General features: G+C 37.7%; 6 protein-coding genes, 1 long non-coding RNA gene and 4 pseudogenes across 13 annotated transcripts in view; 6 read left to right on the top strand and 5 right to left on the bottom strand.

The window, feature by feature from the left end:
* Nucleotides 1–16,280, bottom strand: part of LOC149047522 (uncharacterized) — a 20,887-nt gene extending 4,607 nt beyond the window's left edge. The window contains exons 1-17 of the mRNA XM_089204276.1: nt 16,276–16,280; nt 13,938–14,009; nt 13,536–13,607; nt 12,666–12,740; nt 11,806–11,877; nt 10,979–11,053; nt 8,590–8,661; nt 7,734–7,799; nt 6,898–6,969; nt 6,616–6,687; nt 6,109–6,180; nt 5,274–5,345; nt 3,680–3,751; nt 3,349–3,417; nt 1,898–1,969; nt 1,455–1,511; nt 734–945 (exon numbers count right to left, since the gene is read on the bottom strand). Of these exons, the coding sequence (XP_089060402.1) occupies nt 734–945; nt 1,455–1,511; nt 1,898–1,969; nt 3,349–3,417; nt 3,680–3,751; nt 5,274–5,345; nt 6,109–6,180; nt 6,616–6,687; nt 6,898–6,969; nt 7,734–7,799; nt 8,590–8,661; nt 10,979–11,053; nt 11,806–11,877; nt 12,666–12,740; nt 13,536–13,607; nt 13,938–14,009; nt 16,276–16,280 (1,279 nt within the window). The remainder of the gene's footprint in view (nt 1–733; nt 946–1,454; nt 1,512–1,897; nt 1,970–3,348; nt 3,418–3,679; nt 3,752–5,273; nt 5,346–6,108; nt 6,181–6,615; nt 6,688–6,897; nt 6,970–7,733; nt 7,800–8,589; nt 8,662–10,978; nt 11,054–11,805; nt 11,878–12,665; nt 12,741–13,535; nt 13,608–13,937; nt 14,010–16,275) is intronic.
* A 131-nt stretch (nt 16,281–16,411) lies between these two features.
* LOC149047521 (uncharacterized) lies at nt 16,412–23,741 on the top strand. The gene is made up of 6 exons (XM_089204622.1): nt 16,412–16,937; nt 18,689–18,836; nt 19,450–19,542; nt 22,599–22,727; nt 22,828–22,883; nt 23,257–23,741. The coding sequence occupies exons 2-6, from the start codon at nt 18,722–18,724 to the stop codon at nt 23,341–23,343; spliced, it is 480 nt and encodes a 159-aa protein (XP_089060748.1). The 5' UTR covers nt 16,412–16,937; nt 18,689–18,721; the 3' UTR covers nt 23,344–23,741.
* Nucleotides 23,742–24,866: 1,125 nt separating this feature from the next.
* LOC149047520 (uncharacterized) lies at nt 24,867–34,419 on the bottom strand. 3 transcript variants are annotated; one of them, XM_089202671.1, is made up of 7 exons: nt 34,296–34,419; nt 32,461–32,592; nt 28,530–28,682; nt 27,665–27,757; nt 26,697–26,828; nt 25,544–25,599; nt 24,867–25,256 (listed from the first exon to the last, which is right to left on the bottom strand). In XM_089202671.1, exons 1-7 carry the CDS (start codon nt 34,411–34,413, stop codon nt 25,170–25,172), a joined length of 771 nt encoding a protein of 256 aa, XP_089058797.1. In that variant the 5' UTR covers nt 34,414–34,419; the 3' UTR covers nt 24,867–25,169. The 3 variants fall into 3 exon arrangements, with proteins under 3 accessions (XP_089058797.1, XP_089058798.1, XP_089058799.1); XM_089202672.1 differs by lacking the exon at nt 28,530–28,682; XM_089202673.1 differs by lacking the exons at nt 32,461–32,592; nt 34,296–34,419 and adding an exon at nt 29,774–29,847.
* Nucleotides 34,420–37,325: 2,906 nt separating this feature from the next.
* On the top strand, nt 37,326–53,547 carry LOC113683027 (uncharacterized). The gene is made up of 22 exons (XM_089204625.1): nt 37,326–37,517; nt 37,790–37,861; nt 38,592–38,663; nt 38,922–38,981; nt 39,402–39,476; nt 40,137–40,211; nt 40,947–41,018; nt 41,276–41,350; nt 41,641–41,712; nt 42,321–42,386; nt 43,313–43,384; nt 45,258–45,329; nt 46,125–46,196; nt 46,553–46,624; nt 46,802–46,870; nt 47,224–47,292; nt 47,742–47,813; nt 48,372–48,428; nt 48,635–48,831; nt 49,427–49,546; nt 49,868–51,382; nt 52,221–53,547. The coding sequence occupies exons 1-22, from the start codon at nt 37,327–37,329 to the stop codon at nt 52,361–52,363; spliced, it is 3,360 nt and encodes a 1,119-aa protein (XP_089060751.1). The 5' UTR covers nt 37,326; the 3' UTR covers nt 52,364–53,547.
* A 3,999-nt stretch (nt 53,548–57,546) lies between these two features.
* Nucleotides 57,547–60,607, top strand: LOC149047519 (uncharacterized; annotated as a pseudogene).
* A 1,109-nt stretch (nt 60,608–61,716) lies between these two features.
* LOC113683026 (uncharacterized) lies at nt 61,717–62,533 on the top strand (annotated as a pseudogene).
* Nucleotides 62,534–66,320: 3,787 nt separating this feature from the next.
* On the bottom strand, nt 66,321–105,537 carry LOC113683025 (uncharacterized; annotated as a pseudogene). The gene is made up of 21 exons (XR_016186060.1): nt 105,401–105,537; nt 102,317–102,513; nt 101,704–101,775; nt 101,085–101,156; nt 100,736–100,795; nt 100,388–100,462; nt 100,078–100,152; nt 99,145–99,216; nt 98,774–98,848; nt 97,004–97,069; nt 90,261–90,332; nt 89,997–90,068; nt 89,523–89,594; nt 88,307–88,378; nt 75,862–75,933; nt 71,375–71,443; nt 71,090–71,161; nt 70,380–70,436; nt 69,498–69,706; nt 68,544–68,663; nt 66,321–68,140 (listed from the first exon to the last, which is right to left on the bottom strand). The product of XR_016186060.1 is annotated as an uncharacterized LOC113683025 (transcript).
* Nucleotides 71,648–72,560, top strand: LOC149047518 (uncharacterized; annotated as a pseudogene). Its single transcript, XR_016186061.1, has 2 exons — nt 71,648–71,939; nt 72,048–72,560. The product of XR_016186061.1 is annotated as an uncharacterized LOC149047518 (transcript).
* On the bottom strand, nt 79,044–81,996 carry LOC149047517 (uncharacterized). The gene is made up of 4 exons (XR_016186062.1): nt 81,855–81,996; nt 81,389–81,514; nt 79,906–80,048; nt 79,044–79,183 (listed from the first exon to the last, which is right to left on the bottom strand). It is a non-coding gene; the product is annotated as an uncharacterized LOC149047517 (long non-coding RNA).
* Nucleotides 81,680–87,005, top strand: LOC113683031 (uncharacterized). 3 transcript variants are annotated; one of them, XM_089204610.1, is made up of 13 exons: nt 81,680–82,191; nt 82,928–83,022; nt 83,209–83,289; nt 83,496–83,573; nt 83,874–83,966; nt 84,326–84,416; nt 84,832–84,913; nt 85,363–85,485; nt 85,702–85,842; nt 85,931–85,972; nt 86,085–86,222; nt 86,544–86,603; nt 86,769–87,005. In XM_089204610.1, the coding sequence occupies exons 5-12, from the start codon at nt 83,915–83,917 to the stop codon at nt 86,595–86,597; spliced, it is 723 nt and encodes a 240-aa protein (XP_089060736.1). In that variant the 5' UTR covers nt 81,680–82,191; nt 82,928–83,022; nt 83,209–83,289; nt 83,496–83,573; nt 83,874–83,914; the 3' UTR covers nt 86,598–86,603; nt 86,769–87,005. The 3 variants fall into 3 exon arrangements, with proteins under 3 accessions (XP_089060736.1, XP_089060738.1, XP_089060737.1); XM_089204611.1 differs by lacking the exon at nt 81,680–82,191 and adding an exon at nt 82,233–82,490; XM_089204612.1 differs by lacking the exon at nt 85,363–85,485.
* Nucleotides 104,757–121,905, bottom strand: LOC113665552 (uncharacterized). The gene is made up of 19 exons (XM_089204609.1): nt 121,811–121,905; nt 121,297–121,496; nt 120,904–120,975; nt 120,405–120,479; nt 119,492–119,563; nt 118,860–118,931; nt 118,544–118,615; nt 118,155–118,220; nt 111,624–111,695; nt 111,410–111,481; nt 110,556–110,627; nt 109,834–109,905; nt 109,359–109,430; nt 109,058–109,126; nt 108,761–108,832; nt 108,066–108,122; nt 107,523–107,728; nt 106,887–107,006; nt 104,757–106,498 (listed from the first exon to the last, which is right to left on the bottom strand). Exons 2-19 carry the CDS (start codon nt 121,470–121,472, stop codon nt 105,420–105,422), a joined length of 2,568 nt encoding a protein of 855 aa, XP_089060735.1. The 5' UTR covers nt 121,473–121,496; nt 121,811–121,905; the 3' UTR covers nt 104,757–105,419.
* Nucleotides 121,906–144,179: the final 22,274 nt, after the last annotated feature.

Raw genomic sequence — 144,179 nt, 5'->3', positions numbered from 1 at the left:
AGAACGATGCAAGAAAGAGGTGACAGTTTATCTCATTCAGTGAATATTTACTATCGTGTAGCACGAAAATGTCGTGGGAGTTTTATTTTGCAGAATGACCATTTTTTTTAATTGGAATTTCAAGGAGGATCCAGTTTGTGAAGTTCTTAGTTAACAAAGGTAACATCAATAAAGAAAGGAAAGTGATACCGGTATTTGAAATTTCTAGTTTGTTAAGTTGTGGAAAGTGGAGCTATACAAGATATGATTTATAGATGGATATTTTGGGTGTGATATCCCACCCCCCCTCCCTCTAACAAAAATCATCCGAACTTCCCCCTCCCCTCCCACACGAAGGCGATAAATAGTGATTTGCCCCTGAATTCAATCGAGCCAGTCTATTCCTAGGGCCAAAGCGAGTAAGGTTTACAAATGATTTTGATTAAATTTCACCGCTTGTTTCCTTTAACCGCATTTGTTAGTTTTGTGACACTGACAACGTCAATAATAGTTCCATCTTAGTTCGGCCAATTATGGTCACCTCCATTTTGTAGGCACAGACTGGCTCACTAAGAGGCCAACTGATGTAATAACCGGGTCTCACCCCACTGAAGAACCTTTTTCTTTCTCTGTTGGCCGTAATTTACAATGCTTAGAGCTTACCCTTAGATATGGATGCTTGTTTCTAAAACATTATCCTTAAAGTCTCTCCATAAACGAAACTTAACCATAGAATAATAGTACTCATTAATACCTGCAGGACACTCGACACAGCCTGTTTCACTGGTATAGTTACCAACGGAACAGAGACTGCAATCAGCGCAACTGGAGCTTCTGTACGGAAAAGTAGGTACATGATGTGAGTCACAGTCACGGCATTCAAAGCCTGAGCGTTTCCAGCCAGCTCGGAAGGTGCTTTGTTCTCCAGATAAAGTAACATGCAGCGAAGTCGAAGGAGCACATTCTCTGAAGGTTAGAAAATTACAACATATCAAAGGCTCGGTGATACAAAATAGTATGGCTTGCCTATTTTGTACCAAGGGGGAAACTGAGGCAAAAATTAATTAAGGAAACAGGGAAAAACGACAATATTGGGAGATGAACGAGCTCGAAAAATATGATAGATAACCAACTCAGAGTATTTTCGAACTGGTTCCAAATATCTTACATCCCAGGAGCGCGAGTAACCCCCAAATATAACTCTGCGGACTATTGCAAATGATGGAGGGAAAAAACGCATACCAACCATCTTCTGGTCCACGGTCAACTGCTATAGCTTTTTTATTGAGCCAATCGAAATTGAAGAATTGAAATATGCTTTGGTTGGGCCAGGCAGAGGTTTATACCAAAGCTAGCTGTGAATAACCTTTTTTTTTCGAAAAATACCTGCACGAAGTTGGATATTTATTAGTTTAGATGTCCATTATTGAAAGGCTTATAGCGTGTAGAGTAAATTGAATTTAAGGCCTACTTACATTGTCGCCATATATCTTCCTCGAGGCAGTTGAAGAAGGTTTTTACACGTCAATGATCTGTCAATTATTAGATTAAGAATAAAATAAATCTAAGTTGTAAAGATTGAAAAAATAACGCAATCATTATGGAAATTGGTATAAGATCAATTAGCCAAGCGGCTTACGTGGCTGAATCTTACATGGGTTTTAAAAACACAAAACAACAACAACAACAACAACAACAAAATACATAAAAAAAAAACACCAAACACTCTGGGCTTGCAGCCAAACTGGAAAACAAATGGTCAATGGTACAGTCGATAAGGGTAACAGTGATGAAGTCAACGGCAAGGATAATAATGACAATAAAGTAATGGCGATACATGAAAGTAACAAGGAGGACTGGCAATACTGTTGTGATTATCTAAGCTATTTGATGTGTATAACTTCTCGTCTTTACTTACACCTTAGTATTGTTTGTCATTTTGTCGAAAATTCCATCTGGCAACAGTCGTAAAGGATTGTCAAAAATGGTTCTGAAAGTGAAATACTAATTCATTATACAGTTGATGCATTTGTGGGGTCCCAGACAATGTTATGTGTGCCGTTTGTTTCTTTTTCTTATGAGTGTTTTGGACTTTTTGAGTATCATATCAACGAAAAAAGAAATAAGACACCTTTAAGAGGAAAGCAAAGGGTTTGTAAGTTATGTGCGATTAATAAAGGCCAAAATTAACGCGATGCGTAAATTTTTACAGAGGCAAGCGTAATTCGTGAACTAATGTCAACGTGGGATATGATTTGCCTCCTGAAATATATGGGACCCGTGAATTTATTTAGTCCTTGCCCGAAGCCTTGAAGACAAGAAGAGAGATTGCAAGTTTTCTCATTCAAATACGTGACGTATGAATTTTTGCGTGAAACGGGATCAGGAACTCCCCATCCCCCTCCCTAACTCTTTGCTAACCTCCTTCGAGTAAACTTAAGGTGACTATCTTTACATAAGGGAACGGTAAAAGGGAGAACGGTAAAAGGGAGAACGGTAAAAGGGAGAACGGTAAAAGGGGGAACGGTAAAAGGGAGAACGGTAAAAGGGAGAACGGTAAAAGGGCGAACGGTAAAAGGAAGAACGGTAGGAGGGAGAACGGTAAGAGGGGGAACGGTAAAAGGGAGAACGATAAAAGGGAGAACGGTAAAAGGGAGAACGGTAAAAGGGAGAACGGTAAGAGGGAGAACGGTAAAAGGGAGAACGGTAAAAGGAAGAACGGTAAAAGGAAGAACGGTAAAAGGAAGAACGGTAAAAGGGAGAACGGTAAAAAAAAAAGGAACGGATTTTACGAAAAGATTCTCCGTTTTAATTAAAGATTCCTCCTTTTAAAGGTTCCTGCTTTTAAAGATTCCCGCTTTTAAAGATTCCTTTACTTTAAAGATTCCCGCTTTTAAAGATTCCAGCTTTTAAAGGTTTCCCCCTTTTAAAGATTCCCCATTCCCCATTCCCCGTTCCCTCCATTTCCCGTTCCTTATTTTAAAGATAGCCATTTCAAAAAAGATGTTTAGCTTGAATCATGCGAGTAAATTATTTAATTAGGAAGATTTAGCACCGCTTTTACGTGAAGCGGCAAACTTCAGCTTGTCCTTTCACGTTCCACATGAACCTTACTACTTTAGCTTCGTGTAAGCTCGCCTCACTTCGGTTGTGAAATGATTTTAACCGTGGAATTTTAATCTACCTTCACCCTAGTTTTGACCAACTTTTTTCCAGGAATTAACCTCTTCTCGGCGAAAGAAAAAGGGAAGAAAATCTTATGTACAAGGCAAACGGCGAAAGTGGACACTCGCCGTGGCCACTCTTGCCGTGCGGTGATAAATCTCTCCTGTGTATTGCATCTCAACTTTTAAGCTGCAGTTTGCTTACAGCTGCCTCAGAACAAGTCTGTCGAAGCTTTTGCTTTCAATGGTTTTAATTGCATTGCTGTGAAGAAATCTGAAGAAGAAGAAAAAACCATTTCTTTGAAGCAAAATCTCCAATCCGGAACAATCATGAAAATATCGTATTAATGAATGATGTAATTTGCAAGCAAATAAAAATGATAAAACTTGCATGAGTTATTAGCATCAAGTAAAAGCAATTTTCAAAGCCATTTCCACCATAAAAACATTAGCTTAGTTACCAAACTCTCCTAGTTATGCTCTTGATACTTAGAAATTTGCAACATTCCGTAACATGGAGTGAAACTTATACTTACAGTGACTTGAGAAGGGGAGTCCCATCAAAAACGTCTTTGGCAATAAATGCCAGATTATTTTTGATAAGCATTCTGAAAATTATAATTCAAAGGAAACATGAAACCCATAAGAAAATAATGTCGCACGTAAAGTGTCATTCACAACAAATATAGAAATACGCGTAGTTGAATAATAGAATGAGACTGGTCAATTCGTGTATTTGAAATTATTCATAGTCTCCGGACATGGTTACGATAAAATAACTCTATGAAATTAACATTTAATACATTAAAATATGGGTCGCGTCTTCTACCTTTAATTTGTAAACAAGGAAAAGCGACGTGATATTTCGCCTAAATGTATTTGTTTTTCGTGTTTGCGTAGCTTCTTCTGTTTAATGAATTCCCCAAGTGTTCAGAGGAGAATATCCACACGTGTTTTGACTTCTATACTGTTTATAGAGGTTGTTATCTAAACTTCGAGTGAATATAGAACGTCATACCGTGTTATTATATTCTCATCAACACGGCAGTCAAACTTCTGTGCATCTGCGAACGTTTTCAAGGCTAGATGGCGTGCTTTTAGGCTTTCAACACAAGTTGTTTAAAGAACAACCACACAAGCGAGTAAGTCGCCGTGTTGGACACCGTACAACTTTTGTGGTAAAGCTCAACATAAAATGGCACTTCAGCAGCAAACCCGTAATCAAATAAGCTTTGAGTGCGAAAAGTTTTTAGTGTTCTCTTTCCCCAGTTTACTTTCTTTTACAGATTAACAAGGTGTTTCAAAAGTTCGTTCCGGTTTGTTTTCTTCTAACGTTTCATCATTTATTTAAATTAATACTAGAGAATATCAAAAATTTTGGGAAAGGAACAACATACACAAATGGCGCGAAAAATGATGGGAAAACGCACGCATGCAGATTTTGCGCAAAACAAAGGCAACTAGCAGACAATTAAAATTGCTATTGGTAACAATTGTAACAAATTTTCTGCTTCAATTTATTGATAAAATTCTAACAATCAATTGATTTGTTGAGAAAATTAACAAGTTCAAAAATCAGAACGAACTTTCGAAACACCTTATACATGAATGTATCACTGTTTCGTTGCGATTTTTTTTTCGCGTAATTGGCGTTACAGAGGTTGTTTCCAAAGTTTTCCTTTGAGCTTTTGAGTGGGAGCTTGCGCGCGGCTGACCAAAATTTACCCCTTGCGCATGCCCTATGTTTTACAGCTACATAGTTCTAATCTAGACAAATCTATGTTTGTCATTTTTCGAAACGCCTAATAAACTATTAATATATAATGTTAAACTTATTGGGCCGGTTATTTGAACAAAGTTTAGCCGTTGTTTAACAAAACTTCGTCATAAAATATCCTGAATTAAGCTGAATCTTTCATCTAAACATTCACTCTGTGAACAGTGTCACGAGGGCCGAAAGCTGCCAGTTGAAAGACATTCATGGAATTAAAACAATCCAATCATAGAGGAAACGTAAGCCCCTCTCCTTGCATGTAAGAAAGGGGTTTGGGTTAGACCCGGTGTAAATCAGCTAAGTAACTCCTTCGTTCGCTACATTACTGTGAACTAAAACCTCTGTAGCAAACTTACAGTGTGGTCAAATTTGAAAGTCCACTAAAGGTGCGTTTATTAATGGAAGTGATGTTGTTGAAGCTAAGCATCCTTAAAGAAAAAGTAAAAGAAAATTTTAAGAAGTGAAGTACACAAAGAGAGAAAACGTACATACATCGGAATAGGTCCTATTCGATAAATTACATAAAGATATAAGCCCATAACGCACGCCTCATGATATTAAGGACCGCTCAAAAATTAAACGCACGCAACACTTCAATGCAACATCTTGCATCATTATTGGATCGTGTTGTGAGATATTGTAAAAGAGCTTTCCAAACGCGCAAAAAAATCTTGCAACACCCAAAAATGTTGCAACAAGAATTTTTAAATTTTCAAACTTGATCTAACATCATCCAACGTCTTGCAACACGTTGTTACAAGTTGGCCAAACGCGTGCCACAATGTTGTGCGCCACAATGTTGCAAGATGTTCAGCTGAAATGTTGCGGACGTTAGCCAGGCCTTTATACGCTATATTTATCATTTGAAGAACTGTTTTTTTATTCCCTGTGGGACATGCATAACTTGTTTCATTACACTAGTATGGCTTATTAACTTCATGCAGTTTGTAGGCAACAAAACTGAGAAAAAGGAATTGATAGTATATGAATCCTTTATGGGGCAAATGACCAGGTACACGGAAAAAATGCAGAGAATTATTAATTTGGTTTATATTGGGTGGCTAACATTCCCATCACTCTTTTTAAGGGATATGGAAATTTTGAATCGATAGATTACTGAATGTATGCGTCGATTGGGAGAAGTAAATTGAATGTTTTTTCAAAATTGCCATACTTTTCCCTTTTACTTACAGAATATCTAATTTGTCGAGCTTATCAAATACGTTATCTGGTAATGACTGCAGATTGTTGAACGACAAATCACTATAAAAAGATAAGATGAATAAAGTTATTAACAAGAAAATAAAAACCCAGTTGCTCTTTCTAAAAAAAAGTTTAGAAATGATCATATGCAACCAACATGTCTACAATTTGTAAGTGGACTCCGATTTCAGTATTCCATATATCGTATTACCAGTGGCGGATTTAGGGGAGGGGCCAGGGAGCTCGCCCCTTTTATTTTAAGTAAAAAAGCAAGAATCGTAGAAGGAAGAAAAGCCAGCGGGGCAAGTGACAAAAACCAGGCCCCCCCTTACCTCACCATAAACCCAGTGAAAATAATAGACCCCGATCGCGAGTAAAAATAGAAAGTTGTATCGCGTCCGTTTTCACTTAGTATTACGTCATTTCACGGGCAAAAATATCAAAAGACAGTCGCAAGATAACAACTCCTTTTTGGTTTTGTTTTTAGTTACTTACAGGTTTGCTACTACAATAGTATTCTGAAAGATGTTTGGTGGTAGGTACTCGATCTTATTGTTACGTAGATATCTACGAGAAAAAAGAAACATTCACAAAATTTCATTCCTTGCGCAAAATCTTAAAATACTTCCAGTTAGTACCTGTCATACTAGTTCTAGGGCTAAAGCGCTCTTCACCTTAGCCAAACCTTTGCCTGATGCATGTAAACATAGTAAAAAATGCTGTGTCCCTCAGATTTCCAAATGGAATCATTTGATGCTAAGAGAATCAAATACTCACAGTTCAAAAAATATTTGAATTCCTGATGTTACGATTTTCGTTACATCTGTGATCTGGTTATTTTCTAAGTTTCTGAAAAAAGAAAGGTCATAATGCAGAAAAATCCAAGTTGTGAGCGCTGATTTAAAATTCACTTTGATATTTTGACGATAGATAGACTCTTGTTTAGTGATGATATTTTCCTAACATTTATGATGACAGTAAATTTTCCAATTTTTACCGTATTAGTCCAAGAGGCATTTAGCCTTTCGAATTTGTACTAATCTAACTAGTAACGAGGTGTTGCAGATGAGTATAATTATGACAGCAACCCAAATCCTTTGGCTGACGAACTCAGTCTATTTCGGGTCCAAATCCAGTACAGGCCTTAAATTTTTCAGGCCTTATTTTCACGACTATTTAAGTAGTGTTCATAACTGCGAGAATCGCTTCCATATTCGTTTCTTCAACCGCCTTTCACATATGTTATTTTCATATATTTACCGTCATTTATTCACTACTTCACGGGTTTATTTGGAACCAACATATTTATTTATTTTGAACCAACATAATCACCAGTTCAACAATTTCGTCGCCCATTGTCGGTGGTAATTTCGAGACACGATGATGAAGGGACCAAGACAAGAAACTGATTGCATGACTTTGTTGGCAATGGCACAAATTATTTCTCGGCAACTTTTGCTTGCAAGTAAAGTTGGGAACAAACCAAACTCTTCGATAAACTAAGTGCTTTCCTTCAAATGCACTAACTATTTTGTCCAGTCGGATCTTGGTAAATTCCAGATCCCATGTCCTACCACCTAGATACACAATGATAACAAATCATAGCAACTTACACTTTTTTGGAATATGCAAGACGCTTCAAATCTGGAACAGATGTCAGGTTGTTATAGCTCAACGAACTAAAAGATTCAGAAAATTGGGATAAAAAGACACAAACAGTTGTAATGATTTGATTATTAAGCTCAGGTTCTCTTTCAAAGCAAATATATTTGGTTTTGATTTCTCCAGCGGAAGAAATCCACTCAGTTGGCTAGTCTCCAAGGAAGCAATTGTTTGGTCACGTCACGAAACTCACAAATGGTGTTGTGTGACGAGAACAAACACTGAACCCTCTGATTGGCTAATTAAAAGAATTAACAGAAAACAAAAGGGACAGGAGCGAACACTACCAAATAATACACCCCTTCCCTTTCCTAACCCTGAAGTGTTGACTTCGTGGTAATGCAATGAATTAGCGTATTTCGCGACTAAAGATTGGGCCAATTACGAAATGTGACCAATCACAGTCCACGCTCATTGATCCGTGACCAAAGCAAACCTGAGCGCTATAGCACTGGACGAGGGTGGGATGTTTTCCCCCTGTTCTATATTGACTTTCAATTTTAAAACGTTCAAAACGTGTCTTTTACAGACCAATCGGTAAATAACTCATGTGACTTACATCAGATAGATAAAACAAAAGAAAGATAAACTTGGAACCCTAGAGGTAGAGAGGCCCAAGAAAATGGCCGTCAAGAGTTTGGAAATGGCTCTTAAATGGAGCAGTCGGTTCGATGTAATTTTGCTATTCGGAGCTCTCTGTTGAGCAAATAACAGCATAAGATTATAACTCTTCTCAAATGAGCTTTTTTTTCCACAGATCATGCTTGAATAGCGATACTCCCTTTTTCCGTTCTGTGAGTTACTTACCATCTTTCGAGAGAGATAAATTGCTTGAAAGTTCCATCACCTATCGTCTTCAGTCTGTTATGATCAAGGACCCTATAACCGATTAGGAAAATATTTACAAGTTATTTACCCCAATGAGCCAAGCTATATATGCTTGAACGCGAGCAAAAGAAACTGTGGCTGGAATATGAAATCGAAGCTTTCAGAGAAACTTCCCTGTAACCCTGGAACGTGACAAACATACCATAACAGAAAACGAAATCCTTGAATATAATGTTACTACTGTTTTAGTGTTATTCGAAAAAGTTTGCAATCCTCCCTAGACTACTCTTGACCTTAGAAACACAACCTTTCAAAACGATCGAGAGTCAATAAAAGATACAAAATTGCTCCACGCCCGAAGTTCGACCATGTTTTCGAACAGAAACAATAAATTTCTTGGCTCTCCACGATGAAGGATGAGGACTCTTATGCCTTTCACCTCAAACTTGTTCTCAGGTTTGAAGCATATGAATACAATTAGCTTGAAAGGTCTCGTCTTGAAGTGCTATTTCAAATTTCAGAGGAAGGAAATGGAATTTTTCCACAGCAAATGGGTGCCGCCAGGCATATCAAACTTATTTCCCATAAGCGTGAACATTTGCTCTAATTGGCGTCCAGGCTGGCGCGAACAACGCTTTCCCTACGGCGCTTGCGCATCAGAGTATCAATCGCATTGGCGACAATTTACATTTGTAAATGTTACGAGTGTCGATGTAGAGCAGGGTTGTTCCTAGAAAAAACTCAGGATCGTCGGTAACAACAACAAGCTGTTTTAGTTGACTTCTTGTTTTTATAGCACTAAGCTTCTTCGCAAATCTCTCTCTCTGTTCGATGGAACTGTCGCTCTTATATACATAAAGTATAAGGATCTAGAAACTTCTCTAAAGAAATAAATTTAGTAGATTAACAGGGTTTCTAAATTTGAATAATTACGTAAGAAATAGCACGTTCCAGAATGTTCTTTTTACCAGAAGGTCACGTCTAGATGACTTCGGGTTCTAGAATGTTCTATTAGAATGTTCTGGGACTTTACTTAGACAATTTTTCGTAACAGTAAACATGGCGGCTGCAAGGGAAAGGAGAGTCCCAAAACGATACCCCGATGAGGTCTTGTCAACTAGGCTTTTATTCAAGAAGAAGACAAGAACAAAAACCAACGACCGTAAACTTTCATCCTGTCGTTGTGACAGTCGTAGACAAAGTCGCAAAGCGAGTCAAATTCACCACGTTGGAATCTTTGGGATCTTTTTCAGTTTGTGATACTTGCAGCTTCTCTCTGTGTCGTTGAGCCCTTCCTCAAGTTTCTGTCGCTTGATAGTTTCGTTCTGTAAAGATTCTTCTAGCGCTCGTTTTCAATAAAGTAATTATCTAGCTTGTGATAAAATAACTTGACAGAATGATTATTTTAAGTATGGTCGCGCCATTTGTCAGTGAGCTTCGACATCAAAACCTCCACTTTTCCTCTTGCTCGCTTTGGCTTTGCACACATGGTCCCAATCTTTTTCCTGAAGACATTTGTTATTCGATTGTTGACGACGATGCCTCTAACGCCCGTTTGTCACATGGTCTTCTCCACAACTACAGCGCAGGTAGATTCGCCACTTCCCTCTCCATTCCCTTTGGCAATTGTGTAGAGAAGATAGCTGAAAAATTGTTAAACACGACTGGTATCAGACATATTCGAGACTTACCAGCAAAAAATGCCGTATCTCCGGGAACAAAAGGAAAAAAAATCAAATAGCTTCATTTATTTATGAGACTACTTACTTTTTCATACTGCATGTAAACGTGGGTAACGAATGGCCGGAAAATCATCCTGTTTTTGGACCCTCTAATCTTTCTCCCACGGCTTTTACGGATCCGTAGAAGACCAGAAGTAAAACCAGTGAGAGTGCTCCTACTTGAGCGGCCATTTGACCCATCTAAATCGGTTGCAAACTAGACGAACTATATACTAAAATAAAGAAAATTTCTCGCTCCATTCGAATGTGGCGGTACAATTGAGATTTGAACATGCTCGAGAGAGCTAGGACCCATTCTTACGGGCTAACCCTGATACGACACTCTGAACGTCTTCGTAAATTGCCTTATCGGAATATTAAAAATTGAAATTTGACTCCTTAAATCTTGAAGCTTTGGTATTTCAAAATAAGTTATAAATTTTTTTTGTTGTTAAAATTAATCACTATCAAAACGTCTCTTAGTAATTGAGCCAAAGGTTCCAGATTTTGTGTGTTCTAGAGACACAAAGTGGTGGGGGCGGAGTCGCCCAGATTTGATGTAGGCTTTTGTTAATAGTGAGTTTGATATAATTTCCATAATTTCACATTTTTTTCAAAGACTGATGGTCATTAGTTACCATACTTACAAACTAGCAAGGTTATCCGTAAGTCCTTCCAATGTACCCTTGTCTATATGCGTCAGCTTATTATAAGACAGTGTACTGAAAACCGAAAAGTTAACAATGATATCATTGTCATTGTCATTGTCATGTCATCGATGTCATGTCGCATAATAAACTGAACAAAGTATTACAGGGTAATTTAGTACTATCAACTAAGTTGATAACGTAAATTGGCCATCGTTAAGGATTTAAAAACTGACGTTTCGAGCGTTAGCCCTTCGTCAGCGAAGTAGTACCAGATTACCCTGTTATACTCTCCCACCGAAGCAGCACCACAATTACTTTAGAAACTTACATAGTCCCTTTAAACAAGATATTAGCAACGTAAAATTACGTGCTGTTAGTTTTCTGCAGTGAACTTGATTTCTACTCGTCAAGGATGTGATAAGTGATGTGTGCCCGATTTAGAACTCAGTACCAGTGATTTTAACTACTAGTAAGGAGATGTGTCTGCATTTTAATGAAATAAATTTATTATATTCGCAATTAAAAGTGTACTTGTCAATTCGAAAGTGAACTCCGCCACTTGAATCTTTCCTTCCCACTCCTCCCCCTTCCTAGTCTCCCTTCCCCCATAAACTTGACGCTTGACGATCAGTGAGAATACTTGACCCAGAGGAAATACAACGCGGTAGCTGTTTGTAAACCGCGCCATATGTAGTTTTGCGTGCGTGGACAGGTTAAATAATTGTCTTGGAAATGGTGGCGCCCACATTAGCTCTTGTAGCATATTTGAAGAAAATTTGTTTACCTTTTTCGAATATGAAAACATAACGTCAAATACTACTTACAGGTCTTGTAATTGCTGCATCGACCGAAAAGTTCCATTTTGTATATTCTCCAAGTCGCAATTTTCCATGGAACTACATACAAAATTTATTGAAAAAAAAAATCAACACAAAGCAGGTTGGTGCTGTAGAAAAAATTGAGCAAGACTGAGATCCACGTTATTGAAAGTTTCTTGATTTAAGAAACTGCCTTCGGGAGAATTGTTATTTTTTTTATTAGTCAATGAATGTCTTTTTGAAATGCAGGTGTCTTAATTAAGGACACTGTTGGACATTTTCTGTGAAAAGATATGAAAGAATATCTTTCATTAGCCAAGTGGAGAAGAATTATCTTCTATTTCAAAACGTGCTTCTTCTGAACAAGGACCTCATCTAACTCTATCTTTTGACGAAACCTTCAAGCAAGTCAACTCAGCGATGGTCATGACCAATAATTTGCAATTCCATGCATAGAGCAATTTTCAATTGAGTGTTAAAATTGAATCCAAAATATTGTTTTGGTTTTGCAAAGTCAGTCTTTGACTGATCTACAAAGCTCGCATCATCCTTTTAACCAATCAGATGCAAACGAAAACCTATCGTGACTTGGTCGCCCGCGTTTCCCGAATTTGAGTTTTCACTTTGAGTGCTCATTGGTTGTTGGTGATGTAAACCTTTGTTATGATTGGCAGTTGTGGTTACTTTGGTTTTCGTTTTTCTACAGTCAATTAAAAACTGCTCTGCTACAGAGAAAAGCAACGAGAGCTCGCTCGCTCGCACGCAGTCCAAGCGTCGCAACCAACTTCGGGAATAACTATATCATGAGACAAACATTAATACTTTGTTCTATGGTGGTGATTTGTATGTTGAGCTACTTAACTTACAGATATTTCATATCGTTAAAAACAGCAAAGATATCTGCTGGCAGAGATGGTCCAAGTGGATTTGAATTAAGGTACCTGTAAAAGTGAACCGTTTGCAATCAGTAAAAACTCTCTTCTACATTCAGGTAGGTCGACATGATATGAAAACAGATGGCAAATATTCGTGCTTAATAAAATGTGATGAGTGATATAACAAGATACAAAAGCAATAATTGGCAGAATAATGATAACGCAAGAGATCGAGGATAAGGTTTATTCTCTCTTGTTATGGCATTATTTCTAGGATAACTATATCTTAATTACATTTTTTTTAAAGTTTTTTTTTTCCGGATGAAAAATTACACTTACAGTTTCCGAAGCCGTGTTAGTCCTTTGAGAATGACCCTTACATCCGCAATTGATATTAGGTTGTGTTCGAGTTTACTAGGCAAATAAAATAATTAAAATCAATTAGCTTTTTGATAAATTTAACGGCGTTATGATGACTCACGCAGCCTCATTCCATTTGCGTCACTGTGTCTCATCCATGAACAAATAACATCCCTTTTTTTTTTTTTAATGAGAATGAGCTAACGAGAAACATCAAAATAAACAAGACAAAATAAAACATAGTATGACTTTTTTAAGATGGCATGCATAGGTAAATCTGAACTCTACGATGAACTTTCATCTACTTTAATTACTCACAGTATAGAAAGGCTTGGAGGAAGGTAAAAATTCCCTGAAATTGAATTCATTTCCAGATTTCTGGAAAGAAAATGTCAGCGAATGTTAGGAAATGAAGACTAGGTAATTAATTACCTTAATACATTTTTTTCGACTATACGATGCAAATTTACTGTTGAATGCAACTATTAGAAATTCCCTTACACAATATCCAGCTTCTTCATATTCTTGAAAGTGTTTCGTGGAATGTGCCGCAATGAGTTATTTGGCAAGGTTCTAAGAAAAAAGAGCACACAAAAAAGCTAGTCATGATCAGGTGCAAAAGTTGAAGTAAGCCAAATGTTCCCCGCTAATTTACTGCGCTTTCCTTAATTTAAAAATCGTTTGGAGAAGAACATTTTCCAAGTGCAAATCCCTCATTTTGATTCGCTAAAGTTGTAGGCATATATCAGTTAAAATTATTGAGTTGCTAACCAATGGTCTTTTTTGCGTTTACAGTTGACTGGGGAAATGTTTTGTCATCTGGGGAAGTTCCTTTTCTAACTGTTTCAACAATCCTGCCTATTTTTCTTGATACTTTACAGTTTTATCTCAATTACTACTTACAATTCCTTCAAAACAGTCAAGTTCCTAAAAGTGTCTTCTAAAATTGTGTTCAGGGAACAACTCGAAAGATCTCTAAGGAATAAATTGAACATGGTTAAAAAAATGAAAATGATTAAAATGCAATTTGCAGAGTCGACGTAAAAGATATATGTTACCTTATGAGGGGAGTGTTATTGAGAGGTCTTGAATCGATGCCACATAAGAAAAAATAACGCAAAAGATCTCAGGAAGGTGTGAAATTTCAAAAGGAGGCAATAGCATGCAATTTACGCAAAGAAAGATAATTTGTAGAGGAAACAGGATCGTGAATGTCTTAACTCTAAGTGTAAGAGTTCGTATCGAAACTATGGTGGTGTAATTTCCCCCAAACGAGAGATGAGTGAGATGTGTAATTTTGTGAAAGAGAAATGTGCCTTATAGAAAAATGGGTTCGTACAAAAAAAAATTATCGTTATAGGTTATCAAGAATTGGGGTGAAATTGAATTAACGAGCTGTTAAGTACATAGAGAGAATATTCATGAAAGCTAACAAAAAATCACAAGTTCAATTGACGCAAATTTCTTAATCGAAGCTGGGGGTGCGATTGTATTAACGTGGCGAATACTAATTAACAAATAGAGAAGCCTTGACTGTGCTCTGTTCTGTTATAAAGCACGCAGGAAGCGGCTAGAGCACGAAAGAAGTGTAGAGGTCGAATTTAACACTTTTGCCTTAAGTTTTTAAGTCTCTTATACAGAATCTTGAAGTGAAATTTGCAGTGAAATTCAGCTGAATTATGGCTCATAAAAACACGCGAGGTTTTTCACATGACAAGGTAGAAAACAAACTGTTCAAGGCGAGCGTTTTTGAATGAACGACAAACGAATTCACCGGGACATGAAGATCGCTCGGGATGACAGCGCCGCAAAACTCAGCTGCAGTGACTGATGTGACTTTCCACTCAATGCATCGGAAAGGATATCAGAGCAAGCTCTTATTTTTTCACTCGAAGGGCGGCCGACGTAGTTTCTGAGGCTTGCTTTACCTTGATGACCGGAGATCGCCATGATGATTGAGCCGCGATAGACTTCAGCATAATCATATTCGCTCAGACACCGTCATGATTAGTATGAATTTTAACAGTTATGCCAGATTGGTTATATTTTTCATCATTTCTGTTTTGCTCTGTTTTGTTTTGAAAACTGAACCTTATATACTGTACGAGTGTTAGCTGTGTTTGATTTTTATTACCGTACGTAAGCTTGCGATCTAACTGAGCGTGAAAATCTTTAAAACTCGGAATGTCTATTTTATTTTTCCTTTGAGGATTTTCGTATCTGCTCACGTTTTAATAACGTAAATCACGGTGCCTGGTATGTTTACAAACATTTGTTTGGTTCTTCTGCTGCTACTTGCCGGCTCGCTTGTTCCGAAATTTCACTTTCCATTATCGGAAAAAAGCTAAAAAGAAGTCCCGGAAAAGGTCGAACATAGTACAATTTGGCAGATGGCGTGACAGCTTTAGCTCAGCTCTATGCTCTATACTCTCATAGAGCACGCTCTTTCAGCCAATGACAGTGCGCGTTATATCCGAACTTTATTATAAAATGAAATGTGCTTTCGTGTGAATCGAGACGACTGGTTATATATTGTGATGAGTGTGGTTTTTCCTATGATAAATTTGTGTATGCGTTTTTTTTTTTTTTTGTGTGTGTGTGTGTGTGATAGGTAACATACCAAAAGAGACGATGACACGTCTAGAAAGAACAAGGACGATTAACGTTTTTACATCACTTACAGTGTCAATGTATTGTTTGGGATTTTGGCCGGAATGGGTCCATGAAAATGACATTTTACTCTCACCAGGGCGTGGGTCCTACCAAATTTAGGGCATTTACAGATTTCAGTCAGGCTGCAAATGTCACTCTCACATGGTGTTACAAACCAAAAGACCAAGATGACTTGTATCAGGCCAATAAACATCATTACAGAGTCCAAACTAGGTTTCTGGGAACAAAAGTTACAACATCTTCATTTCTAGATTAAGAACTAAAAGCAAATTCATTTCCGTTAATTGTCCTTTTAAAGCAGCAGAGCTTTGTCTACCAGGCAGATCTCTCGCGAAAGTTTATCGGCATTCGTGCGCATTACTGACATTTTTCAATGCTTCAAGTTGGGAAATAAAAGGGTAGCAGTCCACTGATGTTTCTCTTTCAGTAAGATGAACGGTCATAAAAATTGCTAAATTAGGTTCCTCATTAGATGGACAATAAAGAGACAGATACGCTATTGTAAAGGCTCTCTATCGGGAATGTTACCTGTGTCTTTCCAACAGTCATGAGACGGCCAGTAACTTACCTCATATGAGAGTTTAAGGTTCTTTGTAAAACGCATTGAAATACCCACAATCAGGCCGCTAAATATCTTTAATTGCAACTTTATAAGAAATGGGAAGTTGTAAAACTAGCTTGCGTTTTAAATAAACCATCTTCCGTTTAAAAGGTCGAAAGCAGATTCAAGGGCAATGTCCGTGCGTTTTTGAATAAATTATTTATATATAGCATAGTTTCGAACCATTCCTGTTTGTTTTTGATAAGAAATATCTGATTGATTTTAGAGATAATATTGGCTGATGTATTATGGACGGTTCACGGTGAATTTTCGGCCCTATGGTTGAAGTATAATAAACCCAGAGAGAAAGTGATTCATACATATTAGAGACGACTAGGATTTTCACATATCATGTTTACAAAACTGATTTGTTGACGTTAACTTCCTGTTCATGCCAAAGCCAGTAGTCTTTGCTTTACCATCCGGTTTTGTTTTCTTCGCAATGATACCTTTTGGTTTCGAGCCGTTTTCAAATGATAATTGAGGAAACACATCTTGATTCATGGTTCGAATCTTGAAGCCAAGCAAAAAAACGGAAGCGATCTCTTCGGCAAAAAAATTGAAATTCTCAAGCGTAGGTAAAACATCCAGAGGAGATTGCACACAGCATCGAAGGTTAATCTCTCCTGGTAAGTAATCTCTTACTGGTGCAGTAAGACATTGGAGTAGTATTCATGTTCATAAAATTTTGGTGACAATCCTCGTTCTTATCTTAGTGTTGCTAAGTATCCAGTTCAAGCATGGAGATTTCGTGTTCCAACATTAGCAATGGGAAAAAGTTGGAAATGTTTAAATTTAAAAAGGGTTCCAAATCCTTCTCGAAACTTCCGTTGAAATTAAACCTAACAAAATGTTGAGTCACGCAAAAAACGTATTACAATGCCTGAATAAGCATCCTTCAATCGCTGACCTAAAAAAAGGGCATCCTCAAACTTAAACAATTGCACACTGTCGTTGTTCCTACAGTAGGATTTGCCTCAGCTTTCACACTAGCTGTTAAGTAGACTTGAGTCTTCTGCTGTGAGTATTTTACTTCTTTGCGATAATTTTACGGTGTCGGCCTTCTATGTTTTTGAAGGGTCGTTATTAAGTGTGTTCATCAGATGCTACAGTTGTATCCGATTGCTTTCCGTCTTCAACGTCTTCGGCAAAGAACTGTTGGCCTACCGGTATAAATGATTGAATTTTCCTCTTTCAAGTCCATAGTGAAGCTCAGTCTTGTCCTAGAACCTTCTGGAAACTTAAGTGTGTTCGAATATGCGAAGAAAACAGACGTCTACTGCTAGCTTACGGAATATGTTAACGAGAACAGTTTAGCCATGGGAAATTGAGGAAAATTGATACGAAAACAGACCACAAGAAGCGCCAAGCAGATAATAATGAATTTATCAGGTTTCAAATGGTAATTTGCATGAATACCGGTGGCGAGTTTCCTGAACTTCTAAAGGTTAGCCGCAGCTAATTCCGTCCTCAAAGAGCAAAGAACGGGCATATTTCCGGGCCAAATGGAGGCTATTTCGTTTATCATCCTTCAAATGTTTTTTGCAAATTAGTTGAAAAAAATGTTTATCGGTACAGCTAACCATTCACTGCGTGGGTTTTTAACTTTTCAGTGCTGGTACAATTTTATAAACAACCAAGCATGTCCCCTCTTTCTTAACAACCACAGAACGCTCTCTCACCTTCAATCAATTATACTGAACGAAGACTTATCGTCATAAATGTAGAGCTTGAAATTGGGGAATTCTACTTAAGGTATATCGTCGATTATGATCCATAGAATATTTTTACTCGCTCGTGACTGGTCTAAACACATCACTTTAACAAATATTTTCCCTCTTAAAACTGGGGTATATCTGAGGATATCACCCACGTGATACCACCCGATTTTCAAACCTTACATCCACTATGATAAGTCTTCGTTTAAAACTCAATTTAAGATGAGAGAGAGTTCTATGGTTGTTACGGAAGAAGGGAAATATTTTTATTCATAAAGTCATACCAGAGAACACTCGAGAGAAGACATCCCACGCTTAGAACATTAAGCTGTTCGTAAATATTTTTTCACGTGTTTCGCAAAATATTTTAAGGATAAGAAACACAATAGCCTCTGTTTTGCGCGAAGATACTCATATAATTGTTCTTGGGTATTATCTGTTCCTCGAAGCTCATTTCTTTTCTTGCTATCAGTTTATTTCGTTCCCTGCAGTCCTTTCGTTCCTCAGTTATAAACAGCAAATCTGAAACAGAAAAATTAAAAAAAAATTAATATTTTTTCAATTTCCCATTTCATTTTCCCATTCTTCCTTCCCATTCCCCTTTCTCGCTTGTAGTAACATCACTGCGAAAATGTGATCGACATCAATAAATTCCTTTTCAGTATTTTGCTGCCCAGCTGTCACTTTAGAAGACAATGAAGTGTTCAACCAATCAACTGCGAATCATCGCCTTGAATCTGTTGCTTTTCGTCTTCACTAAGACTGTGGCATATCCCTCGGGGTTAGAATTTATAAATGTGACTTTCTGTGGTGAGTTTCTCTTTGGCTTGTGACAAATATACATCTTCAAACGCTAAAAAACCGTAGTAGGTTTAATGCTTGTCTTTTTTGATTGTGCAGTTCGATATACCTGGTGAGAGAAGTCCTTACTCTGGGATTGTTGTCGCAAGTAGCGATTAACGTTTCGATACTCTTAGCGGAAGTCATTATTTATTGACGGGGTTCGACTCAGATGAAGACTTGAACAACAGCTTAAAAGAGTTAAACGAAGCTGACATATTAAAACACAAATCAGTCTCCCAAAACACAATCAATTTCGCAAAAATGTTATAAATAATCACAAATTTTATCATGTTGGTTTTAATAAATCAAAATGAGCAAATGAAGTTGTGGACTAACTTCACAGACAATCAAATCAGATCAGATATTTTTTAAACCCTATTTCCCTTGGGTGGGCGCCTCGCATGGGTCCTACTGCCCCGTTTGCGCCCTCCCCTTTGGATTTTTATTCTTTGAAGTTATTCGACTGATTCCTCCATATCCTTTGACTACTGTTTCTGAATTTATTGACAAATGAAAATTTAAGCATAAAATAACACAATAGATTGCGTTCAAACCAGTTTACTTCTTGTATTTTTTACAGGCAACTACGATAAGACAGCGAAAATCAAAATTTCTCCATGGCCTTTCATCTCTACTGGAGCTATCTTTAATTTAACAGTAACATTCACACCCGGTAAGTTGATGTCAGTGGAATATGAATATGTTCTATCGAATAATTTCGTTCGTGCTGTTGTTGTATTTCGAAACATGCCACACGGTTCAACGTTATCCGTTTATTCAGTAAATACTTATCCTAGATATTCCCTTATATCACAAAAACAACTCTGCATCTGCGAAACAGGATTGGAAGAGAACTAGGCGACCCGTTCCGAGAACGTGACGCAAGAAGGAATGCAAAGGACGGATTACAAATCATTCTAAGCAGCATGATATGTCGCGCAGTCTGCAGCCCCTCCCTGGCCCTGCATCTAAGCAATTCGGAAAGTTGCAAAACATTGCCAAAAAAATTTATCGAATGTATCTATTGACACTTTTAGCCTCCTCGGTATAAACGCTTTGCATTCAATTTTTAAAGAGATAATAAACTGCTGGCTGAGTTTATACTTCCTTGCGTTGCTCAATTTTTCCGTGGGATGCCTATGCGGTTACCCGGCCTTTCTTTTTCATCGTTGACGTAAATCGACAAATTCTTGAAACACTTGGAATGTTTGACATTTTCCGTATCTCTCAGCAATGAACGAGTTACCAGTAATCGGTTCCTTGTCTTAGCGCAACGTTGTTTCGACGTAATAATACACGGTTTGATGAAAGTACATCGCTTTTTCGCCGCCATTTTATTACAAATGGATTTATGTAATGTTGATGCAAGGGAAGTGTACGTTTTTGTGTGATTAACCATGAAACATCTAATAAAATCTACCGATTATCCGCTCATCTTATCTATTATCTAGTCTTGATCACGTTTATATGGTAGATAGGATGACCCATCTAGGCGGGTTGCCCGGTCTACTGATACTGGGTAGGCTAACCCTGTCAGCCGGGGTGACAGTTTGCAATGTAAACATGTCATGGTGAGATAACCCACCTGGCCGGGATCGCGTTCATGTAACAAAAATGAGAAAAACAATACCGAAACAGACGGTGGCCCACAGAGGACATGCAATTTTTCTTTCGTTTTTTTGTTATCGGGCGGTAAATCTCATGCATCGCACGATAAAATCAAAATATCGCGCGATAAATGGGAAATTATCGTGCAATAAATGGAAATTATCCCACGAGAAATGATAAATTATCGCGCGAGAAATGGGAAAATTGTTAGGTCGCACGTGATCGGCTGTCACGCACGTTGTTTCTTGATGTTTCAGGGGACGAGACGGCAGGTCCTCTATGGACCACTGTAGAAATGGTCCGTGTGTCATTCGTTCATTCAATTTTCGTTTAAAATCAAAAATTGAAAATTGATGTCAATTTTTGATTTTCGTTATTTTTTATCATAAAAATACAATAGTGCCAAATTGAAAATTTTTGACTTTTTTCCCTTTTAATAAAATATTGAAACATAACTTATATTTTTACTTTAATCTTGTCAACAATAAAGAGAAAAATGAAACTGAGCGGCAATTTTGCTTTTCCGACAATGTTGCAGTCTGTGGCATGGCTTAGTCTTTTTGTTTTCGGAAGTCTAAAAAATTGAAAATTGAAAATTGCAATCAATTTAAAATTTTTGTTTTTCAGCCAAAACATTTAGAATCGTTGACAGAACTGCCCAAGAGGGAGGGGGAGGGGACCATGCGCACGGTAATTTTTGCCTCCAGCGCCCTCCCCACGGCCAGGTCCGCTTCCTTGCTTAAGGGGTTTGGGAAGGAAGTGAGAGTTTACCTGTCTCCGCGGTCTTTCACGACGTTTTGGAGCGTTTTCCTCAGTTCTATCCATTACAGCGAGCAGCCAGACTTTGGACGTTAGCTAAGAAGTTAAAAATATCTTAGACTTCGTATTGGAGCATACTGGAGCGGGTGATGTAGCCATATCGACTTTTCAGACGCCATACTGTAAAACATGGTTGGAATGAAGGTGAGGGAGAGGAAGGGGGTAACCCTCAGTATTCTATCAAAAGGAAAAAAAAGTCAAAATTTTTGATTTGGCACTTTTGTATGTTTCTATGATAAAAAAATAACGAAAATCAAAATTTGACATCAATTTTAAATAAAAAATTGAATGGACGAATGACACGCGGACCAGAAATACGGGTATGTTCAAAATTTTCACATTTCTTAGCCGTCCCATGCAGAGCTAAAACGTTAAAACACTGTTTTTTACGCCCTCTTAGCAATGAAACTTCACAGCGATTTAATCACGTTTTTACTCTAAACTCAACATTACGTTCACATATTACGCCGAAGCGAAGACATTGTAGCGTCAGAAACGGTTAACGCATCGAGCTATTGGCGAAAATCTTAAAGGACGGTAAAATACTGACGTTTTTCGGCAACGTTTCACCACACATCGCCGTTAAACTTGTTAATTACAAATACGATAACAACCTCGAGAAACTTCACCCCGGCATCCCGGGGTTGTAAGATTGTATGTAAACGCGGGCTTTTTATCGACCTCGGCTAGGCGGATAACCTCACCCACCTGGGGTCCCCCACATCCGTGTAAACAGGCCCTAACTTTAAATCTCTAAGAAATACCTCAGTACAATCTTATTAGTTGTAGGTTTTTGATGAGTAAATTACGGCGGCTGAAATATACTTCCTCAAAGAAGAGAGGTCGTTGTCAGCGGAAATGGAAATTATTTTTACCGAGCTGCTTCTCTTTAGGAATGAAACAAGCGATAAGAAACACGAGGAAATCAACAGGTTGAGGTCCAGTTCGTTTCGGAAAGATCCAAAGGATTTTGAGATACCGCTTCTCACTATTTTTAACTGCAAACACCGTCGCGGTTTATTCAACACTAAAATTTTCTTCATCGATGTCTTTGGCTAATTTAAGTGACAATCTTCGTATTTTATTTTAACTGCACTATTCCTTCCAATGAACCGCTCAGTAGCCGACGCATTCCATGGAATAGCCTTCAGGCATATTGTTCTGTAAATAAAACACACTACCAACAATTCCTCTATTTATTTACTATTACGAAGGGCTAATGCTCGAAACATCAGCTTTACAAACTCTCCCCACTTGAGGGCATACTGCGCCATGTTTCTTACTGGTGTTTGTTTCCGACAGCTGTAGATGTCCTTGATGTCACTATTGAATACGAGTATGGGTTAGAATCGGAAAGCAAGGCGGTTATTAGAGGCATGAATGACCATTTATGCGAAAGCATTCCAGACTTCTGCAACTTTCCTGCCGGTGGTAAGGTGTTTTGAAGCGAAAAAAATAATACAAAATGAAACTTTATGCGGATAGACCATCGGCTGTTATTTATTTACTAGCATGTCTATTTTTTTCTCAGAAACTCAAGTGAAGACTATTTCTACAAAATTAGCAGAAATTCCACCAGTTTTGAAGGTAATCAATTAATAAATGGGTGCTCAACCAGCCATGTGTTTACAGTGCTTGAGATTGTTATAAGGTGGCTCTGCTGCGCTGTTCCTATGTTTTTTTGTTTGTTTGTTTGTTTGTCTCTTTGTTTGAATTTTTTTCTATCTTTATCTCTATTCAGCTTACTATTTCACCAAATAGGTGAGCTTTGATACCCAACAACCATTGGTCCCGTATCCATATTTACAGCGATTTTCTGCAAATGATGGTGATAATGATGATGATTTTCATCAATGCTCATGTCATAGTGGTCGTTGCTTCTACAGAGAAGCAAGACAGAGCAATCTATGCGTTTACGTTAAATAAATTCTACTTCTGTTTTCATTCCTTAAACCATTAGATGCTGACCGTTAAAGCAAGAAATCAATTTTTCAATGAAGAGTATATCATGTTTCTCTGTGTTGATGCGGTGTTCAAAGTGTACTAAAAGGCAAGAATGAGTAGCTGACTCTCGAAGAAGAGGACAAATTAAAGAAATAGATTAGACAGTAGGATGGAAACGTTTTGGTGTTAAAACTGCGAAATGTCTCTGACACCAACGACCTTATAACATTCAATAAAAGAATTGTCAACGATAAACCTACCTAGGGGAGTGTAAACTGGTAATCAGCTATACCCCACCCTTAAACAACGAGTGCGAATAGATAAGACGGGGTAATATATGACTTCAGAATAGAATCGAACTGACGACCTGTTTACAAAGTGAGTCACTTAGATATTTAGTAATCAAAAAGAGTCATTTTGAAACAAACAATACTGTAAGACAAGGTCTCAGAGTCAAAACCTAATAAACAATACTAATAAATTGAATACTTATCAGGTAAATTAGTGATCGATGTTTTACATCTACTACGTCAGCTTGTGTAAACCTCCAAGTTAGTACAAAAGGGAGATAGACAGCTCATACGAAAGAAAAGAGAGGGGATGGGTGGATGGGTTAGTTTATTAATAACTGTTCAATGTCCAAAGTCATTGATGACCAAGAGAAAGTAAATGTTCAAACTACTTTCACGCAACAGTTGCAAACCCAGTTATCCCTGATTAGGTTGAAACGCCCCAAAGAATTAATCATTTGAAAGTAACCTGAGCAATGTTCACTGGTTTTATTTTTCGTTGACCACGTGAACTGAAAAACATGACATCCATGGCATAGACGAACGACAATAAAGGTCGACATGGTCAAAGAAGATCCCTCACTTTCCCATTAAGGCTTCAGTGGACCTTGTAGAAAATTGGGAAAAATCTTTTAATTCATGCGAGGCAAGAGATTATAAACTTTCAGTCAAGGCTAACACAAATCAATATTTTTCACAAACGGCTGAAAGTAGGCTGTGAGAGATTCCCAGGGGTTGGTAAGAAAAGGGATACTGGGGACAAAGTTGGTTTGAGTCCGCTGTGACCACGAAATGAACCAGCCTTGAATCTAAAACAAGAATCAAAAACGGGTTGCAATCGGGAGAGAGGAACAGTTCGCACGAATGAAAGGAAAAAAAAAAGCAAAGTCGTCTACCATTTGAATTAGAGAGATATTCCAAGGGTGCAAAAGAAGCGGATTAAGCTTTTGGACTCTTAATAGGCACATTACACTCGGTGCTTCCTTCAAAGTCCGAGAGATCAAGCAAGCCCATATGGTTAGACTTGAGACGCTCTCAGCATAACTCCTTGATTGGCGACCACTGGGCAATATAATGCTCTATGATGAAATAAGACCACAGTAAGGGACAAAAAGGTTACAACCATGAGCTGCCACCTTTTTTCAACTTTAACAAAATGCACTTATTGCATTTCACCTCCTTCCCCCAAAAGAGGGCTGTGCCTCTAATCGCTTATACTTATCTTGTGCGTACACAAGATCAGATAGCGAAAGGGGGAAAGGGAGAGGGGGGAGGGGGTGGGGGCTGCTTATAGAAATGTATGAGAAGACAGATGCCGTAAGAGTAAAAGGTGGATTTTTTTTCATTGTGGTAGTTTGAATTAAGTATCTATACAACTTCAATCAGCGGCCTATCGTATATCATATACCAGACCTACACTCGTTATCCTATGTTCTACTTAAATATGTCCCTGCCGTTCTCCTCGAGCGATTGAGAAGCTAAATGATTAACTAATTTCGTTTTTTATCATATTTATGATGAAATTATTTTTATGAGAGATGTAAGGATAGCTTCTGCAAGAAAATACTTTTTCGCCTCCACTTTGCTCTCGCGTTTCTCCTCATCTTTCACTTGGTCGTTATCCCTTGTTCGACTCAGTCTAGTGTCCCTTAGCCACGGCATCAAGACAAAGAAACATAATATCATCCTGGTTAAAAAGTTGCAGTCTTCCTTGAACGGTCAGCATCTGGTAATTCAAGAGAAAAAAGAAAGGAGTTTGCCTTTCAATCGGGCGCATGTATTTATTTAACCTGTTTCTCGTTTCTTAACACTACGACTTCGCAAATCAACCAGAACTTAATCTTATGCTCGTTAGTACCAAGAAAAAGTCAATAATAATTGAATGGCCAGAAAACAAGTACTGTGATAAAAACAGAAAAAATAAATGTGAATAGACGCTAAGGATTATAATTAGGGCAAAGAGCGAGGAATTCAAGGAGGCTTGAAACTCGCTCATGTCACTAAATCGATCACCTTGAAAAATGATGGAATTGCTCCCAATTTATCTGAGTAAGTGAACACGTGAGTTTCTAGAAGAAAGAAACAAGAAGATCAGGAAAGTGTACAGAAAACAGGAGGAAATAATAGTTATTAGCATCAGCAATAAAGTAGCATCAACAACAATAGCAACAAAGCGTCGAAATAAATCATCAGCTCAAAATTAATGCTTTTTTCTTCGAGTACAACTGACATTTTAAGTCGTGACTTTTCTCAGAGAACGTTTATTTACACAGAAGATCTCAAAAAACAATTTTTGATGCAAACAAGAATACTTTGAATTTTTTTCAGATGTTCCTTTGGAGATAAACTGTAAGTGGTTTGACTGATAAGAAAAAAATCCTGGCGTTTTAAGATACAATATAACGATTTGGCTTGGATATATATCTAAATGTTCAAATTTCACGATTCGTGAGGAACAGTGCCTGTCACAGCAGCAAGCCACCATCAGGAAACAGCGATGGCCTAAAATTCTTCAAGGTGTTGGTAGATCTAAAGGGAAAGCCTTTATTTTAGTGCTAGAGTCCTAATTTGAATGGAGGAAAGGGAAAAACCTTGTGTATTCAAGTATTTCCCAAAAAGGGAGTGTTTATGAAAAAAATCTAACTTCGAAAATCATCCATCAATCTTTAAATGGCCTGAAATCAACCTTTCACCGTTGATAGTTAAAATATCCCCCTCCAATTGAGATCCTCTCCGTTCTTTTGGCAGGACAAGAGATTGAGTGCAGAGCTGCATATCGACTACAGGAAGCCATTACGCATGTCCACGCTAAAACGACTGGCGCGTTTGAACTGACTGTGTCCAAGAGCTTCTACTGTCATCAGCGTTCTTGTAATTGGGCGTTTTTAGTTTGCATGATTTGTCAAAACGTTTCAAAGAGTATGCGTTTTTAAAAGAAAACGATAGGATGGGATATCAGATTTGGCAAATTAAAAGATCAGAGCATAAACTGTTGAAGTTTCAGTATTCTGTTCCTGTATAAGAAGATTCTAGACTCGTATAGAACAGAAGGTCGACGCATAGACAGATCAGTCAAACTTACTTGATCTGCCACTGCATTAAGAGCTTTATCAATTCTGAACCGAGCATTACATTTTCATTCTGATCATTCATATACCCTACTTACCGTCTGCAGGTAAGCTGCATAATTCTTGAAAATCTGCGTTTTTGCAAAAATTTTCCCTCCCCTTGAGGATAACCTTTCCGTCCAATTCTGACTTTAGTATGTATTTCGAGTACGCGTCAAGGACATCAACCGCTGAAGAAGAAAAGGATTAGCCATTGATAAGGTATAGTCGAAGCTTGCGTAACCAGGAGTTGAAAGGGGAGCAACTTTTATGCTAAAATTGTACCATTGCGATTATTGTGCCCCATTTTCTGAAAAAAGTCTGGAATAATTTGAATTTGAATGGAAAATTCTTATTTAGACTTTCTACCGTTAGGTCCCAGTTTTAACGGTGTATCGACACTTTTTCCCGTCGTTATGTATATGAATTCCCTTTCCTTTAGCTCAGCTTTCTTTCTTTTTTCCCCCCTTTCTTACGCAGCATTGTGCCAATTAATTTTTTTCATTTGCACTCTAAAGAAACCCTTAGAGCCTCACTAAAAAATACAATTTGAAATACTATGTAATATTTAACTGAGAGCGAGTGTCGGACGGGAAATATTCGGCTCGAGGTCATGACTTACGGACTGACCACTGAGGATCGAAAATTCAAAAATATATTTTCAACCAAAATAGGACGTGATAGACGAGCGCGCGCGGGACAACCACAAAAAAATTTCCTTTATTCTTTTGAATCAGAACAAGACACTCGTAATTCATGCAAAAACGCGACTTTTGAAACTCTTTTAAAGCTTTGCAGCTGAATTCGCGAACAGTAAACGACATTGCCATAAATCTTGAGAGTACATTCACTACTTTAAAAATTTAAATTCTAGGAATTCGCCCTGTGTGGCGCCATTTGATAAGGAGGAAAGATGTTTCATTTTCTATGGGTTTACAGGTAAATATACAATAGATTTCTCACCAATCAGAGCACGCGTTATGTCGAAATCATGTTATAATTCTCTTTAGTTCTGTAATCAACTTACCGGGGGTTACTGTTACACTTATCGTGGCGAGAGTTCCAGTCGCTATAAAAGGCCATGGAGATATTTTGATTTTTGCTGTATGGTCATGAAAGCCTGTCGAAAAATGGAAACTTTCACCGAAAGTGTCATTATTGTGTTCCACACCATCTTAGAAAGGCTGGTAAACTCGTCAGAAAATCATGATCATAAAAACTTTCTAGACTCATTTAAATATAATGACCAGGCGACTGTCTTTGCTGAAGAACCAAAAATAATTTTCCCTCATTAAAGCTTTGAATAAACGCATGCATTTGACTCTATCTTTAACATCTTAGATGACTGACGGAAAAATGATTAAGCACAACAAAAACTCAGGAAAAAAGAGACAAGCAAAAGCTCTCCTTCCCCATTTTGTAACAGTTTTGCTCGTCTGATTGTTGAAGTTTACTAATGGACTGCTTCGGGGTGGAGAGATTTATTTATTGTGTCACAATGAGATCTGCCTTATCTCCCTCTAAAGCTCTGTAGTTTTGTAATGATCCTCTCACATTGGCCGTCAATAATCTCTAGCCCCCCCCCCCCATTTATTCCCTTTCAGCGACGACTGATTCCCCCCCACATTAAGTGTTAAATAACAACTGGTCGCCCTTGCTGCAAGCTAGGACTTCGGTCTGTATTTGCTATATATTTGGATTATCTATTTATCGTTTTCAAGCGCATGTCGCCGTAAGACTTTTTGAAGCCACTCCATACTTTGATGCTTTATTGCACTTAGTCGACTCCGAATGTGTATCGCCGACTACCCTTTCCTATCCTGTTTTAATAACAGGAAAATGTTCAGAGTTCACTGAAACAGTTTCAATAAAAATGAAATGAAACAACTAACCATCACAGATCGACGCATTTTTAAATTCTATTCCCGAGGGATATCCTGCTCCTCCACTTGTAACGAAAAGGAACAAGTTTAAGGAGATAGTTCGCCACAGCTGATTGGCTGAAATCATCATTTTCTTCGTATCCAACAAGTGGATAGCAATATCTGTAGAGAACAGTTAATTTTAATGTACAACGCAACAAATCTTTCTGATGAAAATAAAAAACCTACACCTATTATTCCTAGCAATCTTGTAAATTAAGAAGCATGTAAAACATGTACGTTAGTAAAAGCTGAGTAACTTTTCGGAGTGTTTTGCGTATTTGTAGAAAGACAAGTTAATTTTTATTAAAGTTAATGCTTCGATACTATTGAGATAAAATCGATGGATCGAAAGTTGTCCATAAGGGACTTACAGAAAATTGTAATGTGATAAAAACAAACATCATCTTGATATAAATGTCTACAACCCTCTTCATCAAGTTGGTTTATCTATAAATTCAGAAATTGTGCTCTATCTTTGCAGTGAACCGTTTCTTAAATAAAGGGGTAAGTTTCTAAAGAAACTGTGGTGCTGCGTTGGTGGAAGAGTATAGCAGGTAATTTAATGTTAACAACTGAGTTGAAAACGTAAATTAGCCACCGTTAAGGGCGAAAAAGGTGACGTTTCGAGTGTTAGCCCTTCGTCAGAGCGAAATAAACGAAAATTGAAACTCCTTTCATAGAAATGGAGACGAAAGTCATCAATCCTCGATGCAGGAAATGAATGATCACTTTGGTAAAGCTTTTGACAAAATATGTCCAAGTCAACCGATGGAATTAATAAAATCACCAGAAAATTGCCTATGCATATCTAGCAGCGATTGTGCGAGATACATTTATCTTTTTGTTTATAAAATGACGAATCATATTTCTTTTCGAGAAGGAACATAAGAAAGAAATGTATTAATGTATTGTGAGTCGCAAGTCGTGATACTCTATATTAGACTTAAAGGCTCAAAATTCAGTCTATTCCGTTTTCTTTTGTGATATTTTCAATTTTAATTTTCCCTGAATCATTCATATCTCGACCTTAAATAAAAAAATGACGAACTCATACAGGTTTACGGACTTTTAATTACTTTGACTCTCTAGACACGGGCCTCCTTTAAGTTTATTTCCCGCGCCCGCCTCTACGTACTATGAAGAACTCTCAAATTCCTCGTGCATCGACGCTTTCCTCAGTTGAAATTCAGTTGAATTGAAAGGTCACTTACCTTGTTATTCAGGTGTTGTTCAACGAGCTTTTATCGTTCTCTTGTCGTAATCAAGATTTGTGGCATTAAACTACAATTTAACAATAGTTCCAAACCTACCATTATTTTTCAATCATTATGTAAAAAATCTAACCGGAAGCGAAAGTAAGAAAGATTAGCTCATGAACCAAACAGGAAGCGACCTCTTCAAATAACTGTTCGCTCAGCAGTTTATAGGGAACAATGCTAATTGGGCTTTAAAAGAAAAAGGCGCTCTTCCTTATTCGTAAAAATGTTTGTGAAAAAGTTTTTCTTTAGTTTTGTTTATTTCATACGGCCAAGGGTACGTACGGGATGTGTTATTATGGAATATATAAGCGGTGCATAGAAAATTTAATGCAAAAAGTGTTTGAAATTATGCTTGAAAATCATCTTGATCCAAAGTAGTACAAACGAAAGTAAGAAAGCTTAGCTCATGAACCAAACAGGACGCAACCTCTTCAAATAACTGTTCGTTCAGCACTTTATTGGGAACAATGCTAATTGGGCGTTAAAAGAAAACGACGCTCTTCCCTAATGCAAAAAGTGTTTGAAATCATGTTTGCAAATCATCTCGATCCAAAGCAGTACAACCACACTCGATGTAATTTACCGCTTGGTAAATGATTTACATGCAAATGAGATTCGGGTCGAACACGAAACAGAGTTACATAATTTAACTGCGTTCATTGTCACCTATTTATTCATTCTCGCTTGACCACTTGAGTTTCTTTGTCTCGCAAACTAGAAGATCGCGTGCAAGATCAAGAATCCTGAGTGTCGAAACAACCTTTCTGTTCCGCTTTGCGTGCTTCTATGTCAACATTTGTCATTGTGTCAGGGAACATGAGAAAGCGTACTTAAAATCATTGCGATTTCTTTAATTTACGAAAATTCAAGACACTGACGTCGACACTTCGGGGCGATATATGAACTAGCAATGGTGTTTCATCAGATTTGAATATATCTGATATAAATGTATCGTCTTCACATATCTATGTTTTGTTCAGGTCTGATTTTATATCAATTAGAAATACTCCCTCGCAGGCAAGTCAGAAATTCATCCGACTATTCTTTAATATTCAATATCTTTATGGTGCATTAGTGCGAAAAAAGTATGCTTATCTTTACTTTCGGTCCTTTCTCTAAAGGAAAATACGTCACAATTTTGAACTGCAGGGCGGTTCTAAATTTAAACCTTCCCATAAACTTGATGAAGCTCAAAAAACTAAGCCGACCTGATTCAATCCAGAGTTAGACATCGAGTTGATAACAACGCGGCACTATTCAAAGAAGTCAGTTGTTGACTTATTTACCCGTGAAGAACGTTTAGGTGAGTCTTTTGATGCATAACATGTTTATTTATGTACACCCTTTTATATTATAAGAACAATTAACTTTTAGCTGAGGCTGAATGTTCTTTTTTCTTTTGTGACTTGAGCCTGAACGGTGCGTGGTACAGAAAATCAATAATTCAGTCTTGACGACTGAAGTTCAATTTGTCTTTCTTGAAAGTGACCCACAGAGCACACTTTCGAAAAAGAAAACTGTATCGAAAAGCACAGGTTTCTTTCTTGAAGCATTGAAGATCATCCAAATTGAAAACATACTGACCGGTAAACACTCTATGTGATCTTTCTCGTAAGCTTTGTTACTTTTTTTAAATCCGAAACGGTGTTTGAATCATTAAAGTAGTTATTTAAAAATCAAGTTATTTTTGATCCCAGCAGATTACTATGGACTCAGTAATGATGTTTATGTTTATGTCCTCTGTTTGCACACATCTCCGTTCTTTTGCCCAGACAAGAGATTGAGTGAACAGCTGCATATCGACCACAGGAAGCCATTATGCATATCCACGCTGAAACGACTGGCGATTTTGAATTGACCGTGTCCAACAGCTTCTACTGTCATCGGCGTTCTTGTAATTGGGCGTTTTGGTTGGCATGATTTGTCAAAAGGTTTCAAATAGTATGCGTTTTCAAATGCAAACGAGTGGATGGGAGGTCAGATTTGGCAAATTCAAAGATCAGAGCATAAACTGTTGAAGTTTTAGTATTCTGTTCTTGTATTAGAGATTCTAGACTCGAATAGAACAGAAGGTCAACGCATAGACAGATCAGTCAAACTTAGGCCCATTTATATGGTTTCGGGTACCCGAGATGACCCTCCCCCCGAGACAACTTTACGGAGCGTCTATATAAAATTTAACATCTGCTGACCCTCGTTCGGCCAGGTTACATATTTGACAAAATGCCGCATGACAGGAGAAAAATGGCTGTAAACATCCTGGTCATGGCGTGTGCACGCATTTTCTGTTCAAGTTGCTCGTCTCGTATCGGCGAGATAATGTATTTACATGAGGAAAAGTTGTCTCGCCTGCCAGGGTTACCCTCCCTGCCGAGGTGAGATAATTCACCCCCCCCCCCCCCTCTAAGTTGTCTCGCCTGCCCGAGACGAGTTCATAACTTCATGTAAACGGTCGGCTGAATGTTTTAAAGAAATAAGTGAAAAGTTAGCTCGCCCAGGTTAACTCGGAGGGGAGGGTTTTCTCGGATACCCGAGATCATTTAAATGGGGCCTTGCTTGATAGCCATTGCATTGACAGTTTTATCAATTTTGAAGCTGGGATTACTTTTTCATTCTGATCATTCATATACCCTACTTACTGTCTGCGGGTAAGCGGCATAATTCTTGAAAATCTTCATTTTTACAAAGATCATCCCTCCCTTCATCGATAACTTTGCTGCCTGATTCTGACTTTAGTATGTATTTCGAGTTCGCATCGAGGACATCAACCGCTGAAGGAAACAAAAGCATTAGCCATTGATAAGGTATTGTCGATGCTTACGTGGCGAGGAGTTGAAGGGGAAGCAGCTTTTATGCTAAAACTGCACCATGGAGATCATTATGCCTTTTTTCTGAAGCAAGTCTGAGTAAATCTGAATTCGAATGGCAAATTCTTCTTTAGACTTTTTACCGTTAGGTCCCAGTTTTACAGGTGCATCGACACTTTTTCCCGTCACTATGTATATAAACTCCCATTCCTTTAGCTTATCCCTTTCTTTCTAACGTAAACCCTTTCTTTTTTACGTAGCATTGAGCCATTTTTTTTCTATTCGCACTCCTGAGAAACCCTTAGAGCCCCAATGAATAATACAATTTAAAATACTATGTACTAATTATTTAGCTGAGGATCGAAAATTTCGAGAATTTCTTTTCAACTAAAATAGGACGCGATAGACGAGCGCGCGCGGGACAGCCACAAAAAGATTTACAATAAAAAAATTATTCTTTATTCTTTCGAATCAGAATAAGACACTCTCAATTAATCGGAAAACGCGATTTTTGAAACCCTTTTTGAAACTTTTGCAGCTGAAATCGCGGACAGCAAACGACAGAGTACTTGAGAGTCCATTCACTTTGCAAGTGTCTTTTTTTTATTTAAATATCTTATTTTCATTTAATACCTAAATAAAACTCCAGTTAGTTTGTCGCTACAATTTCCTTGAAGTAACATGATAACTTTTCATTCTCGGCGGGCAGTTTAGGGAATTCTAGTCAAGAATTATTGAAGTTCTGCGTTTTAAATGAAAGGTTTTTATCATGCTTGAAAAATGAAATATTTGTCGTTGTTTTTGACGTTCAAATCGTATTCTTGGCTTCCTCCAAACTAAAGGCCCTCAAAAATTAAATTTAACATATATAAAAGGCCATGGAGATATTTTGATTTTTGCTGTATGGTCATGAAAGCCTGTCGAAAAATCGAAAATTTCAGTGAAAGTTTCATCACTGTGTTCCACACCATCTTAAAATAGCTAGTAAACTTGTCAAAATATCCTGATTTTAAACAGTTTCTAGACTCATCAAAATATAATGAGAGGATGACAACTTAATGACTAAGCGATTGTCTTTGCTGAAGAACCAAAAATGATTTTCCCACACTGAATGTTTGAATAAAGCATGCATTTGACTCTATCTTTAATATCTTAGATGACTGACGGATAAATGATGCAACACAACAAAAACGTAGGAAAGGACAGACGAGCAATAGCTCCCCTTCCCCTCTTTGCAACGGTATTGCTCGTTTGATTGTTGAAGTTTACCAATGGACTGCTGCGGGGTGGAAAGATTTATTTATTGCGTCACAGTGAAAATCTGCCTAATCTCCCTTTAAAGCTCTGTAGTGTTGTAATGATCCTCTATCACTGGCCGTCAATAATCTCTAACCCCTCCCCCCCCCTCCCTTAATTCCCTTTCAGTGAGGATGTGCAAGCTTGGACTTCGGTCTGTATTTGTCATATATCTGGTTTATCTATTCATCGTTTTCATGCGCATGTCACCGTAACACTTTTTGAAGCCACTCCAGACTTTGATGCCTTATTGCACTTCATTGACTACTAATGCATGCCGTCGACCGCTCTTTCCTATACTGTTTTAATAACAGAAAAATGTTCAGAGTTCACTGAAACGGTTTTAATAAAAATGAAATGAAACAACTAACCATCACAAATCGATGCATTTTTAAATTCTATTCCCGAGGGATATCCTGCTCCTTCAGCGATAACAAAAAGGAACAAGTTAAAGGAGATAGTTCGCCACTGCTGATTGGCTGAAATCATTATTTTCTTCGTATCCAACATGTGGATAGCAATATCTGTAGAGAACAGTTAATTTTAATGTACGACGCAACAGATCTTTCTGACGAAAATGAAAAACTTACTCATTATTCCTAGCAGTCATGTAAATCAAGAAGCATGTAAAACAAGTACGTTGGTCAAAGCTGAGTAAACTTTCCACGTGTTATGCGTATTTTTTGTAAGACAAGTAAATTTTAATTAAAGTTATTGCTTCGTTACTACTGAGATAAAATGGATGGATCAACAGTATTCCATATGGGACATTAAATGTGTTGTAATGTGATAAAAAAAAATCCTCTTGATATAAACATCTACAATCCCCTTCATCAAGAAGGTTATCTACTGAAGACAAAAAATCATTAATTAGAAACTGTGCTCTATCTTTGCAATGAACCGTTTCCTGAATAAATGAAAATTGAAGTATACTAATTTCTCTCAAAGAAATGGAGACGAAAGTTATCAATCCTCGTGGAGGGAAATGAATCATCACTTTGGTAAAAATATTGACAAAATATGTTAAAGTCATAACCGATGGAATTGATTAAATCACCTGAAATTGACTATGCATATCTGGCCTTGAATGTTTATCTACTGCGCCAACCTCTACTTACTATGAAGAACTCTCAGATTCCTCGTGCATCGACGCCTTCTTCAGTTGAAACTCAGTTGAATTGACAGATCACTTACCTTGCTATTCAGTTGTTGTTCAACGAGCCTTTATCGATCTCTAGTTAATCAAGACTTGTGACATTAAATACGATTTAACAATAGTTCCAACCTACCATTATTTTTTAATCATCACGTAAAAAATATAACCGGAAGCGAAAGTAAGAAAGATTAGCTCATGAACCAAACAGGAAGCAACCTCTTCAAATAACTGTTCGTTCAGCACTTTATTGGGAACAATGCTAATTGGGTGTTAAAGGAAAAAGACGCTATTTTCTTTCGTTTTGTTTATTTCATACGGCCAAGGATACGCACGGGACGTATTATCACGAAATATATAAGCGGCGCATAGAAAATTCAACGCAAAAAGTGTTTGAAATCATGCTTGAAAACCATCCTGTTCCAAAGCAGTACAACCACACTTGATGTAATTTTCCGCTTTGTAAACGATTTACATGCAAGGAAATGATTTAATTCGATTGGGGCCGAACATGAAACAGTGTCACTTAACTGCGTTTATTGTCATCTATTTATTCTTTCTCGCTTGACAACTTTAATTTCTCTGGATGTTTCAAACAGGGTTTGCTCTCGAACTAGAAGATCGCGTGCAAGATATCAACATGAACAATCCTGAGTGTCGAAACAACCTTTCTGTTTCGTTCTGCGTGCGTCTATGTCAACATTTGTCATTGTGTCACAGAACATGACAAAGCGTACTTAAAATCATTGTGGCTTCTTTAATTTACGAAAATTCAAAACACTGACGTCGACACTTCGGGACGATACTTGAACCAGCAATGGTGTTTAAACAGATATGAATATATCTGATATGAATGTATTGTCTTCACATAGCTATGTTTTGTTCAGGTCTTATTTTATATCAGTTGGAAATACTCCCTCGCAGGTAAGTCACAAATTCATTAGACCCTCCTTCAATATTCAATATCTTTATGGTGCATTAGTGCGAAAAAAGTATTCTAATCTTTACTTTCGATCCTTTCTTTAGAGGAAAATACGTCACAATTTTGAACTGCAAGGCGGTTCTAAATTTAAAACTTCCCATTAACTTGATGAAGCTCAATAAACTCAGCCGACTTGATTCAATTCAGCGTTAGACATCGAGTTGATAACAACGTTTCGCTATTCAAAGAAGTCCGTTGTTGACTCATTTACCCGTGAAGAACATTCAGGTGAGTCTCTTGATGCATAACATGTTTATTTATGCACACTCTTTTTTATTATAAGAAATATTAACTTTTGGCTGAGGCTGAATGTTCTTTATTTTTTGTGACTCGAGCCTGAACGGTACGTGGTACAGAATGTCATTAACTCAATTTCGACGTGACTAGGAAACCTACAAAATGAATTGCTCTTCAGTGTATCATGCGATAAGAAAACCGCAATATTAGTTTGAGAACAAAATCCCTAAAAATTGTTGGACCAAAGTTCAAACAAAGGAAAAAAAAAGAAGAAAAATAAAGATGTTCTTAGCTGACTTTCAGGCTAGGCATGTTCTTACATGTTGAATATATGTTAATATCAGCCTAAGATTTTTTTATAAAAAAATTTTCTTACAAGAAAAGAGTGTAAAGTAAGCGCTTACTTCTTTTCCTACATTTGGGTTTTTAAACTCAGCGAATAATACGGCTCAAAGGCTGTCTGAGATACAAGGACTAAAGCCAAGTTGTTGCTCACGTATCACGATACTTTTTCTTCAACTGAAATTATCGCTGTTATTGTGCACAATCTAGCAGTAAAGTTCGATTTGTCTTTCTTGAAAGTGACCTACAGAGCACACTTTCGAACTGTAATGATTCAATTTACTTATCTTTAGTTGTTTCTGTTACCTACAAGACATAGGCAACCTAAGAATGTGTGCATACATCTGAACTTGAGGCTGGTTCAATGGACTTTTAAATAAGTGGAGAGGCTCTTTTTCTCATGCGGATGGAGAAGCATGGTTATGAATTGGCAGAGCGATCTGTTCAAGACAACTCTTTTTACAGTGACCCAAATTTAAAAATAGATCATTACAGAAAGCTGTATCGAAAAGCACAGGTTTCTTTCTAGAAGCATTGAAGATCATCAAAATGTAAAACATACTGACCGGTAAACACTCTTTGTGACCTTTCTAGTAAGCTCTGTTACTTTCCTTAAATCCGCGAAGGTGTTTGAATCATTAGTGTAGTTATTTAAAAATCAAATTGTTTTTGATCCCAGCAGATTACTATGGATTCAGTAATGATGTTTATTGGCCTGATACAAGTTATATTGGTGTTGTGGATTGTAACACATTGCGAGAGTGATGTTTGCAGCCAAAAAATCTGTCAATGTACCAATTTCGGTAGGACCCGCATGGTAGTTAAATGCCAAGTTCATGGATACATTCCGACAGGAATCCCAAGCAATACAATTGAACTGTAAGTGATTAAAAAAACTAAACCTTTCTTCAGAAAAGGAACTGAGTCATGGTTTGAGCTAGGTTTGCTATTTGAAAGCAATGTTTGGTTTATCTGTTGAATTAAAAAAAAAAAAAAAACACACACATTTAAAAATTTACCAGGCAATAACACCCATCCGTAACCTTTGTTTAGTTTTCTGAAATATGTTTTTCTTACCTTTTTAGCGTAGCTTCATGCTTTTAAAATGATACAAGTGTTGCAACTAATTTTATTTTCAATTTCTTCATTAGGAAACTTTCGAGTTGTTCCTTAAAGTCGATTTCAGAGGACTCCTTCAGGAACCTGACTGTTTTAAAAATACTGTAAGTAAATAATTTTAAAATATGGGATAGATTCAGCTTAAAATTAATAGGCTGGTATATTTATTGTTATTGTTATCATAATTATCACTATCATCGTTGCTATTATTATTTTAAGCTTTTGTGAAATTTAATAACCATTAGATATGTATTGAAGGGAAAAACAAAATAGTGTAAGCTTCGCTGTTAGTATTACAGATCCTTGCGCGATGATATATTTGCAATAACGTTTACAATATGTATGCCTACCTGTAATAGAAATTTGATGACAAGCTTGCCTTAAAAGATCTTAAAACCCGAATAAATCTTCTAGCGCAAACAAACAGTCATTTGACTACTGGGGCGCTGCTTGGAATTTCAAAAACAATGAAAATTTGTCACAACACTTAGTCTGAAGTCACACATGAGAATTCTAAAAGCAGAGTTGCGAAGTTGACCAGACATTAAGCATTCAGATACCTACCACAAAACAAAAGAAAATAGTAATTTTTTTTATGGAGAGACTTTCAGAGTTTTAGCACTAGGAGATTTTACTGATTATCTGTAAGCTTCTTGAAAAAAAACAAAAACAAAACAAAACAAAACTATATTAACCAATCTGAATGAAGAATTTTTTATTATTTACTTTCGTGTACAAATGTGCAAATGGAGTGCAGTAAAAGGAAGCAAATTTTGCATGTATTTTAATTCGGCAAGCTTTGATTATTAATAGTGGTAAACTTTTTCATTCTAGTGACTTGTCGAATAACTTATTTCGACGCATTCCCCACAACACTTTCAGGAATATGGATAAGCTGGAAATAGTGTAAGAATGCGTTAATTTATAATGAATGAGTAGGTTCATATGTTTGTCCGGTTAAAAGCATTTTTGTCCGCAAATTTTCATAAAATCTTGTCAGCTCCTGTGTTTTCACCAATCCCAATCCCTTTAATTTATATTTGCGAATCTATTTACTGCTTCAAAATCTTAAGCTTAAAGTAACTAAATATATAAATTTTAGATTGACGATGTGATATGCAATTTCTGAGCTTCATATTTTTGGAACTTACAATTGTTCCCTAGAAATCTTGCCGACAACCTAATTTCAGGGAGTTTCTTCCTTCCGGAAAGTGTATCTCAACTGTAAGTTTTGTTAACGATATATTTTTGAAAAGATAGAAAAAACGTATTAAAACTCGCAACTGATTTTTATCATTACATTAAATTGTACCTTTTTCGTCAGATCGCCACTTTTTTTCTTTACATCGCAAGCAAACACAGAAGACCTTCGATAAATGTAATGCAAACAAATATGAATTTCCTCTTTCTCTCTAAAAAAAAATACCGTCAGGTCTACACTTTAAGCTGTTAGTTAATGTGAAGCAATCAAAATAAAAGTGAACTTGTCATCTTTTTGTCCTTTGCAAAGTATTTATCCAGTATATGGAGAGAAAGTTTACGGTGTTTGCTGGCTTATGTCTCTTACCTAACGGACGTTTTTCAAAATGTTTTAAAACTTAGTAAATTCATTAAAAGTCAATGTTAAATATTTTACTTACATAGCGTTATCACACACAACTTTCTGTCAAGTACTGACGCAAAAGTCATTCTCAAAGGATTAAAACGGCTTCGAAAACTGTAAGTATGACCTTTTATCCTGTTCCACATGCTTAGAGAATCAATAATATATGTCGCGCAAGTAAAAGGAAAAAAAAAGACAACTATGAAAGATATAGGGAAGTTATGGAAGTATGGACCTATAAGCCTAGTCCACGACCCAGTTCTCGTTAACTCATTGCCAGCGAATCGGAGGGGGGTATCCGAAAGTATTGGTTTAAATACTTAATGAAAAATTCATTTTTTCCCTATAGTTACACGCTCGTGATGAAAATAATAACTGCTTTCTCTGTTTCTAAGTTTAAGCTCAAAACTTACCATGTTTTTCCATAACTATCGCAATTTCCTAACTATCCATATATTTTTTTTAATTATATATATCATCGATCGCAGTTACTCGTCTTGAATTGAAGAAATGTAAAATGGTTTCTATGTTTACATAGCCTGATGCAAACACGCGGGAGGTTGGGAGAACAAGAGATAAGCGTAGGAAACCACGACGCGAATAACTAATGAAAGATGAACGAAAACCGTGTTTACATACGCTCATGTAAAATGGTTTTATGGCCAATCAGAGTACGCGTACTATTTGAATTATTTTATAAACTTATTTCCTGTCTATACACCAAACGGTCAAACGTTATCTAACAAGGATATCCTGCTCATTGTGCACTTTTACAGGAATATTGATTCAAATCCACTTGGACCTACTTTGCCATCCAACTTCTTCGCTGGCTGTAATAAGATGGAGCTTCTGTAAGTTAGTAGCTCTAGAAAATTCTCGAATGATTTCGAAACTTGTAACAAAAACGCCGTGTGCGAACGTGATCAGTCACGTGCATGCTTGACTACTCTCTCACTATTCCTTTTAGATAACGTCCCTTGTTTTACATAGTTTAAACGTTTTTGCTCAACTTTTAGCTTCCGAATGTTGCTTATTTAGCCAACTGATTTGTGCTCCTTTGGGTCGATTCGGCTTTTTCTTTTTCGACAAAGTGGCCATACCGATAACTGCCCCTGAAACTTAACTTTTCACCGGAACATGTTCCGCACGAGTTGCAGTCAATTTAATAAAGCTGGATCAACATAGAAAGTTGCGTTATTTTCTCGCGGGTTCAATTTTACAAAGAATGAAAACAACAAACTTTAGATGAAATACATGCTTTTCACCTCTTTAGAGGTTGGCTGCCATCCTGTACACAAAATTGTTTTAAACTACCCCTTCAATAAATTCTAAAAACTCGATCCAGCTCTTTCAATAAAAATCTTGACTCCTGAGATATGACTTAGGAATGTTATTGGTACTTTGGCTGAAAAAACAAAAAAACAAAAGAACAAAAAAACAAAACGGCATTGAAAGTGACAGAGAATTCATTAGTGATAGACTTGTCTCATAAATCCGCTGTCAGAACTTTCCATACTTACATTGTTTGGCAGTTTCCCCTACTCTTTCCTTCACTTCAAACTATTTCTCGCCTTTTTTTCCCACAGTTCCATGAGTGGGTGCCACCTTGAAGATATCGAAAATGGAACATTTAAAGCCATGAAAAATCTTACAGAACTGTGAGTAAATTTTTTCTTAGATATTATTATTGATTTTTCAGATGTCCGAGCGATCGATTATGCGCGATATGTATCGTGAGAAAAGCGGTCTTAAAGTTATATGTACATAATTAACTAGATCAAGAAATTGTGTGTTATTTTCTGTTATGCAAACACTTCTCTTGACGTTTGACTTAGGCAGTCTTAGCAGGTTTATTTTGCCGAAACTTTTCTAATCCCGACCAGCCACAAGTCATTATACATTTGTCCGTTTTTAGTGATCTGTCCTTCAATAAGCTGAATCATATACACAAAGGTACAGTAGAAGGACTTACGGATCAGCTCACAAATCTGTAAGTAAATCGTCGTTAAGGAACACCGTTCTTTACATAATAATAATAATAATAATAATAATAATAAGTTACTTAAAAGAACTTTTCAAGAGACCTCGATCATTTCTATGGACAGTGGTCTAAACCACGGAGAGCACTTATGGTACTCGCCTTATTTATTTCACATTTGAATAGATAGGCTGATTGACTTTCATAGCAGAGGCAATACGACCCTTCTTCCCCCCTTCCCCCTCGCCTCCACACAAAAAAAGGAGGAAAAGAATGATTTTGACTCTTCTAACAACTGATAGGTTCCTTCACGGAAACGAATTAGAGACCATAGGTGATGGAACGTTTAAACAGTTTAAAGTTCTCAATAGATGGTAAGTGAGACTCCAAGTGCAAGATAAGCAGATACTTTAAACCTGAAATACTTAATATATTAATATCAATAGGATAAGAACAATTTTTTTTTACGGCCATGTGGCCCTAAAGGCATCTCACCCGAAGTCATGTTGCCCTAAATCTTGAGTCATGTCACCCAGTTTTTTTTCAATCACAAGTAAAAACATCAACATGACATATATTGCTTTGTTCGACGCTTGATCAGGAGTAGCGCTAAATAGTCGAAAATTCACAATCAAACGCAGAATATTAAATAATGTATGACAGGAAAAAGAGGAAGAAAAAAAAGATACTGAAGAAATGACACATTTTTCTGATTCGACATGACAGCTTGAAGTGGATTAAGTTTCAACGTATTGTGGTAAAGATGTCATGAAACATCCGGAATTCTGCTATTTTAAAAGTTATCTTTGAGTTTGCACTGAAAACGTTATGCCATGTTTTAGATACTATATCCTGTAGCTCCTTGTTTTTTGACCATATATGATCGAGGCCCTGAGAAGGACATTGCTTATTGCTAAGAGAAACACGATAGCGTACTGTTCATTTGCTTTTTTTTCTGTTGTTGTTTGTACGACTTCTACAACATTCTTCGAGAGAACAAACTAACATCTGTACCAGATTTGAAAGGTCCTAAGGTTATTGTACTTCTGTAAGTATGGTGCGCCGATCAATTCTTAGCTTGAAATCCCCCCCCCCCCCTTCCTTCCCTCATGGCCATCCACGGTCATTTGACCGTTGCCAGTGCCCAATGGGGTTGGGAAACCTTGCCTTGCTGGGGTGGGCAATTTGAACTGGAAGTGTTGAGTCTTTCGTGTGGAATACAAGTGTTCAATCTTTAAAATATGGAGGTGCACGTTTCGGGCAAATAGTTCACTTTTGCGAGCGAATTGCTCAGAAGAAAAGATGTACGAAGTGTAGGCTTTAAAGATTGGTCAATATGTAGAAAGTCTTGGTTGCTGTGCAAAAAAAATAAAAAAAAAAAAAAATAAGTGGGCATTTGAACATAACTTTTGCTCCGGGAGCGGGAATTTGAACGAACTAATCTTCAAAAGTTCAAAACCCGGGGGTGCCTGGGGAGGATGTTGAAGCTTCGATTTATTGACGCATAACCTTTTAATACGTACTATTCTTAAATTGCAATAACTGTTATGGTTTGATAAGATAAAAAATGATTACACAGCCTCCAGAGATTACAAACTGGTCTATAATCTCTGAACACCCTTTAACGACAACTGGTAAAGATGGTTATTGTAACATTTCCTTCTATTGCAAACAAAAAACTACTCCGCGTTTTTAGTTTGTACATTTTCGTGACTTTAATCATCCTTGCATGATCAAATTCCTTTTATTTGGAGACAGCAAGTCTTCTCAAAAGCTTATCACAGGGTGCCACAAATTGAGACTAGGTTCAGTTCAAGGTGAGCGTCGATTCAGAAGATCTTCAACAGTACACAAATATGACGTGTTCAAATGATTCTAATTGAAAGACTTCGCTCAAGTATCAAAGGTAGTACAAGGAAGAAAATTCAAATAAGTTTTCACAATTTTTTAAAGTTTTTGTTGTGCTTTTTGCAGGCAATTAAATAAGAATCGGATCAAAGATATATCAAGAATTGCAACATCTGGAATTAAACACCTCTTTGAGCTGTAAGTATACAAGTGACTTTCTGTGAGTAGACGTTTCCAATTTGTTTCATGCAGTAAATTCTTGTGATCAGATTCATTGGTGCGAGCGTGATCCATATTCCCAGTCCGTACCGATGCCATGCCTGTTTGCATTACAGCGTGGTAGATCGAATTTCCACTTACAGAAAATTCAAACGAGCGCCATGAATATCTTACAAAACAAATTGGTTCAAACGTCAGCTACGACATAAAGCATGCGCAAAGATTTGTCAGCAACCAAGAACCTACAGTTGACACCGACCTTTTTCTCGTGCATTCAATATTCCCTGCGTGCTTCATTTCATATCATTATGAATGCACGCTGGTACAAGAAACAATATCTATAGCAATAAGGTTTATCTTTCCTCAAATTTAGGTGCAATAATTATATTCTTTCTTACGTTTTAGAACATCATTTTGGACTTTTGACATCGAGTAGTTTTCGGAGATAAAGTTAGCGATGATTCGTCGAAAGCAATTACGTTAATAAAAAGTAAAAGATGCAAAATTCAGGTTTTCAAAAGATCAAGAGCGCAATTTGGAGTAGATGAGTGGGCAGTTTTCAGGCTTTATTCCTAATAATATACATGAAGAAATTACTTAGTTCTGATTGGTTGAGATAAATGCAGTTTTCAGGTATTTCAGTGCAGAAGAGGGTTAATTCAGTGCAGAGAAGTATAACAAACCAGACATTCTGATTGGTCAGTAAACAAAGAAACTCATAGCAGCCAATCAAGTGCGAGCCTTGGATTTCGCAACATTTGGATACGCTGAAAATTTGCGAGCAAAACAATGGTCGGCAGGTTTTCTTTCGCCACCGCAACAACAATACAGTAGCTGAGAAACAGCTCTAACAACGAAAACATTGTAAAAAGCAATGCTCTTTGGTTGTAGGTTTGGAAAAAGTGGTGTTCGGAGAAGGAAATTGAAAGTTACGAGCCGACCCAGCTTTAACACTAAACTCGAGCGATTCTACGCCAAAACTAAACACAAACATGGTTAAACCTCGCAAACGACATTTCATCGAAAGTGATTCGGACATACTGAACAATTCCTTGAACTATTTAGCCGGACATTGAACTTTTTTGCACCTTAAAGATGTGAAAACATCATGGTGTATTATTCTTTTTATTGTACGCGGTTGTTAGGACCGAACGCACAAAGTCACTTGCATGGTTTGAGTAAATTATTTTTGCACTTGAAGTGTGCACTTTGCTTCTGCATGATTATGATAAGCTATCTTGTATTTTTTCATGTAAATTATTAATACGTAATCAAATGATTTTTCTTGTGCAATGTTGAATATATAAGTACCTGTTAATTTTTTCAAAGACCACAAATTGCATTCGCCCTACGGGCTGGTGCAATTTTGTTAGTCTTTGAAAAAATTTTACAGGTGCTTATTTATTTTAAATTGCACTCGAAATCATGTGATTATCTATACGAATTGCACGTGAATGATTCTTTATTACCTATAACATAATAATTACGCAAAAGCAAACAGCTTATCACGTGCAAAACTGATTCACTCATAATTTGCAAATGCTCTTGTGTTTCAGTCAAAAGAGCTATGTTCAGTAAAAAAAAAACGATATTCTATTATGCTTCTTTATGGTCATTAATTTTGATATCAGAAGCCCAGATAAACATTCTCTTGGCTCTTTTCGAAGTATCAATTTCATACTCTGTATTTCTTTTCTTATGCATTCTTTTATCAAAACAAAAGCATTTCACAAGTCAATCAGTTTGAGGTATTTTTTTCTTATTCCTATTGCGTAAAGCCTAACGTTCCTCAATATTATGCCTATCGAATAAACTTTTAAGTTTAAAAACAAACAACACTTTTATCTTGTAGGTTGTTGTCTAGCAATGAAATCGATTATCTTCCACCAAACATATTTCAAAATATTTCCATAGTGGGATCAATGTAAGTAAGATTTAATGTAACAGCAGGCAAGGAAAGTCAAATCGCGACATCTTTACCACAAATAAATCCATGAAGCTCCTATAGTTTTTGTCGGGGTTTACCCTCTAAATGATGTTTAACCAGTTACGATAGACTTTCCTGGGTTTTTCTTTACTTTGAACGGGTTCATCTGTTCATGGATTTTTATACTGGTCATGTAACGCTTTTGAGTGGTATACCATAGAATATCCCACGAGTTTTTGTATATTCTCGGTATATGCATACCCCTCTGATCTCCGTCGACCTTTCGAATCTCTCGATAATTAAGTGATAATGGCATAGTGGTCATCCAATTAGGCTGGGGGAATTTCCGCCAGACCTCTTTCCTTTAAAAATGAGGTAGTTCTTGATTTAAGTCGACAAACTTGCTTCCATCCGAACTCGTTTTCTTCACTGCTCTTAAGTTTCTTCGCCTTTCAACGAAAACATCAACTTCTTGATCAGTCAACTATATCTTTTTGGTTAAATATTTATTTTTACTGAGTTTTCGACCTTATGAATTAACGTCCTGGGAATATTTGGCTCTGACACGGCTCAAACAACACCTAAAATAAACTGGAAACGCCGCCACCGCTCGCTGAATTTCGGCAGAATAAGATCGGAAAAGGCGGCTGCAATACTGTCGAATATACAACTGATTTCTTTTATTCTGGTTGGTTGTATTTTTAATAGCATGGTACCAATAGCTATAGAAGTAAATGCCGTAGATGCGTCTGTTTCTTATCCCTAATCTTATTCATGTTATCTTCCTTATAGTGACTTGTCATTCAACAAATTGCGGTCCATACCAGATGGCTTATTCAATAAGCTTGGAACATTACAAATTCTGTGAGTAAATATTCAGCGCACTTTTCCCAAATTTATGATAAATTGAATCATGTTGTTAGCAGCAATATCCTATTGGAGAAAAAACATTGCTATTTGCCCTCCTCCCTTAAAACCAGCCACAGAAAAACGCTGCAAGTCTTTTTAAATTAACGCTGACTGATTCTACTTTTTACATAACTGTCATTTGCTTTCTGGGAGGTTGTTTAATATAAAACTTCGATCCGATGCCGCAAGCCAAATTGTGACTTATCAAAAAGTGATATTCTTATTGATATTGCTACTATTATCATCATAACCATTATTATTGTTGTTCAAACGGTATAATTGTTCACAATGCTCTTTTTTTCTAAATCAAGGATGATTAGCTTCAACAACATCTCCAACATCAACAATCGCACCTTTGAAGGACTTTCAAGCTTGAAGACGCTGTAAGCTCCCTTTTGGTTTTTCATGTCTGTAATCCCACCTGACCAAAAAACACACTCATTAATCAATAAATCGCATCTTGGTTTTTATTTATGTATTTATTTCGTTATTCAATCATATTACGTCTACAATCCTTTCTTAAATAGCTTTTGTGTTTAATACTCTTTTTCAATTTACAGCATGCTGATAAAAAACAAACTGACATTTATTTCCAACGGTGTTTTTGATGAAACTGCTTTGCAATTAGTGTAAGTACATGTATGTTTTATAATGTTAACGTATATCCTGGAATATAATAAGCTAACAGAATATAATATTCAAGGAAACCAGTGAAGTAAAATAGAGGCTTCATTGTGATACACACGGGGCATGATACATGGATGACGACGCCTATATGTCAACATGGTTTGAACCACGTAGTCTCTGGGTTGAATTAGTAGAAACTGAGAAAAATTCAACCATCCAATAAACATGAATGTTTCAATGCGTAACATAGATTGCAAGCGCTGAGTCCTGTTGTGTTAACAATATGAGAAATTTGACTTGTTTGGGTTTGTTTTGTTTTGTTTAGTTTTTTGTTATCATTTCTTCCTTTATATAGTTTTCTTCACAGTAATGCCATCAAAACGATTGGAAGTGAATCCTTTAGCAGACTTAACCTGAAACAACTGTGAGTAAATTGAAAAATAAAGTGAAGTTTGAAACGCTACAGTGAAATGTATTAATCAAGCTTACCACTTTGGCTTCAAGAGGATCATTGATCTGTTTCTACGGAGATGTTACCATTTGAGACTTTCTTAATCCTTTACACCCTGAGAGTGAATATTCTCCATACTGATTTGTATACGTTTTGTAAGGTGCTGGTAAGGAGAATTGTTTAACAATTAAGAGATTTTTCAGTTGGCGATCACCTCCATTCTTCTCCCGACCTAAGTGTTTAATTCAGGGATGATATTGTTAGGAGAAATTGGATGCTAGTCACTCTAAGGGGTCAAAGGGTAAATTTTGCACAAAAAACGGTAACCACATCAACCATATGATAAGAAAAAAAAAACCATGTCTCTATAATTATGTGTAAGCTTGAATTAATCATTAACTTTATTATTGACATTTTTTCAGTACTATCTTTGATAATCCTCTACACTCGTTACCAGATGGAATGTTCGACAAAATGGACACTGAAACCAAAGTGTAAGTGAATCCAAAGCACTCATTTGAATATTTTAAAGGTGACTATCGCTTTTCGAAAGGCCACATCTTGATTTAACGAAGATCGTCAAGGCTGAAGGAGAGATTAATAAGCTTTTAAATCTATGCTGACCTCAATGTTGTTTCTCCATCTGTTAATTTTCGCATAAGGATATGCGATTGCTTACTGGTTAACGCACCGGACTCAAAATTGAATAGACTGGGTTCGAAACAAGCTAAGCGAGTTCATTATATGGTGTTCTCGAGCGGGAGATTCTACTCCATAAGTCTCCTTACACCTATAAGAATAAATTTACATTTAAAAATTGGGCAAATGGGCTTAAGGTCCTGGAGAAACTATGGTGCTGCGTGGGTGAGGGTAGGCGGGAGGGAGGCGGGGGGGAGACGGGGGGGAGAAGGGGTAAGCATTTGCCCATCGGCAGATGGAAAGCTCGTCCCTTTACAGTACAAAAACCGCGATAAACGACCGCCGTTGGTGGGGACCACAGATCTAAAGAGTATCGCTCCTGCAATTAAAATTATCATCAAAATAATCTACAGATCATTGACATGTAAAAACCTTCTTCAGCTGCCGAAAGGACAGTATCAGTCAGTAATGTGAGTAAACCTAATGTTGACGTTTTAAGATGACTTATTTCATATATCATATCTTGGCATCTGTACTATTAGATTCATTGTTTCCAGACGATACGCGCTTAAGTCAGGAGCCCATAATGGCTCCTGCTAAAGTCTACTGAATTGAGTATTTGTTATAATTAAAATTTCAATTGCTTTCAATATTTTGCTATTTTCTTAAACTTAAGTGACTGTGCCCCCTCCACTACATTCAATATACTTTTGACCGGAGAACAATCTAGCTACAGTGGTGGCCTGGAAAGTTCAGGCTTTGAGTGCCATTCCTGTGGGCCTCATCCCAGTGGCTCCAGATGTCGTAACTGCTCTCTTTGTCAAGTTGGTTATTTCATGCACGCCAAACAGATGTGTGTCAAGTGTCCTGCAGGTGACAAAAGAAATTTAAAATGCTTCATGTCATAGTTAATTAATTTTGGAACAACAATAACATTACTAGAGAAAATTCTAGCCGTTGTTAGTTACGTTCTTTTAATAGAAGAGGTCTCAAGCTCGGTCACTCCGAGTGCTAGTATCCTAACTTAAATTTTCCCTCTATCCCATTGTCGTTTCCTTTGCTCTCGTTTTTAAAGTTTTCATCACTGCCTCCTTTTTTTCATTAGTTGGTTCTGCGTATAAAGTGAGCTGGTGCCTGTAGGGCCACTGCCAATAAGGCCAGTTTTCACTCATAATCAGTTTTATGTCGTTGCATCCTTATTTCTTACATAATATCTGGTGGCTACCGTTTCATTTCCGTCGTGGTTTCATTTCCTGTTTTACTAACGTTGCGTGTCACGTGACAATTTCACGTGCGTTGACATTTTGGAGAGAGTTTTACCTTCGTGTAGCTGTTTTGGTTCGCAAAACAGTTCTTTAACGTGATTGTGATTGTGATCGTGATTGTGATTGTGATCGTGATTGTGTTATTGTACGTTATCTTGTGACGCTACATAGGCATTAAAGGCGAGAGCTACATCTCTTCACAGGTGGTTTTTATCAGGATGAATTGGGACAAGTTGATTGCAAAAGATGCAGCATTGGTACATTTGTGTCTGAAACGCGACATCCTGGGACAAGTCCTACGGACTGTGTGGCATGTCCATACGGTAACTGATGTTTTGTCTCTGAGACACTCTTAAAATTTTTCACCATGAAAACTTCTCCCTGCATGACATTCCATGTGTGGTTCATTGCGTTGCAGAGAAAAGAAATACTTTTCTTCTTAATCCAAAACGGAAACGGCCGGCAAATTAATTTCTCGCCAGTCTGAGTACCGCTGGACGCCATTTTGCGTCCGGAATTAGAACCTATCCTTGAAGCTAATTCCTAACTAACTGTAAGCGGTTTGATGGGTTGAATTTATTTTTAAGATTGGTTTTGCGCCTTTGTACCAAATAATGTGTATACACTATTTATATAAATTGCAGGTACCCTCTCCAACGAGACTGCGGAATATCGAGCATGCAGATGCCTTCAAAACTTTTATCGGTTGGATCGTTTTGGTCCGTGCTCAGCATGTCCACCACACGGTTTTGTTTGTGAGAAAGATACAGCAGTACTTGCTCCTAACTTCTTCTGGAAATGGTCAAATCAGTTTGAAAAAGAATTCTTTAAAGGTTTTGTTAATAACATCCGCTCTTCTAAACAAGACTACGACAAGTTATATTCTAAGTTTAATACTTTACTTCCAAACCCACTCAAATGTCCTTATGCCAGGTCTTGCGAGGGTGGAATCGACTCTAAATGCCACCATGGATATAAAGGAGTTCTGTGTGCAACCTGCTCTAACGGCTTTTATTTCCGATTTCACGCTTGCTTGAAATGTCCTCGGTTAACTGTAACAGTTACTTCGTCCATCTTGGTAATTTCTCTTTTTGTTGCTGTGTTTCTAATGGTTCTTTGGGGTGACTCCAAACGTGCAGAGAATAACCGGACGGTTGCAGATGTCGTCATGTCGTGCTTTAAGATTGTGATTGGTTTTTACCAAGTCATTGCTGGAATTTTCTCGGCATTAGCGAAAGTCCAGTGGCCAGTCATTTTGTTCTCAACGGAGAAGGTTCTAAAAGTGTTTGAAGGGAACATCTTGCAGTTTGCGCCACTAAGCTGCATTCATTCTTCCCTGCGTCTCGATGAGCTCGGAAAGTTCACAGTGATTTTTGCTTTAAATGTCCTACTTGTCGGCTTGATTTGCCTTTATCTTTTCGTTAAAAGAAACTACATTATAAACAAAACCGACCGTACCGAAAGCCAAAAAATGAGGGAAATTAAGAGTTTGAAGAAATCTTGCTATCGGAACATTTTCCTATTGTTGTTAACGACCTACCCCACGACGAGCAAGTCGATTATTCAGATTCTACCTCTTCCCGGTGCCTGCGTAGAAACATGTTTCTCAAACGAAAAGCTCGACTGTATCTTCCTGCTGAGAGCTGACTACTCAATCAAGTGTTTCACTCCTCGCCACAGCTTGTATTGGCTCATGGCCTCTCTTCTGGCATTATATCCCGTAGGATTTCCACTTTTGGCTTTGTTTCTCACTTACAAATATCGTGAGTCCCATGAAAACGAAGCAGTCTCTTTCGGGCTCAGAGTGTTCTTTGAAAACTACAAGAAGAAATTTTGGTTTTGGGAGGTCACAGAGATGTACCGCAAACTGATATTGATCTCATTGATTTTCCTATTTGGATCTAAAAGCCTTACTCAAATCGGTCTCACAGTTCTGACAGCCAGCGTCTTTGGAGTGCTCTACACCGTATTCCGACCAATCAAGGACAAGTTTGAAGACCGCTTACAAACATTTGTTCTTTGGATAATTTTCTTTGATGTTTGCCTAGGCGCTGTTTACACAAACTGGGACGAGAGTCAGGGAGAGGACAAGAACGACTCCATCTTCGTAAATTTCTTGTTTGTGGTCCTTAACGCTTCTGTATTGTTATTTGCCATTGGTAAGTCATAGTGCTGCTCTTTACGTTTTATCAATTAATTTAACTTCACATTCACAAATATCAAAAGTGCAAATAGCAATTACCGGGAAGTTTTAAGGAAGTGGGATGTCTAAATGTCGTTTCTGTGCAATTTAGTATCATATGTTGTGTATATTTAGGCATTTCCACTTTGCTTTTTCATATTGCTTCATATTTTATCATTCCCGTTTTTAGTTATGTTATCACTTAGAACTAAGTGTTTTTGTATTCTTAGAGCAATTACTTCGGAGAAAATCTTGCATGTTATGGTATAAAAGCAATGAATGCAACATAGCAGGCACTCTTCGGTAGAAAGCTTTCCAGTTATCGTTTGTCATACAAGCTAATTGGATTAGTAAATAATATTGGTTGCTCAGATCACTAAGTTGTCCCTCAGTCATTCAAGCAGTCGGCACGAAAACTGTCCATATATATCTTGCTTGAGAGTCATGCCTTATCAAGTGCTAAGAAAACGCCTCAGTGAATCTAATAAGCTTCTATTTCATACATACTGAGATTAATACTGTGAATTACTATTGTTCGTGTCTCTGATTGGACGAAAGATGTATTTTCACAATCGTTCGCTTCCCATCTTTGAAATGGATCGGTCATTAAGAAAAAATGACGAGAATGCACTCCCTCCCGTAGCCTGAGACAAGTCAAGAAGAATTGTTATTCAAAAAAAAAGTCAGAAAGCGCGTTATTGGGAAATTTTAGTTAACCTTAAGAGGTTTCTCGTTAACACTGTACATAGAAAAAAACAAATGTTACTGAATAATTGATTATTATGCTATTCTGTTCTTATCTTTAACTGCGTCAGGAAAGGGAATATCACATGTGAAGTTAATCCGCAAGTACTTTTCCTTCTGCCCGATGAGATGTTTCAATTTCCTTCGCCAAGGACTGGCGCTTCTTAAGAATAAAGCGGTCACCACAACACCTGAAGAATCATTCTTGATCTAGGATGGCACCTAAGAGCCTCGCCGATACATTTTATCTATACCGTTGTAACATATCTCGAAAAAAAAAAAACGACAACAATAACAATAAGAACAACACCAACAACAGGAACATAGTTGAGTTGGTTTACCTTGGACGGCTTGATTACTTCTTTCGCGTTATCGTTCATGATCAAGCTTTAACACCCCACTCCTCGGCAACTCAACGGCTTTTGACGGTCGTCCGTGCCCTAAGGGTGCGCAATTTGAACCTTGCCTAGCTGGATGGGAAATTTGAAACGGAAGTGTTTAGTCTTTCCATCGAAATACAAGCGTTATATCTTTAAATATGGAGGTGCTTAAATCTAAAGAATTAACTTTCGCCAGCGAAACCGGCTAAGAAGGAGAGGTGTGCAATCTTAAGGTATTAAAGCTTAGTCAATGTGAAGAAAGTCAGATCACGGTCGCCGATCTTGCATTTTACCCAAAAAATTGACTATTAAGTCCAGCACTTGGTCAGGGCATTTGAACACGATTCAGCCTGGCCCCGCATACGGGAAATTGAACAAATCAGCCTTTAAAAGTTCAAATGGCTGGAGTTTGGGGGTTGGCCAATGTACGGCTAACAGTTAATATCTCTTCATTGCGGTCACCAGAATTTTTTTTCACCGTTTTCTTTTTTTAAGGGCTAACGGTTAAAATTTGTCATTATTTTTGCTTAATGGCAGGCTATTCTTTTGGCCTTTTTACTGCTATCGGTAAACCTCATTGCGAGCCTTTTGAAGTTTGTTATCACAGAAATTGTTTCCTGTAATTTACTATTTTATGAAAATAATATTTTCAATTTAAGTATTAACATTAACTATGTTATTGATATTGGTGTTTGCATTATCATCGTCATTTACTGACAAGAATGAGCGCACTAGTTCGTGTCTAAATATTTTTCGTGTCTTAAATATTTTTCTTCGGTAGGTAAACTTGTCTTTTTTCTTCTTAATAATAATGTATCGCGAGTTAAAATTAGCTTAACGGCGGTTTAACCATTTCATAAAAAAATGGTGTATTTTACAACAGGGCAGACAATAAAATAATGTGAAAATAACGTGGAAATAATCATAAACCTATTGTAAGTGTGTAAAAGGACGAGAAATGGAATTATGCCATAGTTCTTGTACTGTTGTTCAGTAAAGTTTACACATATAGAGTCTATATACGCTTTATACTTCATAATTTTCATACTTCATACTTTCATCTCTATACCAATTGATAATCAAAGTGCTCTGGGAGCAAACTCGTGAATTGACAGATGACTTACATGATTTTTGGATTATATTTAATGTTATCTGGTTTAGGGAATTTTGTGGTTGATTGTCATATTTAGAGTACGAGCAGTAGTTCAGTGGTCGCTAATGTAGCAAAGAAACATAGTAACGTTGGGATGAGAAGGCATTACAACTGAAATGATCATGCTATCACATTTGACAAGGGTGGATGATGTCATGTGTTTTAAACAAAATCATTTTTAATTCTCGTTCAAAAGAAAAGGTAGGAAGTAAATGTGGGTGGAAAGTGAAATTTGCTGTCTATCATTGAAAATTGTGTAAAATCAGGGCAATACTGTCTAAATGAAAACATTAATGTTACTTTCTTTATCAAATAAGACAAACGGGAACGACTTTTGAGTGATATAACTAAGCCCAGACTACCACCGTAATTTTGGATTTCCGCCTGGGTAGATTTTTGGTCACGTGCTAGGCAACGTATGATCAAGAACTAGATAGAATTTCATTTTAGGCCTATTTGTCAATTTTGTGGTGTATAACTTTCGCATTTTAGTACGTAATATTTATTTCGAATCTCCAAATTGCCTTGAAACTTTAAGAAAATTGTTCTTTAAAAATTCACTGAAAATTGGTAGCCAAAATTATTTGTTTAGATGTTATTTGATTTTCGTGTTAACCTGTAATTTCGTCAGTCGCCGGCACCTTTTGTTGCTTCACACAGGGAAAGCACATGATACGAAATGTAATGCTCGATTTTGTCCCCAAGCCATAACTGAAAAAAGCTTTTGAACACCTGTAAACTCCGAGCCCTTTGGAGTAAGTGATATTTTTTAATGAATCTTCGGATTCTTTTCAAGTTCAAGGATTGTAAATTACAATTTTATGAAAAACGAAGGTTGATCTCTTATTTCAGTGTGAATCCTTGCACGCCTGCCAGTCTCTGGCGCCGCTTATTAAAACTAAAACGAAAACGAGATTAAATAGATACATTAGGAAGACTTATCTGTCGTGTTCTGTAGGTTACGAAGAACGAACCATGAAAGACTCTTACTTCAAAACAAACGATGCCAGTATATTTGCCAGGCTACACTCTGACCCATTTACGCCGAAGATCTTCGGTGTGGATCTTTGCCTATTTCCTTATAATCCTTAAAATATCTTGGCGTACATTTAGCAAACCTTCGCCGTGACCTTTGAGTGGAATGCACCTTGCTGTATTCGGCGGGCCGGGTGGTTCACTTACGCCAACAGAATATATTATGAATACAAAACTGTCGAACGTCGATACATCCAAGAAGAACCAAGAATAAAAGCTATAGCCAAAGAAAAAAGCCATTTCTCAAGGAAGTCGACTCACTTCCAGTTCAAACACGACTTCGCCACGACTTCGGCACTCGCACGATGTACACTAATTTGAGCCCGCGATAGTCCGCTCTTTGATTTTTTTTCCCCACTGGTCTGCGGCTCAACAAAGAAAAAAAGTTGACAGGAAACGACCAAGCACTTTTTTCCCCCACACACCTTCTATACTCATAAATGCTACGCATTCACTCGTAAAAATTATCGCAGAGTAAAGAAATTCGCTACAGCAAATATGGCCAAAATGGTAATGGTTTGTCGTGTTGTTTGTCTATGAAGTTTGCATACAAAACCATTCCAGCCTTAAAAGGTTAATTTATCTGTGTCCTTATCAATTTTAACCATATGGAATGTTTTAGACTGAGAAACATATCTATTAATATTCGGGCTGTTGAAACACAGATAATGGATTGTCCTATATGATATGATTCAATCGGACAGAAGACATCATTCCGTTATAGAGTGCCCCGGGGATTGTACCCATTTCAACTTGTGATAATCTAAAGAAGACACACACCGGTGGTCCGATTTTAGACACTAGTGTCCTACTTTAGACACAAGCTACTAATTTTGAACATTAATGTCCAGTATTAGACTTTAGGTGACCAATTTTGTACACCACTGTTCGATTCTGGACAACAGTGTCTGATTTTAGCACAAGATTCTTATTTTAGACATTAGCATTCGATTTTGGAAATTGATAATGGTAATGACACTGAAAGGAGTCCAATTTGGTATGTAATAATACGAGTGATTAAGCAAATCGAACGACCGCGAAGCGGGAGTCTGATTTGTTAATTACGACTCACTAGTTGCAAAAGTACCTTTCTGCTTTCCTCCTTTCAATTTCCTGCAAGAGCAGGGCAAGTATATAGCGATAAAAGGCACGTCATTGATTTTGGGAGGGAGGGGCTGGAATCAAAAGGGGAGGGGGAGTACAACAATATGCCTAATGTTCATAGAAATAAGTACCTTAATGTCACATTCCGTTGTCGCTTATCAGGGTTTCATCTCATTGTCTATCACTTATATTAATTGGCTAGGGTTAGGAATTTAGGTTACAATTTTATAAATCATTATCTTTGAAGTTGGGGGAAGGGAAGCATTTGTGAGCGACAGCACCAGATGTGCAAAGTCAGGAATACTAAATTGAGCAAATTACGGCATCAGATGTGAATAATGAAGAATGGTCAAATTAGTTCTCTTTTTCAAATTATTGTTTGTAGTCTCTTTTATGATAAAAGACTATCATTAGTCTCTTATGCATCTGTTTCGAATAAGGTTGTCAGGAAAAAGCGTAAAAGTGCACGCAGTAAACCCGAAAGGTAATGAGAGTAGTTTTTAAGAACCTCCTTTGACCTGAGGATTTCAAGAAAATCTAGCTGAGAAAATGTCACTTTAAGGACGAGGCATAGCGAGTTAATTTATTTATGCACTTTTGTTTTGTTTTGTTTTGTTTTTTTCCGGTAACCTTTCTCGAAACTGCTGTATACCAGCGGATAAGCCTCCTTGGCTTCGCTTTGGAGTCAGAAATTGGAGTGAAACATATTTTCGAGGTTAGAAAGGCTAGTATACGTAAATATATGAAGATAACAGTAAGGCTCGCCGTAAAGAGAGAGATGTAGGCCGTCTAGTAAAAGAGTGTATCACGTTAATATTCTTATATTGATACACTCTCTGCGCATGTTTAAGTTCTAGTCGCTTACACAGACACAGCGGAAAAGAGAGCGCATGCTTTAAACGCGTGCGAAAATTTACGCGCGAAAAGGAACGGGAATGACAATATTTCCATAGTAACACTATAGCGGCGGTATGGCGGCATTTTTAAAATTCATATTGTTTGTTTTTATTTCGCGGGAATAAGCCCTACCCTGGACAGATAAGGTTCCCACTTTCGAGAAAGTTTCTTTCGAACCTGCTCTGCAACATATCTTTTCCAACAAAAAAATTATTTAGAGCACAGGTGTGAATTTTAGTATCGAAGTGGAACAGTCGTAACATGGCAATGAACTTCGTAGCCCGTGTTATTGTTATAGCACTTGTTTTTATCGCCTCCTCAGTATGGTAAACCGCCCAGCGAAAAGGTTTGTTCTTTGAGAGAAAAAGCACGCCATAAATCTTCTTTTAGAGGAAGCATAATTGCATTTAACACTGAAATAACACAAGTGGCGGAGGTGGAACCAGGAAATGTTGTGTGAATATATTAATGGCCATGTCATTATCAGCAATTCGAAACAGGAGCAACATCTGAACGTGCCTAATACCTTCGCATTCTTCCACTCTGAGTAATAAACCTATTCCCACGAGACTGTACAAACTATTTGACAAGGGTGGAGAAAGTGAGGCTTCTTTTATAACCAGGGACGCTCTGGTGCACAAGTTGTTGGAGAAATGCCGACAAAACATTTGCCTCGAGGACCACTTTACTTCAGATAGTTATATTCAAAGGCTTTCATTTCCTGCTGGATATTCTGGGTTTACATACTTCACTCATTTACATAAAGCAAATGATCATCTTGTTTCCATGAAAAGATCAATAACTTAAACAAAAAACCATTCATGCAAAATGGAGATGGAGTACCATGCCAAATTCAGTGGGAGTGCCAAGCAGATTCGACAAATGGTCAATGGGATTAACAAGTTATAACGGTTAAATTTATGATGCAAAACATACTGCTCTACCCCAATTCAATAGCTTAACAAAGTGAGACAGGAAATTGTTGAACAAGCTGGTACATCCAATTTCTCAACATTAATCACCAGGCACAAGTAAGTACCTTATTTATGCCTTAACATAATCTAAGAAAGGTAACCAATCCACCATGTTGCTAATAATCAGATGCATTGATTTTACCTGCAGGGTTAAACATCTCCACGACGACATCAATCAGGTAATAATATAAAACTGATAAAGGTTCTGCATTGTGCTCATATTTTACAAGTAAACGCATGTTAATTGTTGAATATGTTTCTATATAACTCACCGAGTGGTCAAATACATTATTATTGCATTTTCTGTGTAATCTTGCAGAGTTGATTGAAAAATTTCAGTCAGCCTTGTACAGGCACTATGTGAGTGGGGTTCTATCTCTATACAGATCAGATGATATGCAGGCACTTTGTGAGACTCATGCACCACATCTCTTTTACATCCTCATCAGTACAATAGTGAGTGCAGATAGACATCCCACCAGCGAGAGGCATTCACATTTACAGCAGCAGAGAATAGTTGTACTACTTCACATGTTGCCTTACTTTAGGTATTTACTTCAAATTACAATGTACCTGCCTAAAGTTTTGCCATAAGGAGAATAAAAACTATTATATTTTATATAATTTGCAAATTTCCATGGCAGCTTTATTCTAGCCAGGACTAGAACCCGGGTCGTCGGACTCAGAGCCCAGTACATGTTAAAATTAGTACCTTGTAAAGTCATACGGTCGTATAGAGCATGATACAAGTAGCAACATTGCAAACAGCCACAATAGTCATGAACAGCCCGAGAGCCAGCTAGCAATACATGCCTCTAGGTATTCAGACTTTCACAAGTGCCATGATGGGGGAAATATGATAACTAGAAATCTGGAACAGCTTATTATACTACAACCAAGTGTTCCACATAGGACACCTTAAGAAAGAACAAGGACAGAGCACAGAAAGGCCTGCTTCACACCAAACCACTTTTCAGTTGTGGGTAACCTTGCCACCAAAGATCTCAAGGTTCTCACCTTACCTGCCTTTACCTTTTACAATCACGTGATCAATCTCAACAACAAGCACCATCAGTAGCTCAACAACAGTTTTCTAACTTAAGTGTACCACCACAATCCACTTGAATACATGTTACATCTTCAACTACACAATCAGTCACATTCTGAGAACTGCCAGCCTTCCTATCTCAGTCAACAATTGGGAGTCCTCAAGGTAGCAATGCTTGTACAGTTATTTCTTTGTTGTTAGCAAAGACATACTTAACAAACAAATCCTTCCTTCAACTGAAAAACCACTAACCACTGACTCCAAGCTGGATTCTAGCCTTCATGTCATGTATGATGGGGGGAAATCAGGCATATGACAGTTTCATGCAGTCACCATTATATCTTGGTGTTGTTGAAGCCATAACTTTTGTTAGAAGCAGCCTGGGTAGTTTGAGCTATGAAGAGGAGTTAACTGTTTGTTTTGTCAAGAAGCCTAATTCAGGTGAGGAATCTTCTCTGAGTTTTCACCCAAGTAGAAGACTTATCAACACAAATGCTGCTTTTACAATAATTAATGGTTTAACGATTTCATTTGTAAGTAATGCAATTGACAACATCATCTTAAGGAATAGCCATCAACTCTTACCGAAAGGAACCTTACTTGCACAGTCTCACCGAGGTGACATTGAAGAGCTATTAAATTGGCTGAAGTTAAGGCTATCTGCGACGGTGAATTTGTGTACGGTTACTTTCATCAACTTCAGGTAACACTGTGTGGTAAGAAATGCATGTAAACGTCAAACAACGGCAGTTGATCGTAAAGCTATATCGACATATTTCCAGACGCAAAGAAGGTTAAGAAATGTGTCAAGTATAAATGTTATTGCATCTATTACGTTTAAGTTGTTTTGTGGAAGCAATCGGGCGGTATTGCTTGGTACACTGTTACATTAAGCTTAAGTCGTTCAAAAGAACGTTTACATAAACAAAACGACCGACAGATTCGAGACTAATTTCGATTGTAAAACAGCTTTTACTACCAAAAAAGTTAACATTGAAAAGCTTTTTAAGTTTAAAGCATGTACTGAACAAATACTGATGATGAAATGCGTTTTGGAAATAAAATTGGTGAATGGAACGGGAACACGCAACGAGCTGTCTGGATAAATTTACATCAGCCTTAGTTGAACAATGTCTAAAATAACTCTACTTACCCTTCAGACTTTTCCATAAGAACAAACTCCATTAAAAAATTATCCTATCGGGTCATATCAATATCAGTCCCTAAAAGTGAAAAACGATGTTCTGTTCGTTCTTAAGCAAACTTCATCCACTCTAAAATCACAAATCGCTCCTCGAAAGCGCGAAATCCGCCGAGCGTGCGCACTCATTTTGCCGCTGTGTCGCTTACACAAAATATTTGGCTATCGAAGAGCTGTCAGCAAAAAAAAAAAAAAAGAAAAAGAAAAGAAAAGAAAAGAAAAGAAAAGAAAAAAAAAACTGAAAATAGTCTTGATCAGGTCGGATTGGAATGAGATTTATATTTTCAACTCGCAGGAATTTTCAACATATTGTTTGTTTGTAAGAAGGCCAAAAATTATACAGTGTCAATATTCTGTTTTGTTGTTCATGAAATTTACACATACGAACGCTTTAGTTTTCATAATACCTGCAGTGATTAAGCAACCAAAGACCTCCCTTAGGTAATTTCCTTACTTTTGCGATAGAACTTTCGTTGTTTGTTGTCCAAAACAGGTTATTGTTCGTTGTGCAAAGAAGCAGAAGTTAAACGCAGTGACTACATTCTGGGCAGCCGGGCACGGTCTCAAATAGACAAAATGCCCGGCAATCAAAATTTTTCATGCAATTTCCGCCGAAGGGTTCTTTCAAACTTCTTAAGAATATCAAATGTTTGTTAAGGAATGTCAAGCGATTTAAAAACAATTATTTGGTTTTTTAGTGGACAGTGGCAGTCTCATCAGAAGAGTTGTCGACAACCGAGCGATATTATAGTATGCACAAATTTTTGGCACCGCTTGACATTCCGTAACAAGGCTTACTGTAATTTGCGAAACGAAATGAAACGAAACGTAATGAAAATCTGCAATTTTCAAAATGGAAATATGCAAATAACTTGCATATTTCCATTTCGCAAATTACAGATTTTGATTTAATACTACGTGATACCATTCTAAGACTGTCGAGGTCTAAGCACTGAAACAGTTTCATTCAGTAAAACAGTGGAAGAAACAGAACTTAAATTAGCCACTTCATGTATCAATTGACGATAGTGATCGCTTAGTAAATAAGGAAATTCTCAAAAGCGTACACTGTCTGTTTAAGATTGTAATCGCAACACTCAAAATATGAGAAAGTCATGATGAAATTTACAACCATTTCAAATGATCAAGACATCTTGTATTATTCAAAATTCAAAACCTCTAGTTAAGATAGTGGAAATTGCTCGCTGTTTTATATTTGATTTGCCTCTTCCAAAAAAGGCGTGCAGAATTGTAAATGGGTTATGCGCTTGCACATGAACATTCTTGGCCCTTATACACCTTTATCACGCAGCGCCACCGTGGATTGCGTGCGCACTAAATCAAGCTGTAAGGGCATAAGGCATGGAGTTGTGTTACAATACAGTGTTTGGAGTGAAGATTACAAGCAAGCATGGCCCACGATCATTGCTGCGTTAATTTCTGTAGTAACGACAAACGAAATAAAAGTGCTGAGAATTTATCTTCTTTCAACTTTCCTTCGAATGACGTCATCTTCACTCAAAACACTGTAATGTTACACAATCCTCTACCTTATACCCGTCCAGCCTCGATTTGGTGCCTCGATTTGGCCACGCAGACTAAGATGGCGCTGCGTGATAAAGGTGTATTGGAAAGGATAGAATGGCTAATTTGCATGTGTATGATTACAATACACACTTTCTATTCATAAAATAAGTCTCTGAACACAGCATTTAGCACTCTCGCTATGGTTTGGTAGAATTGTGATTTGTTGCAGTTTTACTTAGGTTTTCCTAATGGCGCAGTTCGCAGCTGAGCTCGAGTCATTTCGTCGCGTCTTTTACGAAGAAGAGCTTCAAAGAACCAAGTAGTTTAAAGAGGATTTAGATATATAAAGGTGATGGATGGAGTGTAGCAGACCAAGGCCCTGGCTACACCTATTGGATTAAGACGATCTATGGCGTCGAAGTCCCGATCAAAAAGTTTACACGGTAGATATGCCGTTCCCCGCCAATGTTTTGGCGCAGTTGTTAGATCCTCGAAATCTTCCGGCTCGTGATGATTGGGACAAAGCCTTTATTGACCGGACCGGATTGCGGAGGAATTGCCTGATGGCAATACACGAGAGCATTTCTATCTTTGCCGTTGACAGATCGATCTTTTGTTCTTCATCTTCCACTGTCAAAATAAGTCGACTGGTACGGAAAGAAAGCTCTCTTCCTGTTGATCAAAGAAGGATCGCACCATGCTAAACTAGAAGGTCAAGATAGCCTCATTAGAGTTACGAATAGCGGCAATTTTTACGCTGTATCACCAGATAAAGCACAACCAGAGGCTGGGTGCAAGGTGTTCGGCTTAACAAACAACCTCTACAATGGATAGATTCCAAAAAAAAATTCTTTGTCCCACGCTCGTGACAAGACGAAAAAATTATTTTTCTATTTATTTACCAAGCTCAAAACTTACCATCTCTCTTATTTATATCTACAAACATTATCATCACTATTAACAGTATCTTCTAATACGGCCACATTGGCTCTAGAGAAAAAACAAATGCGTTCACTAACACTCATAATACCGGTGTACGCATTTCTGTTGATGAGTATTTTTTGAAGTTCCAATCATCAGATATTTTTCATGTATATTGATTTCTACCTGTATGTTGTAATATAAAATCAATTGACAGGACATATACACTGCTTACCTCGTTTTCTGTGTCTTGAGGTCTGTCTGAATTCGAAAGAAATGAGAGACACAAGTAAATAGATACATCAAGATTTACAAGTTTATTTTGAAGTAATACAACTGTAAATCTGCCATGTTAATATTTTTCTTTAATAGCAGTTTACATGAATGTACTTAAAATTTGTTTTCTAGTGCATGCTACCATCTGAGTAGTGTTTGGGTGATGTCTGCAGATTAAACTATCTTTGGTCACAGTTACTAAAACAAGGAATGACTTGAAATAAACTTTAGTGATTTCTAAATTGACCTAAGATGATCTTGAGTGATGTGAATAACGCGGCGTCGACAAAATGTAGACCGCACCGGAAAGGATCATGGATCGGATCACGAGCCGGATCATGGATCGGATCACGAGCCGGATCATGGATCGGATCATCGATCATGGATCGGATCATCGATCATGGATTGGTCCATATTACATAAAATCAGAAATTTTGCGTCACAAGCTATAATAAAGTCTGCAGCTTTTTCATGCCCAAAAACCTCACGGATCGGATCACGGTTCGAAAACATGAGGGGACGCAAATCGTCTGTACTGTAAGTATCCCGGAGAGTCCCCTACATTTTCTTAGACTTTTAGTCTAAGAAAATGTATGGGGACTGTAAGGTGTCATAATCCTGTTGCTGCTGACATCGATGTGACAGATAATTGCTTTTGCACTGTTTTCTTTGCCGGCTTATACTTGTCATCAAGTTTCAATAAGACGGCTATCATTTTTCACAAGAATAATGAAGTTTTCGTAAATTGTGAGATCGGATGGGATTAGAATGGGATTAAATCACCTACAGAGCTTGATATGTACTTACAGTGCAGACGATTTGCGTCCCCTCATGAAAGTTGAAAAAAAATTGATAAATCAATTGTTTTGCAAAATGATAGAGAGTTACCAAAAAAATTGATAAATCAATTGTTTTGCAAAATGATAGAGAGTTACCAAAAAAAATTGAGGGGAACGCGTGACAAGCTAAACCTCGCTAAAGTAACTTATCGTTGGTCAAATATGGCACGAATCCGTAGGAGGTCACGCGTCTCGAATAGCGCCCGAAACTTTGACCTTGAAATGTGGAGCACTTAGGTCGAACTATGAATTGTGTCGCGTTTTTTTATTCTCTTACCTGACTCATGAAATGATACCTACCTCTTGCTTGCCTTCGTCCATGGTGGCACTACACCACACGCCTCGACACAGCCGTAAAAGTGACCACATGGGGTTGTTGGACAAAAAAACCAAACAAACAAACAAACGCAAAAGTACTCGCAGTGGAGCCTGTGCTCCTTGGATCGGGCGTGTGCAGCCTTGAGCTTCTCTTATATGTGGTACATAAACCTAGAAGTGGATAACTCGCTAGACTGGGCTCTTTTCAACATAGTAAGCGGTCGGATAACAAGTAATGCACTGTGTTTCGACTGTGTTTTTTTTTTATTCCTAAGAGCGATGCGTTAGTAAAGTTAGGTCGTTCTGTTCGGTTCGTTTGTAATGTTAATGTCGTGAATGAGTCGTTTGTATGGTGCCGCTAGTGGTTGGCACCTGTTGAAGGAGTCTGCTCCAAGTTAGTAAACCAGCTTTCCAGAGTCAGTCGTTGAAGGTAGTTGGTGCTGTAGGTTAGGCATTGTTCAGAGTCTCTATCAATAGTGTGGTTCGTAAGTCGATGATGTTCAGCAATGTGATTGTTGACATCATCATCATCATATTTTTTTTTTGCCTTATTTACACAATACAAAAAATTTATTTACAGCGGTTATAGCTAGAAGGCGAGGAGACCCAGGAAGCCACCGGGCTTATGGGAGAGCCACCTCACTTACATTAATAAATAAAGTAAAGAAAAAGTGCTGCGAATGTGCGGCTAGGCCAATTATTTAAGTAAAAACTCTTGCATTTTCGTCTTAAAACTAAGAAAGTTTGACGAACGAGTGACTAAAACAGGAAGAGAGTTCCAAATTTTAGCACCTTGGTAAAGTATTGTAAATTGCTTGAGATTTGTACGGCACAAATGCGTTCGATAATAACTGGCTGTTCAGGTACCATAGTTGTGAATTTGGCTATTCGTTACAAAAAGATTGAGAAGCAATGGAGGCAATAAGTTATTTCTATAATAAAACATGAATTTGGCGATTTCAAACGTATTGACTTGGAAAATATCTAAAATTCCTAGTTTGGAGAATAAAGGAGCGGAATGGGCTCGATAGTCTGAGTTGGTGATAGCCCACACAGCTCGCTTTTGCAAGTAATAAATTCTATTTAAGTTAGATACGTATGTGGACGACCAGGCACAGTTACAATAGACGATATAAGGATAAATTAAGGTGTAGTACAAAGTGAGCTTGGTTGTAGAGGATCGGAAAAAGCGAGACCTGAATATAATACCTATTGATTTAGCGATTGGTTTAGAAACATAGCTGATATGGTGTTTCCAAGTAAGATGGTCATCAATATAGACCCCAAGGAATTTAGTTATGTTAGATTGTTGTAGGGGTTTACCCCCAAAGGAGGGAGAAATGCTGGAGTTAAATTTTTTCTGTCTTGGTTTAAAAATTACGTAACGTTTCGGTGGCTGTGGTACCGAGCACCGTAGTCGGTAGTAGAGTTGGGCGTCAATGGCGTTTGTCTTCTTGAGTGTCAGTAATGTGCTGTTAAGTTTGGGTTGAAGTGCAGGAGTCGGGTCACGTTTGAGTTCTTCGTAGGTTTGTTACAGCTTTTCCCTATAGCCCCACTATTAAAGAAAGTGAGGGAAGAAAGGGGGAGGGGGGGAGGCGGCGGTTATTTGAGAGGGCGTTTGATTGAAATTAGGGATTAAGGGGTGGGCGCTTTTTTTGAGATAATAGGGTAAATAATAATTACCAAGATGACGTCTAAGATTATTTTTACAGCTTGCACGTCACATTCGGTGATCCGGTCTCCGATGGTAAATTGGTAAAACCGCTCACTGTAACTCCCAGCAACTGTTCTTTAGTGTTGTTTTTCTTTTCCGAGCACACAGCGTTACATTCTCAACCTTTTTTACTATACATTCTATTGAAATAACTGATTCAATCTTATTGTTGTGTCGACTACAATTTTAACTATCTCGAAGTATTTTGGAGACACATGAGTGATGTTCAAAGCCTTTCACAAAGTTTAAAGTGCATTTATTCGCCAATCAATGGCTACCTAGAAATTTCGCATCAAATTTCAGTGACAACATCGTACCGCACACTGAGCTTTATAGCCCTCTTGAGCAAGTTTTTCAACGGGGTGAAGCATTAGAGTTTTAAGAAAAAATTGGACGTTCTTTAAATGCTGCCTTCTACAATAAAACACGAACTTCATCGTCTGTTCCTGTGCTTGTGAACACTCTATTTTTCAGACGTGTAACTGCTTCGCGAAGGAAACTGAAACATCGGGTGAGATTGAAGGCTACATACTGACGAACGGACCACGCGCGTCGAATTCCCTTTCCTGTAAAAAGAGTAAAAAAGCGGGGGCAGAGTTCATTAATATTTGTTCACTCAAGGTGTTAAAAAAGTATAATCCTATTCCTTCCGAAATTTTTCATTGTTTTAGGTGTTAACGTCTCGTTGGTACAATGTTTGGGTTTTATATAAGAAACCAATATTCACCCGTATCCCAAAGTTTGATGTCTTCTTTTAAAACTTTCTAATGTTCAATTCCTCGAAACGTCAGCTTTTAAACTCTTCAAGGAGGTAAATTTACGTTATCAACTCAGTTAATAAAGCTAAATTACACTGTTATAATCTCCCACCGACGCAGCACCACCGTTTTTTTAGAGACTTACTCCCTTTATTTAATGGCTGAATAACTTAATTTGCAGTCCGGCTTCTTTTCGAGCACTTCACACCCAGAGTTCCCCACGGTGCGGTAGTATTTTGTGACTCGTGTGACGGACTTCGCCGAAAAGGACTGCTTGTATTCGAATGACTGAAATGTACACTGAATAAAACAGAGTAGCACAGGCACTTACCAATGGCAAGCAACAATACAGAGGCGTTAAGGACCACGAACAGGACATTTACAAAGATTGAGTCGTTCTTGCTCTCTCCTTGACTCTCGTCCCAGTTTGTGTAAACTGCACCAAGGCAAACGTCAAAGAAAATTATCCAAAGACTAAATGTTTGCAAGAGATCTTCAAACTTATCCCTGATTGGTCGGAATAGGGTGTAGACCACTCCAAAGATACTAACTGTCAGAACCGTGAGACCGATTTGAGAAAGGCTCTTTGATCCAAAAAGGAAAATCAATGAGGTTAGAATCAGCTTCCGATACATCTCTGGGATTTCCCAGAACCAGAATTCATTCCTATAGTTTTCAAAGAACACTCTGAGTCCGAAAGAAATGGCTTCGTATTCCTGGGACTCACGATATTTGTAAGTGAGAAACAAAGCCAAAAGTGGAAATCCCACGGGATATAATGCCAAAATAGAGGTCATGAGCCAATACAAGCTGTGGCGAGGAGTGAAACACTGAATGGAGTAATCAGCTCTCAGCAGGAAGATACAGTCGCTCTTGTCGTCTGTGAAACATGTTTCTACACAAGCACCGGGAAGAGGTAAAATCTGAATTATCGATTTGCTTGTCGTGGGGTAGGTCGTCAACAACAATAGGAAAATGTTCCGATAGCAAGATTTCTTCAAACTCTTAACTTTCATAACTTTCTGGTGTCCACAAAGGTCCTCCTTGTTCATGATGTAGCGTTTTTTAAGAAATAGATACAAGAAAATCAAGCCAACGAGTGAAACATTCATGACAACAACCATCATGAACTTTCCAAGCTGATCGAGCCGTAGAGAAGTATGAATGCAACTAAGAGGGGCAAACTGCAAGATGTTCCCTTCAAATACTTTTAGAACCTTCTCCGTTGAGATTAAAACGACTGGCTACTGGACTTTCGCCAATGCCGAGAAAATACCAGTAATGACTTGGTAAAAGCCAATCACAATCTTAAAGCACGACATAACGACATCTGCGACTGTCCGGTAATTCTCTGCACGTCTGGAGTCACCCAGAAGAACCATTAGATACACAGCAACAAAAAGAACTATCACCAAGATGGATGAAGTTACCGTTACAATTAACCGAGGGCATTTCAAACAAGAGTTAAAGCGAAAATAGAAGCCTTCCGAGCAGGTTGCACATAATGCCCCTCGATATCCTTGATGGCATTCTGAGTCAATTCCACCCCGGCAGGACTTTGCATGGGGACATTTGAGTGGCTTTGGAAGTAAAGTATTGAACGTTGAAAAGGAGCGGTTGTAGTCTGGTCCAGGAGAATGGATATTATTAACGAAACCTTTGAAAAGTACTTTCTCCGACTAATTTGACCATTTCCAGAAGTAGTTTGGAGCAAGTATTGCTGTGTCCTTCTCACAAACAAAACCGTATGGTGGACATGCTGAGCACGAGCCGAAACGATCCAATCAATAAAATTGGTGTAGGCATCTGCATGCACGATATTCAGTAGTCTCGTTGGAAAGCGTACCTGAAAAAGAATGGTTCCTTTTCAAGCAACTACTTTGTATAATGGCGAAGACCAATCTGTTGAAACAACATAACTTCGATAGAAGGGCTTTTACAGGAATTCACCTCCTCTCTTCTCTGAGTTTACAGAGAAATAAGATCTCACCAGTGAATTAAATAACTATTATCTTGCGGATAAGACATCTCCGGATTCTTCTCTGAACAAATAATTAAACGAGTACTCTTCCGGATAATCCATTTTCGATGAATATGTTTTGTGTGACGAACTAAAATTTGGCGATTGTGACTGTCAAAGGTTGAATCAATCGTCTTTTCAGAAAAAAAGAAAAAAATCTCAGCATTATTCTTAAGCGCATTTGAATTGAAAAAAGGTGCAGTTCGCCCAAAGCAAACACAGCAGTTACCGTATGGACATGCCACGCAGTCAGTAGCCTTGGTCCCAGGACGTCGCTGTTCAGAAACAAATGTACCAATACTGCATCTTTTGCAATCAACTTGTCCCATTTCATCCTGATAAAAACCCCCTGTGAAGATATTATAGAGCATAAATACATTATACCGGTGGATTTTCTTGGCCCATTAGAGGAGAGTCAACTGTTACATCCAATTACAGCATAAAAACAACTTTTATAAATGTTATTGTTTGTTTCCAATTCGTTTCTGATAAAAGAATTATACCCTTGCGAAAACCATGTCACGGTATACCAGCACCGTTCAATTACCAAAACCATCTACAAAATAAGTGAAAAAATACGTTAAAGGAAAAAAAATAATGATTCCATCAAAATTCAACCGTGTGCCTAAAAGCAAAGGAAACAGGGATGATCAAGAATTTAGATGGCATCTGATCAGTCGTTTCTCGTTATCAATTGGGTCAGTTTTTCGAAATTCGTCTTCTCAATTTTTTATTTTTGTAATTTGGCTCAGTAAGGGAATAATGATGTACGTAGGAGCCAGGTTTCGTATACATATCTTAAAGAGCTGAAGCCACTACCGGTGACCATCTAGCCTATATAGACACATAAAGAATCTACAGAACACCAGAAAGTATCACACGAATCACATGACATGCGTTCATTTTTGTCAAACCAGTGTCACTTTCTTATTTAATGTAATTATATTAGAAATGGATTATCGTTTATAACTTTTTCAAAATCCTTTTTTTCTTTTTTTAATTTTGAAAGGAAGGGGTTTGACTGAATTGCATTTGGATGAACAAGTACTGAAAATGTATGGACGAAACGTTTTCTCCTCTGTTATATAAACATGTTTTAGCGCACAATGCTTCAAGTGATTCCCTGTTACTTGTCTTTTACAATACGTATATCAACGATGAAATAATTGTTTCTTCCCATTACCTACAGGACACTGTAGACAGCAGTTTTCATCATTATACATACAGGTACCAACTGGACATAGGCTGCAATTTGTACATCCGTATTGTAGACTGTGTTTTTTGTAGGATGGACAGTCATGACAAACAAAACCTGAGCGTGTAAAGTACAATTTGAAGCCAGATTGGTCGTTGTCCAAAATGATGTGCAGAGATGTCGGGGGTGTACACTCACTGAGGATTGGACAATTACAATAAATAAAAAGCTACGTTTAAAATAATATTGTAATTTTCCCGTGAAGAGACTAATAGCCAAAGTCGATGGCACTGATAAATGACTACGATCAAAATTGTTTTAAAAGTTGATTACAAAGTATTTTGTTATTTTTATATCCTTTCTAATGGAAAGCAAGAAGATATTCATGGAATACTAATTGAAAATTTTTGTCAGAACTGACCTCTCCCTACCCGTGACATGAGAGATCTGGAAACGAGGTAAAAATAACTACATAAGCGCGGTTTGGTTTTGAGACGGATGAAACCCAGTGAGGCGCAGGACCCAGTTGGCTTTCCGGGTGTACACTGATGAATTTTAACCAAGTAAGTATTCCCACGGCACTGAGATTAAACTAGTACGCTCATGTAAATAATTTGAAAGTGGCTGCGATTCATGTGTAGTTTGCCTGGGAAAGGGAGAGGGGGTAGAATTTCACTAAATGACGTCATCCAGCACAAGAGCCATTCTCAGGAATTGCATTATATCATGAATAGATCCGACAAGGCAAAGGCTGAATTTTAAGAATTAAACTTATTCAAACCCTGAAAGTCAAATGGGCCGCTAGGAGGTCAGTGCAGATGTTTATCATTCTACAGCGTGAGAATAAAATGAAACTTGAGGCCTACTTACATTTGAGACACATACTTTCCCAGAGGCAGCTGACGAAGATTTTTACACGTTAATTCCCTGTAAATGAGTTGAATTTAAAACTTTTGGGTGAAAAAACTAACTTGATTTTGGTTAAAAGAATAATGACATGTAGTCTATGTCGCCATAGCGTACTCGGGTTTCCTCAGCTGACAGTCCATTTCCCTTTATCTACCCTGCCTTACCACCTACTGGATAATGAGAGCTACTGAAGATAAAAAACAACAACAACAACAACAAAACGATTTGAAATACTTCATACGTGCCAATATGGATAAGAACGTGAAGCCGTATCAAAAGGAAAAGGAAAAAAACACAAATTTTACAACTGTAACGATAACGCTGATGACGACGAAGACGTCCATGACGACGGCGACAACGATACAACGATAATGATGATGAAGATTATAATGAATAATATGATATAAATAGGTTTGTTCTGTGTTAGAGGTGTTCTCAGCTATTCGTAAAATATACATAACTTTTTGGTCGTGTTCTTGCGTAAGTTTAAATACTTTTAGAGATGACTATGTTAACCCATGAAAATCAGCCCAAAATTTCCAGGTAAACTCGAGAGTATAGAAAGTATATCCAGGAGTATCTAGAATTTGTAAGTATCCCACTAACATCAGTTTCTTAAATAAAATTTTTAAAAAAATCTACGAGCTCTTAGGCCAAACGCCTTGACTTACACTTTAGTATGATTTGTCATTTCGTCGAACATTCCATCTGGTAATGAGTTTAAAGGATTGTCAAAGATGGTTCTGAAAATGAAGCGTGTATATACCCTTGAACAAGGAATGTCATGCTAAAGCTTCTAATATCAAGAGAAATGGTGGGTGCGATTTTTTTAGTTATGCGTATGGCATCAGCTGACACTTACACAACAGCAAAGAAAAAAAAAATTCAGTTTGTCAATGTATAACATTCCAAGTTTTAGGTTTAAAGGAAATCCCTGTATTCTTCAATTTACTCACAATTGCTTCAGTGCGAGTCTGTCAAAAGTCCTCTTTTCAATGTTTGTAATTGCATTACTGTGAAGAAACCTGCGGGAAAAATTTGTTTCGGTGAAACAAATTCTCAACTTGCACAACAAACATAAATGCATATGCAACTGCAAATAGGAATTTGGAATAAGCGAATGATTTGATAGAATTTTTAAGCCATTGCGATAGTCCTTAGCATACTTTACCCTCGAAGAATATTGGTTCTGATTGTTCTCTTATTACACTGACAATCAGATGGTTATCATAGCCAGAAATTCCGAACCAAAGTGGGTGGTGCTTATTTCTGTTACGCGCCAGCACACATGATAGCCTTTCAAGAAAGCTAGCGTGTGAATGGTTCATCTGTTAAAGTAAACGCTTTAGTTAAACCAAAATGGCGTCGCTCGGGAGACTTTCGAAAGGGTATATTTTGATGTTAAATGCCATCTAATCCGCGGATGCCGACTTTGTCCAGCCGGAGAAATTAATCTAGTATTGAAGATCGACTTATTGGGAAGTCGAAAGGCTTGTCGAAAGACGGGAAACAGATGAAACGGTAAGTGTTTCGCCGTAGTGCCTGTCTTCGCACGTGCTCGCTTGTGTTTATATATATTTAACTGAATTCAGTCGAAATCAGCACAGGATTTGCCTTGTATTTAATTAGGTAGAATACTTGGTGCAATGGAAGGGCTACTTGCCTTACGAAGCCTCGTGGGAGCCAGAGGAGGGTATCTTGCCTCGATGCGAGGAACTATTCAACTGGCGAAGCCCGGACGTTGCAATAATTCCAGAAAATGAGTGTTCTTTTCGGGTGGCCGTCGAACGGCACTTGAAATCGCGGTCACGTTTACCTTTAAGGTTGGTTTTTCGGGAATGTTTTTCGTTTCTTGTTTGCTGGTAAGGGAGTGTCGAGGGATAGACGGACATTTTTTTGAAAAAAGATTATTTCGATGCTGATTAGTTTCCTCTTGGGTGAGATCCTGGGTGGATTCTCATGGCCAAGGAATGAAGGTTTTTTACCCTATGACGGTTAAAACGTATATTTCTTGGTCCCCAAAGAAGTATTAAATGGGTATGGGTGGGATTTCTACTTTGTTATGAGCTTATCAGGAGAACATTTCTTTTGATTTTACTGAAGTGGCTTTAAATGATTGAATCATGAAGAGCCATGAACTGAGCAGAGTGCAATTGGGTCTGTAATAATATACGTGATTTCAAAATAAAAGAAATATTCTCCTAATAAGTTCTTTTCAGATTAAATAAAAGTTATGACTTTTGCATGAGACAGTGGAAAATATTCCGTACAAATTTTGAGATGGATATGCCAAGTGTAAGCGGTCAGTAAATACATTCAATTTCAAGTGTGCATTCATCTTTCTTAGTATGTACAGCTTTGTTACAAGTGTTCAATCAACTCTGTATTAATCAAAGTGCTCTGTGAGCAAACTCGTGAATTGACACATGATTTTTTAGATTATGTTTAATGTTATCTGGTTTAGGGAATTTTGTGGTTGATTGTCATATCTAGAGTACTAGCAGTAGTTCAGTGTTCGCTAATGTAGCAAAGAAACAAAGTAACGTTGGGATAAGAAGGCATTACAATTGAAATGATCATGCTATTACATTTGACAAGGTGGATGATGTCATGTGTTTTAAACGTCTATCATTTTTGTTTCTGGTTCAAAAGAAAAGGTTGGAAGTAAATGTGGGTGAAAAGTGAAATTTACTGTCTTTCGTTGTAAATATTAGAAAATCAAGGCAATACTGTCTTAATGATAACATTAACGATTTCCTCTTTATCAAATGAGACAAACGGGAACGAGTTTTGAGTGATATAACTAAGCCTAGCCTGCCACCGTCATTTTGGATCTCCGCCTGGGTAGATTTAGGTCACGTGCTAAGCAACGTATGATCAATAACAAGATAGAATTTCATTTCAGGCCTATTTATCAATTTTGTGGTGTGTAACTTTCGCATTTTAGTACGTTGTTTGATGTTGAATCTTCAAATTGTCTTGAAACTTAAAAGAAAATTGTTCTTTAAAAATTCACTGAAAATCGGTAGCTAAAATTGTTTGTTTAGGTGTTATCTGATTTTCGTGTTAACTTGTTATTTCGTCAGTCGCCGGCATCTTTTGTTGCTTCTCACAGGAAAAACACACGCGACGAAACGTAATGATCAATTTTGTCCTCAATCTCACGCTATAACAGAAAAAGCTTTTGAACATCTGTAAACTCCGAGCGCTTCGCAGTAAGTGATATTTTCAATGAATCTTCGGATTGTTTTCAAGTTCAAGGACTGTAAATTACAATTTTATGAAAAACGAAGGTTGTTCTGTTATTTCAGTGTGAATCCTTGCATGCCTGCCAGTCGCTGGCGCCGCTTGTTGAAACTAAAACGAAAAAAAAAACTCTTTTAAGATTATCATTGGCTTCTTTTTCACCCCACCACTATTCTTAGCAACAAAGGTCGCCATTTCGTCTGTTTATTGCTCGCCAAAAACTATAAAATGCACTCAAAAGCCTAAAATCTAAAAAAAGTTTACAGGAATCGACCAATCGAGCGAGCGAGCGAGCGAGCGAATGCCATTCCCCACATCGTATCTATAACTCGCTCTTGCGCATGCGCGCAATTCACGAGTTAAAAAGGCACATAAACTTTCTAAATGTACATTCATCTTTGAAAGTGTACATTCAAATCTGTAAATATTAACTTTGTTGGCTGTGTACATAAATCTTTGTAAGTGTGCATTCAAATCTGTCGAGGCACATTGCTTTGTAAGTCAACATACATCTCTGTACGCATACATTTTACCTGCCTCAGTAACTATTCATTCATCATTGAATGCAAATGTGAAAATTTATACGCTCTCCACTGTGTTTTTGTCATCAGGATGAAGTTATTCATATTTTGATTTTGGGGAAGCCACACTACCATGTTCTGGTTGTGGTTGGGAGGATTTGTAGTTGAGAAGTCTATAGAAAAACTATCAGTACTGTTAGGGTCTTTAAGTTTCAAGAGCTGTAAATCCAGGCCAATTATTTCTACTAGATTAAGTGCCTTCTGTGCTCGAGACTTTAGTTCTTTTAATTTCTGTTTTTGCTTGTTTTGTTTTGAAGTCTGGAATTCCAGCTCCTCTGTGGATTCCCAATCTCCTTTTCTGTTCAGAATCTGATTTGTGATTGAAGCAGCAGAATAGCGCTTTGAAAGTGGGCCTTCAATTTGATCACTCTCTCAACTGATCTTTAATGCATGGCCAGGGATGATTCCATTTAACATGTCAATGTATGCAATGCGTGGGATTTCTTTTTTCAATTTGTGCCCCTGTATCAGTGCGATATTCTTAATTGCCAGCAAGAACACAACTTTATTACCACCTTCACGTTGCTTTGTTCGTAAATATATACGAGGAGGATCATGGACCGGGTGGCGATCAGACACTTTTTATTCTTGTTTTGCTTTTCTTTTTCGCGTGAAACCAGAAACAGTTTTTGAAATTCCCACCAAAAAGGCCTGTTGCACTGAGCCTCCAGCCTCGTAATCACCCCCTGTAGTTAACAGTCTTATCCGTCACTAAGCTGTTTGTATTAAAATGGCGATCATTTTTGCACAGCTTTTAGTACGAGCAAGAGAGGCTTTAAGACTGTTTTTTTTCCGCGCGATCGAAGTAAGATTACTGTTCGTGGATGCGTTCGTATTTGCTGAAAGAAAGCCACAATATTTTCAGGGTTTACAAAGTCCGATTTGCCGTAAACGTGGAAGGACATCTTTGAACTTACATAATTTGATTGGGATGGATCGATACCACTAGAGGATTTCGGCTGAGTTAAGATGGTTAGAGTAGCATTTACGGAGGTAGGCGCCATTTTGTGTGCTTTAAAGAGCATTTCTTCGAAATAAAACGTTGCAAGTAATAACCGAGAAAACCGCAACAAGTGTTTGTTTTACCAAAGCAAAGTAATACTGCAATGAAAGTACAGATGAGTATCATTCGAACTGGCATTGAGATGGTGAGGTTACGTCCATAATACGAATTTTATAAACTGGTTTTATACGAATCCCATATGGATCCTTCTATTCTTTAGCAAGTTTAAAATATCGTTAAAATTTAAGTCTTGTGGTCTATTGCGCAAGCGCGATTCGGGATTTCTGGCTATGTCAAAGTTGATGATTTAGGAAGGAGGAAAGGAAGAGAGGAGAAATTTGTTCTATATAACGACATCTGTTATTTATTTTCAAAATCGACACATATATATTTACGTGAAATACCTCCGTGAAGTAGCGAAATACGAGCAATTACGTATCTTTTTTTTGTCATTGTGTTAACAGAATAGATATGGTAGTTTATATATAAAGGCTTATCTAAAATACCAAAAGAGGATAGCAGATAGCACTTTATCCTTTCTTGAACGTGCACACGATACAGCACATGATACACATAATATGAGAAAAATCTCAGAACCAAAGTTTGTTCTTACAATGATTTCAGGCGGGGAGTCTCATCAAAAACGTCTTTGGCAATATATGCAAGATTGTTTTTGATCAGCAGTCTATAAAATAGAAAGAATAGCAAACTTCTGACTTATAAGGTAGATGATAAGGGACATGACGTTATAAATGTGCCATCTATCCTAATTACACAGGTAAATGAATTAACAATTGAAAAAAACAAATCGATTAGAAAAATGATTCAACATCCACGACTACATTTACGCTAGTAGACTAGCACATGGACACCAGAAATGTGGATCTTGTTCAGTACATTTTTATGAAATTAATATAACTTACGGTATTTACGAGGCTATGTTAACACTTTACGTTTCCGAATTTTGATGAAGAGAATGTATGAAACAATTTGGATCACTCACGGTTTCTGGGAAACCACTCGATTTTTAATCGTCACGATTTATGAGTCACTCGATAAACGATTTTCAATGAGACTCGTTTGTTCGAGAATCGAGACGAGACTCGTTTGTCGAAACGAGACTCGTTTGTCGAAATGAGACTAGTTTGTCGAAACGAGACTCGTTTGTCGAAATGAGACTAGTTTGTCGAAACGAGGCTTGATTAAAAAAAAAAGCTGCATGGAGTAACACTCTGGTATCTGCTTCCTCTTGCGTGGACCTTAACTTCCTTGTGGTTGTTCCGATAGAAGAGACTTCATAGCATCGATCCTCAGCTGTTACAAAGATTTTCTTTCCAGCGAGTCTATTCTGAGAGGAATTAGAAGCAACTTATTCTTAGAATTGGAAAGGAATTTCCGCCACTGGTATATTTTGTTGTCTACCCTGATGTATCTGAACTCATGACCGCTTATTGAGCCTCTCCGCTCTATCTCTCTTAGCATTCTTTATTGAGCTATCTTGTCTAACATCAAAGACTACGCCAATACACTAGCTTTATGCTCCTTCATGCAAAACTATTAACATCATACAATCAGCCACCTCTGCAAATGTTTTTTGGTCGCCTCTTATCTTCTGAACGATTGTTATTCCGTCAATAGTTCGTGTATTCCGCTCTTGCGACGAAGAGACGCCATTTACTTGTCAAAAAGATCGACAAAATTGACACTACAAGCACTGGTCATATACTTCTGGAACTACCTTTTGCAGATATCATCATACAAATCGCCAATCTCACCAAATAAGCTCTCAACGATACTCTTGGACTGCTTATAATTCTCTTCTATCCAGGTCCTGAATCCTTGCCACGCCAGTCTCATAAGGGCTTCACACACGAGTTTGTGGAGTCTAACACCACTATTGTACCTGCGTCCCTGTAGAACTTCTGCAACAGAACCTTCTGCTATCACACCAGACTCTACACACAGGTTCCGCAAGCCAGCATCCTGGAGGCGCTTGCCAGTGATGGACAACATGGTGCATGCTGTGTGGAATACTTCCATTTTCATCATTGTTTGGCATACCGTAACAGTATTTGCTTGGGTAGTTTTTGTAGTCCTGGAGTAACTCCGTAAATGATGTCCTGGCCAAAAGAGTCAATAAGGGGCCGGATGCGATCAGGATATTCTGCTGGGATTTGTGTGTTGCCAGTTAAGAGAGTGTATAGAAACGCATCCAGTTCTTCTGGAGGTTTGACTGCACTTTCACATAGCTCAGCAGGTTTCGGAGGCTATGACATCGTACTAATATTTGGGAGAAGTGCATCACGGAAGTACAGGCCAGCTTGCTGAATTTCCTTGATTTAAGATGGACAGATTTTGGGGTAGAAACAAAAAGCTTTATATTATCCAGGAGATCTTCAATTGCGATAAGTCACCCAATTCTGTTTCCAATTTTCTTCGAAAATTTTCAGTGTGAATTTGAGTATTTCAGTAGCGCACATTGATTGCATGTAAGACGTCAGCTTCTCTCAGGTCAACCACCTGATAAGCCTTGGATTTTCCAATATACGTGATTGAAGAAACTCAAACAATTGCTCAAAGCTTTACGATGTCAAAATAACTTGTTAATATTCCATCACTGGCTTTCGAATGTTGGCAAGTATTTAGGCTAATGAGCAGAAAATAATAATTGGTCTTTATTTTTGTTTCCTTTGTTAGTAAGCTTTAACTTTTAGGAGCCTAATCTCTCTACATTTTGGACGAAATGCGTCATAAAACGTCAAGGTTACACACGAACTTCAACGCACTTACCAGGCAGCGATGCTGCCATCTTGGAAATTATTCATGATGCTTTTCGAGTTTCACTCTATGTTTTGATATAGTTTTCTTTCAAATAAAATCGTAAAATTGTGGCTTTTAGCCAAAAATTATTTTGAAATAATGTTTTATGTTGAAGATACTGATTTACCTTCTATAAAGAAAAAACGAAGAAGTCATTTGAAACAATCGTTTTATTGTCGGCCTCGTTTCCACGTTTAAGCAGCATCTTTTGAAATAAAGGAGTACACAAGAAAATGATGAGAGCTATACTCTTTCACGGTTGCTATCGAGTGAATTTGATAAGTCTTTCACATAATCTTTCATCAGGTAACACTCACATTTTCTACCCCGAGTGGTAATGAGAACCTACTCTGGCCCATGGGCTTTTTTTGTTGCGTGCACAACACGCGTGCTAAGGTGTCTTTCAATCGAAGGATTTCACACTGAACAGGATCCAGTTTGCTAAATCAAGCTAGCGATTGCTTTTTTTTCGGATAAAAGACAAATATGGAAGGTTCCTATTGTGCAATTTTTAAGCTGATGTTGTTTCAAGATTTTGATTTTGCTTCACTAAAAAAAAATAAAGTAAAAATGGCATTTCTTTCTTTCTGTAACAACTTTGAGCTCAAGTCGTATTTTTTAGTTATTGCCTTTAGTCAGTAAAATGATATTCATCTTACAATTGGAGTGTTGAGCACAACGGATGATAGTCATGAGTTTTTGGACAAGATTCAGCTCCCAGCATTGGGTATTTATCATTTAACCATATATCACACACACTGGAGGCACTTGACTTCATCTTCTTATGCAACAGGCACAGTCACAGTGGCCATGGCATCAAGCAAGTCACGAGCTCTTACTTCCATTTCTTTAATAAGCTGCTCCAAGTGAAATCTTCATGGGAAGACTAGCATGGTACTATTCCTTGTTACATGTATGACATAGAGGCCAGACCTTCCAGGCTTCTGCACTGTTCATCAATTTCCTCTTAAAACTGTAATCTGACGCATGCTTTGACACAAGGTAGCAACATGATAGTCTTTAGTGTTGCAGCTGGAATGCTTGTCTGCGATACAACCCATAGCTTATATACTTCATCCTTTTTTTTTTAATTTAGCATTTGCATGTTCTCTCAGCTGAATATAAAACAGAACGTAACTTTCTTAACATTGGTAAATATTTTCACTTTGAATGAAACTCTCTAGAATGTTTTTTATCAGGGTAAATTGGACAAAAATTCGACATGGAATTTTGAATGACACACAAGTATAATGTGGTTGTGAAAAAAAAATGTTAATCACAAAACAAGCTGTAAATGTAGAAATATTGTTAAAAGACAAAATTGACTTCTAGCAAGAATTTTCATTATAGGTGTTTTTTGACTTATTTAAATGTTGAAAATGAATAGAAATAATATATTACCATAAGCCATTCGGTAAAAATTATAAAAAGCCAGTTGATCATTTCTTATTCCTTTTGGCGGTCTTATTTTAACACGTTCGACACCTCTTTTTCTTAGAGGTGACCTGAGGTGTAAACATGTAGTACTTCTCACCCTCTGCACTGAATTTATAATCAGGGAACTTATACGAATAGCACATTGCTCTCTTGGAGGCGGTACCTTGGGTACGCTCTTCCTTCCCTGAATTTTCTGTTTATTCTGTCGTTATGTAGCAGTCTTCGAGGACTGTTTTCTCTTAGGGTATCTCCTCAACTTTGATTTTAATTCTGTTAGTGGGTTTATTGTAATTTTTATATTGTCAATCTTGTTTCTGTTTTGCCCGAACTTGACTGTAAGACTGAGAAATTTGAGGTAGAAAATCATTTTGTAAAGCGTAAACATCTCGAAGGTACCTACTTAGTATGCGAACTCCGCTCTGCGTAGCTTGACGTGATCCGCTAGTTAGTTAGGTTAGAGGTTGACAGCTCAGTAAGGGTCACCTTTACAAGCGGTGACCCACACTTTCCTCCAGAGATCAGAGCTAGTCCCCGCTGTAGGAACTTGTGTAATAAAAGAGAATTAAAGAAAGAGTCAAGTGAACAGATCGAGTGTTAGAGTTTTAAATCTAACAATATGTAAAACCTTCACACTAAAGGACCTCAGGATTTCTATGACCAGCCTTCTCAAGTATTTCAATCCCTATTGATTCCTTGTTTGTCTCTTTGAAATCTTAAAACTGTAGACTTTCCGGGTTCGGAGAATGTGGCTATAGACGTGTCTTCTCGGAGTACCTTAGACGTGGGTATAATGGATTTTGAGAACGGTTTACTTGCGGCAAAGCAGATAGTGAAACTGTGCCCTGAGAAGGAAAAGGAAAAACACAATCGTGGTGCTTTCAGTTCACGTATTCAATCGATTTCTTGTAGCTGTATAGCAAAGTTGCGATTTTGGGTCAATGATAATCTCATTTGTATTTTAAGGAAGATAAAAGATATTCTTTTAAAGTATAAAATAATACATTAACAGGAGCAGACGACTGCGCTCGACTACCACTGCGCTGCACAAGCTAAGATTCATATATAAATATGAAAGGAAAACCTCTGTGTCAACATCTGAAGTGTCTTCTCGGAGTACCTTAGACGTGGGTATAATGGATTTTGAGAACGGTTTACTTGCGGCAAAGCAGATAGTGAAACTGTGCCCTGAGAAGGGCTTTGAATGGCGACAGACCTCATTTCTGTTTTTTCAAATATAGAACTCTTTCTTCGCGATCTTCTTTACATATTAAGGAAAACTTCTCGATTTCTTCTTTGATACTGAATACAAGATTGTAGCAAGCATGCCCGACAATTAAATTTTTTTTTTATATTTTATGCTATTCTGATATACTTTTCTACATGTTTCGTTTAATAAATAGGCGTTGCCTCGTGTTGACAGATTTATTCGATGACAAGAATCGTGATTGACATTAATTCAATAGATTGATTTAAAAGCGTTAGATTATGACGTTTTAAGTCAGTTTTTCAGCAGAATCGAAGTGAGAAAGAAGTTATTTTGTTATCGTTTTTCTGTCTCTAAATCCGCTTACCTGGAGAATCTGCTAACCCGTAAAGTGAGACTGTTGTAACGACCCGCCACAGAAGTAAGTTTATATTGAAGTTTTTTAATTTAGTTACAAGATAAAGTCTTGATTTGCGTTTGTTCTAATTGCGAATTATAAATGTATTTCTTTTAGATCGAATAATTATTAAAGCTTGGCTTAATATTATACGGTTTGTGGTGGTCATTTGATCTAACCAGTTCCGAGTACATTTACATATTCGCTCGCTTGCACGGCCTCTACAATGCCTTCTTTTCTGCTTTTTACTCCAAACAACTAAATAAAATGATTTATCTGTACTTGTACGTCTTTGGCAGGAACAACAGCAATCCATCGTTCCATGAAAAACAGCTTCCCGCCATTGCAGCATGCAGCGGCTTTGGTTGGATGTTTTCCACGCATCGATAGGCAGTTTACGATTGAGAACTTTCAGGCAAAAAAGAAAAAAAAAACAATAGTTAAAACATCGATCGATCCCTTCTGAAAATCACACTTTCTGTGTGGAGTCCATCGTTTTTCCATCAATCAATCCAAAAATTGAATTAATTTATTCTCTCTGAGGTCATTCTTTAGCGACCATACCGCTGACAAGAAGTCAAGATGACCTTGGGTTGAACTATCCCATGAAAAGGTCCTTGAAGTTATCAGACAATAGAACCGTTGTCTTCAAACGAATCAAACCACAACAACAGTCTAACTTTGATAAAAAACAGAACTTTTCCACAAACTTTGCGGGAATATCACACAATTTTAAAACTACTCAAACCGTTTCTTGAGTCGTCGCCATCAAGGTCGTAATTTACATCTTCGATAAACGGGCTTCGTGCACGCCTTTTTTCTCTCTGATGTATTTTTCCTTTTAATTTTTAACAAGCACAGCGTGTGCCAACTTGATGTGACAGCTTTGAAAGGAAACCAGATGTCCGCTAACAGCCACAATGGTACGCGTTAGTCGAGAATGGCAATCGTTTTGGAAGTTGCTTAACGGGAATGGAATGGAATACATCGCGTAAGCAATCCATGTCTGCGACATGATGACACATCTATGCTTTTGAAATGATACCGTTTGCTACGTTGTGCACAATGGAAGAGTCGAGAGCTAGGTAAGTACGTGTCTAAATTCAGCTGTACAAGTTCACAGTTCAACTTATGTTACAAGTAAGCTAGTGCCGCGTAGCCCCATTACAATATCATACATGCCTAGCAAAGGTTTTGATCACCCTCCAGTAGCCAGAAGGGTTTTGAGCGGAATTACGCGAAACAATTCCATGTTTGAATTAATTTGGCCACAGTGTTGCAGTTACTGTAACATCAGACTCTGACGATGACAGCCTGATGAAGTCTGTCTTGGCAACCTCAGAAAATAACGCCACAAAGTCAATTGCGGCACGCCAGGAAAGAGGTAGAATGCAGGTTTGATGGTTTGTAAACAGCAACAATTCAACAAATCCTTATCCCGAATACAATGAAATCCCATGATATCAAACAACCCACAAATTTCTAGTAATAGTGAACTACGAAGTTGACGCCTTATTAATTGCTAGTACAGTCATACTGGAAGCAAGAGAGAGGAAAGGATCGAAAAAGTAATGAGTCATGATAATAAAATTAGGGTAAATTATGGAGCTGAAGAATATAATGTGAACAGTAAAAGATGTAAAGCCTGTGCCAGGTTTGTGCTATACATTTTATGTTACTATTATTATCCTATTTCTAGAATAAAATTTGCATCTGTATAGCAGATACATAATTAAAAGTTCAAGTTTTGAGTGGGACATGAATTCATAGTTGTTAATTACTTCCTTGTTACCGGTAATGTTTACATTCTCTTCATTTCAGATGATAGTCAATTCAGTGAACTTTTTCGATGCTTCCAAGAGGTGCTTGAGCAAAGAGATGTCCAGCCCCTATTTGTGAATGTCATCTTCGAGGAGGTATGTGTTGATGACCTGTCATATTTCGCTTGTCAGCCACCCACAATTATATCAAAATTTGACAGCCACAATTATTGTTCTCATATCACGTGCTTCCTTAACATTTACTCTTTGACATTCACAAAAATTGCTTAATTGCATATATCAATACATTGTTCTTTCTTGGATGTTTGTTTGGAAATGTAGATGCCATCAAGTGGCAAGAGCCAAGAAAGTTTTGGGCTTGGCCCTATTTTACACTGGGAACAATGACGAACACATGGCAAGGTAAATTGCTTAATTACAACATTTAAGTTCTTAAGTGCTTCCAAACCTAGAAATATTTACCTTAAAACTCTTCAACTGATGAAGACTGTGATGCTTAAGACACTTGATATCATGTTTTGAAGCAAATCTATCTGTTAAGAAACCAATGCTCCATTGTTTTAATAAATTGAAATCCTTTTTTTCCCCTTTGGTTTCACCTTAAATAGGTTGTTAAAGTGCTTGGCACAATTTAAGTCCATCTACTTGTGGATTGACATTTGCTAAAAGCCAAACTGGAAGACAAGGTAGTGATATTGTTGATTAAAATATATACCAGTACATAATAGAAGAATAATATATGCACAGGTTGTGAGAATTGGATTTAAAAGAATTTAATAGGTTTACAACCATGAAATTAACATTTATGGGTAAAACCAATGTTGTTAATGTTGATGTCTAGAACCTGTCACTCTAATCAGATAATTAAGACTCCAGGGCAATGTTCCTTTCACCATAACACCACCAAAAGTTGTAACAAATAGCTACCCCAAATCAAAACATAACATTCAAATTCATTAAAATACTTGAATATTTTCCTTTTGCAGTAAAGACCACATTTGGAAGAAAAGCTCCAGTTAGTGAGTTGATGATCCTAACCCCAAAACCAAATGACCCCTGTCTTAATGTTTGCTTTTCAGGTAAGTTTAAAGATTTTGCCAATCAATTAAAATTATCAAACCCTCTTAAATAAAACAAAGAATGTATTTCGGAAGGCTATTGTAGAGTTGGAATCTGTATATTTTCCTTCCTGATGTGCATAATAGCAAAAATAGCTCAAAGACTTATCTACTCTGTGGAGTCAATTGGTTGAGGAGATGCATATAAATTTAAACTAAAATTGTAACATATGAAAAATTGCTGCCTTAAAAATCTGTCTCCTTAAATTGTCCTAATAGTTCTAAACAATGTTTTGTTTACATCTTGAATTAATATTGAACTGGTTACCAAGCTTTTAAGCTAGTTTTACAATCAGCATCAGACATTTTGTTACACCTAGGAGAATCCCTGAAAGAGGTATCTGATGAACAACTGGAACATGCAATTCGTTGCTTATGTGAACTTTTACCATCCACCTCTAGAAAGGATTGGTGAGTACTTTAGAATATCTAATTTTTCAGTTTGTTATAAATGTTTTGGATGCAGAGATAAGTCACGAGCCAGAAATATCAACAAAAGGACAAATTTCATGTACAATTACTGCCTTTTTATGTATCATAAACAACACCCAAAAATGTTGTCATCTTTCAGCAAAAAGGTGGGCGATAACATAACACAACAAAATCTAAAGCAAATATCACGTTTCTTGGTAAAACAATAGCATCAAAATGCATAAATATAATAATATAATAATTTTATTTTTCCACAGAATTAATTTTAGCTAAAACATCTGAAAATTTTCTTGTGTCAAATTGGATCAAAACATTTCTCAGAGTTGACTCCACTCATGGTATTCAACTATTGATAAATGTCTAAGAAAATTCTATAAACATTTCATTTAACTAGTCAAGTAGCACAAGGGTCAGGGACAATTGCCCTAGGGAAAGAAGGAGCAGAAGATTCCCCTACTTTAGAGAAAATGAAAAGGGTAAGTAAATTCCTTAAACTACAAATTAAACCAAAATGATTATTGTTGTTAATTTAAACCCCCAATGTGCAAAAACATGTTCTATGAGTTTAATTTGCTGCCATAACTGGTGAAAATTTGACATAACCATGGTGGAAAAGGAGTTGAGTAGAATAAGTGTTGTGGTTTAACTTTCTGCGAAAAAGAAATGCAAATTAATTTCATGGTCAATGATTGTTCAAACAGCCCTCTCTCCTCTCAGTGTTGGTGTCTCTTTTTCATGTGGTCATAAATTATTGTTGCCAACATCAACAAAGGTGGAATAATACTTGAACAATTGCAACCAAATTGAGGATGATCTTCAAATAACAAATTTACATTGTGGTAAGCTGTCTCTGCTGCATGCTTTGGGTGTTTGACTTTTCTCAATATATCAAAGAACTGAAAAATAACCAATACTTTGATATCAGGTAAAAGCCATGAGACAGAAATGTCTCACCCAAGAACCTGCTGGAGATTGTTTCCTCATAGAGGTTCTCCTTGAAGATAGCAGGGAAATAAAAAGAAATTTTTCACAAAAAGGAACATATCAAGTGAGTTCTCTGAAACAGTTGACTGCTAACTCATTACAAATAAAATAGCTTAAAGTACAATAAGGCGTATATATATATATATATATATATATATATATATATATATATATATATATATATATATATAAAATGCCTACACTCTATACAATGTCACACATGGCCTTTAATAATGGAGCATCAACATGCTTACATTCTTTCTCATCAATTGATTTACAGGAGGTGTATGACTGGGTTGGGCAGGAGACTTCCCAACAGTATTTTACATTGCATCAATTTGGATCTGGTAATTTTTTTTCTGATGCAAAGCTTCACGACAAAAATCTCCTCCAATCAGAAAAACTGTGCCTTATAACTAGGGTAAGTAACATGTAAAAGGATCTTGAAAGAGCCACGTAGTAACAATTAAATTAAAAAAAAACTGGTTTATGTCTATGTTGTTTCACAGAAACAAGATGAAGCAACTGAAATATTTGGAAAAGATGATGAGGTGAGAAAAATCACATGGATCCTTTCCTTCCTTAGTTTTTTTTTTTTTTTTCCATTGATCATATTAATTTTGTAACAGTTGTAGTTAACATTCAAACTCTGGTTGATTACAGGTGTCTTTCTATGGGAATTTTGATCCCGATCAATCCCTTGATTCCACCATTCCTGGAAAGTGGAAAATTTTCTTCACAGAAGTTTCTATTAATACATTCCTCAAACAAAAGAGGGATCCCTCAATGCCACTGTTTCTGGTACGTAAAACATTCCTTTCATAGAAGAGGAAAAATTCCATGCAGATAGTACAAACAGCAATCACAAGGTAAAATTGCATGTGATAAATGACCCTTGAAAGTCCCCATTCACTTTCCAACATGATGGCCAATTATACCATGGAAAAAAATTAAGCTGTAAACCTAGGTACTTGTTTCTGCACTTCTAAATATAGCAAACTTGAAATAAAGTAACAAGAAACCCCCTATAAAGTTATTTTTTCTAGACTCATATGCATAAAGGAAATTTGCCTGTGAACTGCAACATTAAAAAACTCAAGGCCTTTTTCTTTACCTTTATAGATGACAAGGACAAGGGAGAGCACAGAGATAAGGTTGAGGAGAACAAGACTTTAAGTGAGGGTACGATTTAATAAACGCAATTTATTAAGTGTCATGGCTAGTGAATTTCTTCAGCTTTCTAATTTGCTCAAAGCATTCCAAAATGGGAAATTCCACTCCCAGATGACCAATAGCAAAACCCCATAAACAACTCACCACAACAATTTCTTCTTACTATACCCACAGAACTAGAAAAGAAGAAAAAGAAGAAGACACGGAAGAGAAGAAAGAAGAAAAATATTGCATCTCTGCAAGAAGGCAACAAAGAAACTAGTGAAAGAGTAGAAGTTGTAAATGAGAGCAACAATTAGCCTTTAGTGACTGTGCAGTGCCTTGTACTCAGCCTTAAGTTTTCTTTTCATTCCTGTCATAAAGTTTTCTTTGTAAATATGATGAGAATAAATGATATCAAGTTTTCCAACATGTATTAGTTGTTTGGTGTATTTGACAACATTTTCCAGAGGCAAAGAGATCATTGAGCTATAATAAATATGCTACAGATAATAACAATTTTTGTTTTGGTCATCATGGTCATCAACCAAATATATTCCCCTCATTGTTTGTTTCTTAAAAACTCTAACAAAATCATTTTATAAATCAAAGCTCTCTTTCTAAAACTATCCTTTTTTTCTGCGTCGTGATAGAAAGATTGGTGATCCAAGACCAACCGAAGCAATCTCATCTCTGTAATAATCTGAAAAATTTTCTGAAACATTAACATGTAAGAACATTTTTTTGTAGCGAAGTTAGATTTCTCATTTTAATTTGTATTTATTTTGATTATATCCCTGAGATAAAAAGATGGTTTACGAGGAAAAACTCATTTTAAGAAAGAAATTATCATTCATGTCTTTAAGATCGAATATCCTATGAATACGGTCTTCATTAAAGAAAAAAAAAACTAAAACAGCACAGTATGATAAAATATTCCTTGCATTATGACACTTGAAGTTTCGGGGAAAATTTGACCTTTATTTTTCAAAATTTATATCTTTGAGATGGTTATAATTTCTGCCATCCCTCGTTGTGGAGGAATGAAGTAACTTTAGTATTGGGCCTGGAAGCTTTGAACTTTATTCGATACACATATTCAATGCTTTTTTCTATGTGCTGAAATATATGCTACCAGCCATATAATAATATTGGTTAAGGCCTTCCCTACTCGTTTACCATACCAAGACATAGAAAATAGAACTTACCTTTATGTATTGTACGAATATCTCGACGCTAACCTTCCGACCCTACAACAACCTTGGGAAAAAAAAATAGACATCTACGCATGCGCCGAGAGCCGACGTTTGCCGAACGAATCTCGTTTCGTCAAACGAATCTCGTTTCGTCAAACGAGTCTCGTTTCTTCAAACGAGTCTCGTTTCGTCAAATGAGTCTCTTTTCGTCGAATGAGTCTCGTTTCGTCAAATGAGTCTCGTTTCGTGAAACGAGCCTCGCTCTGACTCGTTTCGATTCTCTTGAACAAACTCTCCTAGGGAAAGGGTCTAAATGGAGGAAACAACATTTTTAAGGTCCAGATTTCAATTTTTTTTCTTTCTGAGGGACAGTGCCCCCCTGGCTCCCCTAGGGAAAGGGGTCTAAAGGCCTCTTCTCCGGGCACAGTCACCTACTACACCACTATACACCTACTGTACCTACTACAATGCTTATGAAAAACGTTATTTAAAGCCCTGACTTACGCTTCTTTAGAGAAGTAAATAAAGGACACTTACAGTGTAGTCAAACTGGAAAGTCCACTGAATGTGCGCTTGTTAATGTGAGTGATGTTGTTGAAAGTTAGCACCCTAAGAACAGGGGAAAAAAATAAGGTGTCTGCTAGTCACTCAACTCAGAACATGTATTGTGAAAGAGTGATGAGGTATGCGGAAATTTGTCCACTAAAAAATCACATTAATCTTTGAAATCGCTTTACATTTCTAAACAAATATCTGATATTCGTAAAAGTTTCAAAGAACCTTTAGGTGGAAAATCTGTTAAAATTTTCTGACTGTTGCGCATTTAGTCTATTTGAGCCGTGTCCGGTTAAAGGGCATTTAGTCACAGCATTTACAAAAATTCAAACATCATTTACGCAGTGTCCCATTTCAACCCACCGATCCGAAAAAAAAGAAATAAAAAACTCATGTACGCGTACAACGCGTATGTTTCCCCTTAACTAACATGCACAGTCTTGTTAAAGCGTTGAGCCTTTTGAGGTTTTTCTCGTATGGTAGCGCAAAATGGGGAGATCAGACACAAACGCAACACTGGATCGCTTCGATTGTTTACGATCTGAAGTGAAAGGAGAAAGGTAGGAACAGTTTAAACTTTTGGCCGATTGATGAACCAAATTATCTTATGTAAACATTGGCTGCCAGATCGGTCACGAACACCTTTGCGGACGGAAAATTATCCAATCCTGTGCTTTCTTGAGACAAAACTGAGAAAACTCACTGAAATTACTGCCTAATATCTTAAATTGCTATTGGTCTTAAACACTGAAACACCGAAATTCAGAAAATGACGTCATTATCTGGGTAATTATTATTTTTGGATATTGAACATAAGGCAGGATTAGGTCATAGTTTGAACTAATGGAAATAAACCTTAAGGAAAGCTCTTTACGATGTCCTATATCGAAGTTTTCATTTTAAGGTATCCTTCATCCCTTGAAAATTAAACATTAGTAACAATGGGTTGCTTAGCCAAAATGATATGGTGTCACTAGTGGTCTTCTTTTGAAAGAAAAGAATTCAAATTATTTCAAACCTTTTGGGGGCAAATAACAAGGATTGTATCATAAGATCAGAAAGTTATGAAACTCGCTCCCTATTGGGTTATATACCCACAGTTGTTTAACAATGTTTTAAGAGAAGGAGGTGATCTCGACCTGATCATGTATTATTAAATGAAAATTCATTTGGGACAAAGTTTTCCCGATCTACTTACAGAATGTTTAATTGATCGAGCCTATTAAATATTTCATCTGGTAATGACTGCAGTTTGTTGAAGGACAAATCACTATGGAAAGATCAGAAAAGTAACGTTATCGACAATAAAAATCAATACATTATGAACAGCTTAATATCTCTTGAAAAAACCTAAAGGGAGACTTATAAACAGTCTGATCAAAAAAGATGTTACATGTAGATTCATCCTCACTTAAAGGAACGGACCAAAAGTCAAACCTTGAAGTTATCTGAAAACACTGCAGGAAGTTTCCCCTTAGTTTTCATGTTTTATGAAAAAAGTAGAACAAAGCAAAAATTGAAGGGACAGTTGCATTCTCATGTCTGCCTTTTGTAATAGAGGAAATCATGATATGGATACACATTGAGAGTGACTACTTTTTTTTTTATATAATACTATCAAAAGGCAGCCATAGAATGAAAACTCCTTATTCTTGTGGTTTCGGTTACTCACAGGCTCCCTACTACGAGAGTATTCTGAAATATGTTTGATGGAAGGTGATGAATCTTATTGTTGTCCAACAATCTACAAGATAAAGACAACATTTTAAAACGTTAGTAGAGCTGGAGCACACTTGATTATAACCCAAGGCATCCATAAAAAGGAAGCAAGTTTCTTAATAAGTATCGCCCTCCCCCCCCCCAAAAAAAAAAAAAAAAAAAAACTAAAAAATTTAAAAAAATAAAACATTCAGTTCAGTTGGGATCAAATACTTACAGTTCAAACACTTTTCCAATTCCAGATGTGGCAATTCTTGATAAATCTGTGATCCGATTCCCTTGTAGGTGTCTGAGAAGAAAAAAGAGTCAGGGAGTCAGGAGCAATTAAATTTGACATTGTTGATACTGTGTTATGGAGAGCGCCCATGTTTTTTAGAGTGCGTTGCGTTACATAATTATTAAAAATAGAACGAAGAAGTTTCTAGAACATTTAGTCATGATGACTAAGCGAGAACTTTAAGGAGAACCTTCTAGAACCGTGACTCAGCATATTTTTGTTATGATGTAATCATAGTGTAATGTTTCTAAAAATAACAATATTACAGATCTCTAGAACATTCTAGAACTTTTCCGAAAGATATATAAGGAGTCACGCTAGCTTAAAGAAAGAGGCCTTTTAGTGAGCTATAACTGCTGTTGCGAAGAGCCCAGAGGAGCGAGAGCCGGACAGAGTTGTTTATTGGAATTGAAAGCCGTGTGGAAGGCTACGTGAGACAAAGAATTACGGACGTCGACAGTTTGTTAAAGATTTTCAAGAGAACTGTGAGTTGTGCGGTAGTGCACTGAGATTTAAGTGATATTATTTGTAAAGGGCTCTAAGTTATAGGGATACTGATTGTATTAGCATTTATATCGCTCCGTAGATAAGTAAGAAGATAGTTATTGTATTGGTTGTCGATATCGCTTCGTAGTTATTACGTTGGTCAATAAAGTAGTTGAGTTGTACGAGTTGTATCTTTCTGGCGGTTTGAAAAATACCGTAACAGAAATTGGGGGCCTGTCCGGGAGCGAATTTTGTGGAAGTGTATTTAGAGCAGAGGTAATTGTTCGGGAGCGAATTTTACAGAAGTATTTGGCATATGAGTTATTGTCTAGGAGCGAGTTTTGTAGTGAAGGTTATAGTAGAGTATTCTAAAGATAAGTTATTGTCGACTTAAGTAGTCATAGAGTATATCAAGATGTCAAAGTTTAATCCAGAAGACTTTATGTCGAGTCCCGACAAAGGAGTATTTAATGCGTTAAGGAAAGACGAACTTATTTTATTAGCAAAACACTTAGAGTTAGAGTCTAAGCAAGCAATGAGAAAGGATGAGATACGACAGATTATAGTAAACCACTTAGTGGATACTGAGGTTTTTGAAGGGACAATGTTAGAAACATCGTCAAAAACAATGTTAGAAATAAAAAAGTTGGAGATGCAAGAAAAGCGAGAGAAAGAGGAAAGGGAAATGCAAGAACGACTGAAGAGAGAAGAAATGGAGATGAAGAGAGAAGAAATGGAGAGACAAGAAAGACTGAAGAGAGAGGAAATGGAAAGACAAGAGAGGCTAGAGAAAGAGAAACTGGCTTTTCAGCATGAAATGGAAATGAAAAAGTTAGAGGTACAAATGAAATTAGGATTAAGCTCGGATAGTGAAAAGCATAGCGAAAAGTTTGATGTTACAAAGAACATCAGGTTAGTGCCTCCATTCCAAGAAAAAGATGCTGATAAGTACTTTTTACACTTCGAGAAAGTAGCTAGTAGTCTTAAGTGGCCTAAAGAGTACTGGGTTATGTTATTACAAAGTGTATTGGTTGGTAAAGCTAGGGAAATATATACACAGTTAAGTGTAGAACAAGCTGTAAGTTACGACGAAGTTAAGGATCTTATTTTAAAGGGTTACGAGTTAGTTCCTGAGGCTTATCGTCAAAAGTTTAGAAACTATGAGAAAGTTAGTAGTCAAACCTACGTAGAATTTGCTAGGAGTAAGGAACAGTTATTTGATCGTTGGTGTTATTCACAGAAGGTAGATAAGAGTTACGATAAGTTAAGACAGTTGGTATTAGTTGAAGAATTTAAGAGGTGCATTCACAGTGATGTCCGAACGTTCATTAACGAGCAAAGAGCAGAAACGTTGGAAGACGCTGCACGGTTAGCAGATGAATTTTCGCTGAGTCACAAAGTGAACTTCGTGGAAAAGCCCCGTCAGCCTGACAGTAGATTTCAGCCTCCCTCCGCATCACGATGGGTTGGAAGCCAGCGGAGTAAACAGAATGACGGAGCACCTCCCAAACGGAACCCTGGTAACCATTTTACAAATCGTTCCAGCTCCACCTCGCCAGGACAAAACAGGTTTGTTCCAAATAAGCCCATCAAGCCACCAACCTGTTATTATTGCAGAAAAGAAGGTCATCTGATTTCCAGTTGCCCAGAAAAGTGGAGATCTGCGCAAAAATATGGTGTGGAGTCGAAGCCCAACGGATTTGTTGCCAAGCCGTCGCCTTCAGTTTCTGAAAGTGAATGTACACCTCCGCGATTTTCTCGAGAGAAGACCCAGACAATCTCTACAAATGACGTCAGTGGTTCGTCTAAATCTGTCATGGATATGTTTCAGCCCTTTATTCACGATGGCTCAGTATCATTATCCCGTGATATGACAGATTCAGTACCGATCAAGATTTTAAGAGACACTGGAGCCTCACAGTCTTTGCTATTAAGCGACACGTTGTTGTTTTCTGAGAAATCGTCCACTGGTGCAAGTGTTCTAATCAGAGGAATCAGTTCCGAGTATACCCCAGTGCCGCTCCATACAGTTTTTCTGTCGTCAGATCTTGTGTCTGGTCCTGTGAAAGTTGGAGTACAATCAACATTGCCGTTCGATGGAGTACATCTTATCCTTGGAAATGACCTTGCAGGAGACAAAGTGGTCATTAATGCTGTCGTTACAGAGAAGCCTAGTTCAGAAAAGTCTCCAGACCCCGTCGAGAAGATAATTCCTGGTCTTTATCCTGCATGTGTAGTAACGCGAGCCATGAGCAAGAAGAGGAAAACCAGCGATGAAGAAATTGCCTTAGCGGACACCCTTATCAGTCGAGTTTTTGAGGATGAGCAGCCAAGTCCCTTCCCTTCTGAGCCAACAGAAATCCTACCTGAGAAGAATTTAACAGATCAGTCTGAGAAGATGTCGACCTCTCAGCTCATCGCTGGACAACGTGAAGACCCAGAAATTTCGCCGTTGTTTTCAAGAAGCGTTAGTGAAAACGAAGTATCACAGAACCCTACCTGTTATTTTACAAAGAATGGAGTGCTAATGAGAAAGTGGAGACCGCTCGATGTTCCAGCTGAGGACGAATGGGCTGTTAAGTACCAGGTTGTTGTCCCGAAAACTTACAGGCAAGACATTTTAAGTATAGCACACGAGACTCCCCTGGCTGGCCATTTAGGTGTGAACAAAACTCACAGAAAGATCTTGAATAATTTCTATTGGCCCAACCTGAGAAAAGATGTAGCTGAGTACTGTAGGTCATGTCACGCCTGTCAGATGGTTGGGAAACCAAACCAGACCATTCCAAAAGCGCCACTGCAGCCTCTGCCAGCCGTTCAAGAACCATTCAGCCGTGTAATTGTTGATTGCGTCGGACCGCTACCAAGAACGAAGTCTGGAAATCAGTTCTTGTTAACCATCATGTGTGCGTCCACCAGATTTCCTGAAGCCGTCCCCCTGAGAAACATCAAGGCCAAGACTATCGTCAAAGCTTTAACGAAGTTCTTTACGCTGGTCGGACTTCCTAGCGCTATCCAGTCTGACCAAGGTTCTAATTTCATGTCTGGTATTTTTCAACAAGTAATGCACGAGCTTGGAATCGCACAGTATAGATCATCCGCGTACCATCCTCAAAGTCAAGGAGCTCTTGAAAGATGGCACCAGACTTTAAAGAACATGATGAGAGTCTACTGTTTCCAAACAGAGAAAGATTGGGACGAGGGAATCCACCTATTGCTGTTTGCGGCACGCGAGTCCGTCCAGGAGTCCCTAGGATTTAGTCCGTTTGAGCTTGTTTTTGGGCACACTGTGAGAGGGCCTCTTAAACTGCTTAAGGAGAAATTATTGGCAAGCGGTAGTGAGTCTATTAATCTTTTACAATATGTTTCAGACTTTCGTACTAAGTTATTTAGAGCTTGTGAACTAGCTAGAGACAATCTTAGTTCTTCTCAGAAGTTAATGAAGAAGAAGTATGATGTAGACGCTGTAGAACGTAGTTTTAAGCCAGGTCAAAAGGTTCTTGCATTGTTGCCAGTGCCCGGTAACACATTGTATTCTAGATTTTTTGGTCCTTATGTTATTGAGAAGAAGTTAAATAACCTTAATTACGTAGTAGTTACTCCAGATAGGCGTAAGCAGACGCAACTGTGTCATATTAACATGTTGAAGCCTTACCTAGAGAGAGATAATAATGTAGTTAAAGAGCCCGTAAACGTTAATGTAGTTATTTCTGAGCCCGAAGACTTAAGTAGTGAGTTTAGTAGTAGTCATCTCAGTCCTACTGACACATCAAAACTCACCAACTCCGATGTGCTAAAGAATTTGGACTCCAAGCTGTCACACCTTGAAGAGAGTCAACGTCAAGACCTACAGAAGCTACTTGAAAAGTATAGTGACCTGTTCCCTGATGTACCATCTAGGACAAATCAGATTTACCATGACGTGGATGTCGGTGATGCTACTCCTGTTAAACAACACCCATACAGGCTGAATCCGAGAAAACAACAGTACCTCAAAGAAGAGGTAAAATATTTGTTGGAGAACGATTTTATCGAACCAAGCAGCAGTAGTTGGAGTTCTCCATGTATACTCGTGCCTAAACCGGATGGGAGCTATCGGATGTGTACCGATTACAGGAAAGTTAATAGTGTGACTAAGACAGATACCTTTCCAATCCCAAGAATGGATGATTGTATCGATAAGCTGGGAAAGGCAAAGTATGTAACGAAATTTGACCTTCTCAAAGGATTTTGGCAAGTACCGTTAACGGATCGCGCTAAGGAGATATCAGCATTTGTAACTCCAGAAGGACTCTACCAATACAAGGTCATGCCCTTTGGTATGAAGAATTCTCCTGCTACCTTCCAACGTCTCATTAACAAAGTCATCGCCAACCTTGAGGATTGTGAAGCCTATATTGATGATGTAATCATCTATAGTGAAACCTGGGAGAAACACCGAGAAACTATCCGTGAGTTCTTCAGGAAGTTGAGCGAGGCCAAATTAACAATCAATCTCTCTAAAACCGAGTTTGGCCAAGCACAAGTGACGTATTTGGGACATGTCGTCGGACGAGGACAAGTACAGCCAGTTAACGCCAAGGTCGAAGCCATAATCAAGTTTCCGCGACCAGAAAACAAAAAGCAACTGATGCGTTTCCTTGGTATGGCTGGTTATTATCGAAGGTTTTGCTCTAACTTTGCAACTGTCACAGAGCCATTGACAAAACTGCTCAGTAAGAAGGAGAAATTTAATTGGAGCGACCAGTGTGAAAAGGCTTTTGAGGAGCTGAAAGCCATGTTACAGAGTGCCCCTGTTTTAACAGCGCCTGATTTCTCTTCACCGTTCAAGCTGGCTGTTGATGCAAGCGATGTTGCCGCTGGTGCTGTGTTGTTACAAGAGGATGATGAAAGTGTAGAACACCCGGTTTGTTATTTTTCAAAAAAGTTTAACAAAAGTCAAAGGAACTATTCCACCATCGAAAAGGAATGTTTAGCACTGCTGTTAGCTCTTCAACATTTTGAAGTTTATGTTAGTTCCTCAAGTTTGCCCGTTGTTGTGTATAGCGATCACAACCCCCTCGTATTTCTTCACAAATTAAAGAGCAAGAATCAGCGATTGTTGAGGTGGAGTTTGATGCTGCAGGAGTATGTCTTGGACATCCGACATATAAAAGGAAAGGATAATATTATTGCAGACTGTCTCTCGAGACCTTGAGCTTTGCAAGAAAGTTTTGCAAACTTTCTTTTCTCGAAGGGGGAGGGTGTTATGGAGAGCGCCCATGTTTTTTAGAGTGCGTTGCGTTACATAATTATTAAAAATAGAACGAAGAAGTTTCTAGAACATTTAGTCATGATGACTAAGCGAGAACTTTAAGGAGAACCTTCTAGAACCGTGACTCAGCATATTTTTGTTATGATGTAATCATAGTGTAATGTTTCTAAAAATAACAATATTACAGATCTCTAGAACATTCTAGAACTTTTCCGAAAGATATATAAGGAGTCACGCTAGCTTAAAGAAAGAGGCCTTTTAGTGAGCTATAACTGCTGTTGCGAAGAGCCCAGAGGAGCGAGAGCCGGACAGAGTTGTTTATTGGAATTGAAAGCCGTGTGGAAGGCTACGTGAGACAAAGAATTACGGACGTCGACAGTTTGTTAAAGATTTTCAAGAGAACTGTGAGTTGTGCGGTAGTGCACTGAGATTTAAGTGATATTATTTGTAAAGGGCTCTAAGTTATAGGGATACTGATTGTATTAGCATTTATATCGCTCCGTAGATAAGTAAGAAGATAGTTATTGTATTGGTTGTCGATATCGCTTCGTAGTTATTACGTTGGTCAATAAAGTAGTTGAGTTGTACGAGTTGTATCTTTCTGGCGGTTTGAAAAATACCGTAACAACTGAAATAAACGTAAGTTTAATAATATGATAGAAGTCAACTGTATAGTGACCACTCCCCCGTTCTAATGATGATGACGTTCATTTGTTTTACTGACTATATTATCACTAGATTATTACTAGAACGATAGATGATTGTTTATTTTTTTTTAACACCTCTCTTTGTACGCTTAAAATTCTTTAATATCGCTCACCCGTGAAAGATATTATCAACATTCTGAGATAAGGTTCCTTCCCAAGCATGACAATAAAATAACTGCTATATCCGGCAAAAGATAGAAGTTACCCAGAGATTCTAATCTCTTGTAGTTACTTACAAGCAACCTAGAGTCTTCGGACCTGTCAAATCTGGTACAGATGTCAGCTTGTTATCGGCCAACAAGCTACAAGATCCAAGGAAACAAAAAAATACGTAATGAGCTCTAATGAATATATATCAACGCTCTCTTTTCCAGCTGCGATCTTCTTTCAATAGCAACAGACGAACAAGAAACTCGCTGTTTGGACAGTCCCTTTGGCTTTGTCGCGCAACACCTTCAAAACACTATCATGACTGTTATGGGTAATTGTTGTTGCAAATATATATAAGCTTCTTGAAATCTCTAGACAGCTTAGTCATGCTTCATGCGCATGCATACCATACGACTACCTAAAACATTTCGTTGAGTCACGCAGTTATTACGTAATGCTACTAAAATAGTTATTTTTTGAGCTTCTGGAATGTTCCAGAACACTTTGTGAATATATATAAAAGGACTCGCTTATGTAATAAAAGAAATTGTTGCCGTCAGGAGTGACCGACAGTTTAGAAAGCTATAACGCGAGAGAGAGAGCTACAGTAGAAGATTGCTAATTTCACGAATGAGCTTGGCTGTAGTGGGCTTAAGCAATTTTATCGAACATAAGTACCGTACTGCCTTCAGGAGTCGCTCCTTGTTAAGAATATCACTAGTTGTTTAATAAAGTAGCTGAGTTTGTAGGATTGTAGTGTTTTTCTATCGGTTGGATTATACCGTAACAATGATCAATGGTTTTTTCTTTCGTTTTCTATCCAATTCTTTTTTTGACATGGATACTTTTCTATATTACTTTCGCATTCTTTTCGCTCATCAAGAATTTTAATCTTAAGATTTTTTCTGAATGAATTTTTTCAAAGGTAAGGAGTATTTGCATAAGCTTCATCGCTGAGTTTTGCCATTTCGCCATTTGTTAAACATCAAACATCTTTAAATTAATTTTGTGTTAGCATCGCAATCGCATACTTGTAATCTGAAATAAAATTCGCTTACTGCAACAAGTAATGTTTTTTTAGGTTATGAATACACCTTTATCGATGTTTCAACAAATGATACGCGATTATGCGACTTGAGTACAGTCTTAGCTGAGAATCGCGCCGATCGCTTAGGGCATGCGTGAAAGAAAAAAAATGATACAAAAGAAACCATTTAAGTGTTCTTGATGACATAAAAAACGACCCTCAAAAAATTTGTGGGGTTTAGAGTTCCTTTCCGAGAAAAATCATGTCTAAAAAAAGGAATTGACCTAATTTGGTAGAATTTTTCAAATTCTCTTGTCATACAAAACATTTTCTTAACCTTGCATTAGGAAAGTAGTTATTGGCACCATTTCAACTTTGCTCCTTACCGAATTCTTTGCCATTTTACCAGTTTTATGCAAGTATGTCTAAAAATACCCCCCATCTTTGGAGATTTTTAAATTGATTTAAAATGCCGTCACCTATTGTCTCTAGCGCGTTTTTTTGAAGGTACCTATTAACCAGAATAAATAGAATTGAACTTATTCAGCCCAACTACAACAACAGCAATACCTACCTAAGAAAGGGAGGGGGGGGGGGAGGGAGGAGGTTGAATTTAATTTTCTTTTACATATTTGATAGATCTCATTATCACGGCGGGTCCAATATTTCACTAAAAAAAGTACGCGAACTGTAAGAGGTGCCGCCTGTAGTTTGGATCCTAAGCACAATGAAGGATTTATTTGTCCACAGAATAAGTGGGGTCTGTTAAGATATTCATTTTAAACTCGCATTACCCTGACCCATGATAATGCACATCCAATGTACTTACAAGTTATTGAGATGATCCGTGAGTCCCTCCACTGTGCTCTTGTGTATACGAGTCAGCTTATTGGAGGAAAGATCACTGAAAACGGACAAATTTAAAACAGTAATCCGGTGCCGCTTTTTCCAGGTTGATTTCATCACAAATGAATCTGCCTGCCATGGTTCGAGGTGAAGGATGTGTGACGAGTGCTCATGAAGTGTTCGCATTACAAAACCTAGCACCAGACCTCTTTACCTTGTTGAAATTATGCACGTTTGGTAAAGTTTTGTGTTCACTTTTACTTGCGGAAAGGGAAATTGTTTACCTCTCCAATAATGCCAAGTCTTATGCTCAAATGACATAAAAAAGGAAAAAAACATTGAAACACTACTTACAGAAATTGTAGGTATCGCATTGCTCGAAAAGTTCCATTGTCGATGTTTGCCAAGTTGCAACTAGCCATGGAACTACAAAAGTTGTATGAAAAAAGACAGCGTTGTAGAGAAAATTAAGTAAGACTGATATTCAAATACTTTAAATGAACTTTAAAAGAATGTTGCAAGGGTTCTCCGTTTTTGCTGACTTTGAGAAATTTTTCAGAAACTCAGGTTTTTTTTTAATAAAGGAACGGTCCTTGTCTTCTTGGGAAGTATACGAAGGGAGTAACCATAATGAGACAAAAAAAGAGGAACATTCCTATACATTTTTTTTTAATACGAGTTTCTGTCAGGCCAAAATCAAAAGTGATGGCTGTAGTTTATCCCTTGACAATTCGTAGATTAATCAGTGAAAACGATTTTTCTCTTATATATCGTAACAATGGGTGGTTATGAGGTAATTAATCGTGTTAGAAAAACAGGATTAATGATTCGTTATCGTTTGCCTCACGATCTGGCCAACGTTTCTACGAATACTTTTTTTCAACAGCTGTGATTGGCACTCGATTTGCAGACTTCCGACGTTCCACGAGCACCTACTCGTCCGGCAGCGAAAACCGCTCGATTTGATAAGGAAAAAAGTTCATTGACTGCGATTACTATTTTTTCGCGCACAGAGTTTAAGGGGCAATTCAGAGAAGACTCTGCAGAAATTCCAGGAGCAGAGTAGACATCGATCAGAATGGCTGCATCATAACGCACCACAACGAATCACAGCAGAGTATAATGTTTCATGACCAAACGCTTAAACAATCGACATCGTCGACTGAGTAAAACTAAACGTGTTCGGATGAAACGTTAGGATCCATTTCGATAGTGACTACATCATGAAACTAACGTTCAGTATAATACTTCTTATTAGTTACTAATTTATGGAGCCACTGAACTTACAGATATGTCATATTCTCAAACCCAAGGAAAATATCTGATGGCAAGGATGGTCCAAGTGGATTTCCATCAAGATCTCTGTAAAAATGAACCGTTTGAAGTAAGTAGCAACTATCTGGTGAATGCATTTAAGGTGATATGACGTTTAAATTTTTCTTTTTTAATAAGCTATGGTGGACGATATTGCAAGGCAATTCAAATGACTTTGGTCGAATGAGGAGGAATTATAACTTAATATCTACAATGATTATATTCTCAAAGCCTTCAATTATGTTTGTGTGATTTTTAAATCATCTTAAAACATGGCACTTACAGTTTCTGAAGCTGCGTTAATCCTTTAAGAATGACCTTCGCATCAACAATTGATAGTAAGTTGTCACTGATTTTCCTACAAAAGTGCAAGATTTAACATCAAGTTATAAGTGTTCAGCAGTTGGCTAAAACAATTCACGCAGCCTTGTTTCTGGCTTCGTTTGTTACAGGCATCCAGATATCTATCCACGGATTTTATAAAACTGAATATAACCAATTCATCATCATTTCATTTTTTAGAGAGTTTGGAGAATATAAGCTTTAAGCAATATTTTGCCAATCAATCTAGATGTACTTTGATTCTGTGACAAACAGCTTTCATAAACGTATTTCACCAATCAAAACTCACAAAGAAGAAACGCCTTCTGGAAGGTAAAAACTTCCTGAAATTGAGTTCTTGTAAATATTTCTGGGAAGAAAATGAAAGCAAATGTCGTCAAATAGAGGCGGACTGATTCCCTGGAAACAATTTACATCACTATATTTCTAAAGAATAATGATAATAACAGTTAATTTTGATTAATTAATTTGAAAGAGTTATGGTAAACTCTACAGGGACGATAATTTTCACGACCAGCTAATCACGATGAAAATGGAAAATATTGATTGGAAATACTTTTCTACTCGAAACAATTTTTACAACACGATGCAAATTTATTGTTTGATTTAAATCATTAGGAATTTAAGAATTCCCTTACATTAATTCCAGTTTCTTCATATTCCGGAAAGTGTTTCGAGGAATGTGTCGCAGTAAATTATTTGACAAGTCCCTGGAAAAATGGAAAGAATTCACGAAAAAAGAAATTTATTAATGCTTCCCAGATTAGGCATACAATTTTTTCTAAAAGCGAAATGTTCCTCTTATACATGATTACTTGCGCTTTCCTGTTTTATTTATCATTAGGAAGACGCTGTTAGTATCCTAATGATCAATTACTTATAAAATGGTCGAAATCTATCAGGTCATAGATAGTGAATAAAATATTGAACCATGCATTCAAGAGTATTTATAAATAACTTGAAATCAGATAGCTGAATCAAAGACATCCCAAAACCTTTTTCAAACTTTTTTCACCACCATGATTAATTTTTCCTTTTAATATGCCATCAGGAGCCCATTTCTCGTCATGGGCTCCTGATGCCAGACATGATACGGACGATACGTCTGCCCTGCCATCAAGCTTCCCTTAGATACACACAGACACAATTACAATATAATGGTTAAATTGCTTACTTCTTTCTCGATCTAATATGAAATACATGCTTTTGACATTTTCTGAGAATTCGCAGTTTTTTTCTTTTTCATTTACTACTTACAATTTCTTTAAAACAGTCAGGTTCCTGAAGACGTCTTCTGTAATCGAGCTCAAGGAACAACTTGAAAGATCTCTGGGATAACAGATTTGATTATTAATATAGACTACAAGCAGTCTTTGCTTTCGGCGTACTCCGTTGCGCGAGTATAGAAAAGACAGCGCAAAAAGAAATTATATTATGTTTTGCATTCCGAGCGGGACTCTAAGAGTGAGGCTCATTAACACGCTCTCAGAACACAGCACGGCCATTTTTTTCTTTGGGTTAGGTCGGTAAGGGTCAGGGTTTGACTTGCCCTACGGACCTCGCCAAAAAGGATGAACTGCTCGTAGTCTACAATTAATAAGTATGACAATGACAAGAAATTTGAATTCTAAAGACAGTAGGTTAATTACAGCAGCAAGTACGTGCAACTCGTATTATCCGCATTAAACTATACTAAAGAATAGCATCATTCGTCTTACTCGAAATACTTGAAGATGACGGACCATGATTCAACGCCGAGAAGGAGAACAAACTTTGCAATAAAAGAAATGGGCGGAAGAGATCAAGAGGTCTAAAAAGCACACGATAATAGGCCTTGGAGAAAGAGGAGTGAGTTTTCTTTATCACTTACAGTTCCACTGTATTGCTTGGGATTCCAGTCGGAATGTATCCATGAACTTGACATTTCACTTTTACCCGGGTCATACCAAAGTTGGTACACTGACAGATTTTTTGGCTGCAAACGTCACTCGCGCATGGTTTTACAAAACATAAGACCAAGATGACTTGTATCAGACCAATAGACGTCATTAGCGTGGCCTTAGCAGTCTGATAGAAATGAAATGAACAGATAATATTTCGATCTCAAAATAACTAATAAATAAAATATGTTCTCATATAGACTACAGTCACATACAACGATTTCCAGCCCTGAGAAGAGCTGAAATAAAACACGTGTCTGAAAAAATACTATATCTTTTCACGCGTATTTGATATCGCTAATCAGCTGCGGACACTTCACTCGCCTTTCGTACCACTCGGTCAGGTTGATGAATGAATGACAAAGCTTTTAACATTCTCAATCCATGGTTGTTTGTCGAAATTTCCTCGGATTATGGCTGTTAAAACACTGAAAAATCCGTATCGCTTACAGACATTGACATTCAAAGTTTCCTTGAAGCGGAAGAACTACCAAGATACGGAAAGAAAACCCGAAAGGTAGGAATTCAGAGGCTTTGGTGATTGTTGCAGAAACCCACTGCGTTAAAGAAAATTTTTGCGGAGCGCTGGTTCGACAATCAATAAAACGTTATCTTTTCGATTTCTTGCTTATATTTACGATCCACACAACCGCCAAACTTTCTACATTCAAACGTTACCAAATCTTCGGTTACATGATAGTGACTCTATTTATCTGCCATTGCAACGGAAATACACGCCGAAACTACGTCAAACCAAGATTAGCATAACTATTTGTCCCTCGCCTCCATGTAAACAGGCCCTAAGGAGCTACTAATGTAAAAGTCCTCATGTACCACATGGCCGTGCATCCATAACATCAAGACGTATGCAGTTTCTCTAGCTTCACCTGGAGGTTGCAATCGAGTTTAGCCGCGAGGTTTGGAGACTTTTAAGATTATTTTTCCGTGCATGTAGCTCTTTCAAGCGACGAAATTAGTCATAATTGGCGATGCGAATTATGACTGACTTCAACTGAGGCTTTGCGACGCTAGGGACTCTTAGTAATTTGTTCTGGTGAGTTGCATAGCGTATTTAATACCAAGCCATTGACCGAAAAAACTTCTTGAAATATCAGTCATCACTGAGAAGTTTCTTGCACAAAAGCAAATCTCAAAACCAAAAATCTACTTATCTTTCCAGCCTGTGCTTTTGTTCATCTAACACTCAGCTGCCTTTATTTTTTTCTTCTCAATACTTTTATAGTTCACTATGTCCCGAATTTCAAAGAAAAAAGGAACCTTTCGTGACAAAACATCATCCATATTCGCTGCATACGGCCGTTTGTTGCTGATAAAATAAAAGGGGAAGGCTCTGTGCTTTTGAGTGCTTTTTTAAGCTCTAAATGATGTAATTTCAATCTTAAAAACCTGAAACAAAAGGAATAAAGCGAGTTGCACTACAGGGCTCAGTATTAAAGAAAACTTTAAATTCATCGATCATTAACGCTTAGACGAAAATCCTGTTCACTGCTTTTGAGTTGTAAGTAGGAGCACGACTGTCCCTCAAGAACAAGTGGTTGGAGTTTAAATAAGGATAGAAATCACCCAGAACTTAGTTTTCTTACTTTGTGTGTTGAGAGTAACCTGAAAAAGCCTGAAGCGATCTACACGTTGTGTGTATGAACTTGCAAAAAAATGAATAAAAAAACGAATATTCTATGAAAGGTAAACTAACAGGAACTACATTTGCATTTACCTTTGACTTCCAAAGGAACCGGACATAAATTCGTTAACAACAAGAGTTGTGAAATTTCATTGTACGTGCATGTCTCTAGGTATCTTTTCTTTTCCTTCGGTCAAAATCTCGAATGAAGTCTGACTTTAGAGTTTTCTTTATCGCAGCTGTATCAGCCAATTTATATTTTCCATCAACAGACATGGATATAAAAATGTTGTCACTGTAAAACTTTTTTAGGCTTTCTGTGAGCATAAAACATATTGTTAAACGATGACAGCTCCGCTCCGCCATAACGTCTAGCTGACGTTTTCAATATCAGCGTAGATACCAAAATAGCTCCAATAGTGGCATACATCACGAAATCAAATAAACCCCACCGATGAAACAAAAACACCTTGTCTGGATTCAACTCTCTCTCAAGAGCTGTCCAGCTTCAAGCTTTTACCAACACTACATGATTATCTTCTTGCCATCTGCATTGTCAATCCCGTGCTAGCGCTGCTAGTCTTAGCAATACTGGGGAATAACCTCGTACTGGTAGTTATCCCTAAATTCTCTGCTCTCCGAATTGTCTTCAATATATTCATTTTCCCGTTGGCTCTTATCGACATTTTGGTCAGTTTAGTTGTTCAACTAGTCTTTGTGGTTTACATTGCTGGCAACAATCAACCTGGTTTACTACTGCAGTTCTCTCGTTATCTATATACACAGATAATTTGAGCAGGATTGTCGCTGACAACGCTCAGCCTGATTGCCTTAGTTCTTTGCAACTGTCTATTCCCCTCAACTACACAACTGCATAAAAAAAAAAAAAGAAAAAACTTAGCTTTTAGCAATCGTCGCCACAGTCTGAGCTGTCAGTGGCTAATCTTAAATGTTATATACAGAGCATTGAAGGTATAAATCACCTTTTTTTTCTCCAATTACTTTCGTTCACATTAGATTCAGCCTCGCGAGAAAAATCGCATTATATTTCAAGACGTAAGAGGTAACAAGGCGTCACGAACGACAAATTCACACGCGCAAATTAAGTCAACGCAGAGATTCACGCGCGTAACAATGAAAGCTGTTCCGCGCAACAGCTGCAAACGCTGAAAATACGCAAGTCGCTGATGTGCTTTGTGATTCTTTTCTTGTGACAACCTTAGCCCCCTAGCTGACAAGGTGATTGAAAATAGTGCATTGTATCATATCTGTTACACCCTCTAGCCTAGACTGACACTCCTCAATTCATCCCTAAACCCATTTCTTTACTGCTAGCGACGTAAGCTCGTTGTAAAAGGGGCAAAATATTTACCCTCCACTGGGTTTATCAGTCAACGAGGTAATGGACAGAAAAGATTCATCAGACACAGTTCGTTAAAAAGAGAGGAAGAACAAGTCTGGAAACACTGGATGGAGTAGTCAGCTCTCAGCAGGAAGATGCAGTCGCTCTTGTGGTCTGTGAAACAAGTCTCTACACAGGCGCCCGGAACAGGAAGAATCTGAATGATGGATTTGCTCGTCGTGGGGTAGGTCGACAACAAGAATAGGAAAATGTTCCGATAGCAAGATTTCTTCAAACTCTTAACTTCCATTACTTTCTGGTCTTCGTCAAGGTCCTTCTTATTCGTGATGTAGCGCTTTTTAAGAAACAGATACAAGAAAATCAAGCCAACGAGTGAGACATTCATGACGATAATCATCGTGAACTTTCCAAACTGATCGAGCCGTAAAGAAGTCTGGATGCAACTAAGAGGGGCAAACTGCAAGATGTTCCCTTCAAACAGTTTTAGAACCCTCTCCGTTGAGTTCAAAACGACTGGCCACTGGACTTTCGCCAATGCCGAGAAAATACCAGCAATGACTTGGTAAAAGCCAATTACAATCTTAAAGCACGACATGACTACGTCTGCAACTGTCCGGTTATTGTCTGCACGCCTGGAGTCACCCCAAAGAACCATTAGAAAAACAGCAACAAAAAGAACAATTACCAAGATGGATGAAGTTATTGTTACAGCTAACCGGGGACATTTCAAACAAGAGTTGAAGCGAAAATAGAAGCCTTTAGAGCAGGCTGCACACAAAGTCCCTTGATATCCTTGATGGCATTCTGAGTCAATTCCACCCTTGCAGGACTTTGTATGAGGACATTTGAGTGGCTTTGGAAGTAAAGTATCGAACGTGGAATATGACTTGTTGTAGCGTGGTCCAAAAGAATGAATATTGTTTACAAAACCCCTGAAACGTTCTTTTTCAGACTGGTCTGTCCATTTCCAGAAGTAGTCAGGAGCAAGTATTGCTGTATCTTTCTCACAAGCAAAACCGTATGAAGGACATGCTGTGCAAGGGCCGAAACGATCCAACCGATGGCATCTGCATGCGCGATATTCAGCAGTCTCGTTAGAGATTGTACCTGGGAAGGAATGTTTCCTTTCTTAGCAATCATAATACAGCATTCACAAAAAGGCATTTTCATGAATTCACTTCCTCTCTCCTCAGAATAAAACAAGAAATAAGATTTCACCAGCGAAGTAAATGGATATACTTTAAAATAAGATGTCTTTGGATTTCGCCAAAAATAAATAATTAACAACAAAAACAACAACTACAATTAAGCAAATAATCTTAGCTCATCTCTCTGTTCTTTAAATAGGGTTTCTGATAGTCCACTATAGTTGACTGTGTTCTGTGGCTGATATGTGTTAAAGAAATCACTGTGACAGTCCTTTTATTAAAACTTAATGTCAGCCAGAGCGTATTTAAATCGAAAAAGGTTTGCCCAAAGCGAACACTGTACTTACCATATGGACATGCCACGCAGTCGGTAGCTTTGGTTCCAGGACTTCGCTGTTCAGAAACGTACGTACCATTACTGCATCTTTTATATTCAACTTGTCCCATCTCATCCTGATAAAAGCCACCTGTGAGGATATCATATCATAAAACAAGGATTCAGCTACGCGGGTATATTGGAAGAGAATCAATTGTTGAACACAATTACAGATTAGAAACATTGTTATAAATGTTATTGTTTGTGCAGGGTTTCAAGTTATTATTTGTTGATTGCTTTTGGTTATGATAATGAGAAAGTTGGGAAAGATACATTTGCTTCCAGTAGCCGAGCAGAGAGATTATAAAACTCTAATTTTATTTTTTCAAATCTATGAACGATATGGCGCTTATTTACCTACAGGAACTTTAAGAGCAAGTCGTTGACCCCCGAAATGAATGTTTGGTCGAGATATAATAAAGTTTTCATTATGTGGCATAGACCTTTCTTTGATATAATTGATATTCTATTCTTCATTATTTTATTAAATAACTTCCAATTTTGAAAAGCGCTGTTGGATACTTTATAGAAATGGCGCTATCTAAATCTAAATCTTATTTATATCATTATTTACATTAACGATGAAATAGGTTATCATTTTCATTACCTGCAGTACACTTTAAACAGCGATTTTCATCAGCATACATGTAGGTTCCAACTGGACAGAGACTGCAGTTTTTATACTTAATTGGCAAACTTTGGTTTCCATAGATTTGGTTGTGGCACAAAAAACCTGAGCATGTAAAGGGAAATCTGAAGCCAAGTTGATGCCTGTCCAAAATGACGTGCAGAGACTTTGAGGGAGCACACTCACTAAGGATTGGACGACAACGATATATCAAAAACTCGCTTGGAAAGAAACATTGTTAAATTTTCATAAAAATTTTGGTGCAACAGAGGCCAGGGAGTGATTTTTTACTAAACGAGGTCGTCTTGCAGAGGCGCATGAGCTATTTTCAAGACTTGCAGCGTATCATGACTGGACAAAGAAAGGCTTTATTTTATACCACGGTTGACTTTTAATAACGACACATATTCAATTTCTTAAGTCAAAGAAGCCACTTGATTGATAGTGAAGATGTCTATCAATTGAAAACGGTGAAATTGATTTGGTGCACAAAGAGAAAAATGAAACTTAAGGCCTACTTACATTTGTGATACATATTTTCCCCGAGGCAGCTGTTGAAGATTTTTACACGTCAATGACCTGTAAAACAATTTGATTATTAATGAGTTGAATTTTAACTGATTGGATGTAAAAGGCAACGTGATCATCATGACAATAATGGTGGAAGCAGAAATTAGTCAAAAGGCCTACGTCGCAAGAGGAAACTCAGGTTTCCAAAGCTTTGAGTGACTTGAGGTTTTGCTCCTTCGCTCAGATTAGATGAAAATCCATCATCTGATAATTCCCTTCCTCCCGTCAAATTACTCGACAGTGAGCACTGCCGAAGGCACGAAAACCGACTCGATACAGGCTCTACCAATAAAGCTACAACACAACAACTATAACGATAATGATGAAGATGTCAATGATGACGACGACGATAATAATGATGGTGATGATGATGATGATGATGATGATGATAATAATAATAGGTTTGTTTCTGCGCTAGGGGTGCTGTCGTCTTTTCGTAAATATACGTCACTTTGTCTCGTGTTCTCAAGCGTGTTCGAAAACAGTTAGCAAATGCTTATGATAACTTATGGAATTCAGCAATACGAAGTTCCAAGCTAGCTGAACAACACACAAAGTATATCTTAGAGCGTATATAATATAGGAGTCTACTAACTTCAGTTTCTAGTAAAATGCTACGTTTGTTTAAGCCACACGGCTTGACTTACACTTTGGTATAGTTTTCCATTTTGTCGAAGATTCTATCTGGTAATGAGCTTAAAGGATTATCAAAGATAGTCCTGAAAATAAAATATCTACTCGTTACATAAGAAACGATTTGGTAGACATTGTAAAAGCTCTTGATATCACCAATCAGAAATAGCGGGTGCGTTTTTTCTTTTAATGGGTTTGTTTTTTTCTTCTAACATCTAACTGACCGAAGAAAAAAGAAAACGTTTAGTTCATGAGAATTATCTCCTTTTCAGAGCTCTAAAGGGAATCATTCTATTCGTCAATTTACTCACAACTGCTTCAGTCTGAGTCTGTCAAAAGCCTTGCTTTCAATAGTTTTAATTGCGTTACTGTGAAGAAACCTGCGGAAAAAAAATACGTTTCGGTGATCTTCTATTCTCAATCGAAATATTTTTGATTGAGGAAAGAAGAAAAGATAACCTTTTTCCTGATTAATGGCAACCGGGATATATCTTGATCTGAGAAACCGAAGCAACTCATATCTTATCGTGTGACTTGTAATGATACACTACGATCATATGATACAACATTACATGATGTGAGGAAAATCTCAGAACCAAAGTTTATTCTTACAATGATTCCAGGCGAGGAGTTCCATTAAAAACGTCTTTGGGAATAAAAGTCAGCTTGTTTTTGATTAGCAGGCTGAAAAATAACATTAAAAAGAAAACTCCTAACTATGAGAGAAATTATCAAGGACATGACGTCATACGCGTGCCATTCATAACAGCTACATAGGTAAAATAAATTAACAACTGAATAAACCAGTAAGCAAATTATTATTTTTTAATCGACGGCTACTGTTTCTCTTGTAAAGAAAATCTTTCATCGGTACAAAAGTCCACTATAACCTTCATAAAACGCATGTGATCTTAAAAGTTGACAACCGTGCATACATACTCACTAACCAATAGGAGCGTGTGTTCTATCTCAATTACTTTTGTTTATATTAAGCAAATATTGGATGACGTTGAGTATGATGTCATAAATTATCGCTCATGGAAAAGTTATTTGAACACTTCTCTAGAATTCATACGGAAAAACTTACAGCGTTGTCAGATTGGAAAGTCCACTGAATGTGTATTTATTAATGCTAGTGATGTTGTTGAAGGTTAGCACTCTAAAAACAAGAGAAATATTATACTCCTGAGATATCAAACATTGGACAGGGGCGGATTATATTCTAAGCCACTGGAAATAAACCTTCATGAAACCTATCTGGACTTTGCCCTCTGTGTATGAAATACTAAAGCCAATTTCATTTGGAAAAAAAAGTCAAACGAAAAATTCTCTATCAGTAACATTTAGTTCCACGTGAAATTTTTTTCAGTGGGGTTGGACAATGCGGTTAGTGTACATGATTAAATGCAGATTGTTTAGAAGGAAATGACACGTGGTGGAGCGAAATCTAATTTGACAAAATGGAATTTGATTGGTGGAATACAATTCAAGCACGTAAAAAATACGCGCATATGTTTTTTTTTTTTTTTTTTTTTGTTATTTATTTTTTTTATTTTTAAAATTTTTTTTTTAATAAGTCAAAAAGAATTGCATTTGTTTCAAACCTCTCGGGGGCAAGTAACAAGGTTTTTACCACAAATTTATAAAATCATGAAATTCACTCCGTTTTGGGTTACATACCCAAAGTTAGTTAAGAAGGTAAACGTTTTGAGAGGCGGCGATCTCGACCTGATTAATTATTGATTATATTGTTCCATTTGGAACAAGTGAGGTGATTATTTTCTTCATCGGTTTTCACCTTTTACTTACAGAATTTTCAAACGATTGAGTTTAGTAAACCCTTTATCAGGTAATGACTGCAACTTGTTGAACGACAAATCACTATGGAAAGACGAGAAAAATGAAGTTATCTACAAGAAAATAGACGCTCAAGGCCCAAAGGGAGACGCATTTAACCCTTTATATTTTGACAAACTGGTCTCTAGACATTTCTTAAGGTTACGGAAAAGGAGAATTTGTGTAACCATTAAGAACTCAATCAGGTATTTAGTGATCATTTCCTTTATTCTCATGACCCTAATGTTTGATTATGGGCTGATATAGTGGGGAGAAATTATTTACTGGTCACTGTTAGGGGTTAAAGAATTAAAAGAAGAACCATCTTCAATAAAAGAAAATGACTCAAAGATCAAGCCCATATTTTCTGTACATTAAGTGGTACTTATTTTTTTTTTTTGTAACACTAACCAGACAGTCACAGAATAGCAACTCCGTCATGATTGTTGTTAACGCGAAAATCACTTTCATACTGTTTGTTGTAGGTTTCATTTGTTGTATTGTGTACTTGTGATTGATGTTTGTACCGTTGCATAACGTGATGTAATTATGTTAAGTAATTGTCAGTTTTTGTGTGTAAATTTAGTCCTGTGAAGTTTAATTATGTCCACTTTTAAAGGAGCAGCGTCGTTGTTTTCGTTTTTTGCCTGTAAAGCTATACACCGTTAAGGTAAATCTTATTCTTTATTTTTAGTTTGTTGGTAAGTTTTCGTTCTCTAACATATATTTTCCTGCTCATGTTTAGTACCGTAGTCGTGGATTTTTCTAAATAAATGATGAAAACAATACGCGTGTCTTCGGTTACAGTTGTAGTTTCTGTTACTCACAGGCTTCCAGTTACGTTAGCAACCTGAAATATGTTCGGTGGAAGGTGATCGATTTCATTGTTGTCCAACATTCTAAAAATTAAAAACAACATTTTCAGACGTTAGTAGAGCGGGAGCACAGTTGAATATAACCCAAGGCATACAGAAGAAAATAATCTGGTTTCTTGCCAATTAACCTAAAATGAAACATTCAGTTTAAGAATCAAATACTTACAGTTTATACATGTGTCCTTTTCCAGTTGCGGCAAGTCTTGATAAATTTGTGATTCGATTGTGTTGTAAGTTTCTGAGACGATCATAAGAGTCAAAGCAAGTGAAGGTCAAATTGCTAATGCTGATCAAGAGAATATATTCTCCTGTGCTGATATAGATTTTGGTTCAATAAATTGATAAAAATACCCATGTAGTAGCCACACCCACGCAGTACAGGCTATGTGTATGACGTTCAGTTGTCTCACTCGTTTTATTTTCTATCATCATTTTAGTTCAGACTGTCACTAGGGAGACAGAGAGATAAATGGTGGAATTAACCAATCGATAGATCAGTAGATAGAAAGTGTATCAGTGATTGCTAAAAGATTGATATATGGAAATGTAGCGGAGCTCGCAGCGCGCGCAACGTAGCATATTCCTATACCGTCCTTTATACATTTCCTGGTGTGCTGGAAAGGAGAATTTGTTTGAGAATCAAGAGGTTCTTCAGTTGAATATCATTTCCTTTATTTTCATGACCTTAATGCGTGATTCAGGGATGATATTGAAAAGAGAAATTGGATGCTGGTCACTCTCAGGGATTAAAGTGTTAATAACTATACACATTTTATATGCCCTTCGCATTTGTTGGCAACAATGGTTAATGTTGTTAGGAAAGCAAACATACAACTGAACAGAAGACAGTAAAATGAGGTAAACTGTAAATTTAGTTTATAGCAAAAACTCAGTTATATCAAGTCTTCTCGTTCCGTGCGTAAATCTGCCGATTCGTCTGTAATAGCGACCAGTAGAAAATCGATTGTAACAGTCTGACTGTTGAACTTCACCCTCACGGCCAATTTGTTGCTGTTATCAAACGGCGTTTCTACAAACCCGGGGCCGATGGAGAGAGGTAACCTGCTGTATTCGCCAAAAGATTCAAGTTCTTCGACTGAATCCGACGAACTGGCTTGCTTACTCATTCGACCTTTTAACGAGTCGACTTCCTCCAGCGACTCTGTCGACGAAATTCTACACAGGGCATTCGGATCGGGCATTGGAATGTTAATCGTCTGACCTTAGATAAATTTGACCAGATAAAACTGTTTCTTTTGGAAAAACTCGCTAAACCTAAGTTAGACGTTTTGCTTTTAAAAGAAACATTTCTGAAGCCGAACGTGCCTGATACATTCTTTGAGGTGCTTGATTATTCTATCTACCGTAGAGACAGGGTAAACAAATCTGGCGGCGGTGTCATGGCTTACACAAACGAATCTTATACGCAGAATTAATCTGGAAAATCAAGAATTTTAAGTCATTTGGTCGAAGTTTGTCCTTTTAAATTGAAACGGTCTTTATTGATTGGTAGTATTTACCGCCCACCATCATACACCAAAGCTGATGATTTATCTCTGGAGGCAAATTTGGAACGTGTGTACTTGCTGGATAAGGAGACAATATTTTTAGGCGATGTGAATATTGACGGAAGGAATAAGAAGAGCTTTGATAAACATCGGTTAATTAACGCGGTTGACGGTATGAATTTCACGCAGCTAGTTAATGAGGTGACTCGTTCTGTCAGCGGCACCTGTTTAGATCACATCTATTCAAATCATCCTCAGCGAATATTGAATCTATCAACTCTGACTGTGGCCTCTCTGATCGCGTGCCTATTTTTGCTGTACACAAATATAACAACGACCGCGCATCTTGTAGCATGCAGAAAATCAGAATATTAGATATCGTGACATGAAGCAATTCGACGAGAACCGATTCAAAGAAGCACTGAGGCAGGCTCTTTGGGAATGCTGGACTCTTGTGAGTCGATTTGCAATAACGTACTCGATGAAAATTGCCTTTGGCGTAAAAGGCGTGTAAAGGGCGCTGTCCAAACTCCTTAGATGACTAGCTCTGTCTTGAAACAGCTACACCTGTGAGATAATTGCCTAAAAACCGCATGGCGTTCCAATAATGCTAATGATTGGTATAATTACAGAGCGATAAGAAATAAAGCAGTTGCGATGATTAGGAGCGCAAAAAGAAATTTTTTCTACAATGATAGAACAGGCGCGATATTAACATTATCAATATCGGGGAAGCTGTTATAGATGAAAAAAAGCTGGTGGCGCAACATTTTAAGGCTCCTTTTCCAGTATAGCAGACAGGTTAAGATCTACATTACCGCAAGTTCCATCAGACCCCTGAAAGCTGCAAGACTTTGTCAGATCCAGAAAAAGTCCTGATACACCTGATGTCATTCCGTCCATCATTAGTGCGCAGGTGCTTACTATGTTATAATTACAAGTTAACTCCGCGCAAAGCTGCTGGCATTGATAAAATAAGTTCTCAGCTGTTGCGTATAGGAGCACCTGTTATAGCACCTGTTGTTGCGAGATTAATTAACTTTTCCTTTTCAAGTGGATCATTTACAAGTCGTTGCAAAACAACTAAAGTTTCTCCTCTGTACGAGAATGGTGACTCACGTGACGTTCAGAATTTTTTACCAATATCTGCGCCACCTGTCCTTTCTAAAGTTATCGAGAGACATGTGCATGACTCTTTATACAGTTATCTAACTGAAAACAATCTGATTTATCCTCGTCAGTCTGGTTTTCGAAAGAACCATTGTACAGACACCGCTCTGATACAGATTATTAATGAATTGCTTTTTCAGTTTGGATAAGAATATAGTTGGTACTGGTAGACTATTGTAAAGCCTTCGATCGTAGATTATGGTCTTCTTCTGGATAAGCTGAAAGTGTATGGTGTTGCTGGCGAAACAATGAGATGGTTCCAGTCTTATTTGGCGGACAGACACCAGCTTGTCTATTTGGTTGGTTACGTCTCAAACATGGCGCTTATGAAACATGGGGTTCCTCAGGGCAGTATACTCGGCCCCTTGTTTAACCCCAGGATTATGACTTATTCGAATGACTTTACTACGTGCCATAAAGGTACAGGCAGGCGTTGTAAAAAAGTTTGCTCAGCTTTTTCTTTAGTACACATTTCTTTTTCTAAGAATCTTTTTTATCTGGCCTATGCTGAATTCTTATCTTTCAACCAAATTTTCTCCTTTTTTAAAAATTCTAAGATCTTCTAGTATCAGTCAATATTCATGTAATTAAAATAGTTGCATGAAATCTTGCAGATGTATGGCACATTATTTTTCCTTTGATCTTCCTAACTTTTCATTATGTGTAGGGATTGGTATTGGCTATATAAAATTTAAGTCAAGTTAAAGTTGTGTGCTCAGCCTGTGCATCAAATTTATATAATAAAATATTGTATCCTTCTTAAAACTAGTTTATCAAAATAAGAACGAGTTACCAGGCACAAGTATGGCTTTCACGATGATAGTTTCCAGGTTTGAAAAAAGTCATTGCCTACTAAAATCCTCACTTCCTTTGCCCTGACAGCCCAACCTCATCAAAACATTGCCAACAGTAGCAAGTAGCTAATTAATAATACAGGCAAGAGAGCCTATCCCCAAATACAGCCACCTCGATCCTGTTAGCTTATTATGGACATGGCATTTCAAACATGGTGTATATGCCACAACTGATTAATAACAATAATTGATTAATTATTTTGTAATGGTGTTTACAAGTTTTGGAAAATGGTCGGGTTGAAATATAATACAAAGACTTGCCAGCAGATAGTCAGAAGAAAACTTTTACATATCAACAAAATTTGTTTGTTCCATTTCATGTTAACATGCTGCAACAACTCTATCTTCTAGTAAATTCAACTAATAGCCAACATCAGATAATACCATCTAAAACTACTAAATATAAAACTTGATTGGCGTTTGGAATTGATTTCTGTGATGTGGAAATGAAATCCAGGTATTATCTTAAGTTTTCTTGAAGACATCCACATTATGTGCAGTTACACCAGAGGTTACCGAATTGAAGTATTTCCAGCCAGAGGACAATCATGAAACAAGAATAGCCGAAAGCGAAAAAGTTTTAAAAAAAATTACAGGTTCAAACAAGAGTTGAATATTGCTTTTCTTTTCAATTTTCCACGCTAAACAGAGGAGGTTGAAACGTTAAAGAAAAACGATGGGGCAATCAGTCATACCTGGAAACTTCAAGAGAAGATATAAGAGAAGCCCATACGATTCTGGGTATTGTTTTACTGACTCACTGTGCTCGCGCGGAAACACTCCAATCGACTAGTGATGTCTTAACACAAAGTAGTTTGCCACCGTTTCTTTCAATTTTGGCTCATTTTCCCTGACCAAAAAAATAAGTCACGCTTAATGTAATATAATTTCAACTGATGCTGACATCATACACTTCATCTGGAGAAGAAAACATTCCCTATCTTCGAAAATTTGCTCAAAGCATCAGGAAGAACAACGAACGACCTAAGCTGCTTGAAGATACCGCTGACGAGCATGCGTGTTGATCGCTTTGCAAGTTGTGAGACGACGTCCCCTCTTTTCCTCTTGAAGAAACTCTTCTATAGCCTGTGCTAAAGAGTATTATCACAGTTTTTATTCAGTATAATGAAGGGCTGGAAAATAATCTAACAAGGGCTCCGCTTTTAGGCTTGGCTAAATATATATATATATTGAAACTAACGATACATTCACGATGTACAAAATAACAGCAGATTTTAAGATTTTTAAAATGTGACAGGCATGTACAACCTTAGACGGAAGAAATTAGTATATTTTGTAAAACGTTTAGAAATGACCTATTTAGCTAATAATGTATTCAAATAAAAGACGTTTAGAGGTAAATTACAATTACGAAGCTTTGGAGGACTGAAAGAGAAAATTACATGAGCCAGTATACGTAGATCAGGCCTTTATGAATTGTGCTGAAACAATTCTGGGCATAATTTGGAAAAAACGAGCATAATTTTAGCTTTTTTTTGTTTTGGAAAAGTAGGACCTTTTTAGTTTTTATGAAGGGATCACTACCAGAGCCATCAACTGTTTTGTCTCTAAGATTGATTATTTTCAATTTGGTCCATGGTTCAGATTACCTTCAATTTTGCAATGTCTTGGGGAAAGAAGTTTACCAAAAACTGAGTCGTTACTCGTTTAGAGGACTGAAAACACCGGAAGCGAAGATTGCATCCGCCCCAGTTCCTGCCTTCAAGGGAAAGGAAATGGCGTCGAAGAGAAACATGATGCTAACATCGTACATTTTGACACATTAAATCACCGCTTCTAATCTAGAATTAACTGCAGTAATTATTTATGTCTTATCAGAACAAGTTCATAATTCAAAGCAAAGGAGACCTCATGCTTTATTACAAATAAATGTATAATTTAGATTTGTTTTGTTTCTTTTTGAAAAGCACACTTTTGGAAAAAGTAGCCCGATTTCCATGTATGGAGAAAATCGAGCACGCTTAAAGCGTTATGTGTTACTTTTACTATCACAATTTAAAAGGGACTATTGCAGGCGATGGAGAAAGTTTCCTTTTTTTCAGGCAATGATCAGCATTCGTGTGGGATCAGGAACAATTTCAACCTGCTCTAAACTGAGTGGTTAAATTTATCAACCATATTTCTTGGCTAACCCTGATAAATTATTCGACCTCAAAATATTGAATATTAAAGTGTTCGGTGTTATTATATAGATATTTAATATATGCCAGAATTTTTCCTGTTTCGAAAACACATATCTTTATCGTGTTTATTGAAGGAATCATCTACTGATATTAAAAATGACGTCGTGGTTACCGGATTTAAGAAGATTGCGGTTTTACTTCTGACTTGCATGATTGTCTAAGAGGTTTCATGAGTATGCAAATTTAGCCTAGAAGTTTCTTAAATATTTAATCAGTCTCGCATCACTGCGCATCAGCAGTTTTTCGAGTCCGTGTAAATGCTGAAAATAATTAAACTTTGGAATGCTGCCATAATTAGCTTAGACGGAAAGTTCTAGAATCTTATACTGTTAAGTATATAAGCCAACTTGTGTAACTAGATGATATGACTGGTTTTTTCACAAGCTGAGTAGTGTGACGGAGGTCGAGTTTACTCAACTGTGACTGAGATCGAGTTTAACTGCGGTTGTGATTATTTGAAGTTTGGCAGAGGCCGTGTATCAGCGTTTATTGTGACGAGTTGTTTCAGAGTTTTGCAGCTATGGAGACTACGTTCTTCGGGAGTAAATCATCTTTGTTGCTGTTCCGACATCCCTGTGTCCTGTTTAGCTACAGATAATCACTTAACGATCACGCGTAACACATGGATTAAGGTTAAATTTGAATTTTTGTGGGAGGAAGGCATATTTTAGGAGAGTGATTTTCTGCTTTTTTCGTCAGAGTTGAAATAACAAGTTGCAGTTATGTAGAGAAGATCTCTACATTCTGTGCTCTTAAATGTGTTTTGAATCTGTCTGTCATTTAAACGTTGCATGTTTGCTGGTGGAGGCGCGTTCATCTCGAGTTCATCTCGAGTTCATCTCGAGTTCATCTCGAGTTAATTGTATTGTAATTGCATCCTAACACGTTCACCTTGCTCAATAGACTAGATAAGATTTGTTTCGGCGCGTGACACAATAAAAATGGTATAATAGTTACTTACAATACACTGATATATTTAAGACCTTTCAAATCTGGTACAGATGTCAGCTTGTTGTTGTCCAAATTGCTATACGATGAAACCAAACAAAAAAATGTAAAAGAGTTGTTATAAGACTTCATCAATTCGCAAACGTTCCTTCTTTCTCTTTGTCTCGTAAATTTTACTTCTTCAGTCATTTTCAATTTCTTTTTCATTTTTTCCCACCACAAGTCATAATTAATCAAGGGTCGTAGCAGTCACAATCGCATATGTGTTATCTGGAATAAAATTGGCGTGTTGCAACGAGTGACCTTTTTTTATGATATACTACAAATATTTCTTTATTTGCACCAATCACCGAAATCTTTGCCATTTTACTTATTTCATGCAAGCGTTTTAAAATCACTTACCATCTTTTCAATCTTCCAAAGTTGTTGAAAGTGCCATCGCTTATCGTCTCAAGCTCGTTTCCTTGAAGGTACCTATAAGCAAATGTAAAGAGAATTGAGATATCTTCTGGGAGGCATAGAAGGGTGGGGGAGGGGAGGAGGGGGGGCATTAGTGTTGTTTTACATATTTACGTAAAATGAAAGGCGATAAAACTCCCATCATGGTGGGTCCAACATAATAACAGAGGTATGTTATTCCTTTCAAACTCGCACTACCCAGCAGTAGGCAAATAACAGCAATGCACAGCAAATGTACTTACAATGTAAGGTTACTTACAATGTAAGGTTAGCCTTAAGTCCATCCACTGTACCCTGGTGTATATGAGTCAGCTTATTGGAAGACAGATCACTGAAAACGGACAAATTTCAAACAATAATGTGACGCCGCTTATTCCAGGTTGATCTCACCGCAGATAAACCTGTCTGTAATGGTCCGAGGTCAAGGATTTAACAAGTGAAGTGTTCGCACAACAAAACCTAGCACCAGATCTTTCCCTTTGTTGAGCTCAGTCTTACTCCCAATTACATTGCAAATTGAATTACAAAGAACAGCAATTACTAATTCTGAGCAAGTTTGCTAAAACCTCGACGATGAACTCCTCAATGTGAATATTTTTAAGCCTCCTCCTCATTTTCATTTCCTTCTCCTAGTGATCTTTGTTACTACCAAATAAATTAGATATCCTTAAGACCAAAAAGGATTTCTGCCTTTAAAAGATCAGCCCATGTGCGATTGTAAATTCCTAGCGCATTTATAGCTAATGTATATGAACGGTCGGTGCATTTTTTAAAATCTAAAAACATGGCAGTCGGTAAAGATTTGTTTTCGTTTCTTAGATGCGGGAAGGAAATTTTCAGACACACCCTCTCCAAGACATGCCAGGCGAAAAATTGATAAATACTACTTACAGTGACTGTAGGTATTGCATTGCCCGAAAAGTTCCATTGACGATATTTTCCAAGTTGCAAGCACGCGTGGAACTACAAAAGTAATATGAAAAAGTCAGTGTGGTGGAGAAGTCTAATAGAGACTGCTATTCAAATACTTAAAGGATGGTATTGGCTAATTGAAGAATGCGCTCTAAAGATATATCAGAATAACCATAATTAGACAGACAGAGCAGAACATTCCTTTATAATTTTTCAATACGCTTCTTTGTCGGGCCCTAACTAACTGTTCCTAACTTGTTAAACTTAACAACCAAGCTAGTTTTCTCAAAGATGGCTGCAGCTAATACCTAACAAATGCACAGAGTTTTTAGTGAAAACGATTATTCCTGTTCATAACTTATATGGCAACAAAGGGTAGTTATGAAGTGATTAATCGTGTTAATAAATACAGCAGTATAACGATATGGTCGTTTTGGATGTGGATGCAATGTTTCTGCGAATTCTCCTTTTCGACAGCTGTTATTGACGCCGACACTCAACTCGCACAAACTTTCAACGTCCCACGGAGCACCTGCTCGTCAGCGAAAACCACTCATTTGATAAGGAAAAAAAGGCATTGACTGAGAGTCCGATTAAAAAAAAAACACAGTATAAGGGGCAATTCAGATAAGACTGCACTCAGCAGAAATTCCAGAAGAAAAGTAGGCAACGATCAAGAAACAAAACAGCACAATTGCCACATCACAGTGTACCACAGCGAATTATAGCAGAGTAGAATGCTTTAGGAGGTAACAATCGACTTCGGCGTCTGAATTAAACTAACTATGCACAGATGAACCAGGGTTTTTCTTCGAATGTCACTAAATCGTGAGACAAACATTCATTATGATACTTCTTACTAGTCGGTGATTTGAGGAGCCGCTGGACTTACAGATGTGTCAAATTTTTAAGTCCAGCGAAGATGTCTGCCGACAGAGAGGGTCCAAGCGGATTTCCATCAAGGTATCTGTAAAAGAAAATCGTTTTAAACGAGTTTTAACTATCGTTGATTCCATATAGGCCGATATTAGGTGCGAAATTTTAATTCATATAAACTGTGATGAACTATTGAATGTGATAAATGCAGTATATTGACCACTGTTCCTTTAGTTGAATGAGGTTTGGCTGGACTGTGCGAATTGTCTGATCAGCTATCAAACTATCTTCACATACAGACACAATAAGCTTGGCCAATTAATCTACAAGTTTACTTCCGTCAAATGGACTTGTTTTTACATTTTTTTGTCTATTAACTTATAAAACGATAAAGTGCTTCGCTGTAAGAGAAATCTTGTCGATCCAATACCAATTTCTCATTAACAGACACTATATTCTTTTACATTTCTGAATAACTCACATTTTTTTTAAATTCACTTTTATTTACAACTTACAACTTCTCTAAAACAGTCAGATTCCTGAATGTGTCTTCTGTTATTGAGCTCAACGAACAACTTGAAAGATTCCTGGGTAAAAATTAAACTGTAAGTAAAAATGGTAATGAACATAAATTTGAATTCTAGAGGAGATGAGGTCAGGAAGGATTAAATAAGGGCCTATCTGAATTAAAAGAATTTTAGTTTAAATTGACACCTAGCCTTCAAATTTTGAATCTTCATAGCCTTATGACTTTCTTATGGTTAATTTTAAATCGTGTGGTTGTTTTTCCTTTTTTGCTTGTTTGTTCAGAACTCATCTTTGCTTTTGGTTTTTTTTTCTTATAGCTCTGACCAAGACTCCTTAGCAAGTCTAAGATGTGTCTACAAACTATTAGCTCTTTCACTTACAGCTCTACTGTATTGCTTGGGATTCCGGCTGATATGTATCCATGAACTCGACATTTTACTATTAGCTGAGTCCTGCCGAACTTGGTACATTGACAGATGTTTTGGCTGCAAACGTCACTCTCAGATGGTGTTACAACCCACAAGACCAAGATGACTTGTATCACACTAGTGAACATCGTTACCGTGGCCAGAGCGGTTTGCTAGGAAAGCAAATTATAATATTCCGATAACGACTTATTCAAAACCGTTATCCGTTGTTCAAAACCGTTATCCGTTGTTCAAAAGCGACAAGGCTTACGTTGCGAGGCATGTTTCTCCGGTAAATTTTTAACATTCGCATGTATAATCACTGTTTTCAGTAGGAATAAATCAGTTTCATCCTAACATTTCTCTGACAGGAGGCTGTGAAGTCATAATTTTTTTAAATAAAAAAACTGCAAATTGTTCTCTCTGAAGTAAGAAGAAAAATAACATTTCTACGCTGTTGAAAAGCTTATCCATCAAATAAACTCACCCAAATATCTTCCACAACCAAGTACCGACCTCTTTGAAGAATGTTTTTAAAGTTGCACAACTTCTTTCTTCTTATAATCCTCTTGTAATTCTTGTCATTTTCTATTTTTAACAATAAAGGATCGAAAGCGGATATAATTACAGTATTGGCCAAATATAACCATTATTTTCACTATATGGAATGTAAGGAATGTAAATTTTACTATACATAGAAATATTTCTCTGACAAGAAGCTGTGAGGTCATTATTTTTTAAATAAGAAAAATTGCAAATTGGTGTAAGTACAAACAACGATTTTGCAACGCGGTTGAAAAGGTTATCCATCCAATAAACTCACTCAAATATCTCTCAAAACCGAGTATCGATCTCTTCGAAGAATGCTTTTAAAGTTACATAACTTCCTTCCTCTCATAGTCCTCTTGTAATTCTTGTCATTTTCTATTTTTGATAGTAAAGGATCGAAAGCGTATATAATTAGCACGCTCAATTGCGTTTGTAGCTCCTACGATGTTATCCAATGTTGCACAATTTGTGATTCTAGGGTTGATATTAACTTGAAAATATGATTGATTATAAACATCTTGCTCTTCAAAGTTGACTGTAAAAGAATTAGTAGCCCTTCGACAACTAACATTTTACTCCGTACCTCCCAGTTATCGGTTCCACATTCTCACTTTCTGTTTGTAACACAAAGTTAACTGCTGACAAAGGCACATGCATCACCGAAAACAAGAAGTTTCGAAACTCTGAAGCATTAATTTTAATTACGAGTAGGCGTAAATGCACATTGCATAAAAGCAGTCACTGGTTTCGATCAGCTAATTACAAAAGTAATTAACATTCGTATGTATAATCACTGTTTTTAGTGGGCATAAATCAATTTTATCCAAATAATTCTCTGACAGGAAGGTTTGAGATCATAATCTTTTTTAAAATAATAAAAATTGCAAATTGGTCTGAGAATAAAAAAGGATTTTGCTACCCTGTTGAAAAGCTTATCCATCTAATAAACTCATTCAAATATCTCTCACAACCAAGTGTTGGACTCTTCGAAGAATGTTTTTAAAGTTACATAACTTCCTTCCTCTCATAGTCCCCTTATAATTCTTGTCATTTGCTATTTTTAAGAGTAAAGGATCGAAAGCGTTTATAATTAGCACGCTCAAGTGCGTTTGCAGCTCCTACGATGTTATCTAATGTCGCACAATTTGTGATTCCTGGGTTGATGTTGGTTGATTATAAACATCTTGCTCTTCGACGTTGACTGTAAAATTTATAGCCCTTCGACAACTAACGTTTCACTCGGTACCTCCCAGATATCAGTTAGACATTCTCACTATCTATTTTAAACACAAAGTTAACTGCTGACAAAGGCACATACATCACCGAAAACAAGAAGTTTCGAAAGTCTGAAGCATTTATATCAAGTACCCTTAGGCGTTAATGCACACTACTCAACAGGAGTCACTTATTTCAATCTGCTAATTGCAAAAGTAATTATCATTCCTATGCATAATCACTATTTTAGTGGCAATAAATCAATTTTATAGTTCTCTGACGAGAAGCTGTGAGGTCATTAATTATTTTTTAATAAGAAAATTGCAAATTGGTTTAAGTAGAAAAAAACGATTTTGCTACACTGTTGAAAAGCTTATCCATCCAATAAACTCACAACTGTGGTGGCCGAGGGTTGCCACTCAAAATTTTATAGTATTTCTTAGAACTACAAATACACTGGCTAGACGAAATGTAAATTTGCCTCTCGACTGAAAGGGCACCAGAAAGTAATAGATCAGAACAATCGCAATACTCTGCACCGGCTAAAAACTGTTATTCTTGGCAATTAGAAACTTCTCTCTTTGGGAACTCTGATCATTGGCTTTTGTACAAGTGCTAACTGGCGTAGCTGGCGTAACTGGCGCCTTTTAAAATCTTGGGATGAAAATTACAAGAATCCACTGAATCGTAACGATGACATAAATGTTTAAAGCAAGAATTAATTAACTCAGATTTTGCATTTTTCTTAACAGATATATCACGCTCTCTCTCGTTGAGACAACAGACCGCGCTTCCTATTCGCGCACCGGCGTGATAACCCTCAGGAGATGCGAAAGAAGAGAAACAAACCGTGATTTCGCGTATTCTCCCAACATCTTGCGTTGGTTAGATAGACTTTTTGGAACAGTGTCTCGAAGAGGCTATCAAACGCTCATTCTAAAAAGCCGCGATAAAAAGCTGCGATTGACAATAAATTCCTTTAATTTACATCGTTTTTTCTCCCCAGTCGTCGCTTTAGAAGACAATGATGATTTGACCCGACAACCGACACAAACTATTTCCTGATCATGTTAGTTTTTGTTATCAGTGAAACATGGGGATATCGCTTGGGACTTGAAATCATTAATGGGAGATTCTGTGGTAAGTTACTATGTTTAAGAAAAATTACAAAATGTTACCAGAAATGGCACGGAAAATTAAAATCGAGAATCCCTCGTCGAATTTATTTTTAACAACTGGCTTACTACTTTCTCAATGTCCGAAAGTTCGGACATCGAGTCAACCACCCACTACCCGTGTGCGAACCTTCAGCTTCCGCATTTTGTTGTTCATAATTTCCACTGTCATGAAAAGTTTCTATGCTCAAAATTGACTTCTTTTTTGTATTATATGTTTAATTATTTATCAAGCGAGTTGATATTTTGCTAGCGCTAAAGCAGATGTGAAGAATGTAGCAGGAATGTTCCGGCGTCCCAGCGGATTTGGACCCCCCTAGATTCTGACCCATGGTCCAAATCGGCTAGCGGATCCGACTGATTTTCATTTCCCATGGAGACTCAAAAAATGGGGCATCCACTGTGCATTGGACGACGGAATCCAACGCTCCAAGGTTTATTCCAATCGGGGAATCAGATCTTCCCATACGCGAGATCAAAATGATATACATTCTGCTTTGTTCAAAGACCAAATCAAACTTTTAACCCCTTTCTTATCAATTTGACCAAGGGTGTATGTTATAAAATATCCAGGATTTGAGAATCGAGTTTACGAGAGAACGCTCAGTGCGATTGCAAGTAAGAGGTTCTCTAAAACTTATAAACTAAAGGCCTCAGGAAATGAGATTTCAAGTCAGCGTATAACTTCGAGGTATACTAAAATGATTGTCAATTATGTATCCTGCAATGCTTAAAGTTGTTAACCCTAATCGCATATAATTTTCTATTTTCTGTATTTGCTACACTTTTTGACGATTGCTGTCTCAACTTGGCGGTTTCGACTGAAATCTTCCCTTTCCAACTCCCCTAAATGCATAGCAGATATTACTCCTTCATTACACTAGGATCTGTACCGCGTTCTAACTTGTGCTTGCTTCTAATAGCGGTAGATGTTCTTGAAGCATCCATGCATTACGAAGTCTCAGACGGCAAAGTTGTTGCTAGGGGCTGGGAGGACAATCTATGCGATAGGCACCCATAATTGTGCAGCTTACCTGCTGGTGGTAAGCTGTCTCCAAAATAGAACGTAATGAGAAAGAAACCGACGGTGTGAAACACTTAAAGGCGTGTTTCAGTGCCGCTTTCGCTAAGAGCGGTCCTCTCGACTTCCCTTCGGAAAAAATTTTTTCTTTTATATTTTGCCCACGAAAAGGGTTGAAGACGCATGTTTCAAAAGTAGTTAAGTTATTCTCCAATTCTCTTTTTTTGCGTCGCCACAAGCCAAAAATGATTTTTGGCCAGACCACCCCTGTGAACAGCGATCGAGATTTTTTCCACCGCGCAGCGACTGCTACAACGAAGCTTACGGAATTCTATCTTGCTATAAGTTACAAGATGTATTCAGTTAGTTCACAGACAAAATATGGAAACTTCAGTTGAAATATTTTTCATACCAGCGTAATCAGAGGAGACCCTTCTCCTCGACCTTTATTTGCATATCAAAAATTCACTACTTTGTACAAAAGAATTCTCAAAATGCAGGCGCTAATCGGGCTGAAAAAGCACATCAGTGCATAGCTTATACACCAATGAGGTCACGGATTGCCTCAAACCCGCGGGTATATCTAGCTTCCATTCATCAGCTTCTTAAAAACAACGCAAATCCATGTGTTTGCTCAATTGCACTTGTGTCAAAGATCATTTGCATGATTCTTAAAACTGACCAAGATCTGCTTTTGACCGTTCAAACTGCGTTCGTTAATCTTCTACGTGGAGGATTTTAAGAGGCTGTCTCTCTTATTTCCACCCCGTCAATTTTGCGTCAAAAATAATTTTTCCTGAAACTCTGTCAACAGAAAGACTTTACCTAGGAAAGAACTAAATTATATTTGGTTTGATTCGAAATAATTTTCTCACTGCATTAGGGGACATAAATATTTTCCAGTCCGTAGGGACCGTCGCAACGTCTCGAAAATTGAAAAATAGGCATATTTTGTAACATTGTAAAATATTTAATTCGCATAGTTAAGCCACAGAATTTATATCAGATTGCTTAAAAACCTTTCTAGTGTTCCAAGAAAGTTAGAATTTTCCCTCTCAATATATTAGAAAAGGCGAATTTTAGCATATTCTGACCACTAGAAATCGCCATCGGCCGATGGCCGTAAATAACCTTGGTTTAGACGTTAAGTTTTGGGATTTGGGACCTGGTTGACGATTCTATCCTACACAGCCGTTGAGTTTAGACCTGTATCGATAAAAATATGCAAAAACCCCTGTACGTTTTCGATTTTTCAAAAGTTATGGCCGTTTGAATCAGCACATGTACGAGCATTCGCGATTTTTTCGCCTACACTAAAATCGAACCACTGGAACAGATTTCGTCATAAATACAGCTTACCCGCTTTGCAGCCCGGCTTCATGGCTCACTTCAGAATTTTTCTAATAACCAAATTAGCGAAATCCATGATAACTTCAACAAATAGCTAGGTATTGCCTTCGAAAAGTAGGCGGCATCCATCGTGATTCGTGGTATCAAAACAAATGTCGGAATTGGCCACATTTCGCGGTGAATCACCCATTTAACATCGCTGCAGAGCTGAATTTTTTTTCCAAAATCAGGATATAAACTCTCCATGTCTGGAAGCTGAGGGAGAAATGAAGGTTTTAGGCTTCTGAAGTAAAGAAATAATCGCTTAAATTTAGGTCCAGTTCGATGTTATACTGTTCTCACAAAGGTCCGCACAAAAGAGAAGACCGCTGATAGCTTGTGCCGTACGTTGTGCCGTATGGTTTTGTTTTGTATCCCAATGTAATATTTGGGGAGAAAAATTTTGGACGAAAAGAATAAATGCTTTTACCTGGAGTTTGATATCATATAATTAATGAATCAATTTTAAATATCCTGAGCTTGCTTCTCTCGGTTCCGCGTCGATTGTGTCCACAGAATAGCAACCTGTCAATAGCCGGAGAAATCGGCTACCAACGTGTTAAAAACTTGACACATGCTTCGTATGAACAGATGTTATAAGTCGTGAAAGAAAGTGATCCTCGCAGTAATGTGCACTACTTAGGCAGTAGTGAAAATAAGGCCTGAAAAAAAAAACTTCAGGCCTGTATGGGATTTGAACCCATGACCTCTGCGATACCGGTGCAGCGCTCTACCAACTGAGCTAACAAGCCATTGAATTTTTGAAGTGTGTTACTGTGGTAACGTTCACAGAGGTCCTACGTATCGTAGCAGATTGGATGTGAGACTTTGACGAAAAGATCAGGGTGTGACCGGGATATCGCTGGATGAGGAGGAAGATATCCAATGCGTCCAGGAAAATTCCGAGGGACAAGATCTGGTAGACAAAGTTAACAAAGAGATCAAAGTCTCACATCCAATCTGCTACGATACGTAGGACCTCTGTGAACGTTGCCACAGTAACACACTTCAGAAATTGAAATTTTCTGTGAACGTTACCACAGTAACACACTTTAGAAATTCAATGTGGTATTGTTGAGAGCCATCTGTAGTCATTTTGAGATCCCTGTAAAATTGAGAGACAAACTGTCGGACGTGATTAGTGATTAAACAAACTGTCGGACGTGATTAGTGATTTTCAATTTGTTTCGCAGTAGACTTATGTAAACAATGTCTTACACGGTGGCTGAAAGTGTAGAATATGCTCTACAGATACAACATATCAAACTCTTTCCCCAGTGCGACGAACATTTGTTTTTCTCGATTCCAGCTGTACGCAACCACTAACCCCACGTAATGCGCATGCTCTCCGTTACGAATTTTCAAAATGGCGGACAAGCCAAAGAAAGAAAAAAACAAAGCGATTTTGCAATGAATAATCAACATAAACCCTCGTTAGAAAGGCGAATCCACGGAGGAAAGATACAAAACTGTATGATACGGAGATCGATATCATATTAAATCGATACCGAGGGCCCGTTTCCAACTTGCTAAGAAGCGCATTTAATTGCCTTCCGCCACGATCACTAGCTTTCTTGACAGCCTTCTGAAGACAGAATACTTTCTTTCTGAAGACTTCTAATGTGCGGCTATTGATTATGACACCTCGTATACCTGATTGCTCAAACACTTTGTTTACGATTGTTGAAAGGACCGATTCATGGTTCTCCGTCTTCGTCTTTACATTGCTTTGAAATAGTATACATTAGTAAGCTGAAACGAAAAACTAATTAGGGATGTTTACGAAAAATCCAGCAAACAAGCTTAAAAAGGCATTTATTTAGACTTCGTACTTCAACGAACTTCACAAATCTTACTTGTTTATCTTGTAAGTAAACGATGGCAGACTAATTCCCGAAGCGCTTTCTGAGTTTCCCGATCCCTCTCCTATTGCTTTCACGCTTACAAAACAGGAAAAAATCAAAAGGAGGAAGATACAGCTGTTTTGAAACGCTATTTGACGAGGGTAAATCTGCTTTTTGTTCGACACTTTACATATCAAAACAAAGGAAATTTGTTCCTCTTTTTGATTCTGGTGGTACATTTTTAATTTGCGCCTGCGTAAAAGAGATATCACCCGAGACCCTTCGCTCGGTCCTGTTTTGATCAAAAACGCCTTGTTAATTTCATGCAACCGCTCGGAGAAAAGGTAAAAATGACGAGGGAAAAACTTTACCTTCAAGTTAGGAAATTAGCGAAATAGAAAGCCACAATTTTATAGTTTAATATTTCAGAGGTACATTGAGTGCTTTTTCCGTAGAGAATCCGCACGATGGTAAAACATTCGAAAATTACACTCGATTTGAGTGGGGTGTTGAAGTGGGCGTGGTCACTACATTCATTTTAAGACTATTTGTGCCCCATGAGTTTGATATGCTACCTTTACTTCCGATATCAAGTTCTGACGGCGTTGTTATAGTGTATTATATTATAATATCTAATAGTCAGTGAAATTTTTTGATGAAATCAATTGAAAATTTACCAGAAGCAACACTTATAACATCTGTTCATACGAAGCATGTGTCAAGTTTTTAACACGTTGGTAGCCGATTTCTCCGGCTATTGACAGGTTGCTATTCTGTGGACACAATCGACGCGGAACCGAGAGAAGCAAGCTCAGGATATTTAAAATTGATTCATTAATTATATGATATCAAACTCCAGGTAAAAGCATTTATTCTTTTCGTCCAAAATTTTTCTCCCCAAATATTACATTGGGATACAAAACAAAACCATACGGCACAACGTACGGCACAAGCTATCAGCGGTCTTCTCTTTTGTGCGGACCTTTGTGAGAACAGTATAACATCGAACTGGATCTAAATTTAAGCGATTATTTCTTTACTTCAGAAGCCTAAAACCTTCATTTCCCCCTCAGCTTCCAGACATGGAGAGTTTATATTCTGATTTTGGAAAAAAATTCAGCTCTGCAGCGATGTTAAATGGGTGATTCACCGCGAAATGTGGCCAATTCCGACATTTGTTTCGATACCACGAATCACGATGGATGCCGCCTACTTTTCGAAGGCAATACCTAGCTATTTGTTGAAGTTATCATGGATTTCGCTAATTTGGTTATTAGAAAAATTCTGAAGTGAGCCATGAAGCCGGGCTGCAAAGCGGGTAAGCTGTATTTATGACGAAATCTGCTCCAGTGGTTCGATTTTGGTGTAGGCGAAAAAATCGCGAATGCTCGTACATGTGCTGATTCAAACGGCCATAACTTTTGAAAAATCGAAAACGTACAGGGGTTTTTGCATATTTTTATCGATACAGGTCTAAACTCAACGGCTGTGTAGGATAGAATCGTCAACCAGGTCCCAAATCCCAAAACTTAACGTCTAAACCAAGGTTATTTACGGCCATCGGCCGATGGCGATTTCTAGTGGTCAGAATATGCTAAAATTCGCCTTTTCTAATATATTGAGAGGGAAAATTCTAACTTTCTTGGAACACTAGAAAGGTTTTTAAGCAATCTGATATAAATTCTGTGGCTTAACTATGCGAATCAAATATTTTACAATGTTACAAAATATGCCTATTTTTCAATTTTCGAGACGTTGCGACGGTCCCTACGGACTGGAAAATAATTATGGCTCCTAATGCAGTGAGAAAATTATTTCGAATCAAACCAAATATAATTTAGTTCTTTCCTAGGTAAAGTCTTTTTGTTGACAGAGTTTCAGTAAAATTATTTTTGACGCAAAATTGACCGGGTGGAAATAAGAGAGACAGCCTCTTAAGTGTTAACAGCAACTGAATAAAGATTAGATGCCGAGTTGTCCTAAAAAAGTTGCGTAAACAGGATCGGTCGTAACGCTCAGCTCAACGGTTTCAGTGCTTGTGATTCCTATCTGATAGCCCCGACTGCATTTCAGTATTTCAGTATCTCTCCCAAGATTTGTTTTTGCTTGTCAGTCATAACGGTGTAGTTTTCGTCCTTTCCTATATGATTTTTACATATCTTTCTCACAGGCGCATGTACCTACATTTTTCAACGAAACTGAAGCCGAACTCTCTTGTAAGCAAATGAATAAAGGGGTAAGTTTCTAAAGAAACTGTGGTGCTGCGTCGGTGGGAGAGTATAGCAGGTAATTTAGTGTTAACAACTGGGTTGAAAACGTAAATTAGCCACCGTAAAGGGTAAAAAAGCTGAAGTTTCGAGCGTTAGCCCTTCGTGAAAGCGATGGCACTCGCTCTTGTAAGCACTCGTCCTATTGGCTAAAAATCAGCTTTTTCAAGGATATAAAATTCGTAGCCACCATCCAGGCCTAAGATTTGCGGATTTTTTGGTTTTATCGACTGAGTAAAAAAGTTCCTAGCGCCCTTCATTCTGACCCGGGGCTAACGGTTGAGTCGTCAGCTTTGAAAACCCTCTATGGTTGCATATCAATTCAGTTGATAATTTTCCAGTTAGCCCAACATGGCCATGCATCGACGGAGCATCGCAGATGAATAAAGGGGGTAGGTTTCTAAAGAAACTGTGGTGGCATAGTTTGATCTGTTCTTTCCTAGAAATAAGGGAGGGCCTTAAATCAGTGCATGTACTCATTCTACTTGCATTTTATTCTCCAATCAATTAGAATCGAATTGATAAGGCGAAAGCTTAATTTTTCAATTAAGAGAATATCATGTTTCTCTGTGGTGAGGTTGTGATCAAGGCATAAGGAGCTTTGGCCCCGAAAAAAATCCGCAGCATGCATTCTACGGAGGTGCTATATTTCTATCATAAGTGTAGAGAGTTACATAAACGTTTGCAGTAGGTAGGTGTCTATGCGGTTACTTAAACCTGTTGATTATAAGTTAAAGGTTCTCTTAATAATTAATACATCATCTATGCTCGAATTTCAATTACGAAAACACAATAAATCTTGCATTGGAATCACTTGGCGCGATCTCAGATCCCGCCAAGTGATAAGGCTTATCAGGGAGGCCGAAGTCTTCGATCGATCGGCTGAGCTTTCTATAGTTACGGGATCCAATCTCGACCCCAAAAAGTACTTATATGTAACTTATTACGTAACTTATTACGAAAAGTTAATGTGAAATCAGGCCGAAAGCTGATTATGCTAGGCTATCGACATTGCTGATCCTAGTAGTATGCAGGACGCGTGTCATTAGAACTTCGTAATAGACCCCGCTCACCGAAGAGTCTTTATGACTCAGTGGTAGAGCATCGGAGCGCAAATCCGAAGGTCTAAGGTTTGATTCCTCATGGGGACTCCGAATTTTTCTTTGTCCCCCGCTCGTGACAGGACGAAAAAACATCTTTCTTAATTCTTCACCGAGCTCAAAACTAGCCATCTTTACTTTTATGCAATAACGATGTTTTAGACCAGCTTCTCCCCTGTTATAGTCAATTTTGACGAGAGTGGCGTCTTCGGAAATGCTAAATATGCCGTTCCAAATTGAAACCTTTGCACATGAAAGGCTATTATAAGAATAGTTGCATTGCGTCGAAGCTTGTAGACCGAACGGGGAGACCATCAGTTGAAAGCGATGTGTATTCTCTGGATTATCTAATCAACACGGTTACTGGACTTCAAAAGTTCAAAACCATTACCTGTATAAAGAAGGGTTTGTCGGAGTTAACCTTATATGAACTAAGGTCTTCGATCATGAAGGTGAAATCAGCTTTACCGGTGCCGCTTTTTAGGCTAGTTTTGAGTTTCTTTGTTTTACGTCTTTTAAATTGTTCCTGTTATGTTTCTGCAACATTTGGTCAGGAATATTTGTGGACCTTGTGTTAACGATCTACTGTTGTCTTGTTTAAGACATATTGTCACTACAGAGAAAATAAGCTTAGCGTACCGCCCCCTAAGTTTTTTCGAATGACACCGGTTAAGTTTGTGTGAGACATTTCTCTGGACTCTTGTTTCTGGAAAATAAGCGAACAAAGTGGAGTTATTTCTTTAAAATGATTAGAAATGTAATCATCGGAAATTGCGTTTTTTTTTCCATTTCATTCACGGGGAGCATTATTAACTTTTTTGAAGCGATTATCGGATGTCCTGGAATGTTTAGCGAACACCTCATGCCACCAAGAGGCGTCGAACCTTAACTTAAATTACTTATGCAAATTAGCTGGCTGCACATTCAATGTGCACACAAAGCTCGTCGTGATAGACGAACAGGACATGCAAAGAGTAGTCTTGCGAAAATGAATCTGCAAAAAAATATTTTAAAATCTATCAATGATCATTAAAGATAGCTTTGGTAACTTTGGGTAAATGCCAAGATTACGTTTTTGTGTCGAGGGAATCAGCTTATTTGTCAAACAGCCTGATATTTAAAACTGACATAGAAAACGGGGAACAGTAAGAGGGCGGATCAGTTCGCGGGAAAAAATGTAAAGTGTAACAAAAATTACTTAGATTTAAATAAGAAAGATAGTGCAAGGGAGCTAGTGAAGTGGGTGAGAGCCTTTGAACTGTTTCCTACACACAGTGCTTCTCTGAAAGTCTTCAGTTTAAACACAGATTTTAGTAAAAATGAGAGAGGACTGATCTGTGTGTAATCTGTTCTGGTGAGTCACATAGCGAATTCAAGACCAGGCCATTGAGCAAAACTCATAACCAAAAACTGCTTATTGTTGGTGTCTATGGTTTTAGTTATCTAACACTAGGCTGTTTTTTTGTTTTTGTTTTTGTTTTTGTTTTTGTTTTCTGCTCAGTAAATAAATACTCTCAGGGTTTACCGCGCTCTGAGTTTCAAAGCAAAAAATGAACATTTCACGGCAATAAATATCATCTGGTTTGTGGTATTATGCCCTCATTCCCGGCAATGTAAAGGGGTGCCTCAATATAGTTTTCACCGTTTCCTGTTAAACGGCCAAATCATTTTGGCCATAGTCGTAAAAAAGTTAACCGTAAAAAAATATTCTTTTAATCACAACGGAGGGAAGTCAACTGTTGGCCGTAACCAAAAAAACGTAACGAACTCAACGAACAAATTCTTCATTGCCGCTCTGAACTTTCCAAAATCTGTCCAGCTGTTTAAGTACAATCTATTCACACGAAAATTCAGGATGCCAATTTTAAACTTTTTAACCATTTGCACCAAATAAAGGCCCAAAAACTCGACCAACTTACCTGTCCTCAAATTACTAGCGCGAACTCATCGCCTGAAATCCTAAAAACTGTAGCTACCATCCCAGAAAGTTTATCACTTTCCGATTCAGAAAAATCAGTTCTCAGTAAGGGCTTAAAGTTTGTTCCAATTTCCGATAAAACTGACGTTGAAAAATTCCTTCGCTGCGTTCGGTTGAAAACCTTTTTTCTCGACTAAAAGGATGACTCAAACACCTCGAACAAAGATACTTTCGCAACAATTCAATTCGAAAGTCAAAATGGACTCCCCCAGAGGGCCAGTTCGCATCTTTAGATTATTTCATCAAAAAGTGCCGGCACAATATCGAAAAACTTAAATCCAATCGTAACACCAAATTTTCCAACTTTTCTTCGGAAGAGTGGTCGGCACTAAAAAGTCTAAAAAAAAAAGAAAAAAAGAAAAAAAACGCAAAGACAATTATTAAAGCGGCCGACAAAGGTGGTGCAGTCTTGGTTGGAGGGCCGACCTCTAGCAAAAGGAAGCTTTGCGGCAACTTTCTAAAATCTTCTTTCATGCAAAAGTTGACAAAGATCTCACTTTCATCAACTGAAACATTGTCAAAAATACGTTTCTCGATCTTATAGCTAAACAAGAATTGCCGGCCACTGCAAACGCATCTCACCATCATCGCTCCATACATGTAAATTTTACCTAAAATCCAACCTAACCGAACAACCCAGGTCGACCCATTGTTTTTGCCTGCAGTTGTCCCACCGAACTAATTTCCAGTTATTTAGACAAAATAATGGCACCTCTCGTCAAAACTTCACCATCTTACATTAAGGATAGACAACACCCACAACAATTTTTTAATTCACTGTGGATATTACATCTCTTCATGCTGTCAAGCACTGTTGAGGAACCTAGCTCAAAACCCTACTCCGTCTAGCCGAACTGACACTTACACTCAATTGCTTTTCATTCGGTGGCAACTACTGCAAACAAACAAATGGCGTCGCCATCGGTACTTAAATGGGACTCAGCTACGCCAATCTTCTCGAAGGTTTTATCGAACACCAATTTTTCAGTCAATACCACGGCCCCGAACCTAAACTCTACGGCCGTTACATTGACGATTGCATCAGTGCTACTGTTAAGGTGTAAACAAGTGGAAACAAGTGATAAACGTAACCGGAAATAATCGTAGGTCACTCACATCCGGGACAGTGGTAAAATCGATGTATGAGTTTCGTTCAAAAAAAAGAAATACACATCTTGAAGTGCTTTTTACGGTGGCCGGTAAGAACAAAACATGGTCAAAAAACCTACAACGCAAACTTGAAACAGATTCACATAATCCGCAACACTAACGCAAAACTCTACAACACAAACACAACCTTTAAATGGAATCAAAAAATCCGCAACACTAACGCAAAACTCAACAACACAACACAAACTTGCGGATTTTGTGATTCTGTTTCAAGTTTGTGTTTGTGTTGTAGAGTTTTGTGATAGTGTTTCGGATTTGATGATTCTGTTTTAAGTTTGTATTTGTGTTGTAGGTTTTGTGACTCTGTTTGTTCTTATCAGCCACCGTAGCTTTTTGTTTTATTAGTCTTAAATGTGGTTTTATGTGGCACGGGTGACAATTTGGCACCCCCAGTGGGACACACTGTTTGTAGGACAACTCCTGGTGTCATGTGAAGCAGAATCCGTGGATTTTGAGCGAAGAATTCAAGCGTTAGCTGAGCGAGCGAGTGAGACGACCACGTAGAATTGTGAAAGGAATTAGCAGTCAGATGCTAAGGGTAATAGTATATATAGCAGTTCACTGTAAAATGAAAAGAGCCAAATTGACCCCAAAAGCCAAATTGGCCCCAATTTCTCGAGGGCCAATTTGGCCCATCAAGGTTCGTTTTGGACTATTTGAGTCAAAACGAGTGGGACAGGTATCATTTCGACCCCTCCAAAATCTGAATTGGCCCCTATGAATTCTACTTTGGAACTTTTTCTCAATTTGTCCCTTCCAAGAGCCAAGTAGGATTGACCAATTTCGCCCGAACGAGGTGCAATTTTTGAAAAAAAAAAGAATATAAAAATAATTTTCTTTTTTCGACCATATTTAGTTCCCCACACTATTCCTCATAACGTGTTAAAATTTACAACGGTTCCTCTCATAACTGAACACCGAGTCACACAACGAATTAATCGTTGGCTTTTTCTCGAGACGTGAGCGTGGGCTGCCTATGATCGCATTACTCGAACCTAGACCAGGTGCGTCGGACACAATAATGAATTATAGCAGTGAATTCATCACTGAAGAGGTTGTTTCTTAGCTACAGTCGCATGGAATGAGACTTAAGAAAGGAAAGGTAAGCAAAAGAAATTTCTTAACAACGCATTTTACTGCAACTTTACATACATAAACTTGACCACTCCATTGATCTTTGTTCGTAACTTATATTGCAGAGAAGGATGGTTGCGATGGCTAAGATCTCCTATTAGTTAGTCAGCTAAAGAGGAGAAATGTTGGGGAGAGCGCCCACAAAAAGTAGTGAGATTTGCTACATTTTTATTGAAATATACTAGGCACGTATTTACTTGCGCCATGCACAAAGCAAAGTAAACCCAATGTTTAAATCTGGTAAATTAAAAAATTAGTGAATTGATATTATGTAATCAGACAGTTTAATATTTTCGAAATTTTTATTTGCCTCTTCAGTGATGCATGAGTTCGCTGCTATAATTCGTTGTTGTGTCCGACGCACGCGGTCTAAGTTCGACTGATGTGATACGCAGAAGGAGCTGCTAAGACGCACTAGCAAAAGAAGGACGCATCTTGGAGAGAAACCCCTAATACAACAGAATTTTACTTGCTAAAAAATTCACAGCATAATGTTGAGTAAGCCAATCGATAGTTTATTGTGCCGGTTTCGACCGAGTGAAAGATCTACTTCTACCGGTACGTGGCCCTTATAACATTCCCGAATCCCTACGTCATTGTGTCGTTCAAGCCGTGATGGGACTTCCATGTGACCAAAATTGTTGACAGTTTTGGGTTGATTATCAGTCATTTCAAGAATTGTACCTTGTTGGGGCCAAATTGATAAATCCTACTTGGCCCCTTGAAAGGGCCAAACTTAGAAAAACTTCCAAGGTAGAATTCGTTTGGGCCAATTCAGATTTTGGAGAGGTCGAAATGGTATCTGTCCGACCCATTTTGGCTCAAATAGTCCAAAACGAACCTCGAGGGGCCAAGTTGGCCCTCAAGACATTGAGCCAATTTGGTTTTTGGGGTCAATTTGACTCTCTTCATTTTACAGTGTAGCTTCCGTTCAAGTGCTAACTGGCGTAACCGGCGCCTTTTAGAATCTTGGGATGATAATTTCAAGAATCCACTCAATCGTAACGATGGTATAAGTATTCAAAGTAATAATTAATCAGCTCAAAGTTTGCATTTTTCTTAATTGATAGTTACGCTCTCTCTCGTCGATGCAATAATAGACCGCGCTTTCTATCAGCGTGCCGGCGAGATGTTGGGAAAATAAGAGAAACAAACTGTGATTTCTTGTATTCTCTCAACATGCCGCGTTGGTTACTACGTCGATAAACAGGTGGAAAATGCGTTCGACTGCTTTCATCAAGAATGAAAATGTTTCTTTTCTCTATGGATTCACCGGTGCAATAAACACGAAAGATTTTTGTCCAATCAGGGGTGGCTTTCGTAGTGTGTTAGTTGTTCTATAAATGTTCATAATTCCCCCCCTGAGAAGGACTGAGGTTTTGGCTGAAAAATGAGGATCTTAAATGTATTTTTCCCTTATTTTCGTCATCTGTAACTATGGTGGTTGGTATAAATTTAAATTTCGGCACGAATCATGCAGAAAACTTACTTTTAAACCCTTAAGCCAAAAGCTTACTTTTACAGACTTTTTTGCAAGATGTGCAGTATCTCAAAGAGGCTATCAAATGCTCATTAGAAGACCACGTTAAGCTCACAATAAATTCCTTAATTTACAGTGTTTTTCTGCACAGCTGTCGCTTTGGAAGACAATTATGATTCTGACACGACAACCGGGACATACTGTCTTCCTGAGCAAGTTAGTTTTTGTTATCAGTGGAACATGGGGATATCGCTCAGGACATGGCACTTGAAAAGAAGATTCCCCATATCCCAATCTTGTGTAAGAAACGCAAACGGCGATTCCTTCGCGTTTTCCACTTTCTTGGAGCAGTTGGACAAAAAGAGAGAAGGCATATATGAAAAAGGTTTCACAAAAGATTCCACACAACCACACAACCACCGTCGAATAGCCAAACGCCTTGTAAAAAAACCCTCCATCATCTCCGAGGAGAAAAAAAAGAAAAAATCTGTCATCTGTTCTGGTCTCTAATGGTTATTCTTTTTCTTTCTTGCAGAAACTTACCAAGACCGGAAAGCCAAACAACAATGCCGAACCCGCTAACGAGTTCAAAGCTACTGCAGTTTTACCTTTAATAATGTCAAAGGTCTGTTCGAACAGCTTCGCCGTTGCCTACAACGACAAGGCGTACGCGCTGTTTTCAAGTCGGAGACTACGCTAAGATTTCAGTTAGCACGGCCAAAAGACGCTGTCGACCCGGCTTAACAAGATGGTGTAGTTTACAGGATTCCCTGTGAATATGGCAAGGTGTACATCGGAGAGACTGGAAGACCTATGCAAGACAGAATTAAGGAGCACGATCGAGACATCCGACTCACCCGTACCGAGACCTTTTCCGTTTCAGAGCATGCCAACAACACCGGACACAAGTTACTCTGGAACGAAGTAAAGTTTATTGATCTTGACCCTTATTACTACAAGCGCAGGGTCAAAGAGGTAATTCATATAGGACTTCACCCTAACAATATCAATAGGGAGAGTGGAATAGAAATTCCAAAGGCGTGGATGCCCACGATCAAAAAACACAACAACAGGAGAGCCGTGCGACAGCGGACCGCGGAGGTAGCAAGGAAGGATCAAAATGAACCAATCAGAGCTGTTGAAAAACAACTAATCACAGCAGAGCATCATGCTTTATAAGATAACGCATGACCAGTCCACCTCATCGCCTGAAGACTAGCAGTATGCAGTAAAAACGTCGCGATCTACATCACACGTGACTACATCTTGAGACAAACGAAAAAACTTAGCTTTTGTTAATCTTCAAATGATTTATAAGCGGCGAGTTCCTGCCTGACTCGGTGGAGTTGTAAATAAAATGATAAAAAATGTCTTACCATCCAAACGGCGGCTACGAGTTAAAATTGTTCACTTTAAGAAAGATGGATCGGTAATTGGTATATCATGAATCATTGACTTGTCTTAATAGGTGGCGTGGTATTTTCAGAAATATGGACCCATTCGCAGAACCAATTATTCGACTGTGGAGCGATTTCCACAAACGTGGTTATTTCTAGGGGCTGGGACGACAATATATGAAATACAAACCCATCCTTATGCCGCTTACCTGCTGGTGGTAAGTTATCTACAAACTAGAAAGTTAAGAAGAAGAAATAAAAGAGGAATGAAAGAGAGAATAGACGAAATGAAAGAAAGTCTTCGAATATCTGCTCGCTGAAATCCTCTGTTTTATGTTCCACCACATTCATAGTGTTGAAATCGGTTCTACTTTTGTGTTCTGCCATTCTCAGCTATTATTGTCATCGAACGTTAAATTTGGTTTCGCAGAATTTCTCAATTTCGTTATTACTTGCGGTTACAAAAATCGCTACACAATACGATACAATACGAAATTCTGCGGGGGATGAAGGCTTGCTCACGTTCTACAGCGATTCGTGGGCAAATTTCCTACCAAAAGTGGTTTTATAAGACAATTTACGCTCTAATCTTCTTGAAAATACCTGATCAGATGCATCACTTGACGCACGCAGAACTAGTTTGATTATTCCGTGCTGGAACATTCCTGCCACATTCTTCGCATTTATACTTAGGCGGTAGAGAAATATGGACTCGCTTTATGAATAATCAAACATATGATACAAAAAAGGAGTCAATTTTGAGCATAGCAACGTTTCACGACAGTGGAAATTATTAACAACAGAATGCCGAAGCCGAAGTTCGTACACGGGTAGTGGGTGGTTGACTGAATGTCCAAATTTTCGTGATTTGTTTACATCCAAAGTCACGTGACACCACGTGAAAAGGTGAATCACCTGTTTTCCGGGTTCCATTACTCCATCTCCATTATTTGTTTTATTTTTTATTATTTATTTTCCTCTCCACTGCCCACCGGCGTTTTTATTAAAAACCAGCTGAGGATAAAAGAATTCATTTGTCGCAAAAAAAAAAAGTAAGTTAGGAATACAGGGACTGATGAATGGCATCAACCGTTTACTAGTGAAAGACCCAAATATACTTCCCTGTGTTGTGGGCTTTTCTTTTCCTTTTTCTTTTTTCCATCTTCCATCACGAAATTTGTATCATTTCAGGCCCTTCCATTCTTTCCAACTCGATGTTTAACGAAGAACTTAAAATTTTAACTAGTAATCAAAACTTCAATTCTAACTCAGACTCCAAATTTCCAACTAAAACTAGAATTTTTTAACTCAAACTCAAAATTTCTGTGTATTTCCAACTCATTAATCAAATACACTTGTCAAACAATTCAGTCTAATGCTTCATATGACCAAAGCAGCTCATATGACTGAATTGCCTCAAATGACCCAAGCAGCTCAAATGACTAAATTGCCTCAAATGATCCAGCCGCCTCAAATACCTCAATTGCCTCAAATGACCCAACCAGCTCAAATGTCTGAATTGCCTCAAATGATCCAACCAGCTCCAATGACTGAATTGCCTCAAATGACCCAACTGGCTCAAATAACTGAATTGCCTCAAATGACCCAACCAGCTCAAATTATTGAATTGCCTCAAATGACCCAACTGGCTCAAATGACTGAATTGCCTCAAATGACCCAACCAGCTCAAATGATTGAATTGCCTCAAATGACCCAGCAGTCTCAAATGACCCAACTGGCTCAAATGACTGAATTGCCTCAAATGATCCAACCAGCTCAAATGACCCAACTGGCTCAAATGACTGAATCGACTTAAACGATCCAACCAGCTCAAATGACTGAATTGCCTCAAATGACTCAACCAGCTCAAATGACTGAATTGCCTTAAATGATCAAACCAGCTCAAATGCCACAATTGCCTCAAATGATCCAACCAGCTCAAATGTCAGAATTACCTCAAATGACTCAACCAGTTCAAATGACCGAATTGCCTCAAGTGACCCAACTGGCCCAAATGACTGAATTGCCTCAAAAGATCCAACCAGCTCAAATGGCTGAATTGCCTCAAATGACTCAACCAGCTCAAATGACTGAATTGCCTTAAATGATCAAACCAGCTCAAATGCCACAATTGCCTCAAATGATCCAACCAGCTCAAATGTCTGAATTACCTCAAATGACTCAACCAGTTCAAATGACTAAATTGCCTCAAATGACCCAAGCAGCTCAAATGACTGAATTGCCTCGAATGACCCAAGCAGCTCAAATGACTGAATTGCCTCAAATGACCCAACCAGCTCAAATGACCCAACCAGCTCAAATGACTGAATTGCCTCAAATGACCCAACTGGCTCAAATGACTGAATTGCCTCAAAAAACTCGACCAGCTTAAATGACTGAATTGCCTCAAATGATCCAACCAGCTCAAATGCTACAATTGCCTCAAATGACCCAACTGACTCAAATGCCTGAATTGCCTCAAATGACCCAACGAGCTCAAATGTCTGAATTGCCTCAAAAGACTCAACCAGCACAAATGACTAAATTGCCTCAAATGACCCAAGCTGCTCAAATGACTAAATTGCCTCAAATGACCTAAGCAGCTCAAATGACAGAATTGCCTCAAATGATCCAGCCGCCTCAAATACCTCAGTTGCCTGAAATGACCCAACTGGCTCAAATGACTGAATTGCTTCAAATGACTCAACCAGCTAAATTGACTGAATTACCTCAAATAATCCAAGCGGCTCAAATGACTGAATTGCCTCAAATGATTCAACCAGCTTAATCCCGTTGAAGCCCTGATTTTTTCAGGCTTCTTCTTTCCAATTGCTTAAATTGGAAAATTTACTGCGATGATCACATTTCACTTTCATCTACAACCGCAGTACAAAAAAGAAAAAAAAAAAAATATGAATTATTTCATATAAACTTCACATGATTTCACTGCACGGGAAGATATGAAGTCAATAAATTGACCTCGCTCCCAATGTGTGGCTTCATAGCTCAGTTGGTAGAGCATCGCACCGGTATCGCGGAGGTCACGGGTTCGAATCCCGTTGAAGCCCTGATTTTTTCAGGCTTCTTCTTTCCAATTGCTTAAATTGGAAAATTTACTGCGATGATCACATTTCACTTTCTTAAATGATTGAATTGCCCCAAATAACCCAACCAGCTCAAATGCCACAATTGTCTCAAATGATCCAACCAGCTCCAGTGACTGAATTGCCTCAAATGACCCAACCAGCTCAAATTACTGAATTGCCTCAAATGATCCAGCCAGCTCAAATGACCAAATTGCCTCAAATGATCCAACTAGCTCAAATGCCACAATTGCCTCAAATGACCCAATTGGCTCAAATGACTGAATCGCCTCAAGTGACTCAACCAGCTCAAATGACTTAATTGCCTTAAATGACCCAAGCAGCTCAAATGACTGAATTGCCTCAAATGACTTAACCAGCTAAAATGACTGAATTGCCTCAATTTATCCAAGCAGCTCAAATGACTGAATTGCCTCAAATGATCCAACCAGCTCAAATGCCACAATTGCCTCAAATGATCCAACCAGCTCCAGTGACTGAATTGCCTCAAATGACCCAAGCAGCTCAAATGACTGAATTGCCTCAAATGACCCAACCAGCTCAAATGACTGAATTGCCTCAAATGACCCAACTGGCTCAAATGACTGAATTGCCTAAAAATAACTCGACCAGCTCAAATGACTGAATTGCCTCAAATGATCCAACCAGCTCAAATGCTACAATTGCCTCAAATGACCCAACTGACTCAAATGCCTGAATTGCCTCAAATGACCCAACCAGCCCAAATGTCTGAATTGCCTCAAAAGACTCAACCAGCACAAATGACTAAATTGCCTCAAATGACCCAAGCTGCTCAAATGACTGAATTGCCTCAAATGATCCAGCTGCCTCAAATACCTCAGTTGCCTGAAATGACCCAACTGGCTCAAATGACTGAATTGCCTCAAATGACTCAACCAGCTAAAATGACTGAATTACCTCAAATAATCTAAGCGGCTCAAATGACTGAATTGCCTCAAATGATTCAACCAGCTTAAATGACTGAATTGCCCCAAATGACCCAACCAGCTCAAATGCCACAATTGTCTCAAATGATCCAACCAGCTCCAGTGACTGAATTGCCTCAAATGACCCAACCAGCTCAAATTACTGAATTGCCTCCAAGATCCAGCCAGCTCAAATGACCGAATTGCCTCAAATGACCCAACTAGCTCAAATGCCACAATTGCCTCAAATGACCCAATTGGCTCAAATGACTGAATCGTCTCAAGTGACTCAACCAGCTCAAATGACTAAATTGCCTTAAATGACCCAAGCAGCTCAAATGACTGAATTGCCTCAAATGACTTAACCAGCTAAAGTGACTGAATTGCCTCAAATGATCCAGGCAGCTCAAATGACTGAATTGCCCCAAATGATCCAACCAGCTCAAATGCCACAATTGCCTCAAATGATCCAACCAGCTCCAGTGACTGAATTGCCTCAAATGACCCAACCAGCTCAAATGACTGAATTGCCTCAAATGACTCACCCAGCTCAAATGTCTGAATTGCCTCAAATGATCCAGCCAGCTCAAATGACCGAATTGCCTCGAATGATCCAACTAGCTCAAATGCCACAACTGCCTCAAATGACCCAATTGGCTCAAATGACTGAATCGCCTCAAGTGACTCAACCAGCTCAAATGACAAAATTGCCTAAAATGACCCAAGCAGCTCAAATGACTGAATTGCCTCAAATTACTCAACCAGCTAAAATGGCCGAATTGCCTCAAATGATCCAAGCAGCTCTAATCACTGAATTGCCCCTGATGATCCAACCAGCTCAAATACCACAATTGCCTCAAATGACCCAACTGGCTCAAATGACTGAATTGCCTCAAGTGACCCAACCAGCTCAAATGTCTGAATTGCCTCAAATGACTCAACCAGCTCAAATAACTAAATTGCCTCAAATGACCCAAGCAGCTCAAATGACTGAATTGCCTTAAACTACCCAACCAGCTCAAATGATTGAATTGCCTTAAATGACCCGATCAGTCAATAATAGCCAACTGCCTTAAATGAACCAACTGGTTCAGATGACTGAATTGC

This window comes from Pocillopora damicornis, chromosome 4 (genome assembly GCF_964200805.1).
Source record: "Pocillopora damicornis chromosome 4, jaPocDami1.2, whole genome shotgun sequence".
Taxonomy (NCBI): Eukaryota; Metazoa; Cnidaria; class Anthozoa; order Scleractinia; family Pocilloporidae; genus Pocillopora; species Pocillopora damicornis.
This window is presented reverse-complemented; position numbering and strand designations above follow the sequence as displayed.

Bases quoted from the DNA above. Each gene is read 5' to 3' on its own strand.
- LOC113665552 (XM_089204609.1), bottom strand. From the start codon at position 121,472: ATGTTCACTAGTGTGATACAAGTCATCTTGGTCTTGTGGGTTGTAACA. The intron at 119,564-120,404 runs GTAAGTCCAGCG...TTACTTTTGTAG, and splicing joins CTTAAAAATTTGACACATCT to TTCCACGCGTGCTTGCAACT. The intron at 109,906-110,555 runs GTAAGTAAAAGG...TCTTGTTTTTAG, and splicing joins CTCAATCGTTTGAAAATTCT to AGTGCTAACCTTCAACAACA.
- LOC113683027 (XM_089204625.1), top strand. From the start codon at position 37,327: ATGGATTCAGTAATGATGTTTATTGGCCTGATACAAGTTATATTGGTG. The intron at 46,625-46,801 runs GTAAGCTCCCTT...TTCAATTTACAG, and splicing joins CTTTCAAGCTTGAAGACGCT to CATGCTGATAAAAAACAAAC. The intron at 47,293-47,741 runs GTGAGTAAATTG...ACATTTTTTCAG, and splicing joins AGACTTAACCTGAAACAACT to TACTATCTTTGATAATCCTC.
- LOC149047521 (XM_089204622.1), top strand. From the start codon at position 18,722: ATGAAGTGTTCAACCAATCAACTGCGAATCATCGCCTTGAATCTGTTG. The intron at 19,543-22,598 runs GTAAGTTGATGT...TGTTTCCGACAG, and splicing joins AACAGTAACATTCACACCCG to CTGTAGATGTCCTTGATGTC. The intron at 22,728-22,827 runs GTAAGGTGTTTT...TTTTTTTCTCAG, and splicing joins CTGCAACTTTCCTGCCGGTG to AAACTCAAGTGAAGACTATT.
- LOC149047520 (XM_089202671.1), bottom strand. From the start codon at position 34,413: ATGATTTCAGCCAATCAGCAGTGGCGAACTATCTCCTTTAACTTGTTC. The intron at 32,593-34,295 runs GTTAGTTGTTTC...TGTTTCCTTCAG, and splicing joins AAATGCATCGATTTGTGATG to CGGTTGATGTCCTCGATGCG. The intron at 26,829-27,664 runs GTAAGTTGATTA...TTTCTTCTTCAG, and splicing joins AAGTGTAACAGTAACCCCCG to CGGTTGATGTCCTTGACGCG.
- LOC113683031 (XM_089204610.1), top strand. From the start codon at position 83,915: ATGATCCTAACCCCAAAACCAAATGACCCCTGTCTTAATGTTTGCTTT. The intron at 84,417-84,831 runs GTGAGTACTTTA...TCATTTAACTAG, and splicing joins TCCACCTCTAGAAAGGATTG to TCAAGTAGCACAAGGGTCAG. The intron at 86,223-86,543 runs GTACGTAAAACA...TTACCTTTATAG, and splicing joins CCTCAATGCCACTGTTTCTG to ATGACAAGGACAAGGGAGAG.